At 43.4% G+C, this 144,179-nt stretch overlaps 2 protein-coding genes and 2 long non-coding RNA genes across 8 annotated transcripts; 2 read left to right on the top strand and 2 right to left on the bottom strand.

The window, feature by feature from the left end:
• The first annotated feature begins 23,403 nt into the window (after nucleotides 1–23,403).
• LOC138741862 (uncharacterized) lies at nucleotides 23,404–25,856 on the top strand. The gene is made up of 2 exons (XR_011343823.1): nucleotides 23,404–23,490; nucleotides 25,314–25,856. It is a non-coding gene; the product is annotated as an uncharacterized lncRNA (long non-coding RNA).
• A 51,895-nt stretch (nucleotides 25,857–77,751) lies between these two features.
• LOC138741264 (uncharacterized) lies at nucleotides 77,752–90,499 on the bottom strand. The gene is made up of 2 exons (XR_011343431.1): nucleotides 89,032–90,499; nucleotides 77,752–77,977 (listed from the first exon to the last, which is right to left on the bottom strand). It is a non-coding gene; the product is annotated as an uncharacterized lncRNA (long non-coding RNA).
• A 76-nt stretch (nucleotides 90,500–90,575) lies between these two features.
• On the top strand, nucleotides 90,576–94,459 carry LOC138741263 (testis-specific serine/threonine-protein kinase 3-like). Of its 2 annotated transcripts, none has more exons than XM_069895058.1 (2): nucleotides 90,576–90,881; nucleotides 93,778–94,459. In XM_069895058.1, the coding sequence occupies exons 1-2, from the start codon at nucleotides 90,737–90,739 to the stop codon at nucleotides 94,440–94,442; spliced, it is 810 nt and encodes a 269-aa protein (XP_069751159.1). In that variant the 5' UTR covers nucleotides 90,576–90,736; the 3' UTR covers nucleotides 94,443–94,459. The 2 variants fall into 2 exon arrangements, with proteins under 2 accessions (XP_069751159.1, XP_069751160.1); XM_069895059.1 differs by lacking the exon at nucleotides 90,576–90,881 and adding an exon at nucleotides 92,793–93,106.
• A 7,661-nt stretch (nucleotides 94,460–102,120) lies between these two features.
• bsdc1 (BSD domain containing 1) lies at nucleotides 102,121–142,677 on the bottom strand. 4 transcript variants are annotated; one of them, XM_069895053.1, is made up of 11 exons: nucleotides 142,351–142,677; nucleotides 132,229–132,292; nucleotides 130,883–130,999; nucleotides 130,193–130,360; nucleotides 128,747–128,801; nucleotides 121,778–121,893; nucleotides 112,061–112,129; nucleotides 110,813–110,894; nucleotides 108,714–109,238; nucleotides 105,481–105,584; nucleotides 102,121–103,145 (listed from the first exon to the last, which is right to left on the bottom strand). In XM_069895053.1, the coding sequence occupies exons 1-11, from the start codon at nucleotides 142,569–142,571 to the stop codon at nucleotides 103,113–103,115; spliced, it is 1,554 nt and encodes a 517-aa protein (XP_069751154.1). In that variant the 5' UTR covers nucleotides 142,572–142,677; the 3' UTR covers nucleotides 102,121–103,112. The 4 variants fall into 4 exon arrangements, with proteins under 4 accessions (XP_069751154.1, XP_069751155.1, XP_069751156.1 ...); XM_069895054.1 differs by having other exon boundaries at nucleotides 103,083–103,145; nucleotides 108,714–109,205; XM_069895055.1 differs by lacking the exon at nucleotides 142,351–142,677 and adding an exon at nucleotides 136,973–137,007 and having other exon boundaries at nucleotides 103,083–103,145.
• Between the last annotated feature and the right edge of the window lie 1,502 nt (nucleotides 142,678–144,179).

Raw genomic sequence — 144,179 nt, 5'->3', positions numbered from 1 at the left:
GCAGACACGGTTGCAGCGGTTGCAGGGGAAAATTGGTTGGTTGGGGTTGGGTGTTATACAGATACTTATTATACACTACTATGGTACACGATCCTTAATCAAATACTTATTACACACTATAGAAACAAAAAACTATCACAATACACCTTATTCTAATTGGCCAAGTGTCTAAACCTATCTCTCGAGATCGCTACGAGGGGACTCCAACCCCGTTCTACTAGGGGGATTCTAACCCCCTTTTTTCTACAGGGGACTCCAACCCCGTTCTACTAGGGGGACTCTAACCCCCTTTTTTCTACAGGGGACTCCAACCCCATTCTACTAGGGGGACTCTAACCCCCTTTTCTATGCAGGGGACTCTAACCCCCGCTCCTTACAGGGGACTCTAACCCCCGTTTCTTTTATTCTTTGGCTTTAACTAGGGCTTTTGCAGAGTAGTGACAACACACAATTTTATCGTTGCCAATAGCAGAACTTCGTTTAAACAGGCGTCTGCTTACCTCCTTTTGTTAAATGGTCTCTTGTTGTTATCACCACACCACAATCGACCGGTGTTTCGTATCTTTTTCTTCCGTCACTTCTCCATCTTCATCACGTCGGGGTCACCAAATTGTCGGACTCTGGCTTTACCTTACTCTTAATTTAGTCTATGTGTGGTCTGAGTCCAGCGTGTTCTTTGAATGAAGTAATAGGAGAAGGTATTCGGTTCAACAGTCAGTTTATTACACAGCACAAGAATAAAACTTAACAGAGCTCTGGGTCAGTCGTTAGTTCATAGGTCACCTGCACAGTGAGCTATTCCCCAAGACTGACCCCTATTGTCTAGTTGGCTCAGTTTATATAGATCAACCTTATCATACAGAACAAAAGTTGGCTTCCTTTGCTAGATCTTTTTGCATAAGGGTTATCACAAGTCATCTCCTGTTTTGCAGATATCTGGGGTGTAGCACTCCCATCTTAATCCTCCAGGCCAGACTATCCTGTTGATTGGATCAGAAATTAATTCATCCCTTATTTTTCAATCCCATTTTATGTAATTTACTTGTCCATAAATTCATTAAATGTTTCAATATTGGTACATCATAAGTTCGTAACAAATTTGTGGTCGGGAAGATTACCATTATTTAATAATCAACTTGTTCCTTTCACGGTATCTAATACTATTTTGAAACAATGGGAGGAGAAAGGAATACATAATTTATCTGACTGTTTTTTAGAAGGTCATTTTTGTTCTTTTGTAGAATTGCAAAAGAGATTTGATATAAGTGGTCATTCTATATTTGTGTATTATCAGTTAAGATCTTTTGTAAAACAGGTATGTGGTTGCCAAATGAATTTATTGTCTGAAACTGATTTTGAGAAATACGTGCTCTCATTTCCAAAAAAGGGTTATATATCAGGCTTGTATCGTATTTTGTTGGAACGTGAAAGTAAAATAGATTGGGATAAAGATAAAATGAAATGGGAAAAAGATTTAAGCTTAACAATAACTGAAGAAGATTGGTCTGAAATTTGTCGTAACAGTGTTCGAAAATTGATCAATGCTAGATTGGCGATGATCAATTATAGTTTTATACATCAATTATATTTAACACCCGAAAAATTTAAAAAATTTGGTTTTAGTAAGTCAGATCTTTGTTTTCGTTGTGATCAGGTTTCTGGTACTTTTTTACATGCTGTTTGGTTGTGTGATCGGTTACAACAATTTTGGAAAGGTATTCAATCTGTATTTAATAATCTATATAATCTTCATTTTGTATTAGACCCTGATATATTTTTATTAGGGAATATGCAACCGTTGATTGATTTAGAACTCTTTTATTTATTTAGCGTTGGCAGTGGCTAAGAAATGTATAGCGATTACTTGGAAGAATAGAAATGTATTGTCTTTAGATAGGTGGTATTCAGAGATGAAGTTTTGTTTGGTCATGGAAAGAATATCTTTTTCTATACAAGATAAGATGTCTTTTTATGAGTTAAAGTCGACCCCATTCATTGATTATATACAATTTAAATAAGTTTAAATTAATTTTTTTTTCATTTTTTTTTCTCTTTTTTTTAAAAAAAAACTTTTCATTTATATATATATTTTTTCTATATATATGTTTTTTTTAGTTTTTTTTATTAGTTGGCTTTTTCTTCATTTTAAGTTTGTTTTTGTTTTTTTATATATAGTTTTATATAATAAAAATTTTGTGGACTAATAATTAATACTTAATTAATATTTTTTAAAATATATATATTGATTTTCTTTTTAAGATATTTAAAAAAAATTTTTTTTCTCTTATTATACTAACTATTAATTCTTCACTCTTTATTGTGGGGATGGGGGGGGTTTAGGGGTTAAAATAGTTTCTTTTCTTTTAGTCTTAGTTTTTAGTTGTCAGGGGGAGATTTTGAGATTGGTATTGTATTAATTATGTTACTTTGTATTTGTATTACTTCGTTTTGTATTTTTTTTGTATGTGAATTAATGACTTTCTTTATATGTTAAAATTAATAAATAAAGTTTCAAAAAAAAAGAAATTAATTCATCCCCAGATATTTCTAATCACCATTCTGTCCCTGTCTGGCCAATTTCTGCTGTTCTCTTTAACACCTCCTCCTGCCTTAATCTTCCTCCTAGACTGGTTTTCCATTCCCTTTGTTTCTTGCAGGCCATTCTTTGTTCTGGTCTGGCCTGTGTCTCCTGTGCTACTCACCACCTCCTTCAGTTTGAGCATTCCTCCTAAATCGTTTTATGCATTTCCTCTCCCTGTATTTGGGAGCAGACCATTTTGCTCAGCCAACTTTGCTCCATGCTGTGATTGCCACTTAATCACATTCCTCTTTTCCCCTGAACCATGCAGTAAATATAAACTTATTAATTAATCATTTCTTTCATAATGTTTTAACCCCTAGATTCCAACACAGGGCGGATTCTTGGACTGAGCGGATGGCACTGAAAAGAGATTGGAAGTGTTCTGACCATCGGTTGAGGATGGAGATCTTGTCGTTGAGGAGGACTTTGCCATCTGAGCTGCGCAGCGGGCTTTGGACTTGGGGTGAGGGGCCATACACAGCCTTTAGAGCCTCGTAAAAACCCCTGAAGTCACCAATGTCCGCGTTGAGCTGGGTTCTCTAGGCTACGCAGGTAAGGTGGTAGTGAATTTCAGCGGTCAGCTGGACTGTCAGGTCTCAAGTCCCAATTCAGAGACACAAGTGCAAGTACCCAGGTCAGCCTTCCCACATGGGATTGAGGGAGTGCTGGTGTATCAGAGGCCTCTTCTTGTGACTTAGCTGTCAGGCTGCAGCCTTGCCTGCTCCCCCAGGTGGATTGATGGGATCCCGTGATGTTCCTTAAACAAAGAGCAAGGAACTCTCCACAGTGCCTGGGAATGTTGCAGAACTGCTTTCAATAAACAGATTTCTGATTATCTCATTGATGCTAGTGGGATCCTGCTGTGCCTGAATTAAGTGTGGCATTTTCTCTGACTGTTGCATACTAGTGACTAACACATTGTGAGATATCATATCGGGGCCAGGGTAGATCTTGGGAGATTCCACACCTCCCAAGCAGAGAGGACTCCATTTTAATACACAAATCTAGAGACCTTTTAAACAGTTCAAGCAGTCTTTTTAATTTAAGCACCAACATCTTGGCACAGAATGATTTAAATTGAAGTCCTAGTATCAATTCAATGTGCAGGAGAGCAAATTATAGTCTCACTTATCACCTCCAATCAAATCAGACAATGCAATACCATTGTATTTTTACCCACAGATTTCTGAATTCTGCTTGGAATAAACTTGCCGTTTCTGGAATTTCAGTTATCAGTCAAGGACACTAAGAAATTGAAACTGATTCTGAAACGGACCTTGAGGAGATTTAGTGGATAAGATTCATAAAGGAACACTTTGAATAAGAGTTTTTTTGTGCTTTAGTGGTCCAGTGTTGTGGGGGAAGTTCACTCAGTTCATTGGGAGACTTTAGCGACTTCAGTACAATTGCTCTCTCTCTCTCTCTCTCTCTCTCTCTCTCTCCTCCCCTCCTCTTCCTCCCCCTCCCCTGCTCTCTCTCCCTCCCCTCTCCTCCTCTCTCCCTCCCCTGTTCTCTCTCTCCTTCCCCCTGCTCTCTCTCCCCTCCTGTGTTCTCTCTCTCCTTCCCCCTGCTCTCTCTCTCCCCTCCTGTTCTCTCTCTCCTTCCCCCTGCTCTCTCTCCCCCTCCCCTCCCCCTGCTCTCTCTCTCCCCCTCCCCTCCCCCTGCTCTCCCCCTCCCCCTCCCCCTGCTCTCTCTCTCTCTCTCTCTCTCTCTCCCTCCCCCTCCTCTCACTCTGCTAGGAGGCTAGTCTTTGAGCAGAGATTTTATGTTGTGATCAAATCATTAATTATTCTAAAGAAAAATGAAGTTGTTGCTTGTTACACACACACACACACACACAAACATGCATATGTGCACACACATACATGGATAAAGACAAATACCCATACTACAGACACAGACAAACTCACAGAGACACAGACACATAGACCCACATATGTGCACATATACATACACACACATGCACATGTATGTGCACACACATGCTCATACATACACACATACACAAATACACATACATGTGCACATACACACACCACACACATGTGCACACACAAATACACACACACACATGCACATGCACATACACACCATCACACATACCATCACTTACACACATACAGACATCCACAAAGACAGACACACACATAAATACATGCACACAAACCCCCACACACCCAAACATACGTGCACTCACACCCATATACTCTCACCCACACACCCACGTGCACACAAACACCATCACACACATACCATCATACACACACACACACACACCCATACACCCGCATAGACACACACATAAACGCACCCACACACATATATACGCACACACACAACACACACACTGAGATAGTTCCTGACCAAGCCTCCTCACCTGTGTTGTTCCAGCTTTGTTTTAGGATAATGTATGATATTAGAAAGAGCATTATTTCAATGGCCCACACACTCTGGACTGGTACTGGTTGACCACAGGGTCCAGCACATGAGCCAAGTACCTGATACACATCAACATCCCGTCCTTCTCACTGATACCTTCACTAGCGGTCAGGTCTCCAGTAATCTGGGCTTGCATTGATCACGAGGTGCCTGCATCTCAGCGAACTTTGCCTTCTCTGTCAGCATACATTTGGACCGGCAGAGCATTACAAATTTCACCTGGACGCTCTGCCCAATTCAGGTAGAGACATCAGTGCAGCTATAGAACCTCGGGACGTTCCCTCAGTGGAGGTTCAGTGTAAGATGTGGGTGGCCACAGGCTCCACACTGTGCAAACGGAATGTTCTCAGACACGAGTCTCTGACCTCGGGTCTGCAGACAGAAGCTGGCAATCCAGTGCAGTTACTGCTATAAAAACAAGTGGAAAGTCTTTGAGCAGAGGAACTGGGCAGAGAATTCCACAGATTGATTAATCTCTGGGAAAAGCAGATCCTCCTCATCTCTGTCTAAATCCACTTCCCCAATCCTGAAGCCATGTCCCTGAATTCTAGTCTCATCTACCAGTGCAAACAACATTCCTGCCTCTATCTTATCTGTCCCATTCACTGTTTTTATATGTTTCCAAAAGATGCTCTCTCATTCTTCTGAATTCCAGCGAATACACAATCTCTCCTCATCTCCAGAATGAAGCTGGTGAACCTCATTTGCACCACCTCCAATGCAAGTAGATCCTTTCTCAAGTAAGAAGATCAGGTCTACAGGCATTTCCCATGGAGGGCTTGGTGGTACACCACTGACCTACTGCAGGGGGAAACATCTGTACCTGCAGGAGTGTAAGGGGACAGGACAACACCTGGCCGGCTGTCAATCAGTCGGCCTGAATGGATCAAGCCCCATCCAGTCGGGTGTCAATCACCCTCCGGGATATAAGCCTGCGTTGGCCTCCCAAGGCCTCACTCAGAGTTGCTGCAGCCACAGCCAGCCTGGCTCTGTGGAAGTCTTTGTGGATTAAAGCCTGTGGTTCAGTCTTTATCTTTGTGTGTGTCTGATTCTGGCTAACAGTGCACCACAGAGGGCAAAGGAAGTCCTTCATCCATCCACAGGGAATGGATCAATGGGCCAGTGGTCCATTGAACTTTGTCCTCCAGTATTACAGAGAGACAAATGTTCATAATACTTGGTTTCAAACATTTCAATCAAAGAATCAGAGAAAACATAACAGGCGATTCAGCTCATCATATCAGTGAGCTATCACACCTCCCAGATTTGGCTCCATAGACCTGCAGTTTAATAAGTTCACACCCAAGTCCTTCTCTCTTTCAGGCAGAGAGATCCTGACCCCTATCTTACCCTCTAGAGGAGAACATCTTCCCCTGAATCCTTCTAAAAAGGCAGCAGGGTTATTAAAGTGGTTAGCACAACACTGATAGCATTTGAATCCGGTATTGTCTGTAAGGGGTTTTTACGTTCTCCTCATGTCGGCTTGCGTTTCCTCTGGGGAATCCAGTTTCCTCCCATCATTCAAAATGTACCAGGGGTGTAGGTTAATTGGTTGTAGTTGGGCAGCACAGTCTCGTGGCCGAAATGGCCTGTTACCATGCTGCAGTTGTATGTCTAAATAAAAAATCTAAATTTAAATCTAAATTTTAGTTTTAATTTCAAGCCTCATCTAGGGGGAAAAGGGCTTTCCTATTCTGAGCCCTTTGTAATTTAAACACTTCCATGATGTCCCTCAGCTACCCCCATTGTAAAGAAACCCAGCCTCTACAAAGCTGCAGTTTTTCATTCCTGGCAACATCCTCATCAGGGACCATGGTAATATGACCACCAGCCTACTGCAGGGGGTGATCTCCGTACCTACAGGAAGACCACCTAAGGGGCTTACTCCACCTGGCCAGCTGTCAATCATCCGACCTGAATATAAACCTGAGCCAGTCACACGGGGGCCACCAAGGCATGAACTGTGGTGTTCAGACTTTTACTGGAATAAAGCCTGTTGTACAGTCTTTTCTGAGTTTGTGCTTGTTTGCTGCTACCTCCGCGCACCGTAGGGATACAGACAAGAGCCTGCAAATGCTGAATCTGAAGCTTTATGTCCAGTGAGACAGGCCAAATCCATCCTCCAACAGCAGCCCCCATTCCAGGATATATTCTGGTCAATGATAAATACATCCTTCCAAAGGGAAGGGCATGAGTCCTGAATGCTGTATTCCACACAGGGTCTCACCACGGTTCTCATATTTGGAGCAAGATATCTCTATTTTTGCAACAGTCCTCCTGTGATAAAGGTCAATATCCTCTGGGTCTCCCAAATTCCTTTCTGAACCAGTATGTTAACTTTCAGTGATCAGGTACCCTTGAACCCCAACCATTTTAAAAAAGCTAGTGTAAGTGCCCTCACATTTTCCAAATTGGATTCCACTACTGTGTGCTTGCCCTTTCACTCAGCCTATCTATATCTCCAGAAACCTCTCTGCAAGCTCCCCACAGCCCACACTGCCACCCTGTGTTGTAAAATCCACAAACCTAGATATATTCACTTGATCACATCATGTACATCGTAGATATCAATTGTAAACAAATGGTCCCAGGAGATACAGTCCCCCACTGAAAATCATTCCTCATTGACTGGGACTGTCTGTCTGCTATCAGTCCAAACCAGTAGGTAAAACAATATTGTTTTCCAACAGCACTCTAGTGTGGCATCATATCAAACTCCAAATAAGGCAAACCCACTGGTTCACTCATCACAACCCTTTCCTGTAAAACCATGTTGAGTACGGCCAAGCCTATTATTATATTCAAAATCTCCTTTTACTGCTTCATTTATAATAAAACACAGTATTTACCCCATGACCGCAGAATAGTTCCATTTCTTCTCAAATCCAACATTTCACCACAAGCTTCTTCCAGTCCCATTAGGAAGGACACCACTCATTTGATCGATCTTCAGGGGGAATGCTGACCTTCTTCTATCCTAGGGTTCAGTGCAAACTGGATATGGCAAAAGGTTTTGTTTTGTCTCAGGACCAGAAATCTAAGAGTGTGGCATTCCAGTACAATGCATACATTACACTGAGCCCCTGTCAAGAAGTCTCAAAGACAGCAATCTATGCAATTGGCTGATTTGCATGAATCACTTCACCAAGGGTTGGGGGAAAGAACAGCATTAACAGTATATCACTGAGATCATACATTTCAAAAGATTTTAAAAGTATTACAATAAAATATTCAGTGACCACTATTTAATTCAATTTTGACTCACTGTTTTGTCAGATTGAGGCTAAACATATGATCCTGTTGGAAGAGTGAACCTCTTGGTCGATGAACTTCTCCTGACAGAGGGAAAGTGACCTCGCTCAGTAACCTCTCATGCTCAGTGAAGTGGTGGGCTCTTTCAGTCAAGGCAGCATGGATGTCCATCACTAGGACCTGGTTTCACAAAGGATTGAAATGATAGTAGGGGGTGCATCATTGGCCAAGAGGATGGAAGTGATTATGGCTCCAATACTGGAGCATGGAACATAGAAGAGCACTGCACAGGAGCAGCCCTTCAGCCCACCAAGTGTGCTGACCATGGCACCTGTCTAAATTGCTCTCAGCCTACATTCTCTCTTCCCTATATGTTCATATATCTGTCTAATTACTTCTTAAATGTTGCTCTCCCGCACCCCCACCCCCACCCAGCAGCAAGTTCCAGGCACCAAAAACTCTGTGTATAAAAACCTGCTTCATAAATCTTCTTTAAACCACTCCTCACTTTAAACCTTCCAGAACATTCACTATGTCTCAATCTCATGTAGTCTCTTTTGCCTTCCTTATTGCTAGATATTCAATATTGAGTAGAACTTATCCCTATTGGATTGTTGTATTTCTAAGGTTTATTAAGTGTCAATAACTACAGTGGAAGCAATCTCTGTCATAGCGAATCTACATTGCCCTGTCTCTCCTTCCCATGGCCTCAGGAAACTGTTCGGTGCAATCCTTTTGAGGACAGAGACAATATCAGAAATCACAGAATATCTGCACAGAGCATGAGCTCTAGCTCTCGATTTCCCTTTTCCTTTCCCAAATCTCTGCTTGATATGAGACTGCACGAACATTAGTGTCTTGACCCAGCAAACCACGGAACTGCAGGATATCCTGTCAAACCAGGATAATCAATGTTCTCCAGCAGCATGAACAGAGCCTCTGCACACACAACCTGATTACACCATCCAGCCTGCTTTACCATTCTACAAGATTAAGACGGGGCTGTTGTGGCCGTGGATTTAGCTCCACCTACCTTCTTTTCCCCCAGAACCCTACTGTGTAAAAACTGGGCTTTAAGTATATTTAAATATATTGAATGCGGCAGCCTTGACTGCTTCCAGGGGCAGAGAATTCTACACATTCACTGGTCTCCCTGAAAAGCAGTTCCTCCTCTATCCTAAATCTACTCCCCAAAAATTGAGGTTATGTTTTCTAGTTCTGGTCTCACCTACTAGTGCAGTGGTTCTCAACTTTTTTCTTTCCACTCATATACCACTTTAAGTGCTCCTATGCCATAAGTGCTCTGTGGTTAGTAAGGGATTGCTTAAGGTGGTATGTGGGTGGAAAGAAAAAGTTTGAAAACCACTGTTTTAATCATCCCTAATTGGCTTGTTATGTGCACAGTTTCATAACTCCAAAGGAAATGGGGCCAATGACAGTTTTTCTCAAGCAAAATATTTCAGTAACAATTGGGTCGAGAGCAGTGATTCTCAACCTTTCCTTCCCTCTCACAGACCACCTTAAGCAATCCCTTAATAATCACAGAGCATCTAATGGCATAGTGGTATGTGAGTAAATGAAAAATGTTGAGAACCACTATACTAGTGGAATCAACATTTCTGCCCCTATCTTGTCAATCCCTTTCATCATTTTATGTCTTAATAAGATAAACGTACATGACAATAAACTTGATCTTTGAACTTAGCAGATACCCTCTTCATTCTTCTGAATTATCGTTGGTGCACCTATGTGGCTGCAATAATTAAGAATTTTGGGGAATCTGTACAAATATATATATGTGTATGTGTATATATGACACCACACTCTCATCCTCATTCTCAACCAGTCACTTTGCCACATTTTTATGCACAGTTTCTACTGCTCAAAGCTTCATCCCACCCCAGATCATTCCTGGCATATTCCTTTCATTATCTCAGCCTTCACCTGCCTTTTCCCTGCTTCCATTCCCTTCAAATTCACCAGTATAACATGAGTTTCCTCCCCATTTTATACTACAACCAGCTGCATATTTGGCTGAGCTGCCAGAGCCCTGGAGAGTGGAGGTGGATCGGAAAACTGCACTGCTTTGTTCACACACGTGACCTCAAGACGTATGAATCCCCCTCTCATTTCCAGCATGACTTTTCCATCTGGCTTAGATACAAAGAAACACAAATAAAGGAAACTATCACCTCATTCTCATACAAAACTTCAACCCAAAAGCTCACTAAGTGTACATGAGATACAAATCAGAGGTCAAGGTTTAAGGGACAAATGTACAGGGAACATGAGGGGGAACTCACACAGAGAGTGGTGGGAGTCTGGAATGAGCTGCCAGCTGAAGTGGTGATTGCAGGCTCAATTTTAACATTTAAGAAGAATTTGGACAGGTACATAGATGGGAGAGGTATGGAGGGCTGTGGACTGGGTGCAGGTCAGTGGGACGAGGCAGAAAAATAGTTCAGCCAGACTAGAAGGGCCAAAGGGGCCTGTTTCTGTGCTGTAATGTTCTATGGATCTATGGTCCATCTCAACAACCTCGCATTTACTTTAGCTCAACTTTCTGTGTCTGACCAGGAAAATATAAATCAAGTCTTTAAATGTGAGCTTTTACTGATTTCCTGTTCTATCTTTCAATGTAGCTACTCAACACATTAGCAACACATACATGGTGCATTTGTGGTTTATGATATTCAGATTATAATCTTGGTCGCAGATCAAACAGAATTGTTTTCCACATTTACCTAATATTATCTTTCTTAAGGCATCTCAATTACAAGATACTCAATCACCCTTTTTCATTGGAGAGGACTGAACTATTCTACGTTCGGCCAAAATCAGCTTTGTTTTATTGGTGATGGGGCAGGGATTAATAGCCCAAGGCCATTGGTGATGGGGGAGTTCGTAGCCCAAGGGCCCAGCATTTCCACCATCCTCTATTGATCTTGAATTGATTAGTTGGTTTTCCACCAGGAAGAGTCATCACCCTCTCATGGTTCTGGAATAGGTACAGACCAGAGGGGTCAGAGTGGACATTAATGAATTTTGCAACAGCTCAGGTAATGTGAGCATTTCCAGCACTGACAATAATTTTAATCAATTAAAAATCTCTTTATTTTTATTCCATCTTCTCAACAGCTGGAATCAATTGAAATTGGAGCCATTTTGAAAATGAGGTGATGCATGGATACAGGGATAAAGTCAGAGGATTGGGCTGTCTTTGCATTGCAGCTTTTAATGGTTATGGTTTGGAAGCAGCGTCAGTGGAGAACGTGGTGATAAAGTTCTCACAGGTCAGCCATAGTTGCATCATATTTTCCCTGTGCAATGGGAACTGTTGAGCTAAAAACCAAAGGCCATGAATGGCAAGCCCAACCACAGAAAAAACATCCCTATATGAAGCAACATTGTTATATCTGGCAAACTCAATCAGCTCTAGGCTACTTCCTTTGGATATATGTGTGTGAGTTATGTCTATTTCTACACAGTATAAGTCCAAAAATCTGGATGCCAGAAATCCGGATTACCCGAGAATGCAAATTTTTTGATAACTCTCGACTTTTGTGTGCATTGCGTGTGTGTGTGTGTGTGTGTGTGTGTGTGTGTGTGTGTGTGTGTGTGTGTGTGTGTGTGTGTGTGTGTGTGTGTGTGTGTGTGTGTGTGTGTGTGTGTGTGTGTGTGTGTGTGTGCATTGCATGTGTACATGCATTACGAGCGTGTGTGCATTGCATAAGCGCTACAGATGTACTGCCCAAGAATCTGGAAAATACAAAAATCTGGACTAACTCAGTCCCTGAGCAGTCTGGATCTTAAGACTTTTACTATTACCTTATATTAATATATAAATATTACTGGTTTTAAACATTTTAATCTTCAAAGCCTGGTCTGGTTCAGTTTGGGGTGCAGTTACAGAATGAACACTCCACTGAGTCAGCTTTACTTTTGCAAATATTTTTGAAACAATCATTGCAAAATTCTCAGTCACGTTTGGTTGACAGGCATTTCCTTCATCCTGGAGTTAATCACTACTGACATTTGTTTAACTAAAGATAGCGGTATTCAGTCCCAGATAATAAATGTCCTCTTTACAGAAATTAAGTGCAATGAATACTCAATTAGTGTGTTTATATTTAGGAGGAAATTCTCCAAAAAATTCCACTGTCATTTGTTCAATTCCTCCCTGACGTCCCTCATTTGTGTCTGTCAATCACTGTCAGTCAGATTTCTCCTGAGACAGCTGGCATGAGCTGATGGCAGGGGTGCACTGTAAACATGTCCTGGATTCTCTAGGTGTTGAGCACTCTGCATGATGTATAAAGAGGCTGACCTTAAGTTCCAACTTGTGTCTGAGCTCAGTGTGGTCATGATACCACTCACCCATGGAACTAGGCACAGGAAACCCTCTTACATCTCGCAGCCGGAGGGAATTTTAGGCAAAAGTAGGCAAAAGATTGAGCTGAGGGACACAGATTCTGGAGAGAAGAACCTTTTTATTTCAATTTTGGTCTTGAGGAGGAAGTGCAAGAGTTCACTTTCCTGTCTGGCCAACTGCCAGCAAGTGGATCTCCTTGAACCAGCTGGGACCTGAGATGGAAATATCATTTTACTAAGCTTATAGAAATGTGCTTTCCCAGGCTGTTCAAACTCAGAACAAATTCTATGTGTTTGGATCACGGCAATAAATTATTTCACCAAATCCCTTCTTGTCCAAACTTTCTCAGCATGTAATTTCCACCATGAGCTGAATGATTTCACAAAAGTGTTGTCCCAGATGTATCATGAGTGCATTGTGGAAAGCCTGATGATCAGAGGAGAAGAAAGTAAACAATGGAAAAGGTCCTGACTCAAAACATTTGGACAATTTTCTCCATAGATGCTGTCCATCCCATTGCATACCACGAGCTTCTCTCTTCACGAGATTGTAGCATCAGCAGTTCTCGTGCTTCTCTGGTAGTTTCTCACTCATCCCTGAGAAGTTTCATCCATCCATGATAGAGGTGCATTTCCCACCAGTCCAAGATACAGGTACAGTTCCCAAAAATCCACCCGTGACATGGGTACAGTCCAACCCATCAGTGAAACAGGGAGCAGGCCCATCTGTCCATGAAACGGGTACAGTTCCCACCCGTCTGGGATACAGGTACAGTTCCCATCCACCCTTGATACGGATACAGTTTCAACCCATCGGTGAAATGGAGCAGTTCCATCTGTCCATAGAACAGGTACAGTTCCCATCCGCCTATGATACGGGTACAGTTTCAACCCACCAGTGAAACAGGGAGCAAGTCCATCTGTCCATGAAATGGGTACAGTTCCCACCCGTCTGAGATACAGGGACACTTCCCACCTATCTGCGAACAGGGTACAGTTCCCACCCATACGTGAAACAAGTATAGATCCTATCTGTCTGTGGTACAGGCACAGTTCCAATCCATCCATACTCCAGTTTCCTTCCACAGGCCAAAGACGTATGGGTTGGTGGGTTAACTGATGCTACAAACTGGACCCAGGGTGTGTGGTACAATTTCTGAATCAAGATTTATTGTCATGATCAAGTCATGAAATTTAATGGTTTAAGGCAACATCACAGGGCATTCATATAAACCATCTTATAACAATAATTTTAAAAAGTAGTGCACAAAAAGTAAGGTAGTGTCTTTGATTCATTGATCATTGTCTGATGGCAGAGGGGAAAAAGCTTGTCTTTAGGCTCCTGTACCTTTTCCCGATGGTAACAGAATGAATAGGGCATGGCCTGGGAAGTCAGGGTCTTTGAGGATGGAGGCTGTTTTTTTTAAAAGACATTGTCTCTTGTAGTCTGGTGCCTGTGATGTCATGGGCCGAGTTAATAACCATCTGAAGTTTTTTCTTGCCCTCAGCATTGGCACCTCAATACTAGATAGTGGTGTAACCAGCCTAAATACTCTTTACAATACACCTGTAGAAATTTTCGAGAGTCATACCAAATCTACTCAAACACCTCACAAAGTACAGCTTCTGGCAACCCTTCTTCCTGCTTGCATCAACATGGAAACTCTCCTGGACAGATCCTTGGAGATATTGACACCCAGAACTTGAAGTTCTTGACCCTCTCCACTACTAAGCCCTTGATAAGGACTGGGTTGTGTTCTGCTGACTTCCTCCTGAAGTCTACAATCTTTTCCTTGGTTTTGCTAACATTGACCACAAAGTTGTTGGCATGACACCACTCAACGAGGTGATCTATTGCCCTCCTGGACATTTGCTTATTGCCATTTGTGATTCTGCCGACAACTGTGGTGTCATCAGAAAATTTGTAGATAGCATTGGAATTGAGCCTGGCCATGGACGCATAATGAGTAGAGCAGTGGGCTAAGCACACATCCTTGGGATGCGTCTGCGTTAGTAATCAGTGAGGAGGAGATGTTATTTCCAGTTCATAGTGACTGTGGCCTTCTGTTGAGGAAATCAAGGATCCAGTTGCAGAGTGGGGGTGCAGAGGCCCAGGATTTGGAGCTTATAGACCAGCACTGAGGGAATAATGGTGTTGAAGGCTGAACTGTTGTCTATGAAAAGAAACCAACTAAATGTATGAGTTTTGCTGTTTTCAAGGTGATCCAGAGCTGAGTGGAGAACAGGTGATTTAGGAGAATAAATGGATAGACTGAATCTTGCCGGGCATGAATGATTTGGAGCAGGGAACAGAGTGTAATTGATGACCCTAAACTGAATGGTACAGTATATGCAGAGAGGTACAGTTAGGTTGAGTGGGCAAGGGTGTAGCAGATATAATATGGGTAAATATAAAGTCATCCACTTTGCAAATCAGACTATTTGTTTAAAAAAAATTTCAGCCTGCTGTTGAGAAGAGAGAGGTGGGTGCGCTTGTGCCTGAATTGCAACAGATTGGTTTACAGGTGCAACAGGTCATCAAGAAGGCAAATAGAATTTTGGCCTTCATTCCTATGGGAACTGTATTTAAGAGCGGGTGGACATTCTGTCTTCACTGTTACAGGGTACTGGTGAGGCTGCACCTGGAGTTCGGCATGCAGATCTGGTGTCCTGACGAGAAATGATGTACTGGCTCTGGAGATGGTGCAGAGGAGGTTCACCAGGTTGATTCTGGAAATGTTTATCAAGAAAGATTAATAACTTGGGCTATACTCATTGGAGTTTAAACGTTGAAGAGGAGATCTTATAGAGACATGTAAAACAATGAAAAGATTAGATAAGTTAGAAGCAGAGAATTTGTTTTCACTTGTCAGTGAGATTACAACTAGGGAACACAGCCTCAAAATTTGAGGGAGCAGATTTAGGACAGAGGTGAAGAGGAACTGCTTCTCGCAGACAGCAGTGACTCTGTGGAATTCTCAGCCCAAGGAAGCAGAAGAGGCTGTCTCATTTAATGTATTTTAAGACACAGGGAGATAGATTTCTCCATACTGGGGAAATGAAGGGTTATGGGAAAATGTGGGTAGGCAGAACTGAATCCATAGCCAGAGCAACCATAAACCTTTTGAATGGCAGAGCTGGCTTGACTGCTAGTTAATTACCGCAAGTCTAAACCACACCGTTCCTGATGTGGTTAGTGGTGGCAGACAAGTGAGTGAGGGGGTGCAGGCTTCACGACACCACCAGTGCCGCTGGGAGCTGGTTTTCACAGAAAGCTCCCTACACTGCATGGGGCTTTCAAGACAGTTTAATGTTCCTGAAATATTTCCATCACACCAGCTGAAAAGTAGTTATCTCAGAACAGAGACATCATTGGGTAGGGAATCCCTCCTACTCAAACAGTTTGAGTGTTTCATCCCTGCCCAGATGCCCTCTGATTTGTGAGAGGGCACCGTGCTGTCTTGTGCAGGCATGTGAATTTCACCTTTCCCAGGCCAAGGATGCAATTGGAAAAACGGAGAAGCCACACAACACTCCAAAATGTTTGGCTCAAACAACATCATAGCCACAAGCTGATTGTTCGAAATACATTAATAAGTGCTGAACCGGTTCTGTTCATTCTCCCAGTCACCCCTTGGCTGCACAGGTTCCAAAAGCTTCAGCAATGAGGGTGAAGTGAAAGCATCAGCCTGCATGTTCAGGAGCCACCTGCACTGATTAGGGGAGAGGTGTGTGCAGGAATCTTTGTCAGTTCCTCACTCCTCCATCATTTACTTCATATGTGTTACAGGCGTGACTGTGTTTTTACTCCAACCCAATGTGATCCTGGTGGGCAATGAGCAACTGCAGAGAATAGCTGGCCATGAAGGTCCTTCATACCAGGAAGGGAGATCCTTATGCCAAGAGAGCACCACCCCGTGGGAGGGGCAGTACTGAAGGAGGTTCCCACTGTGAGAAGGGGAAGTTCTGAGAGAGGTCCACACTGTGAGAGGAGCAGTACTGAGGGAGCTCAGCACCATAGAGGCTCATCTGCACTCCCAGTTAAAGGGGCCTCCATAATCAGCTCATCGCTGGCACTAGTTAGGGACCCTCTCTGTCCTCCAACATGGTGCTGGCACCCAGGCTCCCTCACCATCCATGGATCACATCCCCTCCATCTACTGATCTCTTGCAAATTCTCTGGCTTTCAACCTCTCAGCCTGTCTCTGACACCCGGATCCCAATCCCCCTTCAAGTGTCCTGTCATTGTGTAGCAGGGGAGCTGGAGGAACACGACTCAAAACCTCACAGAATATCTGTTTAGTCGCCAAGCGGCATGGCCAAACGTGTTCCCCAGAGGGAACAGAATAATTTTTTGGCCAATTTGAAGCTGAGGCAGCTCCGGAAACTTCTCCAGAAACTCCTTCAATCCCTGGGATTAACGATGACTAGATTGCAGGAAAATCACCCAGAAAATTCTGCCCAGAGCAGTTCATCCCATTTTAGAGGTGACCAGCCTGTTTCCCAGTAAAATGTTTATTTACATCCAGATGTGCCAAATTTACAGCCAATATAAATTAATCACATTTGAATTTAGGTGAGACAAAGACTAAATGAAAAATATTCAGTGTGACCCTTCAGCACAGTGCAGGAGAAGCTGAGTTCATCTGGAGAGTGCTCATTCAACCGATAAGAATTGGATTCTCTGATGGAGCCCCTCACTCTGATCTGTGTCCGCTCTTGTGGGAGCCGACAAACCAAGGGCCTTCAGCTTTGTAACTTCTCCTCATTAGTTACATTGCTCTGCTACACAGAGAGATATTGTTCCCAATTTATCAGTGAACAACTCAAGACTTTCTTGCTCAAGTACATTACACTTGTCACAGAAATCTTCCAGATTTTCAGTCTTATCCAGCTCGTTCACATAGCACTGACCTCTCTTTGTTACCAATGAACACCAGATAGTGTGGACATTTTCCAGTGAATTTCTAACCAGGCCTTGTGGAAGCAATTGATTATTTTAAATAACTGCATATGAATTGGATTAACTGGTAAAGCCAGTCCATTGGATTTTCATCCTTAACCTTTAATTCATCAAAATATTATTTATCCCATATGGATTTCCCTTGAATTCCAACGTGAACACGCAATGAAATCTAGCAACCTGGACAACTTCAGACGGTGGAAATGCTGGCAGTCATCAGAATCAGAATTATAGAGTTTATTGTCATGAACATGTCACGAAATTCATTGTTCAAGAGGAATAGAATATAAAAGCAGGGTTGTAATGGTGAGGCTTTTTAGGCCATGGATGAGACCTCACTTGGAGCACTCTGAGCAGTTTTGGGCTCCGCATTTAAGAAAAGATATGTTGAAGTTGGAGAGGTTTCATAGGAAGTTCACTAGGATGATTGCAGGAATGAAAGGGTTATCATACAAGGAGCGTTGAATGGCTCTTGGGCTTTACTCATTGGAATTTAGGAGAATGAGGGGGGATCTCATCGAAACATTTCAAATATTGAAAGGCGTGGACAAATATAGGAAGATTGTTTCCCATGGTGGGAGAGTCTAGGACAAGAGGGCACAACTTCACGATTGAAGGGTGTCCACTTAGAACAGAGATAAGGAGGAATATCTCCAGTTGTGGAGGGCAGGTCATTGGATGCATTTAATGCAGAGATGGATAGGTTCTTGATTAGCCAGGGCATCAAAAGTTATGGGGAGAAGACTGGCCAGTGGAATGAGTGGGAAAATTGATCAGTTCATGATTAAATGGCGGGATAGACTCAATAGGGCTGAAAGGCCTATTTCTTCTCCTATGTCTTATAGTCTAACTTCCCCAAATCAAACCAAACCATTCTCTGTCTCTAGCTCAATGGGCGAATGGCCTGCTATGCCTCCTAATTCTCATGATGTGAAAATTTTGGTGTAAACTTTCTCAGATCACATCATAAAAAATAGGAGAAGAGTAATAGATGTGACTTGAAGGCACCCATAGATTTCAATGTTGACACAACATTGTGGGCTGAAGGGCCTGTACTGTATTGTAATTTTCTATGTTGGGAGTAGCTTACAGGTTAATTTGCAGGTGGAGAATAAGGAAGAATATAATATTAACATTAATTTCAAAAGGACTAGAATATAAATGCAAGAATGTAAGGCTGGAGATTTATTAGGTGTTGATCAGAGCATATTTGTAGTATTGTGAGCAGGTTTGATATCCATATCTAAGGATGGATGTGCTGGCAATGGAGAGGAGGTTTAGAAGAACGATCCCGATGATGAGAGGATTAATGTACCTGGAGTTTTTGACAGCTCTGGGGCAGGGCTCACTAACGTTTAGAAGGATGAGGTGGGAGGTTGGGAAACATTCCAAATATTGAAATGGCTCTTTAGAGTGGACATAGGAGAAGATGTTTCCAGTTGTGGGAGAGTCTAGGACCAGAGGGCACAGCCTCAGAATAAAAGGACGTCCTTTTATAACATTGTCACTGTGTCTACCCTGTAAAGCCCCAGAGAATTTTGTACACCGAGATCTCTGATTTCTCCAGTCCCCAACCCAGCTGCCTAATCACTCCTCACACTGCAATCCCGGGATTCCACCTTTTGACAAGAAATGAATTGATGGTTCACACACAGAAATTTTCCAGTATCACTGTGTCCCCAGCTGAGAAACTTGTTCCATTTGCTTGTGATCCCTCTCCCATTGGAACCTCGCGACCAGCTGCAGTGATATTTTGTGGAGAAGCTCAGCATCAGTCTTGATTTGAGACCATTCCTGTGGGAAGGCTGCTCCAGGGTGGCTGTGATTATGGTTGATGCCACTGTTGTCAAGGTACAGTTTTGCTGTCGAGTCTCTCCTCCCTCTCTCCTGACTCTATAACAAGATTCATCATGCCAATATTTCAGCTTAATCTTTAGTACTTATGTAAATCTGCAGACAGAAGCAAAAGAAAGGCAGTATGAAATGAACGATTGCTTCAAACGGTTTGTTGGCTGATTTCCCAGCTTTTTGCTAATGGCCATAGACAGCTTGGATTTTACTTCATTTGTGAGAATTGAACTATAATGGGCAGTGAAGAGGGTTATCTGAGATAACAACAGGTTAAAGATGAAGTGGGAAAGTGGGCCTAGCAACAGAAGATGGAATTTAACTCAGACAAGTGTAGGTTAAATCAGGGCAGGACTTACACAGTGTCCTGCAGAATGTTGTATAACAGAGAGACAAAGGGTTACAGGTTCATAGTTAGTTCCATTGAGATGCAAGTAGACAGTGATAGAAAGGCATTCTTTGGTCAGGGCAATGAGTACAGGAAATGGGACATCATGTTACAACTGTACAAGATATGGACGAGATCGCACTTGGACATTGCATGCAGTTCTCATCATACAGCTACAGAAATAAGATTGTTAAGTTGGAAAGGGCGCAGAACAAATTCATGAGTGTTGGCTTGAATTATACAGAGATCTGGATAGGCTGGGATTTTCTCCCTGGAGTGCTGGAGGCTGAGGGGTGAACCAAATAGAGGGCATAAACTTAATATTCATAACCTTTTTCCCTGGGTGGGGAAGTCTAAGGCTAGATGACATAGATTTAAGTTGAAAGGGAAAAGATTTGAAAGGGACCTGAGGGGAACCTCTTCACACAGAACGTGGTGGGTGTATGGAATGAGCTGCTAGAGGAAATGGTAGAAACGGGGACAGTTCTGTTCAAAAGACAATTAGGCAGTTCCATGGATAGGAAGGGTTTAGAGCAGTGGTTTTCAAATTGCACCCCTAAACTCACATTCCACCTTAAGCATTAGCTGTGCCATAAGTACTCTGTGATTAGTAAGGGATTTGTTAAGGTGGTATGTGAGTGGAAAGAAAAAGTTTGAAAACTGTTTTAACTGCACCTAATTGACGTAAAATGTCCAGTTTCATAACTCCAAAGGAAATGACAATTTTTCTCAGCCAAAATATTTCAGTAACAATTGGGTCTCGAGCAGTGATTCTCAACCTTCCCTTCGCACTCACGTACCACCTTAAGCAATCCCTTACTAATCACAAAGCACTGATGGCCTAAGGTGGAATGTGAGTTTGGGGGGGCAGTTTGAAAACACTGGTTTAGAGGGAGATGAGTCAAACGCAGGATGAAGTGGTGGTGAAGAATTCTATGACTAATGTTTAAAGCATATGAATTTGTAGCTCACAACAGCAACTTCAGTAGTGAGTAGGTCCCAGAGACTCTTTATCTCAGCGTCAATACCTCCTGGGATAAGTTAGCAGACAGATTCCCCAGATTCTCAGTGATTCAGCTGTTGGACAGAATAGCCCCCATGAACACAATTATAGGAGTATAGTGATTTATTTCATTCTCATTAGGGATATCAGAGCACCATGCAGAAATGTATATGAAAGTTTAGTAAATGTTGTGACATCTGGGAAGATGAGATTGGGGTCAACTTTATCAATTGCTGTTCTGATGAAACACATTGGGCTTTTCGCATGCTTGCCACCAGTTTCCATGTCAGGACCACTATCTCCCACCACCCGGTTGTGTGGGTGAGTGCATCAGCAAGTTGCACCGAACACCGTCCACTGCGCACCTGCACCTAATTACTCATTGCCTGCAGCTGACTTGATGAACCTCTCTTTGTTCCAAAACATAATTGATGCAATATTTGAAGAAATAAGCATAACCCTGGATGCAATCCAGAGTAAATTAGAGGTTAGTTATGCACAGGCTACATAATGAAGTTGGGCAGAATCCCTCAATGACAAGCTCAGGGCATTCTCTCCTCACTTTGAACAGAAGGTCAGTGAGTCAACGTTGCTTGCCATGATGTGTATGTGCCTGTACTGAAGGTCACTGCCATAGTTGTCAGATTGGCATTCCTGAGAATAAATCCATGGAAAGTGATTCAGATGTCGAAGACCAGACATGTCCTGAGAATCTGCAAAGACCAGCAGTGGGAGTATTCACTCTGCTACAGGCAGAGGCTGGAGACCGGAGACAGAGATTGGAGACTGGAGTCAGAGACTAGAGACCAGAGGCTGGACACCATAGACCAGAAACCAGAGACCAGAGACCAGAGACAGAGACCAGAGACCGGAGACAGAGACTGGAGACCGGAGTACAGAGGCAGAGACTGGAGAACGGAGACCGAAGATAGAGACTGGAGACTAGAGACTGGAGGCCGGAGACCAAAAACCAGAGACCGGAGACCAGAGACTGGAGACTGGAGACAGGAGACCGGAGATTGGAGACAGAAACCAGAGACCAAATTTTCGAGTTTAATGTTTAAGGACAGAGATATACCACTGAATATACTTTATTGTTCCTCAGTCTTCAGGAACCACCCCAAATATTCCAAGGTTTCGAAGATTGTTTCCAAAACAGTTTCCCCATGACCTCTCGCAGCAACTTTGGATACATTTTGACTTCTTCACTGACTTCATTCCTCCCATTCACATGTGTTCACTGTTTCCATTGGAATACACAGACACATAAAAATCCGTTGTGGTCAATCATATAGTGTAGGGGTTAGCGCAACACTATTACAGCACTAGCCATCTATCTGTAAGGAGTTTGTATGTTCTCCCCATATCTGCGTGGGTTTCCTCTGGGTGCTTCAGCTTATTCCCACCCTTCAAAAACATTCAGGGAGGGAGGGTTGTAGGTTCATTGAAGTATTTGGGAAGCATGGATCATGGGTCTCAAGGGCCGGTAACAGTGCTGTATGTCTAAATTAAAATGAAATAAAAATATTATCTCACCATATGTTTGTTACTGCGGAGCCTGAAACAGGAACTCGGTCAGTTGAGGACCTTAGCTATGGAGTGAACAAGTAATCACTATGGAGTGTGGGAGAGAAAAGGTTGAAAACTGCAGAGAAATTAGCATAATTTTTACAGACCAATGTCCTTATTGAAGGTTTCACTAGATCTTCCTGAAGGTTTGATATTCGACTCAGTATCTAAGTGCAAGAATCCCACACTAATATGAGTTTTGAACCTTGCGTGGAGTTGCCTGCCATTTCTGAAACACTGGAGCCTGGAGCTTCAGCAGTATGGTGCAGGAAGATGACTGGGTCTCAGTGTGGGAGCTTACTATCTACAGGATGCATGGCAGCAATTAATCCAGACTCTGTTGACAGCACCTTTCAAACCCACTGCATCTACCAGTGAGGGCAGGGGCAGTGGAAACGCCTCCCCCTGGAAGTCTCCCTCAAACCCACACACCACCCAATCTTGGAAATATATTGCATTCCTTCACCGTCACCAGGTCAGAATCCTGGAATTCCTCCAACATCACTGTGGGTACTCCCAAACCTCAAGGACTGCAGTGGGTCAGGAAGGCTGATCCCACCACCTTCCCACAAGTAATCAGGAATGAGGAGTTGGCTCTGCTGCGAAGCCTCATCCCTTGTAAGAATGAAATAAAGATGCTGGGCTGCCAATTCCTGGAAATCTCACTGGGCTCAAATTAAATTATTTCTCAATTGTTTATTAATCTCATCCAGTTAGAAAATGAAATTTTAAAAATGAATGCTGTTATAATCATTATCAGATTTTACCTCAGCTTTAATGACTTGAAATTACATCAAAAATTCAAACTTAATTATGAAATTACCTCAAGGGAGAAGGAACACATCTGCAAATAACCAGCTGAATAAATATTGACTGTGCAAGAAGGTGAAGAATTTTAACGTTAAAGGCTGTTGAACAGGGTAGCCAACATTCCGGGCCTGAGTCAGAGTAAAGGAATATTGTGAAGCAGAGAGATTTGAAGGGAGTCACGGGCATACTGTTGTCTAAATGGGGAGAAAATTGAAAATACCCAGGTGCAGAGGGACATGGGAGACCTCGTGCAGGATAGCCTGAAGGTAAACTTGCAGGGTGAGTCGGTGATGAAGAAGGCAAATGCAATGCTGGCATGCATTTCAAGAGGAATAGAATATAAGAGGAAGGATGTGATGTTGAGGTTTTGTACTGCTCTGGTGAAACCTCATGTAGAGTATTGTGAGCAGTCTTGAATGCCTCATTTACAAAAAGATGTGCTGAAGTTGGAGAGGGTTCGATGAAGGTTCACAAGGATGATTCCAGGAATGAAAGGAGGTTTGACAGCTCTTGGTCTGTACTCGTTGGAATTAGGTGAATTAGGTGGTGGGGGTGGTGGGGTGGGGGGGGGGCGGTTGGGGAAGGAGGATTTCATTGAAACATTTTAAATGTTGAAAGGCATGGACAAAGCAGATGTAGAAAGGTTGTTTCCCATGGTGGCTGAATCCAGGAAAAGAGGCACCACTTCAGGATTGAAGGATGTCCTCTTAATTCGAAAATGCATTGGAATTTCTTTAGCCAGAGTGTGGTAAATCTGCAGAATTTGTTGCCACAGACAGTTATGGAGGCCAGGTCATTGGGTATATTTAAGGCAGAGATTGATAGATTCTTAATTAGCCAGGGCATCAAATGATATGGGGAGAAGACCAGGCTGCAGGGCTGAGTGGGAAAATGGATCAGCTCATGATGTAATAGCGGGGCAGACTCAATGGGCTGAATAGCCTATTTCTGCACCAATGTCTTATGGTCTTATATGTTGCACGCAAGGAAAATAAACCTAGCCCATTCCTTCTAGCTGGAATGCTGAAATCCATGTAGCACCCTGGTGAATCTCCTCTGCACCCTCTCTAGTTCATCTGCATCCTTCCTGTAGCATTGGGCCCAGAAGTACATACATACAGAACTCCAGATGTGGTATCTCCAATCATTTATAAAGTGGTAACATGACATCCCTGGTCTTATGCTCTGCACCTTGGATGATGAAGCCAAGCGTCCCATTCTTCACAGCGGGCAGCATGGATAAGTGGCCCAAAGGGTCTGTTTTATAAGAATATAAATAGAAGCAGGAATAGGCCATCTGGCCCATTGAGCTTGCTCTGCCATTCAATTAGATCATTCAATGATGAAAGGCTCATCTCCAGCTACCTGTCTTTTCCCCATATCCCTTAATTTCTCTACTATGTAAAAATATATCCATCCTTGTCTTAAATATATTTACTGCTTCAGTGGGCAGCAAATTCTATAGATTCACCACCTTCTGGGAAAAGCAGTTCCTTCTCAACTCTGTCCAAAATTTATCACCCTGAATCTTGAGGCTGTGTCTCCTAGTTCTGGTCTCCCAACCAATGGAAACAACTTACCTACCTCTATCTTATCTGTGCCTTTCATAATTTTATACATTTTTATAAGACCCTCTCTCATTCTTCTAAATTCCAGCGAGTACAGCCCTAGACAACTCAATCTCTCCTGGTTGGCTAACCCTCTCATCTCTGGAATCAACCTGGTGAACCTCCTCTGCACTGCCTCCAAAGCCAGTACAGTCTTCCTCAAAAAAGGAGACCAGAACTGCACGTAGTATTCCAGATTTGGCCTTACCAGTACCTTATATAGTTGCAACATAACTAAATTCAATTCCTCAGTGTTTTTCAACTCTTTGTGATCCAAAAAGAGTTCCTGCGAATTGAATGAGATTTCTGCACCTTTGAAGATTTGAAAGTTGCAGTGCAATGTTGTTCTGACTTCCTACTGCATCTGGTAAGTTTGTGGTGGGTAATGAGGAAATTGGGGATTCCCCCCTCTCATATCCCTGCTGCTGCATTAATGCTCAGGTTAGCCACATCATCTCAAACCAACATCTTTCTTTATCCAGAGGCTGAAGGAAAGAAAAGAATGATCACCTTCTCCAGACACACGGACAGGATCTCAGAGGCTTCGTCAAACCATCCCACCCCACTGCATTTCCCTCTTCCTCACTCATCTGGATAACTGTGTGACATCAGGATATTATTCTTGTCATCATTTTTAGTCAATCAGAGCACACTGGAGAAGTTGTTACAAAAATGTGCTCTGATTGGCTCATTTCCCAACTCGCTATACAACATCAGTTGACTGTCAACATGCATCTGGGTGAAGATGGCTCATTTAAATGTAGAAATATATTTCAATGTGATTATTTTTAATCACCTAGTTGTTGATTATCAGTTACATTTTGGCAGTAATCATGTTAAAATGTTTAAACGAGTTGAATATCATTGAGTACCAAAGAGCAAAGAATTCGGTCCATCAGAGGTTCCCATGGCGACCCAGTGAGAGGAGAAAGAGCAGTCTTCACAGTTTTATGTTATTGACCACATCCAGAATTTGATCTAATCATTTAGAATTTCATGACAATTATTAAATGTGATCACAGTTATGCTTTGCTCTTCATGTCGAATTTCTTAACAAGGTTTATGTCGATTCTGGAGGCAGATCATTCACTGCAGAATCTCCCTGTTCCTCAAACTGCTTTGTATTTTGCACAGATGGGCCTGTTTACTCAATGGAATATTTAACTGCCAATCTCATGCCTTTAGGCCTTGGCGTCATCACTTTAATTAATTTTGGAGAGAAAATGCATTGTTCTGGGAAAAATGGTGAAATTTCAGTAATGCAGACATATCTTTGGTGGTCCTTATTGTTAGGGTTAGGGTAGAACAAAATCATTCAGGTGCCTGATATTTGGCATTCCTGAAGAAGGGCTCAGTACCAAAACGTCAACTGTCTTTTACTCCCATTGATGCCATGTGACCTGCAGACTTGCTCCAGCATTTTTTGGTTTACTGCATTCAAATCTGCAGATATTCTTGATTACTAGGACTTGAGGTTTGAGTTCATTCAAAACTCAGATTGGCTCTCTCTGGACAGTCGGGGAATAGAGGGGCATGAGGATAGGGTGGGAAAATACTGCCGTGACCCAGACAAATGGCCTCAGGCAAATGGCTGTTTCAGTCCTGGTCCCACTCTTTATGTTTGAATGGACTGGAAGCCTGCCAGCAATTGGAGATGTTGGCACCCGAGGCAGGTGGGGAATGAGAGGAACCATGACTGTCCTCCCGCAGACTATCTGAACTTCCCTTTCTCTGTCTCATCAATATCAATGATCTGGATGATAATGTGTAAATTGGATCAGCAAGTTTGCAGCTGACACTAAGACTGGAGGTGCTGTGGAGGGATCTGGACCAGTTGGAAAAATGGGATGAAAAATGGCAGATGGAATTTAATGCAGACAAGTGTGAGGTGATACGTGTTGGAAGAACAAACTAAGAAAGGACGTATGCGGTAAATGGTAGGGCACTGAGGAGTGTGGTAGAACAGAGGAATCTGGGAATAGAGATATGTAATTCTCTGAAAGTGGTGACATAGGTAGATAGGGTAGTAAAGAGAGCTTTTGACATATTGCCCTTCATAAATCAAAGCACTGAGTGCAAGAGTTGGGATGTTATGTTAAAGTTGTATAAGACATTGGTGAGGCCCAATTTGGAGTATTGTGTGCAATTTTGGTCACCTAACTATAGGTTAAACAGGTTTGGACTTTATTCCCTGGAGCACAGAAGAATGAGGGGAGATTTGATAGAGGTATTTAAAATTATGAGGGGGATAGACAGAGTAAATACAAGGAGGTTTTTTTCACAGAGGATAGGTGAGATTTAAACCAGAGGACATGGGTTAAGGGTAAAAGAAGAAGAGTTTAGGGGGAAACATGAGGGGGAACTTCTTCACACAGAGAGAGCTGGGAGTGTGGAACGAGCTGCCAGCTGAAGAGGTGAATGAGGGCTCAATTTTAACATTGAAGAAGAATTTGGACAGGTACATGGATGAGAGGGGTATGGAGGGCTATGGCCTGGGTGGAGGTCAGTGGGACTAGCATAAAAATGATTTGGCACAGACTAGAAGGTCCCTGTTTCTGTGCTATAATGTTCTATGGTTCTATGGTGTAACACCTTTAGCTTCTACAAGTTACCTTGGAATAGAAACAGCATAATGGAAAACATTAGGTCCCTCAAGAATTTCTTACAACACTCCTACCCCACCTTCTGTGATGATGATGGCCAAGGTCTTCTCTGCTTCCAGTCACCTCCCTCCCCAGACCAAACACCACCACTATGATATCTGTCACTCTGTGATTCATCAACACTGATGAAATCAGTTTTATTTGTTTTTTTTTTAATAAATAAATGTACCACCCACATTTATTTCAAAGTTCAATATTAGAAGAGTCTGGTGTCATTATTTAGAAGTTTGTTGATGTCTCCGTGACCAGAACTAAACCGTAGGATCTTAATGTTTGCATTTAATCATTGACCCCCATGGTAAAATAAATTTTGTTTTTTGTTTCATTTAAAGTAGCACTTTCCAAGAACGTATCAACTAGATAAAGTGAGGACCTGCTGTATTTCCTCCTGGTATCAGTTTAAATATCCAACATTCTTTTAACTAGAAGTCACTGAAGGCTTTTGTTCTAAAGTATATGTTGTGATTTGCTTTCACAAATATGAACTATCCCCTCTGAGCGTGAACATATCAACAGTGAAATGTCTGATATCCATGGATTCTCGGCTGCTGTACACCAGACTTTTCACAGGACTCTGCAGTCATGCAGACACATTGTGATGAGGAATGATACTGACACCCAGTGACTGGCTGAAGAAATTCCCAGATCTAGTTCCATGCAAAGCGGCTAGGATGGAGGGTAGATGTCCCTCAGTGTGTACTCCGTGAGCAGGGACTGGAGTTGGCAGGATCCAGAAGATCCTGGCAGTGAGGATGTTGCCTCACCCCATCCACCAACTGAAATTGCCTTTTACCTCCAGCGTGCTTTGGGAGTTAATGTTGAGTCCAACAGGTCAACTCAGCATGAAACTTGGCTCACCTGGGCCTGCTGAATCAACTTCCACCAGGAACAGCCCATTGTGTACACCCAGGAGTGAATGTGGACTCCATCACCAGCGTCCTCACAGCAGACATACAGACAGATCCACCTTTCAGTCTCAGCATCAGCTTTTGTAGGTAATGTTGATATTAGGATGTACTGTAGTGCAAGAGGTTCCTGACTTTATGATCCTCAGATATAAAAGATCCTCAGATGTTGTACAGAGCCATATGTTGGACAAAGATCTCTCAACACCTTTGATGGCATGGGAGCTTCCTGCCACAGGGCTGGGCAGGCATCTGTATCTGGCTGTGCATGCAGGGCTGTGTTTCTCCAGGATGTTTGTGTGTTGCACACAGGACTGAGAGTTTCCCTGTCAAGGGGAGGTGTTTTGTAACAGCTAGTTTTGTGAACCTGCACCACTTCCAACTGGTCAATGCTCCCAATTATCAGAAAACATTCAGCGGTTCTATAAACTGCCATCAGTTACTTTTCCCAGTCCAACTAAACTAGAATTCTCTGTACAATTGAAAATACTCATAATATTTAACATAAGACAGACAACATCCTGCTTGTCAGTTGTCTGACACCATCACCAGCCTCCTTTCCAACCTTCCTCCCATCAGGGGTCGGGGAAACAATGGGTTGAACAGTGAGAGAGGGAATGGTCGAAATTCCAAGAGTAAAGCTTTCTGATGGTGAGTTTTATCAGGTTTGATTGGCTTGCTTGTCCTCTTCCCAAATACATTACAGGGCACTACCCTGAATTTTTCACTGACCTGCCCATATGTGAGACCGCCCCTCTCCCTGCAGCCAAATTCTTCCCCCAATGTTTCCCTCATTGCAGACTTGATCACCATCCCCTTTGGTCATTCATCCAGGAACTGAATGCTGAGCCTTGTGGAACTCCACGGCAAATAGCCTTCCAGTCACAACACAACCATCAAACATGAGTATAGGTGTATTGTTGTATACGTAAGTACATTGTGCAGATTCATAGAAAATCACCTTGCTGCAGCCACACAAATACTTAAAATGCATCACCTACAATGGTATTACTTCAATTATTAATAATGAAACATTAGACAGAAAAAAGGCATAATAATATAATAGGATGGGATAAATTAAAAATCACAGCTGCAGTTACTGCAAAACTTTAGTGGTGTTTCAATAGTGCAGACAGATCTTTAGGTGGGCTCTAGTTATGTATGTTTGCTACATAAAGTACATTGACCTGCTGAGTTTCTCCAGTATTGTGTTTTTAGATCTTTGTGGCTCCAGATTCGCTCATGGATCGGTTAGTATGGGCCCTTCACTTCCTGTACCCAGACAATCTTGGATCCGATTGTTAATTTAATAAATATTTGGAGAATTAAAAAAACTATGAAGAGACAACATTTAATAAATAAGAACTCGTTACTCTTAGCCAAGGAGTCAATAACTGAGAGGGCAGAGGTGTAAAGTAATTGGCAGGAGGATCAGAGGGGTAATTGAATAATATTTTTTTCACTAAGATGTGGTGAGAGTGTGAACATCTTTCTGGACAAGTGTGGGGCAGAAACACTCCCCGCTGTGTCCTAGAAGAGTTGTGAGCTGCAGGATATGCACCCAGCATTGGGAAAGGGCTTTGGTCAGGGACGCCTTTTTGGCTAGCACAAACACAAAGGCCTGAATAACCTCCTTCTATGTCTTCTGTGCTGTGTCCTCTGGTCTGCTGTTTGCCTTCAGCAGAGTTCACCAACATTTTGCCTACATTCCAGATTGTATGACCATGACATTTGAGAGATTTTCAAAGAATCTGGGAAATGCTCTGCCTAATGAAGCAGCAGAGGCTGCCTCACTCAACGTGCTTCAGTCACAGAGAGACAGATTTTTGAATAGTAGGAGAATGAAGAGGAATTAAGGGTTACAAGGAACAGTCAGGTAGGTGGAGCCAAGCCCATGGCGGAGCAGGTTTGACGGCCAGATGGCCGACTCCTGCTCCTAGTTACATCCCTGTGACTCATAGGATCAGCAATTTGCATAGAAACAGGCCACCTCATTCATGCTCACCCTAATGCCAGCCTACTCTAATCTCTGCTCTGGGCCTGTACCCTCACCCCTTTTCCTATCCAAGTTCCTGTCTGTGCCTCCAGCTCACCAACAAATGATGATATTCACCTGCAGCATTACATATATTACCATCCCAGCAGCCTTGAGAAGGCAGTGGTGAGACACCCTTGTGTATGTTACCAGCCTGAGAAGGTGGTGGTGAGACATCCTTGTGTATGTTACCAGCCTGAGAAGGTGGTGGTGAGACATCCTTGTGTATGTTACCACCCTGAGAAGGTGGTGGTGAGACATCCTTGTGTATGTTACCACCCTGAGAAGGTGGTGGTGAGACATCCTTGTGTATGTTACCAGCCTGAGAAGGTGGTGGTGAGACATCCTTGTGTATGTTACCACCCTGAGAAGGTGGTGGTGAGACATCCTTGTGTATGTTACCACCCTGAGAAGGTGGTGGTGAGACATCCTTGTGTATGTTACCACCCTGAGAAGGTGGTGGTGAGACATCCTTGTGTATGTTACCACCCTGAGAAGGTGGTGGTGAGACATCCTTGTGTATGTTACCAGCCTGAGAAGGTGGTGGTGAGACATCCTTGTGTATGTTACCACCCTGAGAAGGTGGTGGTGAGACATCCTTGTGTATGTTACCACCCTGAGAAGGTGGTGGTGAGACATCCTTGTGTATGTTACCAGCCTGAGAAGGTGGTGGTGAGACATCCTTGTGTATGTTACCACCCTGAGAAGGTGGTGGTGAGACATCCTTGTGTATGTTACCAGCCTGAGAAGGTGGTGGTGAGACATCCTTGTGTATGTTACCACCCTGAGAAGGTGGTGGTGAGACATCCTTGTGTATGTTACCACCCTGAGAAGGTGGTGGTGAGACATCCTTGTGTATGTTACCAGCCTGAGAAGGTGGTGGTGAGACATCCTTGTGTATGTTACCAGCCTGAGAAGGTGGTGGTGAGACATCCTTGTGTATGTTACCACCCTGAGAAGGTGGTGGTGAGACATCCTTGTGTATGTTACCACCCTGAGAAGGTGGTGGTGAGACATCCTTGTGTATGTTACCAGCCTGAGAAGGTGGTGGTGAGACATCCTTGTGTATGTTACCAGCCTGAGAAGGTGGTGGTGAGACACCCTTGTGTATGTTACCACCCTGAGAAGGTGGTGGTGAGACATCCTGTGTATGTTACCAGCCTGAGAAGGTGGTGGTGAGACATCCTTGTGTATGTTACCACCCTGAGAAGGTGGTGGTGAGACATCCTTGTGTATGTTACCAGCCTGAGAAGGTGGTGGTGAGACATCCTTGTGTATGTTACCACCCTGAGAAGGTGGTGGTGAGACATCCTTGTGTATGTTACCACCCTGAGAAGGTGGTGGTGAGACATCCTTGTGTATGTTACCACCCTGAGAAGGTGGTGGTGAGACATCCTTGTGTATGTTACCAGCCTGAGAAGGTGGTGGTGAGACATCCTTGTGTATGTTACCACCCTGAGAAGGTGGTGGTGAGACATCCTTGTGTATGTTACCAGCCTGAGAAGGTGGTGGTGAGACATCCTTGTGTATGTTACCATCCTGAGAAGGTGGTGGTGAGACATCCTTGTGTATGTTACCAGCCTGAGAAGGTGGTGGTGAGACATCCTTGTGTATGTTACCAGCCTGAGAAGGTGGTGGTGAGACACCCTTGTGTATGTTACCACCCTGAGAAGGTGGTGGTGAGACATCCTGTGTATGTTACCAGCCTGAGAAGGTGGTGGTGAGACATCCTTGTGTATGTTACCACCCTGAGAAGGTGGTGGTGAGACATCCTTGTGTATGTTACCAGCCTGAGAAGGTGGTGGTGAGACATCCTTGTGTATGTTACCAGCCTGAGAAGCTGGCGGTGAGACATCCTCATTTACGTTATCAGCTTTGAGAAGGTGGTGATGAGACATTCTCGTGTACATTACCAGCCTGAGAAGATGGTGGTGAGACATCCTTGTGTACAGTGCCCCTTGATGGTAGTTGGGAGTGAGTTCTGGGTCATTAACCCAGTGACGATGATGGACGGGAGACATATTTCCAAGTCAGGAAGGTGTGTGACTTTGAGGGGAACCTGCAGATGGTGGTGCTCCCTTGGAGTCGTTGCCCTAGCCTGACTTAGTGGTGGAATCCAGTGTGTGGGAGGTGTTATTGGAGCAGCATGAGCCAGTAACTGCAGTGAATTGTGTCGATAGTGCAGGCACAGATCTGACTCTGCTCACCTTCTCTGCCACTCTGCTCTTCAGCTTGAAGTTCATCAGATAGCTGTGGGTGGATGCAAGCACCACTTGGAGTTCTGGATGTCCCACTGAGTGCTCCTAAGCATTTGCTACATGTCAGTTTGAGTTACTAAATGCCCATTTCAGTTTAGAGAATGTTAGTGCAAAGTTTGAACTCTGTGTTCCTGGGATATTTTCCTGCTGGAGTATTTTTGTTTTTCATTTTCTTCAGCTTTTTCAACTTCTGATGCCAACAGATTTAAATATTTTATTTTCAGCTCAGAAATTATGCAGATCCAATCCTTCAGATCCTCTACAACCCAGAAATGATGGGATGCTTAATATTTAAGTGCAAGAGACTTCACATCAAGTTATCATTGAGCAGTTTGTCCACTTCGAAGGGGTTTTTAGCTCCCTCTGGACAGAGAGACATTTGTTCCTAAAGCGCTGCCATTTCCTCATTGATCAAAGTTTTCTTTGTAAATTGATATTCTAAAAAATAACATGAACCTGATGCCAAAGGATCACAACTCAAGTGAACTTAAAGAAGTGAATAGAATCTGCACCCGACAAATATTTTCTTCCGGGCACCTGCTATATTCCCTGAAGTAGCATTTGAAGTTCATGGTTCCTCCACATTGGACGTTATACCAGGCTCTAAACTCTGTGGATACATGCTGATCACTTTCTACACAAAGCAATGCTTGGCTTTCATTTTAATTAAATTCCACCAAATTCTAACAACCTGAAGTTATTGTAATATGTGGATGAACTTCTATTTTTGGGAAGTTGCCATAGCAATCAGCGATTTACAAGAAATGATATCTCAGGATGTTCTGGTGAGAGTATCTCCGACAAAAATGCCTGAGTGAGTGTGTTAACTGGGTGATGCATGGAATTGGAACTGACTGTTGACTATGAGGCATAGACAGACATTAATGGCAATACATTAAACAATGCAATTAGAACTGAATTCCATTAGCTTGGATTCTTCGACACAGGACAGGCATCTGTTGCTCCTCTCAACGAATGAAATAACTTTGCCCCAATTTTTCTTCAGGTTCAAAGGATCAAAAGCCCCAGGGAGACCCTCCTTATTTGTAATGCAACCAATCACGTTACAAAAGGCCCTTTTAAACTCAGGACTATTTAATGTGCTTCAGAATGACTGTCATGCTGAGTATCTGAACTAATTATTGAGCCAAGTTAGTGTTGTTGATGTCAGAGATATGGTTGCACTAATGCTCATCAGTTTTAATGATTGAGTTATCTGATGCAGAATAATCCTGTCACAAATGCAAGAGCACTGGGAACTGAATACACTTTCAAAAACACATGGATAAGTTGTCATTTTTCCGAAGTTACCATTAAAATGCAAATCTTCCTTCATTAATGATTAAGACCAAGTTGACACTGGTGACGGACCTCACGCTCGCTCCCAGGTGAACACATTAGCCAGAAGCTGGTGGAAGCCCAGTACCCAAGAGGTGAGCCACAGTTGACCTTTTCCTTTCATACCCAGTCGACCTGCTGGCCACAACATTAATACATCTCCTAGAGTCAAATGCCAATCAGTACAAACCTCCCTTGACAGACAGACTGGGACAGCAGCCTCATTGCCAAGAAACTCATCCTGGATCCTAGTAACTCCAACCCGGCTCATGGAGACCACACAAAGAGACACCCTCCCTCCAGCCAAGCCACTCCATAAGGAATCTTTCTTAGATCACAGCCTGGAGCTAACACAACAGATCCTGCCCTACAAACCCAAACATTCTTCCTCATCTTGACAGGTAGGCACAAGTAATTTTAACCATTGATGTAGTTGCAAGGTGCAGCCTCTGCAACATCATTAGAAGAAGGGACCTTACCCTTGAGTACAAGGAAAATCAGTGATGAAAGGGAATGTTAGGAGTGCCAGGCAATGCTCATGGCAACACTTAGAACCATAGAATACTACAGCACAGAAAAACAGGCTATTTGGCCTTTCTAATCTGTGTTGTCCATTATTTTGTTGGTCCCAATGACCTGCTCCCATTCCATAAGCCTCTAGGCTTCCCCCATCGATGTATTGATCCAATTTATTGTTAAAACTTAAGATCAAGCCCACATACACCATGTCAGATATCAGCTCGTTCCCCACTCCCACCTCTTTCTAAGTGAAGAATGTCCCCCTCATGTTCCCCCTAAACCATTCTCCTTTAACCCTAAAGCCATGTCTTCTCATACTTATCCCAATCCAAGTGGAAAAAGCCTACTCGCATCCACTCTCTCTATATCTCTCATAATCTTGTAAACCTCTATCAAATCTCCCCTCATTCTTCATCATTCCAAGGAATAAAGTCCTAACCTGTTTAATCTTTCCTGTAACTCAACTCCTAAAGACCTGGCAAGATCTTAGTAAATCTTTCAATCTTATTGATATCCTTCCTGTAGTTAAGTGATCAGAACTGCATACAATATTCCAAATTTGGCCTCTCCAATGTCTTAAACAACTTCAACATAATATCCCAATTCCTATACTCAGTATTTTGATTCATAAAGCCTCGGATGCAAAAAGCTTTCTTTACAACCCTGTCCATCTGCGACACCACTTTCAGGGAACAATGTACCTGTATTCCCAGATCTCTTTGCTCCTCCACACTCCTCAGTGCCTACCTTGGTTTGCTCTTCAAAAATGCAACACCTCATACTTGTCTGCATTACTGTCCACCTGCCATTTACTGGCCCATACTCCCAATTAGCCCAGATCCCTCTACTTGGTTTGCCTTATGGCAAACAAAAGTTGAAATATATCATGTACAGTAAAACCCCTCTTATCCTGAATTCAAGCAACCTGCAGCCTTAAGCAACTGGGGGAAAAAAAATCACAGAAAATAAGTAGGCTAAAAAATAAAGTTTAAAATTGGCACACCCACCATTAGTTTACCAATCACACAACATCCAATCTCAAGCAGCTGGAAAATTCATTTATCTTGTGTGTACCCATCCCAATTGGTGTTGGATAACAGAGGTTTTATTGTATTGCATTTTTAATGTATTATTATATGACAATAAAAGGAATCTTGGGACCTTTGGTAGAGACTGGAGTGGGAGAATCATTCTTGAGAGAGGTGAGGGATAGGAGAAAGAAGGAACAAGAAGCTGTAAGCTGAAGGGAAGGGCCAGGGAAAGGAGTGAACAGGACATGGTTATTTGGAATGTAAGAATGGGTCTTTCATGGGTAGTGATCAGGGTGGGGTATTAATGATCAGGGACAGTGATGGGAAATTGGTGATGGAGAAGAATGAGATGCAGGGGAATGAATGGGGGAGTGGAAGTGGTGATTGTGGTGAGGCTCAGTCACCTGAAGAAGAAAGAGTGTGTGTGTGTGTGTGTGTGAGAGAGAGAGAGAGATCTAGGAAGCAGAGCTGTGAGCTGCCATGCCAGGAGCTGGGCTGCTGTTCCTCAAGTTCTGTTGGGTTTTCTAGAATCAAATGATAGAGGACAAGGAGGTCAGTGAGGATGGATGGAAAATTAAAGACTCTTCATGGCCTCCTTCTCAGGCCAATTAGAGGGGTCCAGTACAGCAGTCATCCACCATCCCTGGGTTCTCCTTCTTCACTCTCCCTTTAACCTGCCCCATGTACCATATCCGTTGGTTTTACATTGAATCTCATCAGGCGTGCTGCCATGGTAACACTGAGGTTCATCAGCTCAGTGCCTTCATCACTCACATCATGGCTATATTAAGTTAACTTAATGCTTGCAAAGACAAATGGTTCTCAGCTGCTGAAGTGGTCAGGCAAGAGGGAGAATATTTCTTGTCCTCACTGGTCCTAGACCAGTGACTTGGTGTTCTCATCAAGGATGACAAAAGTCTGGAACTCTGGCCTCAGAAAAGCAATAGTTTCTATTTCAATTAAATCTTGATTAATTTTAAATTGGAGATCAATAGAATTTTCCCAGAATGGGACATGAAGGAAATCGAAGACAAGCTGAATAAATGGAGACAGTATCTAAACAGACACAACTTTAGGGTGAAGGGTAGACTGGCCCTTACTTGTTCCAGTGTACCACATATTTATGAACTATGAACTGGAAGCCGAACACACTCTGCTGGTGGAACTGGGCGGTCAAGCAGCATCAATGGGAGAAAAAGTGGTCAGAGCTACAACCAAAACTCTTCAACAAGACACAGATAGAGGATTCCAGCTCAAAATGTCAACTATCATTTGATGCTGCTCAAACACAGAACTCCTTTAGGAGAGCTCTGATCCCAACATCTGCACTATCCCCTGTGTCTCCTTTGTGATGGGAAGGTGGGTCCCCACTGACTAATGCCTCAACTCTGCTCAGACAAGAGGAGGTAAACTATTGGAACTATGCAGGGAGTACACAAGAACACAAAAACATAGGAGCCCACCAAGGCCATCCAGCCCCTCCCACCAAGGCCACCTGGCTGCAGGCAGAACTGGCACTGCTGCCTGCTCTCAGAACATAAACTAATCCTTGCAGATTCTGAGAGCAGGCAGCTGTACCAATTCTTCACGCCGCCTCTGGTCACAGCGGCTACAGTGATGGGTGAAAGGCAGGTCCACATCAGCCTGCCTTTGTTTTACCTGGCTGGGTATTGTAGGTTTGGACTATACATGCACCAGCTTTGAACAGCAACCAGTTCACCTCCACACCCAGGGAACAAAAGCCTCATCAACTCCAGGTCATGGGGTTATGCATCCAGTGTTTAAGCAATTATAAAGGGAAACTGGATAGGAATGGAATGAAGACATGGGATAATATAAAGTCTTCCAAGGAGGAGATGAATGAGGCAAAGGAGATTGGCTGACTGCTTTCATTCTGTGCTGATGTGTTCCAAGACCCGGTGGAGTCCGCAGCTTTCAGAAAGTCACAGACGGCTATTTCTCTACTAAATGTATATATAGATGAAAACTTTTTGGTGGTTCACAGGGACACAGGCAGAACCTCACTGGCACCATTTTTTGTTCCCAGGACAGAATGGAATCATCCTTGCTCCTGGTAAGCGCTGATTTGCGTCACTGCTGCAAGATATGGACAGTTGCAGGCCCCCCCATCTCTACAAGGTCAGTGCAGTGGTGTCATGTCCCTGACATGATAGGTCAGGATCAGAGATATAGCAAGTACACAGTTCAGGAGACAAAAAAGAGCGAGTTCCTGTGGGCAGGCCTCACTAAGAGGGAGTGGGTGTCTGGTTCAGGCTCCAGTCACGTACTCCATACTCCATACATGGACTGGAATTTCAGCTCCTGCCATCTCCTGCTCTGTCCCAAGACAAGCAACATGCGAGAAAATACACCCTCGAGCCAAAACACTTTAATGTGTGCAACACACTTAATTCATCAATTCTGATTGATTCTCTAAATATAAAGTCAATGAGGCCTGTGCTGTGAGGTGGCCACTCCAGGAAACGGCCCTCAGCACCTTCTCTGTGCAAAAGCTCTCAGATTCTCAAGGATCCTGCATTTAAATCCTCTTGCATGTGAGGCCTCCAGTGACTTATGAATGAGGATATCTAAGTAGTATTTAAACATAAACACTTCCCCCTCGCCATTTAGAGAATACTCTGATTTTCTCTTTTGTGAACTCAGGTTAACGGCCTCACATATTTCCACATTAAATGTGGTTGCTCTTTATCCGGATTCTCTCCTTTGATGAGAGTCACCCCCTCATCATAATCACGTATTGCACCCAACATCTCAAGCTTGAACTTTCTGCTTTTTAAGTGGCACGTTATAGAAGGTCTTTTGAAAACCTACAGAACACTAAGCTGCTTCAATTTCAAAAAACCACATGAACCTTGTTTGATTTTCTTACAATTTTTGAAATATTCTGCTTCTGCGTTCCTCAGACCCAGGTCCCAGCATTTTCTCAATGACAGTGGTAAAGCCAGAGAAACAGCTTGTTGGGGCCTTGAGCCAACAGTGACTGCTGGAGGAACCCTGAGGGTCAGGCAGAGGAATGGTCTGTCAATGTCTCAGGTCAGGACCCGTTATTGAGATTAAAGTAGTGATATCAAGTGTCTCAATGGTAAAATAACAGGGAGAAGGAGTTGGGGAGATGCAACAAGTGGAGTGATAGATTCTTGGTGGGGGAGCTGGTGGAAAAGGTAGAGAAAAAGACCTCTTGGGAGAGAAAGCAAGAGAGGAGTAAGAACAGGAGTAGTTAAAGAAGAGTTAGAGAGAATGGAAGCAGATGGTGCTGGGGGTTATATGCAATTGGAAAAAAAATCAATGTTCATGTCATTGGATGTTGGTTGTCCAGGAGGAATATGAGGAGTTCTTCTCTGCTTTCTGTCTCTTAATTTCAGCTTCCAACTGATTCTTCCAGCAATATCCCTTCAATCTTGGTGTCTGTTTTTAATTGGCTCTTTCAAACCCCAATTTGTGTATCCAGTCCCGGCGTTACCTTACCTCCGTGCCAGTGGTATGTTTTCAGAAAACCAATCGCAATGCTTCTTAATTAACACTGCAAGGCTGAAACCCGTGAGCACAGTCTCCAAGGGCTCAGTCATTTGTTTTCTATCAAAGCCACATGAGGTTTGCATAGTAACATCTGGCTGAGGAATTCCCATGCCCCAGACTTGGAGCACATGAACATTTTGCAGAATTATTTTCCTTGTAAAGATAAACAATCCATTTAACCATTTACTTTAAAGCCACATGATACATTACTTGAAGTAGTGATATCAAGTGTCTCAATGGTAAAATGACAGGGAGAAGGAGTTGGGGAGGTGCAAGGGGAGTGATAGATTCTTGGACAGATGGTGGGGGAGCTGGTGAGACAGGTAGAGAAAGAGACCACTTGGGAGAGAAGGTGAGAGCGTTGGCTCTGGAGGGATAATTCAGGAATATAATATTGCAAAGTACTTCTCACATTGTGTAGTGGAATAATTCAATTCAATTGCACTTGAATAATTGTGACCTGCACCCAGGAAAAAAAGACCATAGAACCGTAGAACACTACAGGACTACATCAAAATGCTGGAGGAACTCATCTGGTCTATTCAGCATCTATAGGAGTCAAAGATATATTGCTGAAATTTCGGGCCTAAGCTCTTCTTCAAGGATATATCAGAAAAGGCAGAAGCTGGATATATCAGAAAGTCTCAGAATTCAAACTTTGGGGGAGAAATCCAGACCAACAAAAGGTGTTCATTGGATGTGATAAGGAACTGGATAGAATTTATTCTGTCTGTGTGAAAAGAGACAGGGAATGGAGAGGCAATGAGGTAAGCAAGGGGTGGGTTTAACAAAGGTCAGATCCACCAGTGATCCCACCACTAGACACATATTCCCCTCTCCTCCCCTCTTTGCCTTCCACAGGGGATGCTCCTTCTGTGACTCTGTTGTCCACTCCTCCCTCCCCACAAATCCTATTCCCTTTGGACCTACCCCTGTGACCCCAGGAGATGCTCTACTTGCACCCAGACCTCCTCCCTCTGCAGCATTTGGGGCCCAAAACAGTCCTTCCAAGTGAAGCAAAGTTTCATTTGTGAATCTGCAGGGGTTATCTACTACATCTGGTGCTCCCATTCTGGTCTCCTCTACATCGGAGAGACAGGACGCAGACTGGGAGATCGCTTTGTTAAGCACCTGTGTCTGCCGCAATAGCATGGATCTCCCAATGTCCACCCATTTCAATTCTCCATTCCATTCTCTTGCTGACATGTCTGTCCATGTTCTCATGCACTGTCGGACTGAGAACATCCGTAAATTGGAGGAACAATACCTCATTTTCCAATGGGCACCCTCCAACCACCTGGCATTATTATCGACTTCTCTGGCTTTCGTTAAATCCCCAACCCTTTCTTCCCCATCGTCTCTCCATTTTCCTTCTCCTTTTGCACAGACATGATAAATTCTACCCAGTCCCTTATCACATCCAATTACACCTTTTGTTGGTCTGGATTCCTTCCCCGTTGTTTGAATTCTGAGACTTTCTGATCTATCCTCATTCTGCCTTTTCTGATTTTTCCTTGAAGAAGGGCTCAGGCCTGAAATGTTGCCAATATATCTTTGTCTCCTATAGACACTGAAAGCACCACCTGAATTCTTCCATTTCAGTGCTTTTACTACAATCACAGCATCTGCAGCCTATCATGTTCTCTCTGCACGATTAGCATAGCAATTAGCGCTATGCTGTTACAGCACCAGCGACCAGAACCAGGGTTCGAATCCCATGCTGTCTGTAAGGTGATGGTATGTTCTCCCTTTGACTGCGTGGGATTTCTCCTGGTGCTCTGGTTTACACTCACGCTTCAAAACATACTGAGGTTGTAGGTTAATTGGGTGTAATTTGGCGGCACGGGCTCGTTGGCCAAAAGGGCCTGTTACCCTGCTGTATATCAAAACTACAGCATAGAAACAGGCCCTTTGGTTCATCTAATTGGTGCCAATGTGTTAACCTTGCTATCCCATTGACCATATCTCTCCATACCCCTTCCATCCATGTATCTATCCAATCTACTAAGTCAAAATCGAACTCACATCCTCCACCTCCACTGGCAGCTCATTCCACACCCTCAACACCCTCTGAATGAGGAGGTTCCCCCTAATATTCCCCTTAACCCATGCCCTCTAGTTCCTGTCTCACCCACCTCAGGGTAAAACGCCTGACTAAATCGCTTATAATTTTATAGATTCTGGTACTATTTATTGCCATGTTATAAAACAGAAATGTAATATTAGGCATTAGGCAGTAAAAAGATCCACCGGCACCCCTTACAGTCAGAGAAAGAAAAATAAAAGAGTTCCACCCTCCCCCCACCCCACCCCCCACTCGCTGAGTCTGTGGATTCACCTCCAGCGATCCCACAGCCTCTACAGCTGTACATCCCAACTCCTGTACTCGTTTTTTTTATGAAGTCCATTGTGCCAAAAGCATAAAGATATAATTAAAAATAAGTACATAAATATTTCGGGGTGATTTACTTGGTCACAGGATGCTGTTCATCAATCTCACAATCTGTGGGAAGAAGCTATTCCCCAGCCTGATTTGCTGGTTCCATTCCTCCTTCCTGATGCTGGTGGGTCAAAGATCCTGTGTGCTGGATGGAAATTGTCTTCTATAATTATTTGAGTCCTAATTGAGCAATGGTCCAACATTTCCATGATTTCTTCACCACCAGTCCTCCCAGGAAATAGATGTTGCAGTTGGAGGATTCAGGGAAGGGAAAGGTGAAATTCTAGTGCAACTGTCCATAAATAAAGAGGAGGTTCTCAATGCCTTAAACCTGGATTTATCCCTGGCTGCTGCAAAAGCAAGGGAAGAGATTGATGGGGCTTTGGATGAGCTTGTTACATCCTGCTGGCCACGAGAGAGGTGTCAGTCAGTTTCTCACTTGTGGAACGGGGGAGGAAACCAGAGCAGAAGGAGAGGGACCTGGAAGTCACGGGGAGAATGTGCAAACTCCACGCTGAGAGCATTAGGAGGTGAGGGCTGAAGGTGAGTCACCTGGTGCTGCGCCATTACACCATCACACATTACAGACCGCAAATCCAGCTGTTCTTATTAAATCATCTACCCACTGAACATGAGTTTATTGTACAATATACACATGGCCAAAATTCCTACTTGCTATAGCTATGCAGGTACTTGTAAAGACTATGACAGTAAATGAATTGAATTAAATTAAAAGAGACAAACAATGAATAATAAGATAGTTGGATGTGTTGAGGTTGTGAAGGCACTTCAAATACTGTTGAGCTGAGGAGTGCATCAAACCCCAACTTCTCTCTGAGGGCAACAGGAGAGTCATATCATCAATCGCTGTGCTTTTTGTCAAGCCTTCAATGCAGAACATTAATTGGCAGGACTGCTCTGTACTGATGACTGAAGCGCTTTAGGCTCGAGCTTCTGTCATTCACTGACCCATATGTCCTTTTAGAAACAGAAATATTAGCAAGTACGAAGCTTACAGCTAAGCCCAGGCAGATGCTGATCAGATTATGAGCAGAAACACGTTATTCCCTCACACTTCCCCACATTACGCCCCATTTGCCATGCTGCACCCAATCACTCAACCTTTCCTCATTCCATTGTAGCATCCTAATATCCTCTTCACAACATGGCCTACCACTTAATTAAATTTATTAAATTTAGACACACAGCACGGTAGCAGGCTCTTTCAGCCCACGAGCCCATGGCGCCCGATTTTACACCCTATTAACCCACACCTGCAGTACTTTTTGAATGGTGGGAGGAAACCAGAGCACCTGGAGGAAACCCACACAGACATGGAGAGAACATATGAACTCCTCCCAGACAGAACTAGATTCAAATCCCAGTCACTGGCACTGTAACAGCATTTCACTAACGCTAACCATGCCACCCCGACGCTAATCGTGTCACCCTGTATTTTCCAATTTTTCATGGCATTTGTTTCTGTTGGTTAATGCCACAGTGAATATTCAACTGAATAAAGCTATCTGTAAGTGAACTACAAAGGAAAGCAAAAATTGTGAGTGTTCAATTGAATTAATAAACTTTAACCAAAAGGGATGTTGCTGTGAAACTCAGGCAATTTTTAAAAATATTTAGACATACAGCACTGTAACAGCCAATTCGGTCCTACGAGTCCATGCCACCCAATTTACAACCCATTAACCTACGTTTTTGAAGGATGGGATGAAACCAGAACCCCTGGAGAAACCCCACACAGATACGGGGAGAACACACAAACTCCTTACAGACAGCGTTGGATTCAAACCCCGGTCGGGTCCCAATTGCTGGCACTGTAAATAACCGCTACACCAATGGTTCTGCAGGGCCCCTACTCCTGTCTGATGTCATCACAGTGCAAGGTGAGCTGATCTTTCATCTGGGCTCCTGCCAGGTTGTTCTGCAATGAGCCCTGCTTTCTCCCTCTGCAGATGGTAAATGAAGCACCCTAATCCATGCCATGCACCTCTCCTGGCTCCCATCTTTTTCTGGGACACATCCATATCTCATGTGACATCCAAGGGCCTTAAAACTTGTCTAAAAAGGGGTCTGAACCATGAGCTTCACTTGGACTTAGGTGAGAACACACATTTGGAGAATCATTTATTTGCAGCTGATCCAATATCATCCATTCCTCAGTAAATCTCCCCAGCATCTGCACCAATACCAGGATCCAGGAATAGTCCAACAGGCAGGAATTCTCTGTTGAATGCAAAATCCCATCCTTTTCAAATACCCATAAGTAATCTGTCCTGACGAGCAATCGAATGGCCTTTGGAAGTGTCCAGTGGCTGACTGTTTTATTGATAAGTTAGAAGGTGGCTGCAGGGTCAGATTAGCATGGAGTCAGTTTCCTTGCCTCCCCTTCATGATAGACTAATAGCTTAGCTATGCTGCTGGGATTCCATTCTCGGCCATTATTACCCATTGATTCATCCTTTCATTGCTCTCCTGGTCAACATTCCACCCTACCCCATCTCTCTGGTCTCATCCTGTCTCCAGCCTCCCTCAAATGATGCTGCCTGATTTTCACAGAGCACCTCACAGAGTGTGAGGGAGAGTGTGGGGGAGAGAGTGGAGGAGGTACTGGGGGTGAGTGTGGGGGAGAGAGTTGGGAGAGAATGGAGGAGATACAATGGGAGAGATTGACACAGGAGAGAGGCACTGAGGGAGTAACTGGGGAGAATGGGGAACACTGTAGGAGACACTGCGGGAGAGAGTGGGAAGACACTGGGGGAGGGGGATACTCTCCACAGATACTGCCTGACCTCCTGAAATTTCCCAGCCCTTTCTAGGTCCATTTCTTGCATTGCTGGGTCCCCCAACATTGGCCTTTTCCTGACTTTTTTGGCAGTTATGCACTGAACATTGGTTTTGCAAGCACAGGAATGGGTCTAAACTCGTGTCCTTTCAGGAACCAGGACCGTGGCTCTAACATGAACAGTACCTGAGACAGCAGACCATCTCACTGACAGCTTTAAGCTGTGGTCAAGAAGAGGATGATTCCAGGCTTGGATTAGAACTGTAGATACTCAGGAGAACTACTGTAAGTCACTTCCAGGAGTTTCAAAGTTCATCCACAAGGGAACAGGCCCTTTGGCCTATATCTGGATGGTTGCACAGGACATGCGGAGACTGGAGCAATGAGGCAGTCGGCTTTGTCCTGATTCCTGAGCTGCTTGAGATTGGAAATAGAGGATGGGGATCTTAATCATTGACATGAAGATTGGTCAGGTTTGTATCTGGCCATACAGTGGAGGGTGTGTTCATGTTAAACTGCCTCCGTGTTGGGCCAAGGTGACATGGTATTCATCCACCTTCATAAGGTGAAGCCAGACACCATTCATTCTGATTGGCAGGCAGGCAGCATAAAGCAAGTGTGTGAGCAGTGGTTCCCAGCTTAGCCTCTGGTGTGTGAGTTCAGTGCAAGGGTGGAGACTCAGAGCACTCCCTCTTCACAGAAGGTGGTGTTACAGACATTGGTCTGTGAAATGCAAGTGTGTCTGAATTATGCCTGGCAGATTATTCTGGAATACATCTACGGAGCAATGTCCCTGAAGATTTCTCCAGAATCTTTTCTCAGGGCAAAAGCATCACACAGTGCAGAACATGCATTGAGGGTGAAGGGGAGAAGGTTTATGAGAGATGCGTGTGGCAAATATTTTAAACAGAGAGCGGTGGGTGTCTGGAGTGGGTTGCCAGGAGCAGTGGTGGAAGCAAATATGATAGTAGTGTTCCAGAATCTTCTAGATAGTCATGTGAATATGAAGGGGGTGGAGAGATATCTATTAGGTGCAGGCAGCAGAATTATAGTTTGATTAGGACATCATGTCTAACGCAGAGATGTGGGCCGAAAAGCCTGCTCATGTACTGTACAATTCTGTGCACAAAGAAAAATTCACCCTTGACTAAGTTGTGCAATAACAAATGATCCATCAATCACCATAAAATCCCAAAAGAATTCAATTGTTTTCTTTTACCATCACCTTGTCCCACAGATTTAATCATTTGCTTCTGCTCTGTTCATGTTAGCTCAATATTTTTATCTTCAAATAAATGTTTGCTGTTTCTTCTTCATTGTGGGGGCTTTTGGACAATGCAGACGTGGAAACTGCAAATGAAAAGAAAACTCCTAAATACGGCAGAGGGAAATGAGTTCAGAGTCAATACATCTTTCAATGAAATATTGACCAGTGTGATCATTTCCCACTCTGATGTGTGACTGAGTCTGACGCTACAAACATTCCTTTAGGTGCGGTTGATTGTCTCAATTGCACTCACTAAAGAGATCTTCCCACCTCCTCTGCACCGAGATTTTGATCATACACATTAGGCAATTCCTCCTTCACACCAGCATCTTCTCCCTTCGCATTGAAACCAGTTGTCTGCATGTCGGAACTGAACAGGACAGACTCTGTCACCTCCTCTTCATGGGCAGCTCCTCGGATAGAGGGTGAGTTGCTTCCGCTTCAGTTGTGGGAGTGGAAGAGCCCATGTCTCCTGTCTGTGAACAAAGCAACAGCAGACGTGGATCTTGCTCTGCTGGCCAGGAGGTTCAGGGTGACTAATGACCAGACAACTACACACACACACACACACACACACACACACACACACACACACACACACACACACACACACACACACACACACACACACACACACACACACAAACATGAACTCACAATCATTCCATACTCATTTCCTCAGCCTTCTTCCGCAGAACCCCTGGGACTGACTCAGTGAAACTAACCTACCCCCATGGACAGACACAGTGACACAGCCCCTTCCCCCAGGGACAGGCTCAGTGACACAGACCATACCCCTCCTGGGATAGACTCAGTGACATAGACCCTACTCCCGGTGACAGACTCAGTGACACAGACCCTACCCCTGGTGACAGACTCAGTTACACAACCTCCACAGTGTGAAATTCAAGGAAGAGAGCAAAGGGTTTGACTGAACAACAAATGAACTTGGTTTAGTTCAGACTAGTCAAAGTTCTGATACCTTGATGAAGGGCTCTTGCCTGAAACATTGGTTGTGTATCTTTTTCTTTGCTATATAAAGGACCCTGTTTGACATGCTGACTTTCTACAGCGTTGTGTTTTTAATTCTGATTCCTTGCTGTCAGGTTGCATGACTGAGCCACTAACCACTGTCTACTTTTTCTCCTGAATTCAGAAGCTAAATCATTTATTTGTGATATAAAGTGCTCAAGCTCTGTCCTTTCTCATTGAGGTTCTTCACGGCTGAGTCCAGGAATAGAAAAGGCTGCTCAGCATTGCCTCCCAGGGCAGGAAGTGTTTTGTTTTGGGAAATGTGTTGCTCTTCATTTGATGTGACATTTACCCTTTCCAAAGTCTGGACTCAGTCTGGTAGAAACTGGAGTTACAGTTGCTGTTCTGACCAAGAGTCTCATCTTTCTATTAGGGGATTTTATGCAAGTATCGCCTGCTCAAGTTTTTACGCAGAGGACAGAAAAAGTGATTAGCACAGTCTTTTTAGGTAGCCCAGAGCAGCGTGCTGGCTTCTCAGGGCAAAAGGATGTGTAGCAACAGACCTGCCACCCTGCTGCCCAACAGCTCTGCTGCCCCATTGCCTGACAGGCCCTCCACTCCACTGCCTGACAGCCCCCCCCAATTCTCCCCGTGAGGGCATGAGGGAGCGGGGCAGAGTGAGTGAGCATAGTCTGACAGCTCCACCGGCTGCTCTGTGACAGCACAGTGGGGCACAGGGCTGTCAGTGTGACGTCAATCATCTTACCTTCCTGTTTGGAGCCACTTTCAACAACAATCCTTTTACGCAGAGGAGATAGAGTGACTTCACTCCACCTCTAAGTGTACCCTCCTCAGCGGATGGGAGCTGGAGCAAGTTTGAGCAGTCAATCCACCTTCGGACCTTTTATGGAGGTATGTGCAGAATCTCTGTCTTCACATTCATCTTTTTTTCTCTATAAAAGGGATTGATACATCTGAGAGCAAGATTCTTTGATTGATTTATTTTGTCGAACTCTCAATTAGTCAAACTTTTTGTTCCCTTGACTGGTTTGGAGAAGGTGTGTGTGTAAAGGCGCAGCCTCTACTTGAGTATGGTGATTGTTCACAATCAGAGATACAGTAAAACCCGTGGTATCCGGCTCATATGGGGATTGGTAGATGCCGTATAATTGATTTTTCCAGTTGCTTGAAATTGCATTTTCTGTGGATTAGCGAACTAACGGTGAGGCATGCCAATTTTAAACTTGCGTATTTTTTTACCTATTTATTTTGCTCAATTTTTTTTTAGCAGTTACTTGAGGCTGCTGGTTGCCTGGTTGAGGATAACAGGGTTTTTATTGTTTTTGACAGTGAAAGATGGTGCCCAGAAAGGGCAGAATGCCGTGCTTTCCTCCGTTCAAGGTGAGACAACGTAGGACATAATTTATTGTTGTGATGAGTACAATGGGCAGGATTTCGTACTTGCTGCAGCCACACAGGTACGCAAGCTCCACCAATGTTCTCATGAGTTATATATTGAAAACCCAAACAAAGAAGCATTGCTTGTAGGACAGTGGTCAGGGTCACAGTGTCAGGACATGGGAACAGGCAGCTTCCAGCCAAGGGCCCAGCTTTGATTAAATGTCCTTGTGAAGCCAGTGGAACTGATGTCAAGAACACAGGTAGGAGCTGACAGGCTCAAAGAGAACAAATCAAATCAAGTTTATTGTCATCTGATTGTACAAGTACAACCCGACGAAACAGTATTCTCCGGTCCTCGGTGCAAAACATGCAGACACAAAACCAGACATAACACACATACAGACAAATAATATCAATGTAGGACAAGTATTTTATCCATAAAAATAAATAAATAAATGTTGCTTTGTACAAATGAGTGTCTCAGATGGTAAGTGTGAGCAGTTCCTTTTGTCATTCAACATTCCTACTGCCTGTGGGAACAGGCTCCAGAGTAAGCGGACTGCAATTTCCAAAAGCCTCCGGGATATGTAGTCAACATTTATTGCTTTTCCCTACTTTGAGAAGATGGGGGGGGGGGTGGGGGGATCCATCTCTAGAATTGCTGCAGACCTTCAGGTGCTGTCAACCAGGGAGCTCCAGGCCTAGTGAGGGGAAGGGACCAATAGGTGGGAGGTGTGATGGTGGTATCCAATCTGAATCCTCTCACATCCTTCCCACAGACATTCACCCTGGGTTAGTCTCACCACCAAACATTTACTTCTCAGCAAAGCCAAGTAAGAATTTCTGTACATCTGTACTTTGTACCTACAGTATGTATATGACGATAATCTCTCACTTCATCAATTCATAGCTGCAGCGGTTGACCAGAATGACTCTGAAGTTTTATTTCCTTGGTATCAGACTGGATGGTGCTCAGCCAGTGATCTATCCTCCTCTGCTACACTGGGGTCAGTTCACAGTCTTCTCCCTTTGAATGAACCTGAAACCCCACAATAAATGGGACCGATTCTTCTCAATTTGGTTTCAGGATGCAGGTGAGGTACTTTGGATAAATGTAGAATGAGGTGGAGTTAGATGCATTTGGACAAATAGGGAATATAATCTTCACTGAAGTTAAGCACCACACCTTTAGGAACTGTGACCTATTCACTCATGGATTCACTATTTTTAATGTACTGAATGTATCTCGAGCAAATTCTCTTTGTTTATGTCTTCAAATTCCATATCAGTAGAGGTTTATTGTCTTTTTTGCAATGTTTGAACTTTTCATAAACACAGATGTGCCCAACTGTGAATTGAAAATGTATTCTCTGCAGTAGTTTATTTAAAACAAGAAGGGTTTCAGATATGTGAATGAAGCCCTAAAAGGTCTTTGCACTGCCCAAGCTCTGTGATCGGATATTTGTACACAGTAAACACAAAGAATGGGAATGGTGATTTCAAGGGACTTGGTGACCTTGTACCCATGTTGCAAGGGTTCAATATGACATTGGAAACCTTGGCAAATTTCTACATATGTGTGTTAGAAAGTGTGCTGACCGGCTGCATCATAGCCTGGTATGAGGGTACCGATACCTCTGAGTGTAAAGCCCCACAAAAGGTAGTGGACACAGGCAAAATCCTCCCCACCATCAAGAAAATCTCCATGTAACACTGCTGTCAAAGAGCAGTAGCAATCATCAAGGATTCATACCACCCACCACACACTCTGTTCTCTCTGCTACCATCAGGAAAGAGGTATAGGTGTCACAAGGCTCGTATCACCAGGTTCAGGAACAGCTGCTCCCCTTCCAGCACCAGACTCCTCAAATTTTGAATATGTGATTACAGACACAATGATAATCAAAAAATTTGTAACAAACATGTATATTAAACTACAAGAAAAGGAGAATGAAGAAACAAATGGTAAAACTAAACAAAAATGGGAACAAGATCTAAACATAAAGATAAAGAAGGAAACAGGGGAGAAGTTATGCTCAGGAACTATGAGAAATACAATAAATACGAGGTTACGTATGATGCAATATAACTGGATACACAGGCTATATATTACACCTCAAAAGTTAAATAAATGGGACCCAACAGTATCTGACAGATGTCTTCACTGTAAAAAGGAAATGGGAACAACAATTCATGCAATATGGACATGTGAGAAAGTGAAAAAATTTTGGGAAGATCTAAACCAGATATTAAATAAAATCACAAAAAGCAATATACCAAAAAACCCAGAGATCTTCCTCCTAGCTGTAGCAAAAAAATGTATTATGTCAGCCTGGAAATTAGAAGATAACTTGAGAATACAACAATGGTATATAGAAATGATTAAATGTATTCCATTAGAAAAAATAACATACAATTTAAGAAATAATATTACAATATTTGAACAAATATGGGAGCCATACATGAAACATAATAGAGAAAACCTACCGGGGACATCTACCACCTAAAATGACAGAAGGAGAAGAGAATGAAAAGAATTGACTCAGTGGAATTTCTTGTTTGTTTTTATTGAGTGACGACATTGTTTGATGGGTTTAATGTATCCTATTTTCTGAACTTTAAATGAATGGGAGGGGAGGTAGGGAGGGTGGGAGGGGAGGAGGGAGGCGGGGAGAAAACGACACTGTATATGTTCAAGAGGGAAAATGTATGTATCTTGATCAATGTGGTCTATAGTGTGAAAAATAAAAAATTTAAAAAAAACAACAAACTCAATCAGGGACTCATTTAAGGACTCATTATTTAATAATGGCGTGAAGCAAGGCTGCGTTCTTGCACCAACCCTCTTTTCAATCTTCTTCAGCATGATGCTGAAACAAGCCATGAAAGACCTCAACAATGAAGTCGCTGTTTACATCCGGTACCGCACGGATGGCAGTCTCTTCAATCTGAGGTGCCTGCAAGCTCACACCATGTCACAAGAGCAACTTGTCCGTGAACTGCTCTTTGCAGACGATGCCGCTTTAGTTGCCCATTCAGAGCCAGCTCTTCAGCGCTTAATGTCCTGTTTTGCGGAAACTGCCAAAATGTTTGGCCTGGAAGTCAGCCTGAAGAAAACTGAGGTCCTCCATCAGCCAGCTCCCCACCATGACTACCAGCCCCCCCACATCTCCATCGGGCACACAAAACTCAAAACGGTCAACCAGTTTACCTATCTCGGCTGCACCATTTAATCGGAAGCAAGGATCGACAACGAGATAGACAACAGACTCGCCAAGGCAAATAGCGCCTTTGGAAGACTACACAAAAGAGTCTGGAAAAACAACCAACTGAAAAACCTCACAAAGATTAGCGTATACAGAGCCATTGTCATACCCACACTTCTGTTTGGCTCTGAATCATGGGTCCTTTACCGGCATCACCTACGGCTCCTAGAACACTTCCACCAGCGTTGTCTCCCCTCCATCCTCAACATTCATTGGAGCGACTTCATCTCCAACATCGAAGTACTCGAGATGGCAGAGGCCGACAGCATCGAATCCACGCTGCTGAAGATCAAACTGCGCTGGGTAGGTCTCGTCTCCAGAATGGAGGACCATCGCCTTGCCAAGATCGTGTTATATGGCGAGCTCTCCACTGGCCACCGAGACAGAGGTGCACCAAAGAAGAGGTACAAGGACTGCCTAAAGAAATCTCTTGGTGCCTGCCACATTGACCATCACCAGTGGGCTGATATCGCCTCAAACCGTGCATCTTGGTGCCTCACAGTTCGGCGGGCACCAACCTCCTTTGAAGAAGACTGCAGAGCCCACCTCACTGTCAACAGACAAAGGAGGAAAAACCCAACACCCAACCCCAACCAACCAATTTTCCCTTGCAACCGCTGCAACCGTGTCTGCCTGTCCCGCATCGGACTTGTCAGCCACAAACGAGCCTGCAGCTGACGTGGACATTACCCCTCCATAAATCTTTGTCCGCGAAGCCAAGCCAAAGAAAGAAGATTTATTAGTGAATATTTAAACTTCTGTATTTGTGCAGTCAGTTAGTTTAAATTACTTACTTTTGTTTACATTTGTTTCCCTCTTTAAGTATAGTTTACAGTTACCAGTAATTAGAAATTCTACCTGACCCACAGGAAAAAGGTATTTCGGGGTTGTATGTAATGCCATGTATGTACTCTGACTATAAATTTGAACTTGCAATTTTGAAAGAAGCCAGCTTCCCAACATCTATCAGCTGCGTTAATGCCACCAGCCTAAGATCATCTCTTGTGCTCCAAAATCAGAGTGTCCTGGGGTATCAGAAGGAGCTCCCTCCTCGCCAAGTGGCCTCTCCAGACTATCTCCCTGTCATTCTGTTCCCAAAGCCTCTGGACATTTCCACAGATTGTTCATTTCCTCACAAATGAGATGTAACAAACAGAGGAACATATTCAAATTCATCAAGCTACTCAGTGAAGTGCATAAGACTTCTATGCACTCTAATAGCAAATAAATCCATAGTTCAAAGTTCAGATTTATTGTCAGAGTACATACACGACATCACATTCAACCCTGCGGGGCAAGGCAGAATTACCACTTATTGGATATTTGGAAATAAAAACACAACGCTGGAGAAACTCAGCAGGTCAAACAGTGTACTTTATATCAAAAGATAAAGGTACATAGCCAACATTTTGCTCATAAAGTACACGGCGCCTGCCTACATTTTGCACATACCTTGATGAAGGGATTAAGCCGAAACGTTGGTTATGTATCTGTGCTATATAAAGTACACAGTTTGACCTGCCGAGTTTCTCCAGCGTTGTGTTTTTACTTCAATCATGGTGTCTGCAGACTTTCATATTTTATTTGGACATGTAGAAGTTATGGTCAGATTGGCGCATCTGACCCCAGGTGTCAAAAACAACAGACTTTCTCAGCCTGGGTACATATTAAATGCCTGTTCATGAAATTCATCCACATATGTCTTATGAAGATGAATGTCTTGGGCAGTTAAATGTAAATGGGGGCAGTGATGTGTCTGCCTCGTGATCGTTGGCCTTAAGACAGAGGTTCAGTGCTCCACACCGGCTGAAGTTCCAGCCACACCCTGATCTGCATACTTTATACCAAGCCATGGATCCAACATTCATTGAAAATCTTTCCATTGCTTCTCCTCTTGGACCATACACGGTAAACCACAGTGTAGCATAATCGGTTGCCATGGGAATGGGAATCTCTCTGAGTGTTGTCACGGATACCATTCAATTGAGTGAGAGAGCCGCGGCAGGCGCTGGACCATCTCAATGGGGCCAATGTTGCATTGATGAAATGGGAACATTGTTTCCCGGCACATCGTATGTGAACAGAGGGATAATAAGGCTAATTTATGCAAATTGTAAATGCTGTTTGCTGCATCAATTTACCAACTAGATTCAGCTAGTTCTCACAGACAAAGCCATGGAAATCTGTGACCAAACAAAGCACCAATGCGCAGTGTTGACAGGGTCAGAAATAGAAAATACAATCCCATTTCCTGACTTCCAGGAGAACAAGCATTTACATTTATTATCTCTTTCACCCACTCATGGCACATGGTGATAGTTTAATTTATACCACTGCCGTTAGTCTATGTTACGTACCTGACTATGTAAAATTTTAGTGCATCTTCATTAGATGTGAAAATGAACTATTATACAGTTGCTGATCCAGTCAGTGTTATTCCTCAAAGCAGAGCAAATGCCTCTTAAAGGCACAACTATCCAGCAAAGCTTTGGAACGCTGAGCTCAGCTCTCTTGGAACATTTGTCATTCAGCAGGAACCAGTAGGGAGCCCAGTTATTTTTCATGCCATTCTTTTCTGAATAATCATACTGAACATGGAGAGAGGGCCTCTCAGAGTGAAGGTAAATTAATATTTAACCTTGTTTTAGGATGTTTTAAAGGACTCATCTCATCCCGGCCATATCTTCTTCTCCCTCCCTCCATGGTGAAAAAGATTTGTGAGCGTGAGATCACGCACCACACATTTGAGGACAGTTTCTTCCCCACTGCTGGCAGACTCCTGACTGAACCTCACATTAGTCAGATAATATTGTCCTTGCTCTGTTCTAACATCCCTCTAATTCTGTGATCTGCACTGTGCTTTATTTGCTGTACTTATGTTTGGGTTGACTTGCTGGATAGCACACTCTTTCCTGGGATGAAAGGGCTGTACTGGACTGTAATGTTCTATGTTCTAAGTTCTGTGTTCTATGAAAACAATTCAATTTTGTCCAACCTCTCCCCATAGTTCATACTCTCTAATCCAGAAAACATCCTGATAAATCTCTCTGTACCATTTCCAAATCATTCATATCCTTCCTGTAATGGGGCGACCAGAACTATACACTATATTCCAAGTGCGGCCTTACCAAAGTTTTCTGTAGCTGCACCGTAGCTACCTGTCCTGCCCAATGAAAGCAATCATGCCAATTGCTTTCTTTATAAACCAGACTACTTTTTCATCCAAGTCATTCATAAATATCACAAACAGGTTTCCCAACACCGATCCCTGTAGAATACCACTGTCACAGGTCACCAGGCACAATAACACCCTTCCACCACAACCTTCCATCTTCTATGGGCCGGTCAATTCCAAATCCAAACCATGAACTCATTCTGGTTGCCATGGATCTGTACCTTCCAGATGAACCAAGATCATGACGGATCTTGCCACCTTCCAGAACTAACCACACAGCCTTCATTTCCATAATATCTAAAATTCTCATCAAAAAAAGAATTCCTTAGCCGAACTGGTTACGTTGGTAACCACAAAATCTGGACTTTGTTACTCTTTATAATCCAGTTTTGGCAAAATGGGAGGGAACATTAGCAGGTCAGAATTCAGCTGATTGGCAAACGTTACTGTCCAGTCATAGACGCCCAAACCCATTGTGAGGTTTTTGTTTCTTTTGGATGTTCTGGAACGGAGAAAAAGGAAGAAAAAAAAAACTAGTCTCCTTCTATGCTGTTAAAATCTGTTAAGTTCCATGATTTGTCTCAATTTAAACAGGCTGGCAAGTTATTTTACGCATCAAGAAACAGTATGTGAGTTAATCCTGAGAACAATGCCTGAATAGAATTAATTCTGCATCTATTGACACAGATGGAAAGGGTACTCACGAAGAGAGCTTCAGTGTTGCTTCATTGAAGTACAACCAAACTTGACCCATAAAAACCAGAGCCAAAGCTGCTCCCACGATGTATCAGGCTGATAGCATTAGCCTTTTGTGAACTTTGCCACAGTATTAACCTCAATGAAAAAGAGAATTCTGGAAGTAATCAACAGGCCAGATGACATCTGTGGATGGAGAAATTCTGTTAATGTTTCAGACAGATGACCCATGACCAGAACTGAGAGAATGTAGAATGTTGAAACAACAGGACTGTCGGTGCCAGACTGTGGACATAACCACAAATGGTGAGGCCTCCTGAGGGGATGCGGGTTCAAAGGCCTGTGATCTTGCCAGGAGGAGGAGAAAATAGAGAAGATAAATGAAACAGTGGAGAAGAAAGAAACAAAAGAAAAGCAAAACCAGGAAAGGAACTGGGGCATTAGGTTCTCTTTGGAGAAGGGAACTGCAGATGCAGGAAATCTGAAATAAAAATGAAACCTGCTGGAAGCACTCAGAAGGTCAGGCAGTATCAATGGAGAGAGAGCGAAAACACAAAGCTGGAGAAACTCAGCAGGTCAAACAGTGTGCTTTGTATAGTAAAGATAACCAACATTTCTGGATGGACCCCTTCCTCAAGGTATGAGTATACATGAGCCTGCCTACATTTTGCTCAACGGTGAGGAAGGACTCAAGCCCAAAACATTGGTTATGTATCTTTATTTTCACTATCACTGCAGACTTGCGTGTTTTACTCATTGGAGATAGAAAGAGTTAACAGCCCAAGTAGATGATCTCGCTTGGGGAGATAGGTACAGTAAATGTTAATGATCATATTTCTGACTTTTAAACATTTTAATTCATCCTAACTTATCCAAAAACCTTTTTTGGAATAATTGAACAAATTCTTTTGACAAGGTCAGATTGCCAGTGAGCTACCAAACCAATCAATCTGTCTGCTACAGACAAAGTATCAGACATAGCTACACCCAGCACCAGCACTCAACCGTGCTTTGTAAAGTGTGATTAATCCCTCATTTTCTCCTTAAATGAATGAGACACCTCTCCAACTTCACCCTGTGAGATTGCTGAGTGCCGTGCATCATTTTGCACAAGAGGCTGGCACTGCCAGCACCTCGCCTTCTCTGGAGACAGCTGTTCCACACCTGAGGTTCACATGGAGAACCGTCAGGAACCACAGTACATTGGGAGGGAGGGAATACTACAGGTGACTACAGGCCAGGGAGTGAAGGAAACATTCTGCATTTGCCGGGGCTGGGAGTCCCTGAGAACACCTGTATAGAGCAATGTCTACAGACACCTGTCTACAAGCACTGCACCAAGTGTGGAGTCAGGCTGGGTACAGACCACATCAGAGATCATGCTAGCTCCATTGTTATTTGTCATCCACATCAACCATACCGCAAACTCACTTCAGTTTTATTATATACTGTAGAACATAGAGCATTACAGCACAATACAGGCCCTTTGGCCCACGATGTTGTGCCAACCTATATATCTACCAAAAGAAAATGAAGTCATTAAATCTTGTTGCAGATTCCAGCATCTTCAGTCTCTAGTGCTTCTTATTAATTGTTGCTCAATTTTTACCTGAAGATGATTAGACAATGTCTGAGTCAGAGCACAGGTTCCTTCGAGGCTCCCTCACTGTGAGAGACAGGGGAATAAATGACATGGTCAACACAAGAGCATCAAGGAGTATTCCAGATGCTGGATTGACTACCGGCTTGTATGTTTAATGATGCCATGGTTCAGGGATAGAACCATAGAACCAAGAACATTACAATATAGAAATGGACCCTTAAGCCCATCTAGTCCATGGTGAACTATTACACCACTAGAATGATAATGTGGTAAATTGGATCAGCAAGTTTGCAGATAACACCAAGTTTAGAGGTGTAGTGGGAGCTGAACCAACTGGAAAAATGGGCTGCAAAATATGATAGAATTTAATGCAGACAAGTGTGAGGTGTTCCATTTTGGGAAGCTGAGCCAGGGTAGGACTTGCACAGTAAATTGTACGGAACTGCAGAGTTCAGAAGAAAAGAGGCATCTTGGAATACAGAGACATAATTCCCTGAAAGTGGCATCACAGGTGGATAGGATTTTAAAGAGAGCTTTTGGCATCTTGGCCTTCATAAATCAAAGTACTGATTACAGGAGTTGAGAAATTATATTGAAGTTGTACAAGTGTCTAACCTTTTATCCGGGATTCCGAAAAACAACACCTCCAAAAACTGGTCCTTTTTTGGCAGGTGGTATCTGCTCATCAAAGATGGAGTTTGGCACCAAACATGATATGACGTGACCCTTGTTCAACTCCAGTGTATCCCATTGCATTCCTATCCGTCGAGCATGATCCTTGCTCAACTCACGGTGGAATATCCAGTGTTGTTCCGCTACTTTATAAACACCTCCAAATCACTGTATACCAATGCCCGTCCAGCAATGCACTGCTTTCAGTAGGCCCGGCAGTGGCTCAATGTGGGATCAATGGCTGTTGTCACTACCCATAATCCCCCACACAGCTAAAACCGCTGAAACAGCATCAGCGGAGAGAAACTGAGAAGGGAGCCATGCCCTTGGTGCTGGTACAGTGGTGGGGGGTGGAGAGTAGGGGGTGAGAGAGCAATGGCAGCGCAACTCAGGTGGGTGGGTGGGGGGAGAGACAGCAGTGCGATTCAGGTGGGTGAGGTGGGAAAATGGCAGCACGACTCAGGCAGGCTTAAAGGGATTTTAAAATGATTCTGAAATCCATAAGATTCCAAGCAACAACAGGTGTCTGGTCCAGACAATTCCAGATAAAAGGTTAGACACCTGTGTAAGACATTGGAGAAACCAAATCTGGAGTATTGTGTGCAGTTTTGGTCGCCTAACTACAGGAAAGATATCAATAAGATTGAAAGAGTGCAGAGGAGATTTACTAGGATGTTGCTGGGATTTGAAGAACTCAGTCACAAGGTTAGAACTTTATTGCCTGGAGTGTTGGAGAATGAGGAATACAAAATTATAAGGGATATCAAGAGGGTAAATACAAGCAGGGTTTTTCCACTGAGGTTGGGTGAGACAAGAACTAGAGGACATGGGTTAAGAGTGAAAGGTGAGATGTTTCAGGTGAACGTCTTCACTCAGAGGGTGGTGAGAGTGTGAAACAAACTGCCAGCAGAAGTGGTGGTAAACAAGAAAGTATATAAATGCTGGGGTCAAGGCCAATACACAAACATGCAAAGGGTAACCAACGTTTTGGGCCTTGGTGTGGAGCTGGTTCAATTTCGATATTTTTAAAAAATTGGTTAGGTTCATGGATGGAAGATGTATGATGAGCTTCGGTCTTGGTGCAGGTCAATAATACTAGTTGGAGTAATAGTTTGGCATGAACTAGATGGGCTGAAAGGCCTGTTTCTGTGCTATGGTGTTGTTAGTTCTATGGTTCTTTCCCTGAACCTTGGCATCACCGGTAGTCAATCCAGCATCTCCGATACCCCTGATGCCCTTGCGCTGACATTGCCATTCATTCCCATCTCTCACAGAGGCCCTGTGCTCTGACTCAGATGTCATCTCATCATCTTCGCAAAAAAATGACAGCATTTAATGTGAAACACAAGAGAATGTAGATGCTGGAAACTGCAGCAAAATTTAGTAAGAGTTCATATAATAAAATGATAGTGTGTTTGCAGGAAGGTTAATGTTTCACGTTGGCCAATAGTCCCATGCTAGATTTTAATAAAAACAAGCAAGTGGGAATTGTGTTGAAAAGCTGTCAACTTAACTTCACCTCTCACCCGGAGACAATCCCGACATGGTCACGTGAAATAGTGCAGCTGATGGTCATGACACAGTGCAGACATAATACTCAATAATTCATGTGGTAGCAACATCGTGCAAGATGATCAAATGGACTCTGTACCCCTTCAGATTTTAAATTTTTACATTTAAATTTAATTTCTTAAAAAAACTTTTTTAAAATTAAATTTAGACATACAGCACTGTAACAGGCTATTTCGGCCCACGAGTCTGTGCCGCCTAATTAGCCTACACCCTCGGCATGAGTCGAACAGTGGGAAGAAACCAAAGCCCACGGGAAACCCATGCAGATACAGGAAGGACATACAAACTCCTTACAGACAGCACGGGATTTGAACCCTGGTAGCTGGCACCATAACGGCATTGGTCTAAGCACGATACAATCCGTGCTGCCCATTGTGGGCTAAACCGTGAGTGGATTAACAAAACAGAACCAGGGACATTGCAAATTTCATTGCCTTTGATGAGAAATATGTCGGATGATCTAAGAACATGGCGACACTGCTGGAGCTGCTACATTGGCTGTGCTGCACAGGTGTGGACCCGGGAGATCGATGAGCAGAGACGCAGCGCTGCTCTGAAGAATTCAGCCGCCAGCTCCATACAGGCTTTAAACGGCCTGTTCTGGGAGACGACAGTTTATAAGTAAAATCCTGCAACCATGGAGGTCTGTTCCCAAGATGGTGGTGCATGTGGTCTGCAGTGGCCACGAGGGGTTGCAGACTCTGGGGGAGCAACAGATTGGCGCAGGGCACCAGAAACAGGGAGAACACCCCCTGTTGAGAAGGAGAGGCAGAGGAGACATCCCCACAGGACAGTGACAGTGGCGCGGTTGTGGTTGAAGGACTCACACCAGATTGTGGGCTGCTAGAGACTGGCTCATGGGAACCATGTATCGGAATTGGGATTCAAGAGAGTGCTGAGGGTAAGAAGGGCTTCTGAAGGCCCTCGGGCTCTGAAGGCTTCCTGATAGTATCAGAGATTTGGATCTGGAGCTCAGGTTGGATCAAACAGGATCTGTGTGGCATCAGAGGCTGCGGGAGCACTGGAGGTGAATCCATGGACACTCAGTGACTCTGAAGGGACCATCTTTTGCTTCCCATTCCCTCATACTGTAAGGGGCTCTGGGTGACACTAATGGCAACTTTGTCGGCCTTACGGCAGACAGAAGGCAATTATATGTTCTATACTATTACTTGACAATAAAAGAATCTTAAATCTTGATCACTTCATCATCTACCACCATTTTAAACATCATAGGCAGAAATCTAATCTTAATTGCCAAGGACGCAATCTGTAGAAAAAGACCTGCATTGAACATACATTGCCAAACATGCACTTTTAGGTAATACATTTAATAACTCTGGACCTTTGAAATAAATTGTGATGGAGGTATAAACCCAAAATGTTGTTTTTCTGCCCTTTCAGGCAGTGATTGTCTGTGGAGACATTCCACCCACCCCCCCCCCCCACCCCCCACCGTTCATGTGTAAAATATAAATGCATCATTATTCTATACCCCTCATGCGACTGTGGACAATAAATAAATCATGAGTGAAAACCTCTTTAATAGACCGTCCTCTATTGAACAAAATACCCAAAGCATTTTAGACAACAATGAAGAAATTAAGTTTATATTTTGGCTAATGAAACCAGGAGCAAATAACTATGCTAACAGTGTTGATGAAGAAGCAAAGGTTGTGTGAGGTTCCATAGGTGCTATTAACTGCCCCAGAAGTCAAACCCTCTGTTCCCATAGCAGCAGAGAAGAAATATGCATTAAGCTCAAAGCTGTTTCTGTTCAATTGAAGGAATACTGAATTCTTCAGTGATTTTCACGAAAGGTTCGTTTGAAATATATTCAGAATGAGGTTTGCCTGCAGCAATCGTTTGGCACAAAAACTGGGTAATTCTAAATCCAGTCTTTTTTGGTCTGTGCTGCTTCCCAACAGATTGCATCAAGAATACATTTTAAGTCACATTTATTAATCTGCATGCCTGATTTAGAAAGAGGCTTCATACAGAGGGGCAATGGCCACCGTCAAGTGAAATAATTTTTGCTTGATCTTGTTGGCAGAGCTGTTAATGCTAGACAATAACCTTACTAAACTGGTTCCCAGCTGTGTCACAGCGCAGCTCACAGTTGGCTCCTTATATTTTCTGTGTCTGTTAGGTCGTGGCCTCCGTTCAGCACCAAACAACAAAGCATGCACAAGCTTCTTCACCTCACCCGTTCCAATTATTCGATTGGTTTCAGCGTGTAAATTTGTTCTGAAACCAGTTTGTCTTTCAGCTTTGAATTTACAGCTTTCCTGAAAAGCCACCTTTGTGTGGGGTTGTTAACCCTGGGGCAGGAGGAACCAGAGTGAATATGCCATCACACTGCCTGTTGTAAATGGCCAACGTTGGCTAATCCCAGCAATGGCACTGCCCCATCCAGTGGCGGACAGGGGAGAAGCAGTCTTCGTGCTTGGTCATTTGAGACCCCAGGAATGCAGAACCCTGCAGAAAGTAGCAAACACAGCCAAGCCCTTTCAGGGTCTCATCTCCCATGCATCGGAGACATCTATGGTGAGGCCCTGCCTCAAGAAGGCAGCCAATGTCATAAAGGAAAAACACAGAGATGCTGGACAAACTCACCAGGCCTTGCAATGTCCATAGGAGGTCAAAGATATATTTATTTTAGACATACTGCACGGTAGGCCCTTTCGGCCCGCAAGCTTGTGCCACCCAATTACATCCAACTGAACTACAATCTCCAGTAATTTTCTAACAGTGGAAGGAAAACTTCTTGGCTTGGCTTCGCGGACGAAGATTTATGGAGGGGTAAAGTCCACGTCAGCTGCAGGCTCGTTTGTGGCTGACAAGTCTGATGTGGGACAGGCAGACATGGTTGCAGCAGTTGCAAGGGAAAATTGATTGGTTGGGGTTGGGTGTTGGGTTTTTCCTCCTTTGTCTTTTGACAGTGAGGTGGGCTCTGCGGTCTTCTTCAAAGGAGGTAGCTGCCCATCGAACTGTGAGGGGCCAAGATGCATGGTTTGAGGCGATATCAGCCCACTGGCGGTGGTCAATGTGGCAGGCACCAAGAGATTTCTTTAGGCAGTCCTTGTACCTCTTCTTTGGTGCACCTCTGTCTCGGTGGCCAGTGGAGAGCTCACCATATAACACAATCTTGGGAAGGCGATGGTCCTCCATTCTGGAGACATGACCTACCCAGCGCAGTTTGATCTTCAGCAGCGTGGATTCGATGCTGTCGGCCTCTGCCACCTCGAGTACTTCGATGTTGGAGATGAAGTCGCTCCAATGAATGTTGAGGATGGAGCGGAGACAACGCTGGTGGAAGCGATCTAGGAGCCATAGGTGATGCCGGTAAAGGACCCATGATTCAGAGCCGAACAGAAGTGTGGGTATGACAACGGCTCTGTATACGTTAATCTTTGTGAGGTTTTTCAGTTGGTTGTTTTTCCAGACTCTTTTGTGTAATCTTCCAAAGGCACTATTTGCCTTGGTGAGTCTGTTGTCCATCTCATTGTCAGTCCTTGCATCCGATGAAATGGTGCAGCCGAGATAGGTAAACTGGTTGACCGTTTTGAGTTGTGGGGGTGTTGGTAGTCATGGTGGGGAGCTGGCTGATGGAGGACCTCAGTTTTCTTCAGGCTGACTTCCAGGCCAAACATTTTGGCAGTTTCCACAAAACAGGACGTCAAGCGCTGAAGAGCTGGTTCTGAATGAGCAACTAAAGCGGCATCGTCTGCAAAGCGTAGTTCACGGACAAGTTCCTCTTGTGTCTTGGTGTGAGCTTGCAGGCGCCTCAGATTGAAGAGACTGCCATCCGTGCGGTACCGGATGTAAACACCGTCTTCATTCTTGAGGTCTTTCATGGCTTGTTTCAGCATCATGCTGAAGAAGATTGAAAAGAGGGTTGGTGCGAGAACGCAGCCTTGCTTCACGCCATTGTTAAGGGAGAAGGGTTCAGAGAGCTCCTTGCTGTATCTGACCCGACCTTGTTGGTTTTCGTGCAGTTGGATAACCATGTTGAGGAACTTTGGGGGGCATCCGAGACGCTCTAGTATTTGCCAAAGCCCTTTCCTGCTCACGGTGTCGAAGGCTTTGGTGAGGTCAACAAAGGTAATGTAGAGTCCTTTGTTTTGTTCTCTGCACTTTTCTTGGAGCTGTCTGAGGGCAAAGACCATGTCAGTAGTTCTTCTGTTTGCGCGAAAGCCGCACTGTGATTCTGGGAGAACATTTTCGGCGACACTAGGTATTATTCTATTTAGGAGAATCCTAGCGAAGATTTTGCTTGCAGAGGAAACCAGAGCCCTTGGGAAAAACCCACATAGATGTGGAAAGAATGTACAAACACTTTACAGTTGGGATTTGAACCCTGGTCCTGATCGTTGGCTCTGTAACAGCATTGTGCTAACTGGTAGGCAAAGCATGCCACCCAATAACCTATCCGGTAAAGTTACATTACCGACATTTCAGGCCTGAGCCCTTCTTCAAGGAAAAAGTAGACAAGGGGCAATACTCTATCCTTACCTCCTATGAAGAAGGCCTCACACTGAGAGGAAGGGCTTAGGGTCAAAACGTTGGCAACAATTCTTTACTTCCAATGGACATTGCATGACCGGCTGAGTTCTTCCAGTATTTCTCTGTATTTTTACTACAGTCACAGCATCTGATAGGAACACATGAAACAAACCCTCACTGATAACTGTCAGACATGTTATCCCTGTCGCATCAGGGCTTATGGATATCTGACTGCAGTCGGAGGTAATTAAGTGGTGGCGGTTCATTTCCAAGATACTTCGATATATTAATGTCTGTTTAGCTCACATATGCTGTTGAGTTGCAGAATGAGTGATTGTTCTGTGACTATTTTTCTCACCACTTTCAAAAATACTCACGCAAACAACTTGCTTTGTGGGAGTTGCCTTATTTGCTGGGGGTCTTGTTCATAACACCTGGTATCAGGGTGTAATGAGTTATTTAAACAAAGTTTTCAACTAGAGATATGCAAAGATCTTAAAATCACCATCACCATTTGTAGGAAGGTCGGGATGAAAAGAACTGATTATTGATTGATCTCCATCCAAAGGAAAGGGTCTGCAATTCCACTGCTTAGAGATAGTAACTTTCAAAAGATGTGGTCGAAGATACTAAAGAAGTTGCAAACCATATTTAGTAATATAATGTACTTGAATTATTTTATTGAACCAAACTGAGCCCTCATCTAAAGTAAAACCAGTTAATGTTGCAGATGCCATTGGCATATCGTCAACCTGAATCATGAACCCTGTTTTCCTCTCTCCTTGGATGCTGCCTGACCTGTTGAGCATTTCTATTTTCCGATTTTATTTCAGATTTTCTGCAACAGCAGTTTTTTGCTTTTTGATGAACCTGTTTCTAATTAACAAGTACAAATATTGCAACTATTTGTTGTGAATTCCTTGCAGGTCCACTGCTGAAATGTTTCATTTCAAAACCTTGTATCCTTCACATATATGGACAAAGGATGAGCTGAACATACATCTACCTTGTCAATGAATTTGTCAAGGGTGAAGTGGAGTTTCCAGATGAAAATGGAAACAACAAGGGACACTCAACAGCTGTGGCAGGGCCTAAATGCTACAAAACCAAATCCGGTGCAGTAGCAGACAGTAATATTTCACTCCCAGAGGAACTCAATGGCTTCTATGCCCAATTTGACGTCTGTAACAGGAACCACCTGCACTTCCCTTGATAACCCCAGGAGTACATAGCCAAGTATTAAAACTCTGTGATGCCCAACTTACAAATGCATTGATGGATATCTTCAACATCTCATTACGGCAGGGTGTGGTACCCAACTGTTTCAAACAGGCATCAGTCATACCAGTGCCCAAGAAGAGTGTAGAAACCTGCCTTAATGACTATTGACCAGTACCACATCAACAGTGATGAAGTGTTTTGCAGGACAGGTGTTGAAGCATATCAGCTCATGACTGAGTTGTAACAAGAATACGCTCCAGTTCAACTATTGTAGCAACAGGTCCACGGTGGATACCATCTCACTGGCTCTACACAAAGCCCAGAAACACCTGAACGGGATGCTCTTTATCGACTAGAGTTCAGCATTTAACAGCACCATCCCTTCAAAACTGATCAGCAAACTCCAAGACCTGGGAATTAACACCCCACTGTGTAATTAGATCAGGGATTTCCTCACCTCCAGACTACAATCAGTGAAGATTGGTAAGAACATCTCCTCCGCAATCTCCATCAGTACCGGAGCACCACAGGGCTGCATTCTTAGCCCCCTGCTCTATTACATTACACCTACGACTGTGTGGCTCAGTATGACAATAAAACCATCTACCAATTTGACGATGATACTACAGTAGTGGATTGTATAAAAAAGGTGATGAGCCAGCACACAGGAGTGAGATTGAAAACTTGGCTGAATGGTGCACCAACAACAACCTTGCACTCAATGTCATCAAAACTAAGGAACTTCAGGAAGGGAAAGCCAGAGGTATACGATCCAGTGATCATTGGTGGATCAGAGGTGGAGAGGGTGAGCAAATTTAAGTTGTTGGGAGTCGCTATCTTGGAGGATCTTTCCTGGACCCAACACACTAATGATATCATGAAGAAAGCATGTCAGTGCCTCTATTTCCTCAGGAAGTTTGCAGAGGTTTGCTATGACACCATAAAGCCTGGCAAATTTCTACAGCTGTGTGGTGGAGAGTGTGCTGACTGGCTGCATCACAGTCTGGTATGGGGACTCCAAAACCCCTGAGGATAAAACCCTCCAACAGATAGTGGACACAGCCCAGGACATCACAGGCAAAACCCTCCCCACTATCGAGAACATCGACAGGGAACACTACGGTGGGAGAGCAGCAGCAATCATCAAGGATCCACACCACCCAGCAAACACTCTGTTCTCGCTGCTGCCATCAGTAAAAAGGTATAGGTGCCACAAGACTCACACCACCAGGTTCGGGAACAGCTGCTACCCCTCCACCATCAGTTTCTTCAACAACAAACTCAATCAGGGACTCATTTAAGGACTCTTACTTGTGTACTTTATTGATTTTTTAAAATTCTCTCTGTATTGCACAGTTTGCTCACATTCATTATCTGTTTACAGTTCTTTATTTGTTTACATATATATGCTGTGTACAGTTTTTTTTTCACTATCAATAAATGGTAATTTTGCCTCACCAGCAGGAAAAAGAAGCTTAGGGTTATATGTAATGTCTTGTATGTTCTCGACAATAAATCTGAAATTTGAATCTGAATTGGATCTGAAATCTGCTGTACATTTGAACCCCTGAATGTCTTTTGTATTTATGGAAATAGGGAGTAATTTGATCCCAATGAAATTTATTACATCAGACCAATCTGTGCTTTCTCCACACAAACACGTGGTTACTGATATCCAGGTCTCCACCTCTTCCGTAACAGTCCACCTATACCTCAAAATAATATGAACTGTTTTCTAAAGCCCTTATTAATTTTGAAATAAATAATTGTTAAATTAATATTTCATACTAATATTCTATTATCATCATGTTTACAACACACACTTGTTAGGATTTATAAGTTAATTACAAAATTCGGTAGACCCCGTGGTTGAAATAAAAACACAAAATGCTGGAGAAGCTCAATAGGTCCAACAGGGACCTTTATGTCTGATAGGATTTATAAATGTGAATGTAAATACTGTTTGAGGGAACTGGGGAAAGTATTTCAACTCTAATGGGAAATTTTCAACTACCTGCAAACCAAACCATTTTCTATAATTCAAATTGCAAAATATTGATAATTTTAAAATATTTTTTAATGCAGGGAATAGTTTGAGTTTGTACCCAGAGTAGCACATGATTATATGATGAGGGAAGGGATAACATTGCAAAATGTTTCGTTACTGAGCAACAATTATTTTTATTATCATTCTTTTACTTTTGGAAGACGTTAACCTTGCCAGGACCCCACCTTGAGGGTGCCCCTATCTCCACCGTGAGGCCTTCCCTAACACTGTATTCCCCAGCTCCGTGAGGGCACCCCTAACTCTGTATTCTGAACCACCATGAGGGCACCCCTAACTCTGCATTCCCAACCACAATGAGGGCACCCATAATTCTGCATTCCCCAGCACTGTGATGGCGTCCCTAACTCGCATTCCCAAGCATGTGAGGGCACTCCTAACTCTGCATTACCCACCATGAGGACACCCCTAACTCTGTATTCCCCACCACCATGAGGGTGCCCCTAAATCTGTATTGCCCACCACCATGAAGGCACCCCTAACTCTGTATTCCCCATTATTGTGAGGGTACCCCTAACTCTGTATTCCCCAGTACCATGAGGGGATCCCTAATTCTGTATTTCCCAGCACCATGAGGACACCCCTATCTCTGCATTCCCACCACTTGATGGCACCCCAAACTCTATCCACATTCAGGCAACATTCATGTGTGACCTTTCAGAGATAAGTCCCAACAGCTAATGATTGAAACAAACTTGGGACCAGCTCCTATAAGTGGAAACCATCTGAATTTCAATCCATTTCAAATGATGGATTTAACATGCTCCCAGTAATTCACTGAAAAATAATATTGGATTTACAGCAAGCTTATAAGGGACTAAGAGCTTCAATCAATCATTTAGCAAAGTGCTGTTGGCTCCTTAACGTATTGATGTGAAGGACCGTAAGCTGAGTGCATTCAATTTGCATTGACTAAATGAGAATGAATAGTTTATTGTGTTAAAGGTCATTAAAACAGATCCTCAACTCCAAGCCAGAATATTGACATTTAAACTCACCTAACCATATAAAAGAATGCAAGACAGGTCTCCTAAATCTTATTTCAGCACAAGCTGCCAGGGCGGGAGTGCAGACTTAGTTGATCCTGTTCTCCCTCAGCTGCTAAAATATAATCCACATCAGTGACTACCTCATTCAGAAAGGAGCCCGTTGAGCTGCCCCAGGCCTTATGGGAGAGAGGAGCTGGCAAGGTGATGCTTCTAACTTGAAGGTTCTGCAGAGGAAAAGGTGGCGAGGGTTGGAGATGGTAGAATCAGTTTGCAGAATGGGAGTGATTGATGGAGGTCACTATCAAAGGGGGATGCAAATAGATGAGTCAGGACTGCAGTGGGTCCGTGCCTCTGGTATGTGGAGCTGGAAGGAGCTCTTCCCACTGAATTGTTCATCTTGAAGTTTGGGCCCTGCAGGAAGCAAGGAGGAGATTTCTGGGGCCTTCAAATGAGATATTTGTGCATCTGACTAGAAAACAGCAAAATATGGTCCACTCTTCAATAGTACAGCAGGGATAAGTCTGTAAGTCTAATATCAGTCATTGAGAAGTTATTAGAAGTTCTGAGGGACAGAACTACTTTACACTAGGAATGATAGGGATAAGTCAACAAGTTAAATTAAAATTTAAATTAAATTTAGACTTACAGCGTGGTAACAGGCCTTTTTAGACCCACAAGCCCATGCCACCCAATTACACCCAATTGGCCTACAACGTACGGTGCATTTTGAATGGTGGGAGGAAAGTGGAGCCCCCGGGGAAAACCCATGCTGGCAAAGGGTTTCGAATCCAGGTCATTGGTGCTGCCATAGTGTTGCGCTAACTGCTACACTAATCGTGATGTTAAAAATAAAATTTGCAGTTGCTGTGATTGTAGTTTACACAAAAATGCTGGAAAACTCAACAGTCATGCAGCATTCTTTACGTAGCAAAGATTAAATTCATATAACCAATGTTTCAGGCCTGAGTCCTTCATCACAGTAAGAGCAAAAACAGATAGGTCCTGAATAAATTAATATAAATGGTGAAGCGGGATTTTTTATTTAGCCTGGTTTTATTGAAAGGGAGATTCTGTCTGGCCAATTTGATTGAACTTGCTGAAGTAGAATCAAAATGTATTGATTAAGGGAATGCAGTTTATGTAGTTTAGGTGGACCTCAGTAAGGCCTCTGACAAGATCCCACATGGAAAACTGGTCCTAAAGGTTAGAAACTATGGGATCCATGGCAAAGCCTTTGACAAGGTCCCACATTCTAGGCTGGTCCAAAATGTAAAATCATATGAGATCCAGGGTGAGCTAGGGTAAGTTGTCATTCAGATTGGAGGCCTGTGACCAATGGTGACCCACATGAATCGGTTCTGTTGTTTCTCATCAATATTAACGACTTGGTTAGTTAGTTTGCAGATGACATGAAAATTGGTGGTACAGTGGATTGTACCATCTAAGGTTACAGGAAGATCTAAGATGAACTGGGAAAATAGGCCATGAAATGGCAGATGGAATTTAATTCAGACAAGTGTGAAGTGATGCATTTTGGTAAACTAAACCAGGGCAGGGCTTACACCATGGATGGTAGAGCACTGGAGACTTGGGGATGCACGGGCACTGTTCCCTGAATGTGGCAGCACAGGGTGGTGTGGAAGTGTTGGATATGGACGACTGCATTGGTCAGATCATTGATTGCAGGAATAGGGATTCATGTTACAACTGCCCAGAGCATTAATGAGACCACACTTGGAATATTGTGTGCAATTTTGTTCACCCACCTAGAGGAGGGATGTCAGTAAACTGGAAAGGATGCAGAAAAGATTCACGAGAATGTTACTGAGACTGGGGGGAGGGGGGTTTGGGGGGGGGGGGGGGAAGGTGAGGGTGTGGTGGTTCTTGTTAAAAATGAATAAGGAAACATAGTTTATACTGCAGGGAGCTCTCCAAGGTGCTGTACACAACATGATGCAGGCACATTTGTTATTCCTACTGTTAGTCCTTTCTGTCTGTTCTCTGCTTCAATTATGGACATGGGCCTTCACGACCCATTTCAAACTGCAACAGATTACCAGTACACGAATGCTTGGAATCGTATCACTCAATAAAATTTTGGCCAAATAGTAATTCCATTGTTCAGAATAATATTGTGGAATTTCCACTTGGATTTGGTTAAGCAGTTTAGACAGCAAGTACGTCCTGAATCTAAAACTGGGCAAGTTGGTTCTTTGTTGGAAATTGAAGTTGATCTGTTCACATGCAGAGTTATATACCCAGCTTCCTTTCATTATCACACTTAATTACCTGGTTTAATTTCCCAAATTACAACTCCTCACACTTGCCCGAATAGAATTCCATCTGCCATTCCTTGGCCACTTTCTTAGTTGGTCTAGATCCTGTTAGATAACCTTCTGCACTGTCCAAAACCCTTCTTCACATTACTGGACTTGGTTCTGGGAAATGAGTTGAGCCAAGTGGAGCTTCCAGGAAATAGTGATTACAACATACTAAAGTTTAGAATGTCAATGGAAGTGGACATAGATTACAAAAGGTAAATGTAGTCAGTTGGAGAAGGGATTACTCCATTTTCAATGCAATAAGTCCACATTCTGCTTGACTAAGTTAAACACTGAGGGCCTTGAAGGTAAAGTTATAGCCTCAATAAATTTCCATCAGACAAAGAATAGGCAAGTTAAACCAGAGATCCTTGGATGAACAAATAATTGAGTGAAGTAGACCAAAAAAAGAGAGGATTTGCTTCAGAACTTCATGGTGATGACCATATCTGCAGTTTTTTTAATTTTTAATTTTTTAAAAATTTAGACATAGAGCACGGTAACAGGCCCTTCCAGCCCATGCTGCCCCAATAGGCCAAATAACCTCTCACCTCTGTATGTTTTGAACAGTGGGAGTAAACTGGAGTACCCAGAGAAAACCCATGCAGACATGGGGAGAACATACAAACTGATTATAGATGGCGCCAGGTTGTGCTAACCATTACACTAACCATGCCGCCCACAGTATTTGGCTCCTTATTTAAGAAATGATGTTAATCTATTGGAATCAGTTCAACAAAGATGGCAAGACTGTTGCCTGAATTGGCAGGTTGTCTGATGAGGAAAGCGTAGATGGATTCCATTTGCATCCATTGGAATTTCAGAATGACAGGGGACTTGATTGAGGTAAGTAAAATCTGGAGGTAGCTCAGCAAAGTGAATGGGAATGAATCTTCTTCATGTTGAGAAGATCAACCCAGGCATCTATATTTAATGATATAGCATTGCACATTAAAAACCGAATTGAGGTTTTTTTTTCTCCTAGTGGACATGTCTCTAGTCTCTTTGTCAAAGAGCAATGTAAACAAAGCCTGAATATGTTCAGGTGAAGATGGACCTGATTCTTGATAATCAAGAGGATAAACAGTTACCAAAGGGAGATGGGAAGTGTGACTGAGGTTTCAATCAGATCAGTGGTGAACTAGTGGAATGGCAATGTGGACTTGAGGGAGCACGTGGCCTATTCTTGCTCCAAATTTGTAAATAATGGATAAACTATGGAATTAAATTTCACAAGTCACACATTAAATTCAGGCAGGAGGACATAATTTCAGAAATAAGCTCAAACTCAGTGATTCCATGAGGGAACAATGACTGTAAGCAAACAAAGTGAAGTTGGAGGGATTCAGTGGCCAGGCAGCACCCAGGGAGAGACATGAAAAAGGGTCCCAACCCAAAACGTTGACTGGCCATTTGTCTCCAGGAATTATGCGGACCCACTGAGTCCCTCCTACCTCTCTTTGTTAATCAAGATTCCAGCATCTACAGTGCCTCACGCATCTCGTGCTCTGAAACAGTTTAATTTTCTCCAATTATGCTGATAGAAACATTTTCTTTTGCAGGAATTTCCTAACATTTAAGAAATGCACAAAGGTATTTATCCAAGATGGACTTCATCAATACACCCTCATTAACTGAGCACATGAACTGGGATCACAGATAGTTTCATGGTCTTTGTTCAAACTTTATCAGGTGAGTCTGGTTTTGGAAGTAGCAAACAGAACAGCAAGTCCCAAAAGCTTCAGCATACCTAGCTTCTGAAATTTCAACCTAAGATAGAATTCTGCATGTTAGCAGAACTTATTTACTTAACATGTTCTGAGCATCCTTCAGCTGACTGATGGACTGAAACAACTCTCGGCATTGGTCAGTCTTGTATTTTCACAAGACAAAAAAATTGAAACCTGGGCTAGGTGGCAAAACTCAAGAAGCCAATGGATTGAGGAAGAACACACAATGGTATCACAGAGCAGAGGGTCAGAGAACAGCACTGTGCAGCAGTGGCAGGAGAACAAGGAGGTGGGAGAGCCCGGAAAGATAGTGTGAAGTATGGGAAGCACGTGTTCCCAACCAAGGAATAGACCTGGATCTCGATGCAGTATTGACAACTACACAAGGAATAGACCTTTCCAAGAGGTCATCAATCTGCTACAGTGTCTATCTTTCTTCCCCATGTTCTATCTGACCTGTTGAGTATTTGCGTTCAATCATATTGAATTGTTATTGTCACATGTACTGAGATACAGGAAAAAGCTTGGTTTTAAGTGCTATCCATGCAGATGCAGCATATAATGCAATAATGAAACAAAAGTGCAGGGCACAGTGTTAGGGGGACAAAGTGCAGGGTTGAGGGAAGACTGTTCCAACAGTACAGGTGCATCATCTTTTACCAAGGAGAGGTTCATTCAAGACTCTGATAACAACAGGTCAGAAACTTTCCTTGGGTCTATTTTCAAGCCCAATGGAAGGAGAAAGAGAGTGTGACTTGGAATTGGGTGTGTCAGTTAATATATGGGGAACTTTCCCGATATAGTGGGAGGTACTGACAGAATCCATGGAGGGCAGGTTGGTTTACTTGATGGCCTGAATTGCATTCTCTGGCCTGAGCCCCGAGATGGTTCCTGGGTGGAGATATTTAACACAATGCTGGTGAGGATACCGCCTTGCACCACCTCCTGCTCATTCTCTTCCAAGTCCTGACTTGGATATATATCACTAACCCATCATTCTCCCTGGATCTTAATCATGGATCACGCTCATGAACAGCATTGTGGCACCTTCACCTGAAACTCTGCAAGGTTCAAGGTGAAGCCTCCTTCTCAAATGATGGCAAGAACTTGTAGGCGATACCCACGTTTTGTCATGAAATAAAATGAGGTGCTTTGTCTGAGGAAAACCTTCACTGCAGAGCTGATACTTGTCTTGAAAATGAAATGCCTGGATGTAATAAAAGAACTGAAAATATATTCAAAAGCAGCATGAAATCTGCATGTGTGAAACACAGGTTTCAGAACAGCTTTATAAAATCTTGGAATAAATCTCTTAAAACTGGAGAACCAACAGATGAGATTACCATCTACTGCCGTCTATGCAGCTGAGAGATCATTACACCCTCCTTCACAATTTTCCTTCTTGAATATTTCACGGCCAGTGAAGAAAATTTGATGCATTCTCATGACTGCAGGGAAGCTTTGAGGCCCATTTCTGCCATCAGATCCCACACACAGCAAACCTTTGTATAAGTGGGCAATTCTCTTCCCTCTGGGCATTGACATGGAATCTTTGATATCATCTGAGAGGCTCATTTACCTTGCTTTTCAGAAGCAAGTTGTGCAGAATTCCTCAGGATAAGGAGCCTCAAGGCACTTTCAGGTGGCCAAAATCCCCCCCCCCCACGCCCCCCCCCCATGTAAAGCCACATATTATGCCCATATGCAGCTGTTAGGAGGTTTCTTGAAAATGCAGGAGGCACATGTGAGGCGAACTTTGTAACCCTCCTCCGGGAGGGATAATCGCCAGAGCACTGAGGTCCCCCCTGGCACCTGAATGCAGCCGCCTGAAAGCGGTTGCTAAGGGAATGACAATCAGCTGGCGAGCGCCTGACAGCCCCCCTCCCTGCTGCCCCTGCCCCCTGGCGTGGGCTGTCAGGCGCTGGGGCAGCCAGCGTGGGCTGTTCCCATACTGATTCCACTTCCCCGCTCTGTCCCCACAGTCCCGTATCAAACCCCACACTGATCCCACTGCCCCACTCTCTCCCCATAGCCCCATGTCAGTCTCCACACTGATCCCACTGCCCCACAGCCCCATGTCGATCCCCACACTGTGGGGCGGCCGGTGGGGGCTGTCAGCGATGGGGCAGCCGGCGCAGGGTGTTCCCATACTGATCCCACTTCCCCGTTTTCTCCCCACAGCCCCGTCTCAATCCCCACACTGATCCCACTTCTCCACTCTCTCCCCATAGCCCCATGTCCATCCCCACACTGATCCCACAGCCCCACTCTCTCCCCACAGCCCCATGTCGATCCCCACACTGTGGAAACTGATACAGGGCTGTGGGGAGAGCACAGGGCAGTGGGATCAGTGTGGGGATGTCTGACGCTGGCTGCCCCAGCTCTGACAGCCTGCATTGGCTGTCCCAGCTCTGACAGCCCATCACCCCAACCCTGGCAGCCCAAATGGACAGGAGCTGGAGTGTGCTCCAAGGCATCTCCCTTGAAGCTGTCCTTTTCAGATGGCCAGTGCTGTGCTTGAATCTGAAGAAGCCTTCAGACACAGTCATTCATCCTCTTGAGCCCTGTAAGAAGGCCATTCCTAGCTGAAGGATAATAGCTTCAAGTTCTGCACCTCTGGCATCTCCCCAGGATACACCCAAGTCCCTTTCGATTTCTTACATGAAGTGTCCTTCAGAAATGTCACCCACATGAACACTACACTGACCATGTCCAGCTCTACCTCACCACCAACTGCTCAATTGTCTCTCAACTGTCGGACCATTTACCTGTCACCTGCATTAGAGGAACAACTACCTTCTCCGGTTCAATGTAAAGAACAATGTAAAGAGTTGTTAACTCAGCCTTCAGCTCAGCACCAAACTTCACTTCCTCAAGGACATCTACAAGAGGTGGTGTCTTAAGAAAGCAGCCTCTATCTTCAAGGACCCACAGCACCCAGACTGTGCCCTCTTCACTCTGGTACCATCGGGAAGGAAATTCAGGAGCCTAAAGATGAGCACTCAGCGGCACAAGGACAGATTGTTAAACTCCGCCATCATATTCCTGAATAAATAATGAACCACAGACACTACCTCACTTTCTCCTATTTTATTACACTATTTATTTATTTTTGAAATGTAATTTATTGCCATGCTTACACTGTGATGCTGCCACCAAACAACAAATTTCATGACATGTTCATGTCAAAAATTCTGATTCTGATGTATAGAAAATAGTTTGATTATTTACACCTGAACATCCATGTTACAAAACATTGGGCTGACAGTCCGTTTTCTTAACATGCTCTCTTTTTTTTAAATAATTGTGTCTTCTTATTTGTTAGTTATACTTATATTGTTGTTGGCGTGCTTTAGGTACCAATGAAGTTTCATCAAGAAGACTTTTACATCATCAGTACGATGTATATGACAATAAACTCTTCATCCATTCATTAGTTCATTGAAATCAACCCCTGGACATTGCCCATGTTTAAGTTGCCTACCTACATTTTGCTCATGCCTTGATGAAGGACTCAAGCCCAAAATGTTGGTTACGTATCTTTATCTTTGCTATACAAAGTACACTGTTTAACTGCTGAGTTTCTCCAGCGTTGTGTTTTTACTTCAGTCACAGTGTTGGCAGACATTTGTGTTTTACTACAGGTGCAGTAGTGGCAGGTTATATCTGGGTATCAAGAGTCAGAACTTCCTGCTGCCTACATGATGAGGAAGGATACCCCACCTTCACTGGGAAACCAGCAACCATTTGGTTGGTTTATTGCTGGGTATCACAGAGGGGCCTTCAGTCACATTCCGCTTCCAGCAGGAAACATGGTAAATGGGGATCAGTAAATGTCCCCACCTTGTATCCCCATCACAACCAAAGCCACCTTCAGGCATGCAGAGGCACTCCAATACTGTGTCCCTTGGCAAAAAAAAAGGGTCTTTACATTTGGACTTAAATGGCTAGCTAGAGTGGGAAAGATAAAAGAGGTTTCTTTGCAAATGACATCATCCACTGTTTCATCTCCATGGAGGTGTAGATGTGGTAACACTTTAAGAGGTCAAGTGTTATAGCACTTGGTGTATATTATGCAGAAATATTTAGAATGTCCTTAGCCACAGATGTGATGCCGAAGGGTTGGAGGGTAGCTCACATGGTTCCGTTGTTTAAAAAAAGGATCCAAAAGTAACCTGGTAATTATAGGCCAGTGGTATACCATCAATGGTAGGTAAATTATTGAAAAATATTATATGACATCGAATATACAATTATTTGAATAGCCATGGACTGATTAGGGGTAGTCAACATGGTTTTGTTCATAGTAGGTCATGTTTAACCAATCTTATAGAGCTTTTCAAGGAGGTTACTAGGAAATTTCATTAAGGAAAGGCTGTGTGTGTTGTCTACATGGACTTTACTAAGGCCTTTGATAAGGTCCCATATGGGAGGTTAGTCAGAAAGGTCCAGACACTAGATATTCATGGTGAAGCAGTGAACTAGATGCAACAATGACTGGATGGGAGAAGCCAGAGAATAGTGATGGATTGTTGTTTCTCAGACTGGAGGCCTGTGATTAGTGGTGTGCTTCAGGGATTGGTGCTGGGACCATTGTTGCTTGTCATCGATATCGATGATCTGGATGATAATGTGGTAAATTGGATCAGCAAATTTGCAGATGACTCAAAGATTGGAGGTGTTCTGGACAGTGAAGAAGCTTGCAGAGGGATCTGGACCAGCTGTAAAAATGGGCTGAAAAATGGAAGGTGGAATTTAATGCAGACAAGTGTGAAGTGTTGCATTTTGGAAGGACAAATCAAGAAAGGATATACACAGTGAATGGTAGGGCACTGAGGAGTGTGGTAGAATAGAGATACCTGGAAATACAGATACATAATTTTCTGAAAGTAACATCACAGGTGAATAGGGTTGAAAAGAGACCTTTTGACATCTTGGCCTTCATAAATCAAAGTATTGAGTATAGCAGCTGGGATGTTATGGTAAAGTATAAGACATTGGTGAAGCCAAGTGTAGAGTACTGTGTGCAGTTTTGGTCATCTAACTACAGGAAAGATATCAATAAGATAGAAAGAGTGCAGAGAGAATTTCCTAGGATGTTGCCTGGACTTCAGGGACCGAGTTACAGGGAAAGGTTAAACAGGTTAGGGCTTTATTCCCTTGACCATAGAAGAAGGAGGGGAGGTTTGATAGAGGTATTTAAAATTATGAGGGGTGTAGACAGAATAAATGTAAATAAGGTTTTTCCACCAAGGGTAGGTGAGATACAACCGGAGGATATGTGTTAAAAGTGAAAAGGGAAAGTTTTGGGGGAACTTCTTCACACAGAGAGTGGTGGGAGTGTGGAATGAGCTGCCAGCTGATGTGGTGAATGCAGGCTCAATTTTAACAGTTAAAAAGAATTTGGACAGGTATATGAATGGGAGAGGTATAGGGGGCTATGGACTTATGGACTAGGCAAAAAAAATGGTTTGGCACAGACTAGAAGGGCTGAAGGGGCCAGCTTCTGAGGTTTTAACCAATTATGGTGCATGATTGTTAGAACCATGTGTATGACAATAAATTCTCATCTTCATTCTTGCAATGTTAACTGTCTGACCTGAAATAAATGGATGCTAAGTATGTCGTTGCCTTCACCTTCAGCGAGGTAGAAGATTCGGTAAATAATATAAAGTTTAGTAATTGAGGAAATGGGGTAAACAATAAGCCAGAGCTTCCTGGTTGGGACATTAATGCCCCAATCTTGCATCCTCAGAATCTCGATTGTTTTATTGTTCTGGGAAAACTTTTCTTGCTAACGTAGATCATAAATAAGTTCTCCGATTTTTTTCAAAGACAAGCTCGAATGTGAATATTGGATTGGGAAGAGAGGTGAGAGTGGCAAGAACAGAAGCTAAAGTTAATCCAATAAGTTGAAAGGTTCCCTCCTCTGCAGAAGTGGTATTTGAAGACTATTTTTATTGCATCAAACAGAGACATTTCCTGAGGCAGCCACTACAATACCTAGTCTTCCACTACCTGCTCCCATATTCTCACATTAATACTAATATCTGGTGGCTGCTTATGTTGTCCGCGTTGGAGGGTTCCTGATCATTGCAATGTAAACATCGATGGAGACGTGAGGAATAGTCAAGCAGTGGCTCCCTGGACATCTTCTCAGTTGTCTGCACAATGGAAGGTAAAACCTGGTCAAAACATTTACTTACCAAAAATAAACTTTATTCACAATGAATTATTAACAAAAGGAAAACCATTCAGAGTTTGTTCCTGGCCTTACTTTCATATCCATACATTCCCATCTCATTGTCACAATCAATTCTATTTACCCCATTACCACCACTGTGGCTCTCATCGCTTCTCCCCACTGTTGTTTGAGGGACTTCCTGTCAGTCTCAGTCCCTCAGTGCCTGTTAGTGGGAGGGCTTTAGACTGTGGTCCTTCCCCACAGCGCCCTTGCATTGGCTGCACCAAGCCTTAGTGCATCCCTCAGCACGTACTCCTGCAGCCTGGAATGTGCCAGTCGGCAGCGTTCCCTCACCAACATCTCTGTGTGCTGTAAGACCAACAGGTTTCGGGCTGAAAGAAAGTGCATCTTTCACCGAGTCGATGGTCTTCCAGCAGTTTTGGATGTCTGACTCTGTGTGGGTCCCTGGGAACAGCCCGTAGATCAGTATGTGGAGCAGGATGCAGGGATCGTTGTTATGGTGCTACTGGGGATGAACTGTGACAAGGTTCTCCACATACTCTTCGCAAATCTGCATTCTGCACAGAGATGGGCGACTGTCTTCACTCTACCGTAGTCATCTCGAGGACAATGTGCAAGGTGGGTGATGTTCCAGTCATAATCAGTGAAAATCGCTTTAAAATTTGCATGAATTTATTGCAATCTCACAAATGACCATTGGTTAACTTCTGATGGTTAAATATTTGTATCTTTAACTTTGCTATATAAAGTACCCTGTTTGATCTGCTGAGTTTCTCCAGCGTTGTGTTTTTACTTCAACCACGGTGCCTGCAGACTATCATGTTTTACTGGGATTACTGTAAATTGGTTACAAAATTGGCTTGAATGTAGCAGTGGTTCTCAGCCTTTTTTTCCCACTCAAATACCATATAAGTAATCTCTTACTATCCGAAGCACATCTATGTCATAGGATGGTTAGTCCAAGATTAATTAAGGTTGAGAACTACTGATAGAGGGTTGTGGGTTTCCACAAGGATCCATTATATAACAGAGTGTGTTGAAAATGTGAATGGGTTGATGAGTAGGTCTGTAGAGGACTCAACATCTGGCAGATTGTGGATAGGGAGGAAGGGGGATTGACAAAGGATTCAGCAGCATATAGACCAGTTGCAGATGTGGGCAGAGCAATGGAAGATGGAGATAATCTGGGCAAGTATGAGGTGCTGTACTTTAAGAGGTCAAATGTAAGGGGCAGGGAGACAGGAAATTGTCAGACCATCAGGAACACAGAGCTCTGTGAAAGTGGTGACATATGTGGACAGGATAAGAAAAAAGGCATACAGCATGCTTCAATCTTCTTCAGTCAGGAGTAACAGTTGGGGAGTCCTGTTGCATCTGTATAAAACTTTGGTTAAGCCACTTATGGAGTATTACAATGCCCTCCATAATGTTTGGGACAAAGATACTTTTTTTAAACTTTTTTTGCCCCTGTACTTCATATTTTAAAATTTATAATCAAGCAATTCATGTGTGATTAAAGTGCACATTTTAGATTTTATTCAAAGTTATTTGTATGCATTTTGGTTTGACCATGTAGAAATTACAGCACTTTTTATATATAGACCCCTCATTTCAGGACACCATAATGTTTGGGACATTTGACTTCACAAGTGTTTGTCAGTACTCAGGCATATTTAATTGCTTCATTGGTGCAGGTATAAGAGAGCTAGGCTTGCTTCTAAGATGCAGGATGCAAACCATGGCAAACAAAGGTGGTATGCTTTGGCAGTTCATTTACACCTACACACTTTGTTCTTGGTCTCACCTGTCCACAAAATCTATTTCCAGAATTCTGTAGGCTCTTTTACTTTTTGTCAAACTGTAATTTGGCTTGGAGCACTGACCTCTAACTGGCCAAACCCAGACAAAACTCTCAGACTCTTCCTGTTGCTTACCCCTCCAAAAGGATCCCACCAAAACTCATCAAACCATTGTCTCCAACATTGTTTCCCAAACCCGCACTGCCTGATTCTATCTCCTACCCACCTACACCTGGGCCACTTCACACACCCTCCATCACTTCACAGCTTCCAGTTCCATAAACTCAACCACCTCATATTTACCATGGACATCCAATCCCTATATAACTCCATCCCCCATATTGAAGGTCTCAAAGCCCTTCATTCCTTTTTGGACATTTCAATTCCCCAATCCATTCCCTTGCTGACATGTCTGTCCATGTCTCATGCCCTGCGAGACTGAGACCACGCACAAACTGGAGGAGCAACACCTCATCTTTCCGACTGGGTACCCTCCAACCGGATGGTCGACTTCTCTGGCTTTCGTTAATCACCCCCACTCCCTTCTTCCCCGTCATCTTCCCCCAGCTCTGTCTCTCCCTTCCCCATCTCCTTTCACGCAGGCATAATCAATTCTCGCCTCTCCCTTTTTCATATCTAATTAACACCTTTTGGTGGTCTAGATTCCTCCCCCAGCCAGCACTGCCTGAATTCTGAGTCTTTCTGAGATTTCCCACATCTGTCTTATTCTGCTTATTTCTTGAAGAAGGGCTCAGGCCTGAAATGCCAGCAATATATCTTTGCTTTTTATGGACGCTGAAAGATCAGCTGAGTTCCTCCAGCATTTCAGTGTGCTTTGATTGCAATCGCAATGTCTGTAGACTTTTATATTTCACTCTGTAATCTGGACATCCTTTCTGTGGCAAACTAATGGTTTGCATCTTGCAGTGTAGTCTCTGTATCCCTCTTCATGAAGCCTTCTGTGGACACCTGCCTCCTGAAGAGCATTTCTGATCTGTCAGACAGGCATTTAAGGACTTTTCTTCATTATGATGAGAATTATTCTGTTATCAGCAGTGGAGGTCTTCCTTGGAATAACAGTCTCTTTATAATTACTGAGCTCGCCAGTACACTCTTTCTTCTTAAATTATGTTCTGAACTGTTGATTTTGGTAATCCTTTTTTTTAAACTTTATTTAAAGATTTTATCACATGAATAAAACAAAAAAATTACATTTAAAGAAAAATAAAAATAAAGTAATTATTACAACACAGCATTAATGACCTAACTTAAAAAAGTCTAAACCCCCCCCCCCTATATATGGCCACTAAAAAAAATCTATATATAAAAAAAACCCCACCCTTCCCCCCCCAAAATAAAGAGTGAAGAATTAATAAAGTTAATAATATTATATATATTTTTAAAAAACACTCACAAACAAAAAAAAATAACAGGTAAAATACTAATAAAAAAAGTTATCAAATCTAAAATATCACACATAAAACATATTTAAGTCAAACATAATTGCATGTATTTAACAAATGGAGTCCACTTCAGCTTATAAAAAGACATCTTATCTTGAATTGAAAAAGATATATTTTCCATAATTAAACAAGACTTCATCTCTAAATACCACCTATTTAAGGTTAATATATTTCTGTCTTTCCAAGTAAGCGCTACACATTTCTTAGCCACCGCTAAGGCTAAATAGATAAAAGAAATCTGATAATCATTTAAGCCTGTCAATTAATGATTGCATATTCCCTAATAAAAATATATCAGGATCTAATACAACATAGATATTATATAAACTATTAAATATAGATTGAATACCTTTCCAAAACTGTTGCAATCGATCACAAAACCAAACAGTATGTAAAAAAGTATTGGCCGTCTGATCACAACGAAAACAACAATCTGACTTACTAAGACCAATTTTTTTTAATTTCTCTGGTGTTAAATATAATTGATGTATAAAATTATAATTAATCATCGCTAATCTAGCATTGATCAATTTCCAAATACTATTCTGACAAATTTCCATCCAGGCTTCTTCAGCTATTATAGAACCTAAATCTTTTTCCCATTTCAACTTATCTTTATCCCAATCTGTCTTGCTTTCATTTTCTTGTAAAATACAATACAAATCAAATATATACCCCTTTTTTGGTATGGAAAGTACATATTTCTCAAAACTAGTTTCAGACAATAAAATCATATGTTGGCCACATATCTGTTTTACAAATGATCTTAACTGATAATACACAAATACAGAATTTCCACTAATACCAAATTTCCTTTGTAATTCCTCAAAAGAACAAAAACATCCTTCAAAAAAACAATCTGATAAATTTTTTATTCCTTTCCTTTCCCATTGTTTCAAAGCGATATTGGAGACTGTAAAAGGAACAAGTTGATTATTATATAATGGCAATCGCCCAGACCATTTATTTTTAAGCCCCAATTTATTAAGTTTACTTGTCCATAAATTCAATAAATGTTTCAATATTGGTACATCATAAGTTTGTAATAAATTTTTATTCCATCAAAACAAAAACTCATGTGGAAATTTTTCTAAAATAACTGCTATTTCTATCTTTGCCCAACTAGGTGGATCCTCCATATTCATTAATGCACTAAGACATTTAAATTGAGCTGCCTCATAATAATGTTGAAAATTCGGTAATCTCAAACCTCCAAATTGAAAATCCCACATCAACTTTCTCATTGCTACCCTCAGAAATTTTCCCTTCCATAAGAAGTCTCTAACTGCTTTAAAAAAATAAAAAAAAATAAGGAATTGATTGAAACAAATATTGTATCCGAGGCAAAATATTCATTTTTATAGTATTAATCCTCCCCAATAAACCTAAAGGTAAATCCTTCCACCTAATCAAGTCTAATTTAATCTTTTTTATTAAAGGAAGATAATTAATTGAATATAAATCTTGATATTCTGTATTAACATTAATTCCTAAATATTTAATTTGTTTAGTCCACTTCAAATTTATAATATTTTTATATATTGAATAATCATCTTTACAAATTGACAAAATTTCACTTTTAGCCCAATTTACCTTATAACCAGATAATTGACCATAATTTTCTAAAGATTCTTGAATTGCTGGTAAAGAGATATCAGGATCCACCAAATCAGCAAATAAATTAATCTTATATTCCTCATTCAAAACTCTCATACCCTTAATATTTTCATTTTGATGTATTAATTGTGCCAAAGGTTCAATAACTATGGCAAATAAAGCAGGTGACAATGGACATCCTTGTTTAGTAGACCTTGTTAAATCAAAAGATTCTGAAATCTGCCCATTGGTAGCAACTCTAGCCTTCGGACTATTATATAAAGCCTTTATCAATCCAATAAACGAGGAACCAAAACAAAATTTCTCAAGTACTTTAAATAAAAACTTCCATTCCACTCTATCAAAAGCCTTTTCTGCATCCAACGAAAATTCATTTGAGATTTAGATTTGTTTATCAAAGTTATTAAATGCAAAATATTATCAGATGCATATCTATTTTTTATAAATCCTGTTTGGTCTTTATGTATTATTTTAGGTAAATATTGAGCTAATCTATTAGCCATATCTTTAGCTACAATTTTATAATCCACATTTAACAATTATATTGGTCGATAAGAAACCTGTAAAGGATCTTTATCTTTTTTTGGTATAACTGTGATTATTGCATTAGAACAGGATTCAGGTAATTGAAAAGTTTTATAAATTTGCTGTATTACATCCTTATAAATAAGAGATATATCAACATAAAAAGTTTTATAAAACTCTATAGAAAACCCATCTTCACCAGGTGCCTTTCCATTTGGCATATCTCTTATCGCCATTTCAATTTCATTTTCTGTAAAAGATTTATCCAACTCTTGTCTATCTTCTTGGTTCAGTTGTAGCAATTTAATATTTTTCAAAAAAGAATCTATTGCATCTTCAGTTACATCTTTACATTCTGAAGTATATAATTTTTTATAAAAATTACAAAATTCCTCATTAATTTCTGTTTGTCTAAAAGTAATACCCGATTTCTTTCTAATTGCTGGTATAATCCTAGATAATTGTTCCTTTTTTAACTGCCATGAGAGAACTTTATGAGCTTTCTCACCGCATTCATAAAACTTATGTTTAGTTCATTTCATTAAATATTCAAACCGATATGTTTGTAATTCATTATATTAAAATTTTAAATTGGTTAACTGCTTCTTTTGCATTTCGGTAGCATTTTTTAAAAAATTCTTTTTCAGTAACAGTTATCTTTTTCTCTAAATCTTCAATCTCTCTGATTCTCTCTTTCTTTACTTTAGAAGCATAACTAATAATTTGACCTCATAAGAAAGCTTTCATTGCATCCCATAAAACAAAATGACTAGAAACAGAATTAATATTATTACTAATTAAAACCTCAATTTGTTTTTTAAAATAACTAATAAATTCTGGTTTTTGTAATAACATAGTATTAAATCTCCATCTTGGAGTTCTCTGAACATCTTGTGAACTCTGATATCCTAATAATAGTAATGAATGGTCTGAAACCAACCTTGTCTTATAATCCACAGATATAACCCTTTCCTGCAAATGTGTTGAAATTTTAAAATAATAAATTCTTGAAAAAGAATTATGGCGTGAAGAATAAAAAGAAAAATCTTTCTCTGTAGGATTAAATCTTTGCCAAATATCAACTAAATTCAAATCTGTCATCATATTAGTCACTTGTACTGCCATCTTAGATTTCTTAATTGCTCTTGGATACTTGTCCAATAAAGGCTCCAACGCCACATTCAAATCTCCCCCAATCATCACATTAGAATTTGATTGTCCAAGTTATAAAGACATATCCACAACAAAAGCTGTATCCTCAACATTTGGAGCATAAACATCAAGCAAAGTCCAAGCCTCGTTAAAGATTGTACAATTCAGTTTTAATAATCTTCCACCATTTTTCTCTTCATTCTGTAACTGAAATGGTAGATTCTTGTGCACCAAAATTGCCACACCTTTTGCCTTTGAATTAAATGAAGAATAAAAAACTTGTCCAACCCATTCACGTTTAAGTTTCAAATGTTCCTTATCTGTTAAATGAGCTTCCTGCAAAAAAGCCACATCAATTTTTAATTTTTTTAAGTAAGCAAGTACTTTCTTACGCTTAATAGGATTATTTAAACCCTGGACATTAAGAGAAGCAAACTTTAATTTAGACATTTCTTACAACAACACAACAAAAAAAAGAGAAAAAAAAAACAAGAAAAAAATCCTCCCCTTATCCCCTCTTAAAACTACAACAAAAAAAAAGGAAATTATTAAAAAAAAATAAAAAGAAACTTTACTCCTTAATCCAAAAATTAATGAAAAAAAAACAGGTAAGAGGTTACAACTACCTCCTCCTGTGTGAACCGCACAATGCGGTAACTCCCACAAAATATTGGGTGTGAGATAACTCACATGTAGCTGATGACTTCTGGAAAATAATGCCCACCCAGTTCCCTCTCCTAACTCCCATTTCACATTAAACTATCATCATTATCTAAATCTTCTCGAAAAAAATTTTTTTTTTTTTTTTTTTAAATCAGCTTTGTCACTCCGACCACCATTGCTTCCATTTCTTCTTGAAATTCGATTCCCATCTTGCGTCTCCACTCTCTTTGGAGACCGTGGAGGACTACGTCGTTCCTGGAATTGCGTGATTGGTAACAGTTGAGCAAAGTCCATAGCTTCTTTAGGGTTATCAAAAAATTTTGGTTGATATCCATCCTGAAAAATCTTCAATACTGAAGGGTATCTAAATGTTGCTTTATATCCTTTTTTCCATAGCACTTCTTTCACAGGATTAAATTCACGTCGTTGAGACATAACTTCTTGACTCAAATCCGGATTAAAAAAAAAACACTATTGTTCTGGACCATCAAAGGAGATCTACTTTGTTGCGCATTTCTAATAGCTACATGTAAAATTGTCTCTCTATCATAATAGTTTAAACAACGGACCAGAACAGGTCTTGGATTCTGTCCTGGAAAAGGCTTTCTTCTCAAAGCTCGGTGAGCACGTTCCAGTATTAAACCTTCCGGGAACTTATCTTGTCCTAACACTTGTGGAATCCAATCGGTAAAAAATTTTCTTGGATCTGGTCCTTCTATATCTTCTGGCAAACCAATAATTTTTACGTTGTTCCGTCTAGACTGATTCTCCAAATAATCAACCTTTTTTGCTAAATTTTTATTCTGAATTTGTAAAGTTTCAATTGTTTTATTTACGTCTTGTACCTCAACTATACCTTGGTCACAAACATCAAGTCTTTCATTCGTTTCAAGCTTAAAAGCTCCATAATCAACCATTTGTTGAGTATTAATGTCCACCAAGGTATTAAGCTTGGTGTTAACTTGAACCAAAGATTTACCTAACTCTTTGATTGAAGAAGATACTTAAATTCAAGATTCTTAATAAGCATATCAACTGGAATAGATTCAGGCAAAATAGGATCCTGCTGTTTCTGAGAGACCAAAGGATCTTCTATTCCTTCCCTTAGTTTAACTGCTTTTCTTGTAGTATGACTACGTGTAGAAACCCCTGCCACAACCTCCTCAGCAGTATCAGAAGACTGGTATTCAGGGTTATCCTTAACCCATATTACATCAAGAGCCTTCATTACATCAAGATCTATTGAAGGCTTCATAACTGGTGGTACATTTCGCAGCGCCACCGCTATATCAATCGGCGGACGTCTCTTTAAAGTCGGGTCTTCAGCTGGCGGCATCCCAGCTGTTTCAGCTGTCAAAGGTTCAGTGACTGCGCTCATAGCGGGCGTTGATTGAAATACACGCGACTGGCTAGCCCTTTGTTCCAAAGGCTGCCGGGCGCCATCTTTAAAGAGCCCTACCAGTAAAGAGCGGGGCTCCGTTGCCGCATCCTGCACTTCTCCTCCTGGATCCATTCCACGCTGAGTCCTGGCTTCTTGTAAATAGGTAGGCTCAGATAACTTCGGGAAATGTAATTTCTTAGCGATCTGTTGCCGTTTTCTTTTACTTTTTTTCAGCAATTGTACCATTAGAAGCTAGTTCAACACCTCTAACTATTTATAAACTTTTTAGAAGGTTTCAACAGGCACTTATAGACAAAACAATAACAAAGAGTCAGGAGAGGACTGAAAGGCACATCTATTCCTTACGCCATCTTGCCACGCCCCCCGATTTTGGTAATCCTAAGGTTTGGATGATGTCTCTTACTGTTTTATACTTGTTTTTCAGCCTCTTAATGGCTTATTTGACTTTCATTGGCACAACTCTGGACCTCATGTTGAAAAATGGCAATTACAGATTCCAAAGGTGATCATAGCTTAAATGCAAATCTAGCTCTCTTATACTTGCACCTGAGTACTCAGAAAAACCTGTGAAGCCAGAAGCCATTATGGTGCCCTGAAATGAGGGAATTATGTACAGTATAAACAATAATTTCTACATGGTCAAACCAAAATGTATACCTATATCCTTGAATAACATTTGGAATGTGAACTTTAATTATATGTGAATTGTTTGATTATAAATTTAAAACTGTAGAGCACAGAGGCAAATTGAGGAAAAAGTGTCTTTGTCCCAAACATTATGGAGGGCACTGTATGTACAATTAGGGTCACCTCATCACAGGAAGGATGTGGAAACTTTGGGAAAGATACAGAAGGAGTTTACCAGTGTGCTGCCTGGATTAGAGAGTAGTCGCTGTAAACAGAGGTTGGACATCCTTTTATTGTCTCTGGAGCACCAGTTTGTTGCTCTGTACTTCACTTGCCTGGCTCCACACCTTGTGGCTCTGTTCCTCACCTGCTTAGCCCTACACCTTGTGGCTCTGTTCCTCACCTGCCTGGCCCTACACCTTCTTGTTGTTCACCTCACCTGCCTGGCCCTACACCTTCTTGTTGTTCACCTCACCTGCCTGGCCCTACACCTTCTTGTTGTTCACCTCACCTGCCTGGCCCTACACCTTGTTGTTCACCTCACCTGCCCGGCCCAACACCTTGTTGTTCTGTACCTCACCTGCTTGGCCCTACACCCTGTGGCACTTTACCTCACCTGCTTGGCTCTACACTTTGTTGTTGTTCACCTCACCTGCTTGGCCCCACACCTTGTTGCTCTGTATTTTACCTTCCTGGCCCTACACCTTGTTGTGCTGCACCTTGCCTGCCTGACCCAACACTTTGTTGGTGTTCACCTCACCTCCCAGTCCCTATACCTTGTCATCCTGCACCTCACCTGCCTGGCCCTACACCTTGTTGTTTTGTACCTCACCTGCTGACCCTACACCTTGTTGTTCTGCACCTTTCCTGCCTGGCCCTACATTTTGTGGTTCTGTACCATACCTGCCTGGCCCTACACCTTGTTGTTCTGTACCACACCTGCCTGGCCCTGCACTTTGTTGTTCTGTACCTCACCTGTGTGGCCCTCCATCTTGTTGTTCTGTATCACACCTGTGTGGCCCTACACCTTATCGTTCTGTACCACACCTGCCTGGCCCTAGACCTTGTTGCTCTTGGTTTGATGTTGGATATGTGGAGTGGCGAGTTCCGTCGGAGATTTTCTTTCAAGGATCTTGCCTCTGCAACGAACGGGGTTATTCATGAAGCCCATCCTTGATATTACGATATTCTGCCCGCAGGTTAATTCTCTCCAATCCCTCCTCACCCTAAATCTGGAGGGGAGTTGCATGCCACGCGGTCCCGTGAGGAGACGGGAAGCGAGTGGAAGTTCATGAGACAGAATCAGGGAGGTGGCACATAGCCCCTCTGCGACTCTCATGGCACGCCACCCAAAAGCCGGTTCCCAATGGGTCTGCACGGGGTCTCAACAATCCTTCAGCCTTCGAATGCCGGCCTGTGCATGAACAAAACCTTGCCATCTGACGTTGAAATGTAAGAGATGGAAACCAAAAACCAAAGGTTCTTGCTGAACAGGTCTCCGAGTCTGCGATTCACAAGCACTCCACGTCCACACCGGGTCTGCATTGGTCCCGTCAATGGCTCTGGAAAGTAAAAGTCATCTTTCCCGAAGTTTAGAGGGTGCTGGGACCAGGCTGGTTCCAGACTACTCTGCCTGGGTTGTGTTTGGCAATGATTGAGGTTTAAAGTATTTCCAAACATCGTTGAGATCAGATGGCAGTCGGGAAAGCCTCAGTTGGACTAGAGGCGGCGCCGTGAAGCTGTGTCCTGGGGTGAATACACTTACCTGGCGGCTCGTAGGTTGGGGACCTCGGGCTCCGGGTTTAATGGCCTGGACACGGAACCCTTGGAATCGCCAGCTTCGATCGGGAATATCCTCGGCTCGGGGACTGTGGGGGAGCTCATCTCTTGTTGGAAAGAGGCACAAAATAATCGTCAGCTTCCTGGTGGAAGTGGGAGACACGGTTTGTCAAGGAGCAGTGACTCACTGCAGTCAGGAAATGGTGGGAGGAAGGGTAACTCCCGCCAGGGCTTTCAGATTAAGCAGAATGCCTCACGGCCACAGCCCGTCGACAACTGGGTTACAACTGGTAGCGTCACAATAAGAAGCCAGGAAATCGACGGGTCAGAGCCAGCGGCTGATCACCGCCGGCGGCCGCCCAGCCCTCAACTCTTTCAGCGTTTGGCGGAGCTTTGATGCACTCATCCCTGGACTGTGTATTTTCGCCAAATACCAGGATCGTTGATCTTTGTCCTCTTGTTCTCAACGCTGTTTTAAATTTCCAGGCGTGGCTGCACCTGGTCGGGCCGAGGCGTGCGGAACAATGGGTCCCTCCCGGCGTCGGCTGGAACCTCTTCCACGCCGCCGCCTGGGACCCGCAGGGGTCGGGAACGGAGGGACGGCGGAGATATTCTCAGGATAATACATCTACAGAATTGTTTGTCACTCAGCGATCTTTAGATGGTTATTGGACACTAGTGTACAGAAGGAGAATATATGGGAAATATTCCGGGCCGGGCAGCGTGTGTGGCGAGGGAAGCAGTTCATGTTTCAATTCCATCCAATCTCTGAAAGGCGCTCGACCTGAAACCACACCTGTTCCTTGCTCCACGAATGCTTCCTGACGTCCGAGCGAGGAGAACGTGCTGCCCAGCAAGGCTCAGACAGGGTGGGTGCAGGATGTCAGAGCCAGAGAGAATGGAATAAGGAAGCGCTACTGAAGACAGGGGCGGTGAATTCTCCGACAGAGAATTGCGTGTGGGAGTTTGGAACTCATTTCCAAGGAAATATGCAGAGTCGTGGCGGGTATTTGGTCAAGGGGTTCCGATGAAAGGGTGCCAAAGCGTGTTGGCATGAAATAGTAGAGCAGGCTCGAGGGGCGGAATGGCCTCATGCTCCCCTTTCTTTTGCTCTTAAGTTTGCCCGTCTTTAGGTCGATGAGACCATTCCTGAGCTGTGGGACCCGTTTGCAGTCACATTGATAATTCTATCGGTGCCACATTTTAAAGGAGATGCTATTGTCATTTAAAATGGTCCAGTTGGCCGATCATTGAATCGATATCGGCTTCGTCCCCAACTCAAGTGACGTGACCTCGGCCGCGCCGGGGCCGGGTTTGAGCTCGCACTCAGACCGAGCGGGGGACGGGGATAATTTGGGGACAAACCCCGACCACAAATACGAGAGTTCAAGCACAGAAATGAACGATTTCTGTCCAAAAACGGGTCAACGCGTTAACGTGGCAAACACTGCTGTCCCGTGTAAACCACGAGTCTCCTTAGTAACAGCGAAATTATGGCATCACAATCAAGGCGTATTTGTATCTGGTCAGTTTATTTTACTTTAATCACGCCCAGGATTGCTTTTTTTATATATATAATGTCCAATTTTAGAAATAATTTCGGAAGCCCAGAAACGTTGGTCAGATTGCGTGGAACTGGGTAAACTGAGGAATGTGATCTTGAAACTCGTTCGGAAAGTGGATGAGAAGCAATGGAAACCCTGCTCCTGTCGAAAGGGTACCACCTGGGGAAGACAATCGGCGAGGGAACCTATTCCAAGGTGAAGGAGGCTTACAGCAAACGCCTCCAGCGCAAAGTGGCCATTAAAATCATCAACCGACGGACAGCGCCCAAGGGTAAGAACTGCCCCCACCCCCACCCACCCACCCCCACCTCCAGGGATGTCATTCCCTGGGGCGAAGCCACGTTGTCTGTGACAGTTTCCGCCTCTGTCCTGCATCGTTGGCCATGGTCAGAGCGACCCCGTAAACTCCCTGCGCGCGCCATTCACACCACTGCCACCATCAAAACAGAACCGAGCAGAAAATCTTTCAACATCTGCAACGCTCATCGGGTCAGCCCGCGGTGGGAAAGACCTTCCCATCTTTAGTGCAGTGCGTCACGTTAACCATCCGATCTTGGACGATGACTTGAAACGTGTTCTACGGGCCCCTGGGGCTCACATCTGCAGCCGCACTCAGAGCAGTGATTAAAACCCCACAGAAATGCTGGAAGGACCCAGCCGGTCTCGCAGCGTCCACAGGAGGCAAAGATAGATTATCGACGCCGGAGCCTTTCTTCAAGGTATAAGCAACGACCAGGAAGGCATCAGAATAAAGACTGAAGACTGGCAGGGGGAGGAGTCCAGACCAGCAAAAAGGGCCAGAGAAGTCGATTTTAATGCCATCGGGTTGGAGGGTGTCCTGACAGAAGATGAGGTGTTGTTCCTCCAATTTGCCTGACAGTGCCTGAGACCATGGACAGACAGTAAGGGAATTTATCGGGCCATTGAAAATGGGTGGCCACGCTATTGCTCCACAAATCGCTCTCCCCCGTTCTGCGCCCAGTCTCTCCGCTGCAGAGGAGACCTCTCCCCCCTGCCATTCTTCCGTCTTTATTCTCACGGCATTCCGTTCTTTGCTTACACTTTGAAGGAGGGCTCAGACCCGAAACGTTATCTTTACCTTCAATGGGCACTGAGAGACCGGCTGAGTTCCTCGAGCATTTCTGTACTTTTTCTATTATCACAGCGTCTGCAGAACGATGGGAACCAGGTTTAAATCGAATTTCCCCTGGACTAAACGAAGGCACGGACACGGTGGGCTGATCATTCGGGCTACTAGGCACCGCGCCAACTGTTTTGGTGAATGTATTGGACTCCTCACAGATAAATTCCGCGAAAGGGCGAAATATCTCCACTGACCATTCCGTTCCTGTGCCCGGATCTGAGAGGTGCGCCTGATTTCTCGCGACTTCACTGCCGGCCTCTTGTGTCTTCCTCAGCCGCCTGGTGACCTGTGTTGCCTCTGCCCGCTGCACCGTCCGGTGGCCCCGGGAGACGGAGCTCTTATCCCAGCAATCACATGGACCAAACTAGGGATAGCGCCCAGCCAGATGACGGGCAGACCTTCTTCACCCAGCGACCGAGGAGAGATGATCAGTCAACGTGTCGGGTCGGCGTCAGGGACGAAGTAGAGAGAACCTATCCTTCCTCCCAGTTCAGTCTCCAGAAAGTGCGCCGCCCGTCACGTTGACTGACCATCTCTCTCTACCGGCGCTGCCCGACCGCCGAGTCCCTCCAGCACCTCGATTCCAACATCGGCAGTTCTGGTGGTCAGCGCCCGTCTGGTGTGTTCCATCATCGGGGAAGTTAGATTAACCGTCGTCTTAACGTTAGTGTTTCGCCGTTTTGCGGTCTGCAGTTGTCGGAAAGGGGCGGCTTTGCGTACATCCCCTCCGGACGGCGCTGGGCACGGAAAGGAATCCTTCTCGACTTAGTAGAGGGGGAAGCGGCGCGGGTTCACGGGTGCAGGTGAATCGAGAAGGGGGCAGGAGGGAAGAGCCAGAGGACCGAAGGTACACTTTTGATCAGCGGAAGGAAGAGGAGGGTGGGAGCCTGAGGAAGATGCAGGGGGTGGGGAGGAAAGGAGAAGAGGGAATGAGGCGCGAGAAATAAGGAGGTGTTTGAGGAGAGAAGAGGGAGATAACCGGAACCTGCAGGCGGTCAACGTATGCCCACAAAGCGTTTGGTCTCGCCGGTGGAAGGTTCCCCGAATGCATTCGACCAGCGTGTGAGCAGGGAGATCTTTGCACCGTCACCGCAGCTGAGTGCTGTGTGCAGCTCTGGTCACCACAGGGTTACGTTGAGTCGTTCTGAGATAGAGTGGTTCAATTCAGGGGGGAGACTCGAACATAGAACATCACAGCACAGCTCGGGGCAGTTTGTTTCCGTTTGAACGAAGGGACCTGATAAAGGTGCAGAACTTGCCGGGGCAAGAGAGAGAACATGGACTTCCCATGGTTGTGTCTTTAAACCCTCACATTTAAATGAGAGGGAGGAAGTTTAAAATGGATTCAGAGGGTGAGTGGAATGTGAAATGCATGTGGTGGTGCGGGGTGGGATGGGCGAGATGCAGAGGTTCACACTTTGACCACCCACCGAGGTGAGTGTTGGGGTCGCCAAGACAGGCTGCGGCCGAGCGCCGAGAAACAGCGCATGAGGAAAGTTCGGTACAAAGGACCCTGGGCGGAGTTTACATCCCATTGCCCCCCCTCCCCCCTCCACCGCAAAGGCTCCGGTGAACACCGCCGCACAGCCCGGCCCGCTGCCTGTCCTGTCCGACCCCTGCGCGTCCCGTCCATCCCGCTCTGTGTCCCACACGTGCGATGGAAGAGCAGAAGTAGGTCCGTCTGGTCGGCTCTGTCATTTAATCACGAGCTGATCCTCAGCCCCACTCCTCGGCCTTCTCCACGTAACCCTTGATGACCCGACTAATCAAATACCTGCCAACCTCTGCCTTCAATACACCCAACGACCTCGCTTCCTCTGCTGCTGTCGTCGCGTCCCCCGCCCCCTGTGCACAGAAGTGCCCCTGAGTTTTCCCGGGCGGCGAAGCGGCGCTTCAGGACCCCAAACTGCTTGCCACTCGTTCGAACGGAACATGCAGCTCAGTGCCGGCCATTCGGCCCGCGGCGCTGTGCTCTCCTGCAGCCACTCCATTACCCTGCATTCCTTATCTCTCCCGTTTCTAGATTTCATCCACAAATTTCTCCCTCGTGAGTTGCAAATAGTTCAACATCTGGATCACAAGAATATCGTCAAGGTTCACGAGATCTGGGAGACGGACGATGATAAGATCTGTATGGTGATGGAGCTGGCGGAGGGCGGGGATATCCTGGAGCACATCAAGAGGGAAGGACCCCTCCCGGAGGCTTTGGCCAAAACCCTGTTCCGCCAACTTGTTCACGCCATCCGCTACTGTCACGACTGCGGGATTGCCCACAGAGACCTCAAGTGTGAGAATACTCTCCTGGATAAAAACTTCAATGTGAAGCTGGCAGACTTCGGCTTCGCCAAGCACTTGGGCAGCGGCGCGGCGGAGCTGAGCACGACTTTCTGCGGGAGCACAGCGTACGCGGCGCCCGAGGTTCTGCAGGGAGTCCCGCACCAGAGCGTCAAGAGCGACATTTGGAGCATGGGGATCGTCCTCTACATCATCCTGTGCGGACACCTGCCCTTCGACGACGCTAACATCCCCAAGATGCTGTGGCTCCAACAGAACGGGTTGGTTTTCCCGCAGCAGCTGTTGCTGAGTCGGGAGTGTCGAGATCTGGTGGGCAGGTTGCTGGAACCCGACTCCAACCTGAGACCTCTGATCCAGGAGGTCTGCTTCCATCCCTGGTTAGCAGACACCTAATAAAGATGCACTTCAAAGTGGTGGTTCACATTGTTGCAGGTAGATTCGGAGTGCACGGTGTCCCAGCGCAGAGTGTTGCAGGAACAGACGGTTGCGGGCACAGTTATCGCTCTGTTACTGTCACTGACATACAGTTTAACGGTATCGCGCTCAGCTTCAGTGAAGGATTCCGTCAGGTGCGAGTTGTCATTGGGGTTGCCAGCGACTGGGTGGAAACCGTCTGTATGTTTCGGGGAGAACCCCGAGACAGTGCGAGCTCCGAGGAACTCCAGGCGGGACCCGGGGCGCAGGGTCTGTGAAGTTCCTTCAGCTGCTAATAGCGGGGCAGAGGACTTCAAAATACTCGAGTTTATTTGTTGAGACTTTGCAGTGGAAGGACTGACTGGGCGTCTGTTTGACGGAGTTCTACAGCACTGAAACAGGCCCTCCGGCCCATTTTGTCTATGCCCACCAAGTTAGTCGCACTTGCCTGCGTTTTGACCATCTCCATTTGAACCGCCGAGAAACACAACATCAGACGCTGGAAGATCTCGGCAGGCCAAACAGAATCCACGGGGAGAGACGATCAATCAACGTTTCGGGTCGGGATTCCTCATACATCTAAACAGTTGACGATTTCCGACAATGGATGCCGACTCCCTTCTATCTTTCGTTGTTCCCGGCCACTCCTTTCCGATCCCTGCACCTGTCTAAAAGTTTCTAATAGACCCCGCCTCTCTTTGGCAGCTGGTCCCACACACCCAGCGTCCTGGGCGTATAGAAGGTGCCTTTCAGGTCTTCTTTCAATCTTCCCCTTCTCACCTTAAACTGGTTTCGAGTTTTAAATCCCCTTCTCCGGAAAAATACTGTGACTATTGATCTTATCTATACACCTCATAGTTTTATAAATTTCCATAAGGTCTCCTCTTAGCTTCCTACTCTCTGGGGAAAATCCCAGCCTTTTCAGTTTATAATTCAAGCCACCAGTCGCAAGAACATCCCGGTGGAGTTTCTCCGCCCTTTCCACCTCAGGAAGATCCTTCCTCGTGCTATGCTCCAAGTAGGGTGTTGCCATGCATGTACCATGATCTCCGTGCTCCTATTCTCTGTGCCCTGACTGAAGGCAAGCATTTCAAATACTTTCACCGTCTACCAGTGTCGCCACTTTCATGGACCTGTCTCTCTGTTTCATATCACAGGTGCCTGAAATCCTACTGTGAGAGAGGGTCCAACGCAGGATGAAATGTTCCAGGCTGGGTGCCTGGTCATACATAGGGTGGGAGAGGGTCCAAACATAATTGGCAGGTGTGAGTACCAGATGTTTTAGTTATTACACACTGCAAGGTTGAACTGGAGTGGCACACGGTGCGTGGTAACATAGCCCGGCCCAGGGACGTTCATCGCAGGCGGGGCCCCGAGTCAAGTGCGATGTAAGCGTGAGCACCGTGCGCCGCCGCAGCCGAATGCCAAGACGACAGGCTGACGCCGTGTGCAGATTTACGGGGTGTGTCGTGAGATCACCGGGTCTCCGAGTTTGTGCTCAGGGTTGAACTCAATGATCAGATGCTCCACTTCAGTTGGATAGCATGGAAACAGGCCATTCAGTCCAAGACCATGCTCGTGGCTATGCAACGACTCACTGCTTCACGTAGGCAAAGACTCGTTTAAGAACTCTTAACTTGTACATTATTTATTATTGGTTTTTATTCTGTACTGCACTGTTTTAATTTAGCCATACACCACGAGCCCGTGCCGCCCAATTACACCCAGTTGACCTACACTCTCGGTACGTTTCCAACGGTGGAGGGGTGGGGGGTACCATGCAGGCACTGGGAGAACGTACAAACTCCTGAGAGACAGCGCTGGATTCGAACCTGGGACGTTGGTGCTGGACACTTTCAATTTCTTTGTTTGCACCTCTCTCCTTTGTATATGTATCATTTTCTTGAGTCTTTTTTTTGCACAACAGACAAATAGAAATTCCGCCTGGTCCCCAGGAAAAAGAATCTCAAGGCTGTATGTGATGGCGATGTACTCTGACAATAAACTTGAAAGCAGCAAGGCGGTGAAAGATGAGCCATTACATTCCCCACACAAAGTGGACATGAATGAGCAGCCTCTCTGAGCTACAACCTGGGTTGCAGCTGCCCCTCCTCACCCTACTGAAAACCAACACGTTTCTCTTCTCCCAGTTCTGAGTCCCACACCTGACACATAGAATGCCCTGCTTTCCTGCCTGGAGCTGTTCCGGATGTCCATCATGTGGATTTTTGTGATGGGGTGCTAGTCCAGAGAAACATCCAGTAGGACCTAGTACTCAGACTGTGTTCACCAACCACCACCACATCTCCTTGTGTTTGTGAAGGAATTGATGCGCTGCAGATCCAGAGCAGATGAGGTCAAACCACCCAGATGGCAGACATCAGATTAGCAGTACATGGAAGAGGTGTGGAGGGCAACAAGCTGGGGAGGTGGTTTGGGAGGATTAGGGATTCTGAAGCCAGACTGGACGAGATAACACACCAAAGAAATGCTCATCATGAGCTTGTGCCCTTCTAACTTCACGTTGTCTAGGAACTTAAATACTCCTCCCAGGCATTAATGCGTGGGGCTGCAAGTGATGGTTTCAGTTCAGGAATGAAACCGAACTGAAGTAGCATCAATGAGAGAACAGTGATTGGATTTAACTGCTATGGAATAGGGAACAGATAAAATGTCATTGAAAATTTCCCAACCAGTGCTGAATTTGATTGGATTTAACACTGCTATGGAATAGGGAACAGATAAAATGCCAAACCAGGGTTCGGTAGTTTTACTAGATTAAGTGAATCTTAACTGAGGTATATAATTTCATATACTCTTAACTCACCCAGGAGAAATGGATGTAGCCTGGTAGGGGAGCTCCGTCTAGATTTGAAAGATTGGAGAAATATAAATACTTGACTGCCTATAAACCACTGCAAAACATTTTTCACATCTGCCACCTTTTTCAAATCAATCATTTTCAAACTGATCTACTTGAGCAAGATCTCCTCCAACTTCACCCAAAGAGCAATCCTCAAAAGCAATCCTCCAAAAGCAATCCTCAAATAAGAAAATCAGAAGGAAGAACAAACAGAATCCTGCTTTGGCAATTGAAGCCATTCCAGAAAGGAACAGTTAGTGCCGTAGGTGATCATTGGGCTGTATAATGATCTTCAGTGGGTGATTTTGCTCGTAACTACTACATTTGAACACCAACATCTCAAAATATTGAAAAATATTACCACAGTGCTGTACATACATCATATAAAACAACTTGCAGAGTAGCTTCAATGTTTGGTTTATTTTCCACTGGTTCCAAGATAACTAGTAAGAAATTGACATTGAGATTCTAGATTTGTAAACAAAAATCAAACATTACATTTAGTGCATAATGTTCACAAAGACTAATGATTCTCAAGAAATGCTAATCAAATTGAAAGGCAAGCCTGCAATGTACTGAGACAATTACTGCTGACAACTTATGGACGGGCCGGAGGGGGGCGGGGGGCAGTGGAGGAGAGGAAGAAGAGAGACTGAAGTTTCTGGAATCTGAAACAAGGATAGGTTACATCTCTGGGTAGAGAAACAGAGTCAGTTTCAGCTTGATTACCTTTAATTAGAGCATTATTAAACATTAACTGTTTCTCTTGCAAGGATTCCTTTGTGTTTGCTTTTTAATTGTAAAATGTTAATGTATGGAAAATCTACCTTCCCCATCACACACATCTGCAATATTCCCTGTTGCCCCCTTCAAGATGATGCAGTATCATTTAATGTAAAAACAAACTATAAGCATTCTGACACCAGGCTGGAGGGAAACAAAATCCCAAAGAATAAGAAATATGAAAAGTCATGCCAAGGAACAATGTAAAGCACACAATATTCACAAATCTCAACCATTCTCCTCAGCTGTGTGTGACCTCATCGGACTCTGTGCCCCTTACTTTTCAAGAGCTTCGCAGTAGTTTCTTAGGGAAGAACCAAAGACATGTATTTGAATTTGTTTGAAATGCATTTTAAAAATAACAGTTGAAGTGTCACATGCAAAGGTGACTGGGATTAGCCCAGAATGAATGGAGGAGATGATCTGAAGATTTTGTTTCATGCTATACAGCTCTGCTTGAAACGGACTCTGGAACTCTAATGTGAGAAGGCATTTGAGACTTGTTTGATCTCAGTCACAGTAGATGCACTTTCCAAGTACAAAATACCATCTGCAAAAATCCTCAAGCATGTTTTTTTTTGTTTAAATTATTGAGTGCTACACACATGCAGAAGAAACATTGTTCTCAAACAGCTCCCTTGAAGGAAAGGTCTAATTGCTGCCAAATTCTTCATCGTACATAGTGCATTACAACAAGGTTTTGATTTTCACATTCCTCATATTCCAAGGGCAGCATGGTTGGCTAGCAGTTAGAACAACACTGTTACAGCGCCCATGATCAGAGCTGGGGCTCAAAACCTGCGCTCTAAGGAGTTTGTACGTTCTCCCCGTGTCTGTGTGGGTTTTCTCCGGGGACTCCAGTTTCCTCCCACTATTTGAAACGTACCAGGAGTCGTAGGTTAATTAGGTGCAAATGGGAGGCATGGGCTTGTGGGCTGAAATGGCCTGTTACCATGCCGTATGTCTACATTTAAATTTTAAAGTCTTACATCAAATCTTTCCAACAGAACTTGCTCCTGGTTGGTGTAGACTAGGTTCCCTAAAGCCCAGCAATAATGTAGGTTGTGAAGCATGTGTCAGTGTGGATCAGCCCCTAAATAATACTCTACAAATTGAGCCTCTGGAACTTCAGCCTAGAGTCCAGTATTACAACCTTTCCCAGTTTAAGTTTGGAATCTTCCTTTAATTTAAAAAAAAATCTTTATAAATTTTACTGAAAAAATTCTTTATCATAAACAAAACTGGTTATTAAATAAATAAAAGTACACAGCAAGCAGCATCTGTCAAATATTCTTGGCTCAAGTGATCGGAGGTATCTTGTGACAAATGGTACCTGGCCATGAGTATTTCTAGCATTTAGAATTTCGTTTCTAACTTACAGAATGCAGTATTCCACTTCTTTTAAAAGAAATCCATCTGCTTTGCTTTTTTCCCATTCAAATTTCAACCAGAGTTTGCATGTTCCTGTCATGATAAAAGGCAAAGTTAAACAATCATAAGGAACCTTGGTTTTCAAAATTTAAGATCTAGTTAAGAGGAGAGAGCAGGTATACAGCAGGTATAGGAACACAGAGCAAATGAGGCACATATGAGGAGTATAATAATGCAGGTAAATACTTAAGAGGGAAATCAGGAAGGCTAAAAGACACAAGTTGCTTTGACAGACAATGTGAAGGAAAATCCTAAAGGTTTCTACTAGTATATTAAGAGCAAAAGGATGATAAAGGACAAAATTAGTTCTCTTGGAGATCAGAGTGGTCAGCTATATATGGAGCCAGAAGAGACGGGAGAGATTTTTTTGCATCTGAATTCATTTAGGAAACTGTCAGAATCTATGGAAGTGAGGCAAACAAGCAGTAAGTTCATGGAACCTATACAGATTAAAGCAGAGGAAGTGATGATTCCACACACCCAGAATATTCCCAGCACCGTCTGCCCTACAGTGATGCTGCATGTCTTAAAGTAAATAAGAGTGGATAAGTCCCTAGGGCCTGACAAGGTATTCCCTTGGACCTTGAAAGAGGCTAGTGCAAAACAGCAGGGGCTCTGGCAAATGTATTTAAAACGTCTTTAGCCACAGGTGACACGTGGAGGATTGGAGGATAGTTAATGTTCTGTTATTTGAAAAATGAACCCAGGAAATTATAGGCAAGTGAGCCTGACACGTTATTGAAAGGTGTCCAAGTGATCACATATTCAAGTATTTAGATAGTTAGGGCATGATTAGACATAGTCAACATGATAGGTCGTGTTTAACAAACCTTGTAGACCATTTAATTTAATTTAGACATACAGCCCAGTAACATGCCCTTCCAGCCCACAAGCCTGTGCCACCCAATTACACTCAAATTACCTACAACCACACCCCCCCACCCCCCACCACCCCCCCCCCCCCAGGTATGTTTTGATCATTGAGAGGAAAACTGAGCAACTGGAAGAAACCAAAGCAGACATGGAAAAAACATACAGAAACCTTATAGGTAGCATCGGATTCGAACCCGTGTCACTGGTGCAGTAACAGCGTTGTGCTAACCGTGCTGCTTTCAAGGTTACCAGGTAAGTTGATGAAGGAAATGCTGTGGATGTTGATTACATGGACTTTAATAAGGCCTATGACAAGGTCCCACATAGGAGGTTCAGTCACTCAGTATTCATGGTGAGGTAGTAAACTAGATTCGACACTGGCGTTATGAGAGAAGCCAGAGAGTGTAGTGGATGATTGCCTCTCTGATTGGTGTGCCTCAGGGATTGGTGCTGGGACCATTGTTGTTTGTCATCTATATCAATGATCTGGATGAAAATTTGGTAAATTGGACCAGCAAGTTTGCAGATGATACAAAGATTGGAGATGCAATGAATAGCAAGAAAGGCTTTCAAAGCTTGCAGAGGGATCTGGACCAGCTGGAAAAAAAGGACTGAAAATGGCAGATGGAATTTAATGCAGACAAGTGTGAGGTGTTGCATTTTGGAAGGACAAACAAGGAAGGATGTAAACAATAAATGGTAGGATACTGAGGACTTCAGTAAAACAGAGGGATCTGGGAATACAGATACATAATTTTGTGAAAGGCATTACAGGTGGATAGGGTTGTAAAGAGAGCTTTTGGAACATTGGCCTTCATAAATCAGTATTGCGTATAGGAGCTGGGATGTTATGGTAAAATTGTATAAGACATTGATGAGGCCAAATTTGGAGTACTTTGTGCAGTTTTGGTCATTTAACTACAGGAAAGATATCAAGATAGAAAGAGTGCAGAGATGTTGCCCGGACTTCAGAAACTGAGTTACAGGGAAAGGTTAAACACGTTAGGTCTTCACAGGAGTATAGAAGAATGAAGGGGGATTTGACAGAGGTATACAACATTATGAAAGGCATGAGAGTAAATGCAAGTAGGCTTTTTTCCACTGAGGGTAGGCAAGATACAAACCAGATAAATTGGATTAAGGGTGAAAGGTGAGATGTTTAGGGGGAACATTCAGTGGAGATTTCTTCAGAGTGGTGGGAGTGTGCGATCTGCCAGCTGAAGTGGTGAACATGGGATCAATTTTAACATTTAAGAAAAATTTGGGCAGATATATGGATGGGAGGAGTATGGAGTTCTATGAATGGGGTGCAGGTCAGTGGGACTAGCCAGAATAATAATTCAGCATAGACTAGAAGGGCCAAAGGGGCCTGTTTCTGTGCTATAGTGTTATATGGTTCACAGATGGCAACTCAATTGTACATCCAGAAACAGTGATTATGGCACTTTTAAGTAGCAAAGGCCACAACCAGTTATAAAAACAAACTGCAGAGATACCTGAAATTAAGATAGAACACAAAAACAGCAAGTTCCATGGATGGTGAAACAGAGAATGTTAATCCCGGAAGGTCCTGGATGTAAAACATCAACTGTTTCTGTCCACAGACACCGTCTAATCTGCTGTGAAGCCAGTATTTTTTTATATTTCAGACTATTAGTGCTTAAGTTTTGGAGTGTAGGCTCTTAAATTTTAAAAAAACACAAGGGACTGCTGCACTTCTGTTTTATTTTATAATTTTCTCTACAGGAGCAACCTGTCACAACACCACACCCAATGAGAAGGCAACTTAAGATTATAAATTTCAGATCCCTTCTCCCGCTTGCTTCATGCTTGGATAACTACATCGATGGGACAAGAAGATGCCTTGCAATTTCTAATTTTTCTCCAAACCATTGCCTCCAAATAAGGCTGAATTGTAATTTGAGGGTACTGAAAAAACACCATCTAAATCTCTGTACACCATACACCACCAGCACGTGGCTTTATAAGAGTTTATAAGAGTTTCACAGAACTGATTCAATATTTACCATCCAAAACTTAAGAGGAAAATTTGTATAGGGATATGAATAGCTACAAGAACTTGATTTTTTTTTAAAGTGTGAACTCAGTATTTACCAACAGATCAAGCAAACCATTTTTATCTTTATTTTGGGAAAACTCCCGTTTTTGAAGTATTTGCATATTGCTACTCAAAATGGAGAAATTTCCCATCAGCACTTTGCTGATATTGTTTTATTAAAAAAAGTGCTTAAACAGAGAATGCATTAGTGAATTGACATGTATAATTTACTTTTCATTAGGTGCAAGTGCAAATCTGTAAAAGATCTAAGGGAATTTGAATTACAAAACTAATGGTTTCCCATATCTCAAAGCTAGAAAATGCATGTATAATTTAAAATATATATTGCACAACCAACCAGCTGTTAATTACGAGGGAATATCATTAGAAATGTCTCTCACCGAATAGAACTTTAGTCATATAATTATAAACCATGCTCAGAGTTCTCTGGAATTACATGCTAAGAACCTTGTTTATGATACAATAGCATGCAGTATAAAAGGTGTTACACAAGCTTATTGAAGCAATGGCATACAATACCTGTATATACACTACGGGCTAAGAATATAAACACCATATTCATTACATCAGAAAAAAAAAATTAGAGAAATTAGCTGAAAAAGCAATGTCCAATTGCATTTTATTCCCAATCTTCCCAATCTTCATCCTCCAGCTGAAAAAAAACAGGCACTTTAAATTAGAAATGACCAAGCAAAATACGTTCACAAATTTGAACTGTTAGAATACAATTAAAATCATTAAGACCACAAGCCATAGGAGAGGAATTGGGGCATTCCACCCAACAAATATGCCCCACCATTCCATTATGGCTGATTAACTATTCTATCCAACCCCATCCTCCTGCCTTCTCCCTATCACCCTTGATTCCCTTCCTGATCAAGAACGTATCTATCTCCATCTTAAATATCCCCAATGACCAGGCCTCCAGTCGACTGCAGCAATGAATTCCACAGATTCATTACCCTCATCTCTCTTCTAAAGGGGCGTTTTTGTATTCTGAGGCTGTGACCTCTGGTCCCAAACTCCCCCATCATAGAAAACATTTCTCTAATGAGGCCTTTCAGTATTTGATAGGTTTCAATGAGACTCCCCCTCATACTTTTAAACTCTACTGAATAAAATTTCAGAGCCTTGATATGAAAACCCTTTTATTCTGGGATCATCTTTGTAAATCTCCTCTGGACCCTCTCTAATGCCAACACATACTTCCTTTACTCGAAAGGCCGACATGGCCTGTTTCCGCTCTGAAAATGGTTATATGGTTATATAGATATGGAGCTCAAAACTGCTCACGATATTCCAGTGTGGCCTTACAAAGACTCAACATCACAACCCTGATTTTATATTCTATCCCTCCCAAAATGAATTCTAGTACAGGGACACAGTCTAAAATCTGAAAACAAAGTCGTAAAACATCACACCAGTAATTGAATCAATTTTTAAAACTCTTTCGTGGATGCAACTGCAAGGAAGACATTTGTCAGGGCAAGGTGTAAACATTTCACACCTTTGTTATCAAGCAATCAGTGGGCAGTGATTGCTTGATAAACAAAGTGTGAAATGTTACTGGAGGTGGGTGGGAGAGTGAAGCTGACATATTACTCATGCAGGCTTGAGTGTTTAGCTACCCTCTTGGTAGCTTAATGGTCAACTGTCCACTTCAAAAAATGTCAGTATTTCAACAAAACAAAAACCACGAATAACCAGATCTGTAATCAAAATGTAGCAGAATAAACAAGAGGATATGACCATGCCACCTAGAGCAGGAGGAACCACTCACAAGCCCACATGGCTAATCTGCCTGTAACAGGTCCACATCCCCACCTACCCCAAGTCATCCTTCAGTCCTTGCTTTTCAAGCACTTCACCACTACCTTCCAAATATTGACATACTCTGCTTCACTAGCCTATGCGGAAGAGTTGCCAAAAGCTGTGGGGATATGGCTTACACAAGCTTGGCACATGGGAGAGAATGTCAGAGGAAATTCAGGAAATAACAAAACAAAATCTCATCTCAGAGCAATTCAAGTGCTAATCTAGATCACATGCACCTCAGTGATCCAGCTTCAACCATTTTCTCCCATAATACAGGATATGATACTTGCATTTTCAAGAGTATATATGGGGTTGGGACTTGGATCAGCCATGATCTTACTAAACACCTGATCAGTATCTGGTTCTCCTGACCCCAAGCAGTACTTGCCCATAACTAGCACCCAGCCCTTACCCAACTTGCACTCAATACCCAGGCAGCGCCCCTACTCAAACTCTCCTCAATCACCAGGCAGCCACCTTGTCCAATCTGAACCCAATCCTCAGGCAGCACCCTGTCAAACCTGTCCTCAATGACCAGGGAGCAACCCTGTCCAATCAAGACCCAACCCCCATGTAGTGCCCCTGCCCAACCTGTCCTCAGTAACCAGGCAGGGCCCTGCCCAATCCATAACCATTTCTTTGGACTGATGTTCATCTATTACTTGGGGTTTTTCTTCAGCTAACCTTAAAAGTAATTAGCCTTTTACAATCATTTCTTCACACGTAGTTTTCAAGATATGGGTAAAAACACAAGGAAGCGTTGCTGGTATAAACAGCATGGCATTACAACACATCGAGGGGGAGTACATGGGGATGCACTGCCACTGCCATACTGCAGGAAGCTTGGCAGCCAAAGTCAGCAGAGCGACATCCTAGCACTACACAGAACCAGCAGAGAGAGTCAGAACAGGCAGGCAGGGCATTGATAAAACACAAAGGTAGATTTTAAAAACACAGAGGTGGATTTTAAAAATGCGGAAATCCATGGAAACGTGAAAAATTCAGGATGTGATACCTGAATTTACAAGAGTATATATGGAGTTGGGACTTGGATCAGTCACCTGATCAGGCTCAAAGGGCTAAAAGTGGCATCCTGTTCTCGTTCTTAGCTCAAGAAAAGCAGTGGCAGACAAGTCTCACAGTAATATTTACATTCACAGCATTTACTGTACCTGCTCTGTCACGTCCACCTGGGAGAGTGCTAACTGAACTTCTTCCTCAGTCATATCCAGATCAAAGTCTTTTTCCCAGTCTTCACTGATGTCTGTGCTAGACCCTGAAATAAATAATCATTTGGATTGAAAGCAGTCAAAATTCTGAAACTAGGGCTTCTTTTAAAGAAAATTACCATGATAAACAATGGGGGAGAAAAATCATATGCAAAACTCCAAACCTCCTCAATAACGCTTTTAAATATTTTCTTGAATTAGATGAGCTTTTAATATTCCATTGTCCAAATATTCAGTCTTAATTTCTGCTATTTCTCTGCCAAGTTCCCCGTCTTCCTTCTTTAAATTGCTGAATTCCTCATGGGTGTGGCTCCACAGGCATAAACCAACATACATTACCTCACACAACTGATCCCGGACAGTGTCTGTAGTTTCTCTGCCCACGGGTCATTTTGGGATTGAGTCAATTGGTCACAGAGTCATGACAAATGGAAACAAGCCATTCAGTCCACCACACCCACATCATCCAATGGATGTATTAATCCTATCCCACAGCACCTGGCCCACAGACTTTATGAGTGGACAATTCAAGGGCTCATCTTCACACTACTCAAATACTGTCAAACACTCTCCTTCGAGTATTTTAATCAGGTACTTATCACTCTCTGGGATTAAAATAGGTCCCCAAGATCCCCTTTAAATAGTTTACCGCTTACACGAAGCCTCTAGTTTTAGTTACCCCAGTATGGAAACTAAAAACCCTGCAATCTACTCCAACTCTACCTCTCAATAATGCTCCCTCTTAATCTCATCCACTTCAAGGAAAAGAGACCAGTCTCTCAAGACTCTCTTCAGACTGAATCACAACATCCTAGTGAATCCCTCTGCTCTGTCTCAGCATGTTCATATCTTTCCTCAATGTAGTGATCAGACTGCATGCAGTACTCTGCATGAGGCCTCACCAGCATAACCACCCTGCTCTGTATTCACTGCCACAACTAATGAAAGACAGTATTTCAATACACTGTCACCAAAGTTCCTGTTCCTCATACACCCAAGGACCAATGCCCCGCCTCAAAAAATTGCATCACCTCACATGCATCCACATACCCTCCCTCTGCCATTTCTTAGCCCATTTCAGCAAGACTTGAAGTCAGACTACCTATCAATTCCATTAATCTTCATCATCAACAAAGTGATTGCTCACGTTCCCTATATCCACATCCAAATCATTCGTGTTTCATTGCAAACAGCATGTATTTCAGCACAGATCTGTGTGAAACATCATTAATCACATGCAAGCAAATCACTTAATCACATCAGCAACTTCTATCAGGCACACCAATTTTGGTTCTAATTTATCAATGTATCCTGAATTTAATTTCCCAAGTTGCCCTGAATCTCACCATGGGTTTAACCTTTTGGACTAGTCCTCTCTAAATATCCATCAATGCAGCCTAATAACCAAGGACATCAACAGTTAGATCACCAGCTGTGAGAACCCTCCCATTTTCCTGTCACCAACTCAAGTGTGCCAACATTAGCTCTAGGGTCAAACTTTATTCACAAGGTAGTCAAATGAGAATGTGAAACTATTTTTTTTTCTTTCTTGTTGCTTTAACCATAGCATATAACTCTGGTAACTAGTCAATTGGGATAATGTTCCAATTTGGCCTTAATCTCATGCACATCTTCCTGAAATCCTTGTTAACCACACCATTCTGGACCTAGGAGCAAGAGGAAATCCATCTTTTCAATCATCTAGGGTCGAATGGGATTCTGAGAAGAGTGAACAGTGGGAGGTGGGAAACAAATATTAAAAATAAAAATCCCAGTTTCCCTGCATAATTCCCAGTTGTGCAACAGTGACATTTTGCAAGGATTCCTTCCCCAATGAACAAAAAAAGCACATTCACATTATGCTTCAGCCATCCACTCCAAGTTACTATCAACATCAGTGAGGCCACAATTCACTGGTTGCTGCAAATGCCAAAGAGCACAGCAACAGCCTTTCAGCCCACCATGTCATGCTGACCTTAGTAATCCCATTTATAAAACCTGGTCCATAGCCTTCTGCAGCTTGGCCATTCAAGTGCTTCTCCAAATATGTTGATTCTCCAAGCACACTGTTGATTGCAATCCTTCCCAAAGTGATTATTTTCCCTCAGATTCTCGCTGACATTCTGATTTCTCACCTTAAACCTCTGATGTTAAACGTCTGGTTATACGGCAAGTTTTATCACTACCCACCCTATCAAGGCCACTCATCAAGCTTTCTCTCATCTGCCTCCACTCACAGGAAAACATACTCAACCGGTCCAGTGTTCCTTCATGAGTACCATATTCCATCGCAGGCAACATCTTAGTAAATCTCTCCCTCCCTGCATCCTCATCTTTCCTTTTGACTGACAACCTAATCGACACCCAATATTCCAGAAATGGACTAAACAAATTTTTATAAAGTTGCCCTCTCTGGAGTATTGCAAGATGCCATTCCTCCTGTATTCAGAGTTTTGGAGCACAGGAACAGGCTCATTGGGCACATCTTGTCCATACATAAAAAGCTAATCCTGCATTCAGCCCATTTCCCTCTCAACCTTTCCTTTCTCTGCACTTGTCTAAACATCTTTTGAATGTTAGAATTGTCTCCACCTCCAACACTTCCTCTGGCAGATCACTCCATGTGCCTACCCCCTTCTATGTGAAAGTGCATCTCAGGATCCTTTTATATCTTTCCTCTCTCACCTTAATCTACATCCTTGTAAAATATGGTAATTGGTCAGTTTTATTTCCAAGGTGAAAGGGGCAAATTTAAAGGATGTGCGTGGCCAGTTTCTTCTCTCCCACAGCAGAATGCGCAGTTGGGGAGGGTGTGGTGTTGAGATTTATTTTACACTGCATCATTTTTACCCACTCATTCAATGTAAAAATCTCTGCATTTTTTTCCACAACTCACGATCCCATTCAGTTTCATAACATGGCAAACTTAGAGGTACCACTCTCTTCTCAAATCCTCCGCGATATTGTGAAGAGCTGGAACCCTGCAATTATCCTTTGCTAAGTTATAATTCTCCATTTCTTTTGACTCAAAGTGTTAACCGGAACCCCAATCTAAACACAATCTTTGTCTCACGATTAAATAGACCTAAACATTTATTGCCTGTTTAATCGAGTCACCAAGTAATTGTTCATTTTGATTCCCCCATCTTGTATAGACACACCTTTGCAATAATTACCTTTCTTTCCATTATTGGAAGGTGTTGACTTGCCACTATCTGAATTTAGTTCATACACTCTCAAATCGATTGGCCCTTCATCCTTCATTGTTTCCAGCCTAACTGTAGTCTTTGTCTCAATTACTGTTCCAGTTGTGTCCTTTGTCTTTTGATCTTTTACATCTTTGGCCAAGATAGAAAATCTATCCTTGGCCTTGGGAATGTTAGGCTTCAGTCCCTGCTCTGTCACCAACTCCACACTGGTTTCTGTTGCATCCTCTGCAATCTCCTTCACTGTCTCCTCAGACCTTGAGGTCTCACTGGAAGTGGAGATCTGGCTTTTCAATTGGACTTCAACAGAGTTTTGTTCAGCATTTACAGATTGGTGTTTCAATGGTGTTTGGCCAACTTCAGTAACACCCAGGTTCTGGAGTCCAATGGAGTTCTCAATTCTGGAGTGCAAGACTGGAGATTGTACAGGTGTTACCGAGAGTTGTGGCAAACAGTGAAGGTCTGAATTAAGAGGCAAAGCTCCAATTAGTTCATCTGAAAAATATATAATCATGGAATAGAACAATTTATTTCCTTCATTATGTACAATCTATCTGTAGCCCTGAAAACAAATATTTCCATGTGATATTCCCACACCATTTGGGTCATTGGATGGGTTAAGATGCCATGATCATTTACATTCAACTTTGCTTTAATCTTAAATTTGTCTACTTTAGACTACTCCTACAAACTCTTGATTAAAGAGTATATAGTATATTTAAGGAACAAAGTGAACTCCTCTCACCCTGCAACTTCTTTCAAGAATAAAAACAGTTCCATCAGAGCAGTGTGAGAGCTAATGAGGCATTTCTCAATCCCCTGGAAGTATCTGGGAGAATAACCTCATGATAGAAGATAATGTTCATGGTTAATTGAATCAATTGCAAATTAAGACTGCAGAGCTTATCACTGGCTTAGCCACACAATGTATGTTGATAACTGGGAAAAGTGCAGCTCAGAGAAAATTACAATAAAATCAATTCATTTCCAAATAAATATTATTGAAATAATAAGGACACAGAACATCCAACATTACAGCACGGTACAGGCCCTTCAGCCTACAATGTTGTGCCAACCTATGTTAACTACTCCATAACAATCTAATTTTCACCCACCTCACATCCATAACCTTCTATTTTTTTAACATCCATGTGCCTATCTAAGAGTACGTTGAATTGTACCAGCCTCCACCACCACACACAGCAATGCATTCAAGACACCCACTACTCTGTGTAAAAACTTGTCTCTGACATCTCCCCTAAAACTTTCCCCCACTCACCTTAAACAGATGTCCTTTGGTATTTGTTAATGTCACCCCAGGAAAAAAGGTGCTGGCTGTCCGCCCTATCTAAGCCTCTCAAAGATGCAAGAATTTTAGTGCTTATAAATCCTCAGAGAATCTGGGGAGGAGAAAGGATGAAATGTGTACATTTCGCTGGACAGATGCTTGCAGTTATACAGAATGCTGGACATAGTCAGGAGGTTATATAGCATGTGAGAAGAGAAATAGAGTTAACATTTCAGGAAAAAGATGAGATGTCTTTAGAAGTCTTCTGCCTGAAACATTAACACTGTTTCTCTACCCTCAAGCACTGCTTGAGCTACTGAGTGATATTGCTAGTGATGGGGAACTAAATGGAACGTTGGCCTCTGATCTAGGCTGTACCATTCACAGCTGAACTTTTTAATAAAGTATTATAGAGGTGTGTAAAAGCAAGAAGTAACACAATATGCAAATAGTGCATCAGACAATTTAAAGTTAATCTTGAAACTTGGTTTGGCTCAACATCAGTGCACACATGAAACGGATTCCCAACAGCGAAGCATAATTACTTTTGCAGAAACCAAAATAATGGTGTCCTTTATTTAAAATTAGCATTGCAACACGTCAATTTTTAAGCAAGCTGATGATGTCAGTTTAGAAATACAAATAATCAGGAGTACATACACTGATATTTTATTGGAGGCTCAGAAGGTCCAAACCTCCAATGTGCGATACGTTCATTCTGCAGGTTCACCACCCTCTGAGTAACAGAATATCTACTCCTCTCAGCTGTAAATGTTCTTACCCTCTTCCTCCTCCCATCTAAGCTCCTCTGAATGAGAAGTCTGTTCCGCTCTTTGTTTCAATGCTATTCTTCTGGTTTCCTCCTGGAAAGAAACAATGAGATGCAACATGCTCCAAACACATTGCCAGAAGTTATGCTATGCATAATAAACTACTAGGGCAGGTTACTGAACTGAATTTTAATATTAATTTAATAATTCTATAATTTCCTAGCTCAAAACCCAATGACATGCACAACTCAAGTTAAAGTTTGAAGAATAAATTGCAAATAATTAAAAAAAAATAATTAGCCACTTCTGATTGCATTAGCAGTAAATTTTATGAAGAATATTAACAGGCTAAATATTTTTAAACCCTGCACATCGACTAACTATCCAGGTTCCTCATTTTTCCCCTGACTATACCCCTTATAATTTTGTAAATCTCTCTAGATCCAATTGTACACTGCTCTAGCTAATCAGGTGCTGTCTGGGTGAAGTCTGTGAGCTCTCTCATGAATAGTGCTCCAGTATCCTACCACATATCAAAGATGTGCTGTTGGGTAAATTGGCCACTTCCATAATACAGATAGGAGGTGGCTGGTCAAATATGGATGTGGTTACTGAGGGCACAGAAGGGGTCCTGATCATATCAGAGGTTTGGATCTGGAGCTTGGATTGCCGATAGTTTAGAGTGGACTCTGTGTGGCTGTGGAGGTTGCAGGAGCGCTGGAAGTGAATTTACGGACACTCGGTGACTCTGGGGGAACTTTCTTTTGCTTTTCTTTCTCTGACTAAGAGGCGCTTCAGGCAATTTCTGCCAATGGCGAATTTGTATAATATGACAGTGACTTTTATTACATGACAATAAATTTAATCTTGAAATAAAGCAGCACAGGTTACAGAACTAGAAAAGGAGGGAGGATTGAAATGATGCGATTGTACTGCTCAGATTTGGTTACTTGTCTGAATAGCCTATTTGTGTGCTGTTACAAGTATTATAGTTCTACCAGTGAATCACAGAAAGCATACTGGAATTTTCATTAGTAAAATATTATCTCAAACAGTGCAGAAGTAAACTGAAAATCTGGATTTATTACCAAAACACTGAACTGTACCCATTACTTGGTGTGAAGGAAAAATTTGATATCAAGAATAAAGTAATTCATCCATTTCATCAAAATGTCTATATGCTCACTCAAGCCATGGTAACAACACAATCCCACAGATTAAAACAGCGGACGTGTATTGAATTTAGAGTAATTACCTACCTGTTCCAACTGATGCAATTTATAAAAGTACCGATGCCAAAATTCTGAATGTGACACTGCAGCTGGCACCTGTTTGGAGAAAATAATACATTTCTATTCACTCCTCAAACACTTAGCCTTTAACTTATGAAAATTACAAGCAGGTAACTACCTTGGAAATTGAAGGATTTATCTGTCTCTACGTCTGATTTTCCTTTTTGCCTAGCTGCCTTTTCTTGCTTCATTTCGGGTACAGTATTCCCCAGTTGTGGGATTGGAGAAAAGGCAAAATTTATTCCCAATACTTCTGGCCATAAGTACTGAGATGTCACATTACACACAATGCTCATGAAAGTACTTGTACAGTATGCACAAAGCCCACAAGGATATACAGAAACAGGAATAGTGGGTCATTTAGCCCTACATGCCTGGTCCACATTCATCCTCCAACTTAACACCCTCTTTTTGAACTTTCACCATGTTCTTTGATCCCCATAACATCCAGACATCTGTTTTGAAAAAAAAACTCCAGTGAAGAGAATTCTAAGATATGCCATCCTCTGAAGTAGTTTTCCCACATCTTGGTCCTGAAGAGCCTTCTCTTAATTCTGTGACTGGACTCCTCAGCTAAAGAAAAAAATGCTCCTGTATCTAGCCTGTGAAACACTAAGAATTTTGTAAGCTTTTTCTACTAAATCTTAGACAAGTCTAGAGAAGATTTGCCACACTTGGCATACAGATTCTTATTGAACAAATGTCCTTGTCCCTTAAACAATTCAGACTTTGTGCAAGTGGGCAGTACATGTAAAGAGACCATTTATAATAGTCTCTTGAAGATAAGGTCGCAGGATTGCAGCACTCTTTATTGCTACATCCATGGCAATGTTGATGAATATATTTGAGAGATTTAAACAAGATTTGACCACAAAGGCAAGTTAGAAAATAGCTGCAAGATGGAGAAGAGATACATGACCATGTAGAGATGGTCAGTTTAAATTTTATTAAATTAATTTATTTACAGCATGGTAGAGCCTATTCCAGCCATTTTAAATTTAGACATATAGTGGAGTAGTAACAAGCCCTAACCGGTCCACGAGCCTGAGCCGCCCATTTACACCTAATTGACTGCCAACCACATACATTTCTTTTGAAGTGTGGGAGGAAACTGGATCCGCCAGGGAAAACCCATGCAAACATGGGGAGAATGTACTAACTCCTTACAGACAGCATGGGATTTAAACTCAGTCCCGATCGCTGGTGCTGTAACTGTGTGTGCAAACCACTAGGCTAAAAGTGCCACCCAATTTAAAACCTATTCCACCAATTATACCCATGAACCTACCAGCCCCACATGTTTTTGGAGGAAAACCCATGCAGGTCAGAGGGAACATACAAGTTCCTCACAGACCGCAGCAGATTCAAACCCAGGTCGCTTGGTACTGGAATAGCATTGTGTAAACAATACTGCCGACAAATGAAGAGATGAAACTTTGCTCATACTAAAGGTTTGTTGAGTACAACTGACTTTTGATGGGATATTGCATTGATTAAATCAAAGGAACACTTTGTTAAGATCAGATTCTGACAAGGAGCAGGTTTCTCATCCAGAGTTGGTCAAGAAATGAGAATAGGTGACCATTAATGTGTGAACAAAATGCTCATCCATAAAATGTACTCTTAGAGATCACACACAACTATGCTCAGGTTATAATCATAGAGCATAGTACAGGCCCTTTGACCCACAGTGTTGTGCAGACCTATTAACCTACTCTAACAACTATCTAGAATTTCCCTGTTGCATAACCCTCCATTTTTCTCAGCTCCATGTACCTATCTCATAGTCTCTTAAAAGAGACAATTGTACCTGCCCTCCACCACCATTGGCGGTAGCACTTTCCATGCACCCACCACTCTCTGTGTGAGGAACTTGCCTCTTACATCCCCCCTGTATTTATTCCCAAAGAGCTTAAAACAACGGCATTTCCTCCCCCACCCTGTGTTAACCATTTTAGCCTTGTGGAAAAATGCTTCTGCCATTCACATGATCAATGCCTCTCATCACCTTACATATATCTCTATCAGATCACCCCTCATGCTCTGTTGCTCCAAGAAGAAAAGACCAGGCTCACTCAACCCATATTCATAAGCATGCTCTCCAATCTCGCATTCATCCTTGTATTAAATTACAAAAATTCTGTGGAAACTCAGCAGGTCCCAGTGTCCATAGGAGGTAAATATATCTAACCAACATTCATACCTGAGTTCTTCATCAACTCCCCGCTTCAGGTTTCTGGATCCTTGGGCACCCTTCCAGGGAAGGCGGAACCTATTCCGACAGGATAGATTGCACCTGAACTGGAAGGGGAATAATATCCTTGCGGGAAGGTTTGCTAGTGCTGCTCCATTTGGGTTTCAACTAGATTTGCAGGGGGAGGGAAACCAGTGTGCCATAGATCATGTTAAAATGGCATGCACCATTAGGTCAGCAGGTTGAATGTGGTGGAAATGTTCCCAGGTGCATCTTTTTCAGAATTGTGGGAAAGGCAGGTGAGCTTAGAGCATTGAATGGCACATGGAATTATGACATTGTGGCCATTAATGAAACTTGGTTATCGGAAGGGTAGGACCGGAAGCTCAATGTTCCAGTATTCTATTAGAACATTACAGCACAGAAACAGGCCTATTCGACCCTGCTAGTCTGTGCCAAACCATTTTTTTTTGCATAGTCCCACTGATCTGCACTGTCTCTGGCCCTCCATATCTCTCCCATCCATGTACCTGTCCAAAGTCCACTTAAATGTTCAAATTGAGCCTGCATCATTTCAGCTGGAAGCTCATTCCACACCTCCACCACTCTCTGTGTGAAGAAGATCTTCCCTAACTTTTCCCCTTTCACTCTTAACCCATGTCGTCTGGTTTGGATCTCACCCACTTTCAGTGGAAGAAGCCTATCTACATTTAATCTATCACCCTGATAATTTGAAATACCTCTATCATTGAAATATCCCTTCATTTTACTACGCTCCAGGGAATAAAGTTGTTTAACCTTTCCCTGTAACTCAGTTCCTAAAGTCCTAGCAACATCCTAGTAAATCTTCTCTGCACTCTTTCTATCTAACTGATATCTTTTCTGTAGTTAGGTGACTAAAACTGCACACAATACTCCAGATTTGGCCTCACCAATGTCTTATACAACATCCCAACTCCTGTACTCAATACCTTGATTTATGAAGGCCAATATGCCAAAAGCTCTCTTTAACAACCCTATCCACATGTGACGTCACTTTCAGGGAAAGATGTATCTGTATTCCCAGAACCCTCTGTTCTACCGCACTCCTCAGTGCCCGACCTTTTACCATGTACGTCCTTTCTTGGTTTGTTCTTCCAAAATGCAACACCTCACACTTGTCTGCATTAAATTCCATGTTCCATTTTGCAACCCATTTTTCCAGCTGGCTCAGATCTCCTCTGCAAGCTTTGAAAACCTTCTTCACTGTCCACAACACCTCCACTCTTTGCATCATCTGCAAACTTGCTGATCCAATTTATCACATTGTCTAGTCTCTGAACCTTACTGACTTAAGATCCCACGTGGGACCATGTCAAAGGCCTTACTAAAGTCCATTTCGACAACATGCACAGCCTTTCCTTCGTCAAATTTCTTGGTAACCTCCTTGAAAAACTCTATAAGATTGGTTAAACACGACCTACCAAGCACAAAGCCACGTTGACTAATTTTAATCAGTCCATGGCTATCCAAATAATTGTATATCTGATCTCTTAGAACACCTTCCAATAACTTACCTACTACTGATGTTGGGCTCACTGACCTATAATTTCCAGGGTTACCTTTGAAGCCTTTTTTAAACAACAGAACAAAATGAGCTAACCTCCAATCCTCTGGCACTAACCCATGGCTAGGGACATTTTAAATATTTCTGCCAAAGCCCCTGCAATTTCTACACCAGCCTCCTTGAAGGTCCAAGGGAATATTTTGTAAGGGCCCGAGGATTTATCCACCATTATTTGCTTTAAGACAGCAAGAATTTCCTCCTCTTTAATCTGTTTTCGTTCCATGACTTTACTGCTTGTTTTCTTCACTTCCCACAACTCTGTGCACTTTTCCTGAATGAAGATTGATGGGAAAAAATATTTAAGACCTTTCCAATCTCCATACAAAGCTGACGACTCTGATCTTCCAGGGGACCAATTTTATCCCTTACTATCCTTTTGCTCTTAATATACCTGTAGAAACCCTTAGGATTTTCCTTCACAATGGCTGCCAAAGCAACCTCATGCCTTCTTTTAGCTTTCTTGATTTCTTTCTTGACGTTTTTCTTTCATTTTTTTATACTCTTCAAGTACCTCATTTGCTCCATGCTGCCTATACCTGTTATACACTTCTCTTTTCATCCAAACCAGATCCCCAATATTCCTCAAAAACCAAGGTTCCTTCTGCCTTCTAATCTTGCATTGTATCCTGACAGGAATATACAAACACTTCTCTCAAAATTTCACTTTTGAAGACCCTCTACTTACCTCACAAGTCCTTGCCCAAAAACAATTTATCCAATTCACACATTCAGGATCCTTTCTCATTTCCTTAAAATTGGCCTTTCTCCAATTTAGAATCTCAACTTGAGGCACAGACTTATCCTTCTCCAAAATTAAATATTCCCCTACACATACTTCTGTCTTGTTCCCTAATAGGAGATCCAGTGTTGCACTCACTCCAGTTGGTACCTCTATATATTGATTTTGAAAACATTCCTGAACACATTTGACGAACTCCAAACCATCCAGCCCTTTTACAGTAATGGGAGTCCCAGTCAATATATGGAAAGTTAAAATCTCCGATTATCACAACCTTATGTTTCCTGAAGCTGACTACTATCTCTCTACAGATTTGCTCTTCTATTTCTCGCTGACTACTGGGCAGTCTATAACTCAACCCCATGAGTGTGGTCATACTTTTCCCATTCTTCAGCTCCACCTATATAGCCATAGTAGATGATTCCTCTGGTCTGTCCTGCCTGAACACAGCTCTGATATTTTCCCTGACGACAAAGCTACTCCTCCCCTTCTATCACAGCTAAAGCAACACAAGCCCAAAACATTGAGCTGCCAGTCCTGCCCGTTTGCAACTAAGTTTCACTAATTGCCAAATGTCTTAATTCCACATGCCAATCAATGCTCTAAGATAGTCTGCCTTTCCCACAATATTCCTTGCATTGAAATAGATGCACTAGAGAACATTTCCTCCATATTCAACCTGTTGACTTCTAATAGTACATACAGTTTTTAAACATCATCTTTTACTTGTCCACTTCTCTATCTGTTCTGGCATGCTGGTTCGTATCTGTTCTGGCATGCTGGCTTCACTCCCCTGCAAATCTAGTTTAAACCTAGTGGAGCAGCACCAGCAAACCTTCCCACAAGGATATTAGTCTTCCTCCAGTTCAGATGCAAACAGCCCCGTTGGAACAGGTCCCACCTTCCTTGGGAGCCCAAGGACCCAGAAACTTGAAGCCCTCCCTTCTACACCATGTCTTTAGCCCACATTAAGCTGTATTATCCTCTTATTTCTAACCTTACTAGCACATAACATGGACAGCAATCCTGAGATTACTAACCTGGAGGTCCTGTCCTTCAACCTAGTGCCTAAATCACTGAACTCTCCTTGCAGGACCTCCTCACCTTTCCTACTCATGTCATTGGTCCCTACATGGCCATGACATCTGGCTGCTCACCCTTCCTCCTGAGAATGCAGTGAACTCAATCTAAGATATGTCAGATCCTGGCACCAGGGAGGCAACACATCACCCAGGATATGATCTCTTCCACAGAACCTCATCTGTCCTTCTAACTATGGAATCCCCTTTCACTACAGCTCACCTCTTCTCCTCCTCCTAGCCACAAGACCATACTCTGTGTCAGAGAGCTGATCTCCATGACTTGTCCCTGGTAGGTCCCCCCTCAACAGTTAACCAAAACGGTATACTTGTTATACTGCCCGGACCGGGGCCGAGGCCGCCTCAGCTCACCCTGTGCCTGGACTGGGGCCGCCGCCTCCCACTCTCTGCCCGGATCGGGGCCTCCGCCTGCCCCACTCGACCGAGGCCGGGGCCGCCGTCTCCCCCTTGCTCCTGCCCGGATCGAGGCCGCCGCCGTCTACCCTTCGCCCGGACCGGGGCCAGGGCCGCTGCTGCTCTCCCTGTGCCTGGACTGGGGCCGCCGCCTCCCACTCCCTGTCCGGACCGGGGCCTCTGCCTGCCTCTCTCGACCGAGGCTGGGGCCGCCGTCTCCCCCTTGCTCCTGCCCGTATCGGGGCCGCCGCCGTCTACCCTTCGCAAGCATGGCGTCGGCAAGTGCAACGACAATGGGCGCCTCTTGTTGGAGCTCTGCGCAGAACAGCGGCTTGTCATTACAAACACCCTTTTTCAGCAGAGGGACAGCCTTAAGACCACCTGGATGCATCCCCGATCCAAACACTGGCACCTCCTGGACTACATCCTGGTGCGAGAAAGTGACAAACGAGATGTGCTCCACACCAGGGTCATGCCTAGCGCGGAATGCCACACTGACCACCGGCTGGTTCGCTGCAAGCTCAACCTTCACTTCAAGCCAAAGCCCAGGAACAATAAAGCCCCCAGAAAGAGGTTCAATGTTGGAAACCTGCAGTCAGACGAAGCGAGAGGAAACTTCCAGGCAAACCTCAAAGCAAAGCTCGATGATGCAACCCGCCTCACAGACCCGTCCCCTGAAACCCTCTGGGATCAGTTGAAGACTACCATACTGCAATCCACTGAAGAGGTACTGGGCTTCTCCTCCAGGAAAAACAAGGACTGGTTTGACGAAAACAGCCAGGAAATCCAGGAGCTGCTGGCAAAGAAGCGAGCTGCCCACCAGGCTCACCTTACAAAGCCATCCTGTCCAGAGAAGAAACAAGCCTTCCGTCGCGCATGCAGCCATCTTCAGCGCAAACTCCGGGAGATCCAAAATGAGTGGTGGACTAGCCTCGCCAAACGAACCCAGCTCAGCGCGGACATTGGCGACTTCAGGGGTTTCTACGAGGCTCTAAAGGCTGTGTACGGCCCCTCACCCCAAGTCCAAAGCCCGCTGCGCAGCTCAGACGGCAAAGTCCTCCTCAGCGACAAGATCTCCATCCTCAACCGATGGTCAGAACACTTCCAATCTCTTTTCAGTGCCAACCGCTCAGTCCAAGATTCCGCCCTGCTCCAGCTCCCTCAACAGCCCCTAAGGCTAGAGCTGGATGAGGTTCCCACCCTGGATGAGACATATAAGGCAATCGAACAACTGAAAAGTGGCAAAGCAGCAGGTATGGATGGAATCCCCCCAGAAGTCTGGAAGGCTGGCGGCAAAACTCTGCATGCCAAACTGCATGAGTTTTTCAAGCTTTGTTGGGACCAAGGTAAACTGCCTCAGGATCTTCGTGATGCCACCATCATCACCCTGTACAAAAACAAAGGCGAGAAATCAGACTGCTCAAACTACAGGGGAATCACGTTGCTCTCCATTGCAGGCAAAATCTTCGCTAGGATTCTACTAAATAGAATAATACCTAGTGTCGCCGAGAATATTCTCCCAGAATCACAGTGCGGCTTTCGCGCAAACAGAGGAACTACTGACATGGTCTTTGCCCTCAGACAGCTCCAAGAAAAGTGCAGAGAACAAAACAAAGGACTCTACATCACCTTTGTTGACCTCACCAAAGCCTTCGACACCGTGAGCAGGAAAGGGCTTTGGCAAATACTAGAGCGCATCGGATGTCCCCCAAAGTTCCTCAACATGATTATCCAACTGCACGAAAACCAACAAGGTCGGGTCAGATACAGCAATGAGCTCTCTGAACCCTTCTCCATTAACAATGGCGTGAAGCAAGGCTGTGTTCTCGCACCAACCCTCTTTTCAATCTTCTTCAGCATGATGCTGAACCAAGCCATGAAAGACCCCAACAATGAAGACGCTGTTTACATCCGGTACCGCACGGATGGCAGTCTCTTCAATCTGAGGCGCCTGCAAGCTCACACCAAGACACAAGAGAAACTTGTCCGTGAACTACTCTTTGCAGACGATGCCGCTTTAGTTGCCCATTCAGAGCCAGCTCTTCAGCGCTTGACGTCCTGCTTTGCGGAAACTGCCAAAATGTTTGGCCTGGAAGTCAGCCTGAAGAAAACTGAGGTCCTCCATCAGCCAGCTCCCCACCATGACTACCAGCCCCCCCACATCTCCATCGGGCACACAAAACTCAAAACGGTCAACCAGTTTACCTATCTCGGCTGCACCATTTCATCAGATGCAAGGATCGACAATGAGATAGACAACAGACTCGCCAAGGCAAATAGTGCCTTTGGAAGACTACACAAAAGAGTCTGGAAAAACAACCAACTGAAAAACCTCACAAAGATAAGCGTATACAGAGCCGTTGTCATACCCACACTCCTGTTCGGCTCCGAATCATGGGTCCTCTACCGGCACCACCTACGGCTCCTAGAACGCTTCCACCAGCGTTGTCTCCGCTCCATCCTCAACATCCATTGGAGCGCTTACATCCCTAACGTCGAAGTACTCGAGATGGCAGAGGTCGACAGCATCGAGTCCACGCTGCTGAAGATCCAGCTGCGCTGGATGGGTCACGTCTCCAGAATGGAGGACCATCGCCTTCCCAAGATCGTGTTATATGGCGAGCTCTCCACTGGCCACCGTGACAGAGGTGCACCAAAGAAAAGGTACAAGGACTGCCTAAAGAAATCTCTTGGTGCCTGCCACATTGACCACCGCCAGTGGGCTGATAACGCCTCAAACCGTGCATCTTGGCGCCTCACAGTTTGGCGGGCAGCAACCTCCTTTGAAGAAGACCGCAGAGCCCACCTCACTGACAAAAGGCAAAGGAGGAAAAACCCAACACCCAACCCCAACCAACCAATTTTCCCCTGCAACCGCTGCAATCGTGTCTGCCTGTCCCGCATCGGACTTGTCAGCCACAAACGAGCCTGCAGCTGACGTGGACTTTTTACCCCCTCCATAAATCTTCGTCCGCGAAGCCAAGCCAAAGAAGATACTTGTTATTGAGGGGGACAGCCACAGGGGTGTCCTGCACTGTCTGACTGTTCCCTTTCCTGACTGTCACCTATCTACCCTTCTCCTGCCTCCTAGATGTGATGATGTCCCTGTAACTCCTGTCTATCACCCACTTTGCCTCCCAAATTCAACCAATTCCAACTCCTTAACTCAGCTAGTCAGGAGCTGCAGCTGGATGTACCTCTCGCAGATGAAGTTGTCAGGAATACTGCTGGCTTCCCTGGCTACCCACATTTTGCAAGAGGAGCATTGCCCTGCCTTGACTACTATTCCCACTGACCTATGATTAGATGAATATATATCTAAAAAACCTGCCCTTACCTGTCCTTTCCTGCTGAATTATTTTTGTTCCTCAAATAGGGTGGCCTATTCTGACTTCAACTTCGATTATTACTTGCCTCTTACCTGTTCTTGCTGAAGCCTACTGAACAAAAGCCTTACCACTGCATTTTTCTTTTACAATCAATGCTAAAAAAAATTAAAAATACGAACTAATAAATTAATAATTAAATCCCTTAATTAGCTGTGGCTAATCCATTAATAGCAATTTCACCTCAAAACTATGCAACAAAACAAAACTGGGCTGGATCCAGCAGTCTCAGAAAGACATAAGTGTATAATCGGCACAGTACGCACCATTTTTGTATACAGGGCACGCACTGATGGACTGTTCACCAACAGGTCTGAGATTTCCCCTTTTTGATCATCAAGATTAAAATCAGCCACCCATGCATCATAGAGCTCCAATGGTCCTGCAGAAAAACAGAACAAGAGTTGAGGGGTCTTACTTTACAATGCAAAATAATTTAAAGAACACCACCATAAGAATTTGGCAAACCACTGTATTAGTACATGACTGCTGAGGGAGGGATGAAAGAAATTGATCCTCTCTATTGTCTGCAGGATTCATCAACTCCAAATTTTCAACAAATTCAAATATAAAAATCAATTTACCCTTCCCCCCAAAAAAACCAAGAAGAAGAAAATAAATGAATGTTGACAGTGTGCCCAGTTTGATTTTTTAAAAATCACATCAATATTAGAGCTGCATGGTTAGCACAATGCTGTGACAGTGCCGGCAACCCGAATGCAAATCCAAAGCTGTCTTTAAGTGTAAAGACTGCAGAAATATCACACAGGAATGTCAATCACTAACAGAAGCTTCCTCGGCTTTGTGAATGATAAAGATTTGATTAATCCTGCAGATAAAAGAATTAGCATTAGACAATAAGACCGAAACCAAGGCTGCGTAAGCACTGAAACTTAACGAGATTAACTGATTGAGGAGATTAACTGTTTGACATAATTAATTTACGTTCCTATTTTTTTTAAAAAAAACAAACACAGATGCTAATGAGAAACAGGAACAATCCACCTCAAAACAACGTGTAAGAAACTTGTGAAAAATGCACCACCAAAAAGAATCACAAAAGGTGTGCCAAAATGCTGTATATTTTGAGTAAGGCTCAGTTCAGGGAACGAGTGACACTGTCTATTCTTCTTTGTAACCATTGCTCCCATTAGTGTAATAAAGTTGGTGCATGTTCCATGGTTCTGCTGTTTGTACTGATACAGCGCAGGCTGACTATCACATAAGGAGTATGTACGTTCTCCCCATTTCTGATTGGGTTTTCCATGGGGGCTCAGGTTTTCTCCCACCCTTCAAAAAACTTACAGTTAATTGGTGTACTTTGGCAAAATGGCCTCGTTGGCCAGAAGGGCTTGTTACTATACTGTACGTCTAAATTTGTTTAAAAATTACATGTAAACATTTATGTTGAACCAGAATTCATTGAATAGTAATTGAAAGTTTTTCTTCTCCCCTAATAGTGTTTAATATAACTAGTTGTATAATGCCAAGGCAAATGGATTGGAAGGATCAAGGACAGAAACCAAGTACAGAAGAGAATGCAATAATTGGATGATACACACAATCTTAATGGTACAGAAAAAAAGTCAACAGCTTAACAATACAACAGTGCTCAAAACCTTTCATAAAATAAAGCTTTAGGTAACAGCAGATTGTAGACGCGCGCTACTTGAAAGAAGACATGCGTAGCATAGTCAGGTTAAGCTCTGAATTTTATTAGGGTTCAAACCCAACTTTTATACTTGCACTGTTCCCACCATGGCCCCACCTTGGCTGTTGTCACTATATGTATAACAAAACAGGGTTTCCCAAGCGAGGGTACTTTCCTGCAATAACAATGCCCTTCTTCTCCGCATGCTATCCCTGTCTGTTGGCTGTGCAGCAAAGCCAGCACCATTTTGGCGTCGTTGGCCTTTACACCGCCCTTGTCGTTCACCTGCCAGTTCACTTGTTGGGACCAGTGCCGCTGCATGGGCTGCTGGCCTTTGGTTGTGCTCGCCACCCTGAGTGCCAGATGATTGCCGCTGTGGCAGGCCACCACGAGGATACAAAATAAATGATCCCAAAAACACTAATCATTAAGATTGATAGGGGTGTACATGCAAACTTAGACGGCCATGTGACGGCTTGCCCATGCAACAGGCGAACTGGCTCATGGAGTTACGGGCGTCCGCGACTGATCTGACTGTGAGAGCTCCGGGTGCAGGGAATATCAAGCATCATCGAGCCCTGAGGGATTTAAACGCATGTGAGACTTCTATTATTAAAGTCAGTTGATTCAACTCACTTTCGACTTTGTGTGGTTCTTTCGGTCACTGCGTGCCTAGTGCGACTACATTGGTAACCCCGACAGTCCAAACAGCATTTGGACCCAACGATGACTGACCCAAGCCTCAGAATGTTGACTTTCTGGAACTTTCAGCTGCAGATCTGGTTTGAACAGACCAATTCCAGGTCAGGCAAATCATCTCAGACACCACAAAGGAATACTATGTGGTCAGTTCACTCGACCAAGAAACAGCAGGCCACATCATCAACTTCCTACACCAGCCACCAGTTGTGGACAGGCATGAAACAATCAAGGTGCTCCTGATCCTTACTTTTGGCCTCTCCTGCCATGAGTGCACAGCCCAGTTGATCTACATTAAGGCCAATGCGTCATCGGCCTTAATGAACGAGATGCTGGCATTAGCAGATGGCCATAAGCCATGTTGACTGTTTGAACAAGTCTTTCTTGAGCAGATGCCAGAAGATATCCACCTTCTCATTGCTGATGACGATTTCAGTGACCCACGCAAAGTAGCGGCCCGCAGATATCCTGTGCACAGCAAGCAGCATGGCGGGGCCTCCATCAACCAAGTTGCTGTGTCATGCCTTCGCCATCAATGAAGCTCACAGCAGGGAGTGTCCCCAGTTCAGATTGTGGTGTTTTTAACTACCAAAAGTGGGGTTCAGGAGTCCACCATTGCCTACCACCCTAGTCTTTTCCAGGAAATGCCAGGCTGGCCGTCGTTAATGGCTACGGCGGCTGGCCATCATGATAGCCTCCTTTACTTATGGGACTGACACTCTGGGAAAAAGTTCCTCATAGAAACAGGGGCAGAGGTTAGCATCTTGCCCTCCTTGAGAACCACATTGGGAAAACAGGACCGATGCTCACTGCTGCCAACAGTAGTATTCGTGCATATGGCACACAAACCACACCAATACATTTCGGTTCCAGCCGATTCACCTGGTTGTTTCAGCAGGCAGCAGTGTCGCAACCTTTATTGGGTGCAGATTTCCTCTGGGTGCACTACCTCCTAGTGGACTTCAAGGGATGACGCCTAGACCTTCCAGACCTTCTCGCTCAGCAAAGCCAAGTTACCGGCCCCACACCTGGACTCCGTGACTTTGTCAGGCAACGAATTTGCCACAGTACTAACGGAGTTCCCAATCATTATTACACCGCAGTTCTCCAAGAACACCTTTAAGCATGGTGTACAGCACCACATTCCCACTCAAAGACCACTGCTACACACCCAAGCACCCAGGCTCCCGCCCAGCAAACTCCACCTCACCAGGGAAGAGTTCAGGAAAATGGAGAAGGGGATTGTCCAGTGTTCAGAAAGCCAGTGAGCCTCTCCATTGCACATGGTGCCCAAGTTGTCTGGAGGATGGAGGCCATGCGGCAACTACAGAAGGCTCAACGATACCACCATGGTTGACCACTACCCAGTGCCCCAAATTCAGGACCTTATTGCCAATTTGCATGCGGCAAATTCACCAAAATCCCACCCACCCCAGCATGTCCCCAAGTTAATTTTATGATTATCCCTTTAAGAAAGTTTGTAGTGTTACCATAGTTACTATGACATCATATGTCATAACATCTGGGCATATGGAGAGCTTGCTTTCATTCTTCAAAGAACCATGAAGGGAGACATAAGCATCAAAATACTTTTCTTTGAATTAGTCTTATTTCATCTTAATTTTGGTTTAACTGTTTAAAGAATATAATTATCATTATACAGTATGCTTTATTTACTCAAATATTGAAAATCTTGATGCGAAGTTATGCAAAATGTTTAATCGTTATCAATGAATTAAAGCCACTTACAGCTGCAATTACAAAGTTTGATTTATTGGATTAATAAGATAGTAATTCAGAATATTATTGCTTATTTTTCTGTGAAAATTACACATTTTGAAATTGGAAAATACAAAATAATTGGAAAGAGTCGTCTATAATCACCCCGCTCGGCCTATTCAAGTTTCTGCAGATGCTTTTCGGACTCAAGAACATGGCACAGATGTTCAGCAACTCATGGACTCAGTGGGGCATGGCTTGGATTGCAACTTCATCTACTTATATTATATCCTGATCCCAGCCGCTCACATCAAGAGAATTGGATGCACCTGCTTCAACTTTGCCTGGCCATCATCCCCACAAAGTGCCAGTTTGGGCTGTCGGCCATTGATTTCCATGGACACTGCATCGACTGGCATGGACCAGTTCCCTTGCCAGCAAAAGTCGAGGCCATACGCCAGTTTGCCAGGCCCAGTACAGTAAAGGGCTTACAGGAGTTTGTGGCCATGATCGAGTTTTACTTTCCATCAGTGGCCCGAATCATACGACCTGTTCGGCCTGATGTCTGGCAAGACCAAGGAAATCATCTGGGACACAGAGTCAGAAACAGCTTTCAAGCAAGCTAAGGATGCCCCTGCAAATGCTGCCCTCCTGCTTTACCCACAGTTGGATGTGCCTACAGTCCTCACAGTTGACACTTCCAACTCAGCAACTAATTGAGGGTCAGTGGAAACCACTCGCGTTCTTCAGCTGGCATTTGCGATTCCCAGAGGTGAAATAGTGCCTTCGGCAGGGAGTTGCTAGCCCTCTACCTTGCCATCTGGCACTTCCGGAATCTCTTGGAAGGGCAGGAGTTCATGGTCTTCATGGACTACAAACCTCTCACCTTTCCATTCGCCAAAGTGTTAGATACATGGTCAGCAACGCCACCTGTCATACATCTCAGAGTATACCACCACCGTCATACATATCTCCGGGAAAAACGTCATAGCCAATGCATTGACTCGCACCTCCATCCACTCAGTGCATTCCCTGTCCCCAGGGTTAGACTACACGGCACTCACCAAGGCACAGCAGCTGGACGAAGAAATGCTGGCCTACTGCATCGCAGTCTTGGGCCTGCAACTTGAGAACATCCTCATTTGCCCAACAGGAAGTAAGCTCCTTTGCAACGTGTCCACCAGCCAACGACGGCCCATCATTCCAGCCACTTTGAGGCGTCACATTTTCGACAAACTGCAAGATTTAGCCCATCCGTCCATTCAGGCAACCATCTACTGGCGGATAGATTTGCTTGGTACGGCCTACACAAGGTCGGGCACTGGGACAGGACATGTATATACTGTCAGACCTCCAAAGTCCAAAGGCACATGAAGGCGCCCCTTCAATCCTTCCAGCTGACACAAAGTAAGTTTGAGCATGTCCATGTGTACGTCAGTCCACTGCCGGTCTCCCAGGGGGCAAGGTACCCGTTCACCATAGTCGACAGGTTCACCAAGTGGCCAGAAGCCATACCGCTCACCAACATATCCATAAGAGTCCTGTACCAGAGCCCTCTCTGCAAGCTGGGTTGCACGTTTCGGCCTGCCTGCCAACATCACCTCAGACGGGGCATGGGGGGGGTGTCGCAGTTCAGGGCCAGCCTATGGTCAGCACTGGCACAGCTACTTGGGACCCAGCTGCACCACATCAACAACCTAGTAGAGCATTTCCACCGGCACCTGAAGTCAGCCCTGATGGCGTGCCTCGAGGCCCAGATTGGGTGGACGAGCTCTCATGGGTGCTTCTTGGCATCTGTGTGGCTCCCAAAGATTTAGCCACGTCTTCAGCAGAGTTGCTATACAGCGCCCCATTGACGGTTCCAGGCGAATTTGTGACAGCAGCCTGTGGTACAGAGGAGACATCCGCTGCAGTGCTCACAAGACTCCGAGAGAAGTTAGGAACACTAGCTCCTGTCCCAACCTAATGCCAGGACCCGAAACCTTCCTTTGTCCGCAAGGACATCCAGGACTGCAACTTTGTCTTTGCCCGCAGGGCATGCACCGGACTCCACTCCAGTGGCCGTATGAGAGCCTGTACAAGGTGATGCATCAGAACAGAACCACATGCCTCCTTGAAATGAGCGGCCATGAGGAGACCTTCACAAGTGACCGCTTCAAGCCGGTGACTTCGACCTGGAACACTCTGTGACTGTGCCACCCCCACGCTGACAAGGTTGGCTATCTAAACGGACTAAAGAGGCGCTGGCCCTGGATTCCACACTTCCTAACGCCAGTTCTGGGGAGGGTCATGTGATGGTTCACCCATGCACAGGCAAACTGGCTCAGAGTCGTGGGCAAATCCGCAGCAGATCTGACTGAGAGAGCTCCGGGTCCAGGGCAAGCCCACAGCCTAGCAGCTGATGTCATAAAGGTCCCGTGAGTCGCAAGCTTCAACGGGTTCCGAGGCATTTAAATGCGTGTGAGAGTTCTATTAAAGTCAGTTGGTTCAACTGACTTTTGACTCTGTGTGGTTCTTTCGATCATTGCATGCCTAGTGAGACTACAGCATATAGATCATTTCAATTTAGTTACATTGAACAAGGTGGATATTCTGAAGAGCTACACCTGGAAGAAGAATATGACAAAAGTTTGAATGGATATTTCAGAAAATAAACAACAGAGGCATTAATTTTTGGGACTGAGCAGATGATGTTGTTGTCTTTTCTACTATTTGCACTTTTGACAAAACAGATCACTTGGAGTCTCAATTACTGTAAATATTCGTGTATAATATGACCCCCTCCCCTCACCCACCTGAGTTGTGCTCGCGTCTCTCCACTCACCCGTCCGCCCTGAGTTGGCCTCGCGTCTCTCCACTCGTCCGCCCACCCAGCCTCCTGAGTCATGCTCGCGTCTCTCCGCTCGTCCGCCCAGCCTTCTGAGTTGCGCTCACGTCTCTCCGCTCGCCCGGCCACCCGAGCCGTGCTGCCGACTACCATTCGCCCACTCAAAAAAAATTTTAATTTTACTCTTGTGTATAATGCAACCCCACCTATTTTTTTGGGGGCGGGGATTCTTTTCGCATTATACATGAATATTTACAGTAGTTACATATTTAACATCAACCAGAATAAAGAGAGAAAAATCTACAAAAATTCTTAGGATTCAACCTAGAAGAATCTTACCATCTGGTTCATTGCAGTATGTCGCTGGATCAGCCTGAAGACTGTAGAGTCGAGCCTGAAAATCAATACACATGGATGTTGTGAAAGAATTCACAACAATCATTAACATATTTGATTGGAGAACTTTTGGCAGTGGATGTTTCTCGGCCATTTGCTTCTTTTCAAAGGTGATGTCTTTTACATTTCTGTTATTTATATATTCCTCTACTTTTCCGCTGTATTTTTGACAACTACCTTTTCTCTCCATGCTTCGGTGACGAAAGTGAAAATTGGTGTCAGCTAGTTTGTGCTGTTGCGTAATCAATGCAGTTTGTTCAAATGCCAGTGCAAAAGAGAGATTCATTTTAGTTGTATTGTATCCAGTGCAGTATTTCTGTAACCTTTTATGCCAATTTAGGTTTTTGAGTCAAAATTTTTTAAATTTTCAATTAACAAACAAAATCAAAGAAGCATTACAGAAATATACAATACCAAAACTGAACTACATGTTGATGTACAAAGAAAGAAGAATCAACACATTATCACAATTATCAAATTCTGCACTATTATTTATAAATATAAAATTACACATCATGCTGATCCTTAAAAGAAAAGTAGGAAACAGGAAAAAAAGAGAAAAAGAGGAGAAAGACCCCCCCCTCCCCTAAAGGAAAAAAAAGAGGTACTTCACCCATGTGATGTAATTCATCATCCAGAGCTTACTTCCTCCCTTAAGGGATAAATGTCTTTACATAGACATCGTTAGGAATACTGGAGATATAGGTATTGGTATTGGAGACCGTGGCGGGGGTTGGGGGGGAAATCATCAAAATCAAATCTCTTTCTTCACAAATCTAAAGCAGTTGGCCATAACCAATTGGGTTTGTTTGTGAGCACTTTAAAATCTTTTAAAAATGTTTTGGTTAACTTTTTATTAAAAGTGCAACTAGTTTTTTGATATTTTATTCATTTGCAGGAAATAGTATGATCAAAGAGGTTTTTTGTACTGAAGTTATTGTGAAATGATTTAATAAAATCACCATTAGGTTGTCACCAAAGTTAACCATTTTTAAAAGAAAATTTTCTGGAAAAATATTTTCTGAAACACCAACAGGAACTTGGAGAAATAATGATTCCAAAATACAGCATACCTTATGCCGGAGAGCTGATTACAGCCAAAGTAAAACCTGTTGGCCTGTGATTATTCACTCTATAGATCTGACCTTTTTCTGTTTGAAAATCTGGCCTTTTAATGCATATTATTATGAAACAAATGGAAAAAAAGAATTGTTAGTTTTTCACACCAGAAAATGACTGAAATATGGCAACCTCAATTGTAGAAGAGGGACACAAAATTATTTTTAACTGCCAGCTCCCAAAAGGTATCACTTAAGTGCTCCATCCTCAAAAAGAGTACAACAGCAAAATATCTCCTTTAATGCCAATAAATGAACATTGCTCCAGTACCTTAGTACTGTTGTAGAGTTCCGTAGTGCCAGAGGGTGTTGCGACCAGTGTTATAACATCACAGTCGATTGTTTTGTCAGGAGGAGGAGCAAATGTATCTGACAGGACACCAAGAATGTTTGATAATCCTTTTTTGACTTGCTGCCCTGCACCTGTGGAAGTTTCTGCCTACAAATGGGAGATTAAGGAAACACTCTATTATCATAAATATACAAAATTCTTTATCAAGTACTCTGACAATTTGAATATGAAAATATCTGAATGCTTTAGTATTGCGCTTACTTCATTTTATTTTAAACCAAAGTAATTTCTTTGTAGTTTTTCATTAACTGGATATGGGCCACACTGAATATTCTGGCATTTATTGCCCCACTTAATTACCCTTGATTCAAGTGTCTTACTGGGTAATTTCAGAGGGAAGTTAAAAGTTGAAACAGCCATGGGTTTAGGGTCAAAAACAGGCTTGCTTATGGGATTGCAGCATATTTCCCGCATCCAAAGCACATTAATAAACCTGACAGGTTTTAATAATTATGCTGACACCAACTTTCTTTAAAAATTAATTAAAAAGCCAAATTTAATTTCTCAAATTCCAGGCCTCCATGGTCACTGCGTGGCCAAAGACTTACTTCTCAAATTCAAAAATCTGGGTCTCTAACTGGTTCAATAACTGAACGCCTGTATACTCACACTCAGCTTTTCCTTCACTGCATAAGCAGTCGCTGCAATTGTACATGCTGTATCATGTTGAACTACATGCGAAAACTCCGCAAGATCTCGTTTCATAAATTCCAGTGCTTCAGTAGACTGCCAGAGAGGGAAGTAAAAGTGAAAGAAATAAAAAACTCAGGGAATTTAATTTAATCCTCTCATTTCTTTCTTCCATGATGTCAACAAGACTACTTCATCTTAACTCACTGATGATAAAGACTTTTTTCACTGTACACCATTCCTCTTAGTCCCTTGCTAAACACACCAAGATTCAGGTACAGATAATGTTTCAAACAATTAAATTAGGGATGGGTATAATCAGCACACTGTTATTTGTCACGGGAATGAAACTTATATTTAAGAGTCTATATGAAATTTATACAAAGATATCCTGATTGGAACCCTGAGAACAAAGCTACAATCTCTGGAGATGGAAAGAGGGTTAATATTTCAGAATACTTGTATGAACTCATTATTCAATCCACACAGGCTCTTCACTCAAATTTCTCTTCCCACAGATGTTATGGCCTCCTGAATGTCCCAATATTTTTTTTGTGATTATAGCTGAACACAGATTAAGGAAAAATTGCCCACTCAAAGGAAGCAAATCAATTTAACACACTAGAGGCTCAATCATCAATTGGTTAATTAGGTGTAATTGGTTGGCACAGTCTTGTGGGCTGAAAGAGCCTATTACCATGCTGTATGTCTAAAAGAAAATTTTATGGTAAATTAAAACTTCATTCAAAACCAAGATAAATACACTGAGTTTTAGAGGACATTAGGACAGGCAGTAAAATGATGCTGAGGCAGATTAACTGCATCTTCCTGTGAGGCTAATTCTCATATTCTAAATTCACAGCTAGAAAGAAGGCAGCCCTTTAAAACCAAATAAAATGTAAAACCTGCTTAATCAATGATAATAACTGGATTAGTCCACATACTGTATGTAGTCAGAAGGCTTCGTGGGTTTATCTGTGGATATCAGTCAAGCACATGACCACACCTGGATTTCACAGCCACGGTTAACTAAGTGAATTATACCAGATACACAAGCAATGAGTACTCCAGCAAGACACAACACTGACATCTGGAGTCAGACAATTGCTAATAGTATCATCTTCAGTTCTTTCTTCTAGCTTCACTTTCAAAAAAAAGAGACCTCTAGGTAAAAATGTCTTAATTAAAATATAAATAAGATGTTTCCAAACTATGAATGGCCCGGTTCCCCCACTCAATCTTCATTATCAGTAAAGGAGATTTCATAAACCTGTGTATTGCAAAAACAATCTTTGCAAATCCTTAAACCTTACTTCATCACTTACCTTTTCTTTTACTGATTGGAGACCTTCTTGTATCCAGCTGCCCCACCAACTCCCACTGGATTCCCTGCAAGGGAAGATTTTCCTCTTAATTAAAACTCTGAGATTAAAATAATAAAATATGCTTTTCATCATTTTGCAATATTCTGTATCCTAATCATTTTCTTTTGGAAATTGAATATTTGACTATGACACTACAGTCCACACAGGAAGGTACACATCAGATATATTTTAGAGTTGTGCCAGGAACAACCAGAGCAATTTTCACCTTGGTCCCTCACTTACCAAATTCATAATTTTCTCAAAATTATCTGAAGAAGACAAAGAATCAAAGTACTATCATAGCAAATTGCTGATGTTATTCAGACACTCTGAATGCTAAAATCAAGGCAACACCAATGTAATGGTAAAATCCAAAAAGACCATAAGATATAGGAGCAGAAGCAAAAACACAAAGCTGGAGTAGCTCAGCAGATCAAACAGATTTATGTAGCAAAGGCAAAGATTCCTACCCGATGTTTCGGGCTTGAGCCCTTTAGCAAAGTATGAAGAGAGAATGCCGGCAAGCATCCAAATAAGAGTAGGAAGGGGGAGAGGGGGGTGGCAAGGATTGAGATGATAGGTAGAGAAAGGAGGGAGGGGACAGCTGCAATGGGGGGGGGGGGGAGAATGGTATGGCTGTGTGGGTGAAAGAACTGGAAGGACAGGAAAAGATGGTGGGAGAAGAAAAGGCAAGCAGGTTTAATGGAAAGCAGTAAAGTCAATGTTCATGTCATGTGGCTGGAGGGTGCCCAGACAGAAAATAAAGTGTTGTTCCTCCAATCTGCGGGTGATCAGGGCAGGACAGTACATAAGGCCATGGAGAGGCATGTGAGTGTAACCCAGAATTGAAATGGTTGACCAGTGGGAGGTCACTCTGGTTGCGAATGGAGCAGAGGTGCTGAGCAAAGCGATCTCCCTGTCTGCAACTGATCTCTCCAATGTAGAGAATGCCATAAAGGGTGCACCGGATGCAGTAAATAAGTCCTCTGGATGTACAAGTGTTGCTTCATGTGAAAGGTCTGTTTGAGGCTCCAGACTATGGTGAGGGAAGAGGCGTGGGCGCAACTGTTGCACCTCCTGTGGGCAAAGGGAAAGGTGCCGGGGGTGCGATAGGTGGGAAGGATGAGTGCACGAGGGAATCTCAGAGGGAGCAGTCCTTGCGGAAGGCCAAGAGGGGAGGAACATATGCGTGGTGGTGGGATCCTGTAGTAAGTGCTGAAAATTTCAGAAGATTAAATTTTGGATGCTGAGGCTGGTGGGGTGGTAGGAGAGGATGAGGGGGGTTCTGTGTTTGTTGGCTACTCCTTTGATTTGGAGGAAGTGGGATGAGTTGAAGGAGAAGTTATTTAGAGTGAGGACAAGTTCTGCCAGGTGGAGGAGAGTGGTGGTAGAGGGTGACTGGTCAGGTCTTTGGACCAGGAAGAAGCAAAGTGCTTTCAGGCCTTCTGTGTGGGGGATAGGTTGGACATCCATTGTGAAGATGAGGCAGTCCGTTTCAGGGAATATGAAGTCATCAATGAGATGGAAGGCATGTGAGGTTTCGTGGATGTAGGTGGGCATGGAGGGGAGAAACGATAAAGTAATTTGAAACTAGTTCAGTGGGGCAGGTGCAGGCAGAAACAATGGGTCTACCCAGATGGTTAGATTTGTGTATCTTGTGCAGGAGGTAGAAACAGGCATTGTAGGGGTGGGAGAGAATGAGGTTGGTGCCAATGATGGGGAGGTGACTAGAGGTGATGAGGTTGGAGATGGCTTTGGAGACAGTGGTTTGATGTGTGGTGGGGTCAATAAGAGGTGTCTGAGAGATGTCAATGGCCTCGGCAAGATAGAGGTCAGTGCACCAGACCACAACTGCACCACCCTTGTCTGTGGGTTTGATGATGAGGTTGGGATTGTTGTGGAAAGAGTGGAGGGAAGAGCGGTCCGAGGAGGTGAGGTTGGAGAAAAAGAGAAGTGGGATGGTAAAGTTGAGATGGTTGATGTCTCAGCAGCAGTTGGAAATAAAGAGGTCCAGAGCAGGCAGCTGGCCAGGACAAGAAGTCTAGGAGGAGGAAGAATGTTTGAAGTGGGAGAAAGGGTCTTGGGTGGGGAATGGAGAGTCATGCTCATGGAAATGGGCCCAGAGGCAGCAGAAGAAGAGTTCCGCGTGGAACTCATTGATGTGTAGGTGGAGGGGAACAAAGGTAAGGCCTCTATTGAGGACCGAACATTCGTTTGTACCACAGAGCACACATTTTCATATCTTCACCTTGCCACAAACATCCTTGTCCAAATCATGTGTATATTGCAAAAAAACATGGGTCCTGGTATTGAACCCTGACACACACTCCACTGGTCACAGCTTTCTAGTCGGCAAAACTACCCTCTGCACCCCCTTTCTCAATCTTGTCACAAAGCCAATATTTTTATCCAGTTGTCTAATTGGCCCTGCATATACCCTGTCCTTCTATACCAACCTACCAAATGGGACCCATATCAAACTCTATTAAAAACTATATCAATGACATTAATTGCCTTGACGACCTCTATCCACTTAAAAAAAAATCTATCAAGCTCTTGAGACATGATTTTCCCCACACAAATCCATGCTGGTTCTCTTTAATTTTCCCCTGGTCATCCAAATGTTGACAGATAATATCTTACAGAATCCTCTCCAGCAGCTTCCTGACCAATGATGTCAGACTAACAGGTCTGTAGTTACCCAGATTATCGCATTTCCTCCAAACCTCTGGAACCTCTCCTGTCCTCAGTGAGGAGTTTAAAATGTCTGTCAAGTTCCCAACAATTTCCTTCATGCCTTCCCATAATGTTCTGGGATGCACCCAATCTGGACCCTGATATTTATTCACCTTGATACAATCTTGGTCTGTGAACACCTGATCACTACTAATGCAGGAATGCATCAGTTACTTTACATGCCTCCTTCACGTCCAATACCTGCTTATCCTGCTCCACTGTAAACACAATTATTCATTCAAGACTTTCCTAATTTCCTCTGGCTCCACACAAACAACCCTTCAGATCCTTAAGAAAAGCTATTCTTTTCCTCGTGACCCCTTTATTCCTAACATACCTTTAGCACATTTTTGAATTCTCCTTTACACTGTCTGCCAAAGCCATCTCATAACCTTTTGTTTTTAGCCCTCTTTCTGATGCTCATACATTCCTGAAACTCCACAAGGAATTCCCTGTATCTGTTACACATCTTTTTTTTTGTTTTGACCTGTGCCTCTACAACTCTGGTTAACCAGGGTTCCTTTACCTTGTTGTTCATGCCCTTTACTCTCTTAAGGTACATGTTCATGCTGGAACTTCCTTATCTCTCTCTCCAGCACCTCCTATTTGGCAGTCATGCTCTTACTCACCAACATTTATATCCTGTCAAAATTTGCTAACTCCTGCCTAATATTGCAACTGGCTTTGCCCTGATTTAGGATTCTACTTGAGGACTAGTGTTTTTCTTTTCCATAACCATCTTAAAGTTAATAGAAATGTGGTCACTGATCCCACAGTCTTCCTACCAATACCTCTGTTACCTTATCAGCTTCATACAAGATCTAATATTGCCCCTTGCCCTGTCCACATATTGCTGTTGAAAGTTCACCTGGACACATTTAATCTCCTTACACTTCAGCATTCACAATTGATGCTAGGAAGTTGAAATGATCGATAACTTTGCTATTTTTTTTTTTTTTTACAAACATGGGTGTCTGATCCTCTAGCTATCCAGTTAAGAGGAGGGGTGAGGCATTCTTTACTTGGAATATCCAAACATGAAATTCCTGTGACTGTTATACAAGGAGACCTAGGTCATTGAACACTGGCACATTTCAATTATTCACCATTGTAAACAATCTATTTTTTATATTTTCCATCAAAATCTATGGTCTCATTTATCCATCCATCTGCTACATCCTTCCCTATTTAACCAACATATTTCCATTCAGTTCTTATTTAATCCCCATTCTTTCCTCTCACTGCAGTTACCTCCTCTCTCTCCACCTTACCCATCTTTTAATCTCATCCCCATATTGTCTACCTCTCCCCCACCCACTCTCTTTCCTTCTACCTCTCTCCCTTATTCCTCTCCCCACCACTTCTCCATCCCCTTCTACCTCTCCCCTACTTCCTCTCCCTCCCCACATCCCTCCATTTCTACCTCTCTCTGTCCCCTCTCCCTCACACCCTCTCCACTTTTCCACTCACCACTCCCAATTCCTTCCCTCCCTCACCACCACCCTCTCCATTCCTCCCTCACCACCACCCTCTCCATTCCTCCCTCACCACCACCCTCTCCATTCCTCCCTCACCCCTATGCTTTGCATCCCTCCCTCACATGCCTCTTCCTCCCTCACCCCCTCTGCCTCTCCCTCCCTCCCCCACCATCCTTCCCTTACCTGCCACTTCCTTCCTCACCCCACCGTCTCCATCCCTCCCTCATCTGCCTCTCCCTCCCTCTGCCTCTCTTTCTGTCACCCCCTCACCTTCCCTCACCTCCTCCTGCCTCTCCCTCCCTCCTCCTCCTGCCTCTCACTCCCCTACCCCCATCCTTTGGGTCCTGACACCTTCCATCCACTTGGTCCGGACTCCCCCCCACCCCACCCCACCCATCCCCTGGATCCGAATACCCCCCTCATCACCATCCCCTGGATCTTGATACACCCCAACCCCCGGGGGTCCCCGACAACGGATATTTTCTCCTCACCCGTCCGCCATCTTGCCGTGATGATGTCATTGATAATCTGACCTTTCACCCTGAACCTACGTCCACAACTCCGCCTCGCACCCTTCTCTCGCCGGCTCAGACCGAGTAACGCCTACACGCAGCGAACGTACTGACGTCACAATGTTGAGGCGGTCCAAATATAATTATGTCAATGAGGCGAAACAGGTCATTGCCTGTTTTACTCATGGTGGAAGTGGTAGTGAGGGAGCGCCTGGAATGGAGCGGCGGGGCTAAGGGAGCGCCACGCTGCGTGGGGCGGTAGTGAAGAAGCGCCTCGCTGGGATGGGGGGGAGGGCGAGACAGAGGGAGCGCCACGATGAGAGGGGCGAGACAGTACTGAGGATGGGCCGTTCAGCCCATCTAGCATGCCTACATGAGCCCTTTTTAAGATATTAAAAGCAGTGGAAACTCAGACTGGTTCCTGCCACTGAGAACTAATTCAGCTGGTTTGAAATCTCCTCATGCAGAAACTCAGCACTCCAATTGTGGGAGAGATCACATTTAGATTCAATAATTTTAAAGTCTAATAATATATTAACATGAGGTAAATGCTTCAACTCAGCTCAGATTCCAATAAAAAACAACCTGGACTCCACAACTGCCCATAGCAGCAAATTCCAGAGGTTCATCCCTTTGGCCAGAGAAATGCCTCTGCATCTCTGTTTTCAATGGGCACACTTCAATCCTGAAGTTATTCCCTCTTGTGCTAGACTCCCCACCATGGAAAGCATCCTTGCCACATTTACTCTGTCCAGTCCTTTCAACGTTCGAAATGCTTCTATGAGCTCTCCCCTCATTCTGAACTCCAAGGAGTGCAGTCCAAGAGCCATCAAACGTTCCTTATATTGTTAATCCCTTCATTCCAGGAATCATTCTTATGAATCTTCTCTGAAACCTCTCCAATGCCAGCATATCCTTTCTTAAATAAGGATCCTAAAACTGGACCCCATACTCTAAGTGAGGCCTCACCAGTGCCTTATAAAGCTTCAGCATCACATCCCTGCTCTTGTATCCCTTTCCTCTCAATGTGAATGCCAACATTTCATTCGCCTTCTTCACCACCTGCAGGTCAATCTTTAGGATATATTGCATGAGGACTCCCAAGTTCATTTGGACCTCTGAATTTTGAATTTTCTCCCCATGCAAATAATATTCCTTCTACCAAACTGCATGACCATTTTTCCAACATTGTATTTCATTTGCCATTTTGCCGATTCTCCTAACCTGTTTAAATCTCTCTGCAGTTTCCCCCTCACTAACTGCCTCTCCACCTATCTTTCCTCTCACCCCATTTTTCTTCCTCTCCAAATAATCTTTGATGTCCATACTAATCAAGAACTTATCAACCTCCACTTTAAATCTCCTCCACCCCAATCTGTCGCAACAAATTCCACAGATTCACCATCCTCTGGCTGAAGAAATTTCTCATATTTGTTCTAAAGGTATAACTTTTATTCTGAGCCTGTGCCCTCCAGTCTGAGACTTTCCCATTGCTGGAAACGTCTTCACCGCATCTACTCTATCCAGCCCTTTTAATGTCTGGAAAGTTTCAAAGATCTTTCCTTCCCATCCTAAACTCCACCAAGTGCATGATCAGAGCCATCGAATGCTCCTCATGCATTATCTCTCTCATCCCTGGGATCATTCTTGTAAACCTCCCCTCCAATGCCAACACATTTTTCCTTCAGGGCTAAAACTGCTCACAACACTCAATATGTAGTCTGACCAGCATCTTATGAAGCCTCACATTGACATCTTTGCCTTTATATTCTAGTCTGGTCATTCTCAACCTGCTTTTGGCTCTGGACCTCTTAAGTATTGCTCAAAATTTATGGGCTCCCTTCCCTTTAGTTGGCTTCTTCCATACTTCTCTCCTAGTGACTACATTTAAAAAAATGTCATGGTTTCAGTTGGTGGCCCCACCCTGCAATTGTTGCGGCCCCCAGGGGGAATTATATGGTCCTTTTTGAGAATGGCTGCTCTGGTCCTCTCAAAATTAAAGCTATCATTGCATATGCTTTCCTTACCACCAACTCAACCTGCAGATTAACCTTTAAGGAATCCTGGACTAAGACTCCCAAATTCTTTTGGACCTCCACTTTCTTCATTCTCCATTTAAAAAAATTCTTATTTATACCTTCCATCAAAACACATTCTTAATATAAACTTAATTTATTCCAGCTGGCCAAACGTCAGTCTTCCCCAATCACAACCTTTGCCTGTCTTAAAAAGTGAAAGGGAGGGAGGATGTTTGCCTTATGAGGAAAGATTAAGTAGGTGAGGCCTGTACTTTCCAAAATTTATCAGAATGAGAGGTGATTTCATTGAAATTCTGGCAGGGATCAACAGGCTGCATGCAGGGTGAATGTTTCCCCAGATGAGGAGTCTAGGAGCAGGGTCACAGTCTCAGAATAAGGGATGGAGTTGGGAACAAATGTCTTAATTCAAAGCATGGTGAGTCTGTACTTCTTCGAAGGTGTTGAGGCACATACAAAAATAAATGGATACGCTTTTGGATATTAAGGAATATTGGGATTGTATTGGGAAATGGCACTGAGGTTGAGGATCAACTAGAAAATGGTGGGCAGACTCAAGATGCAAAAGACCTACTCTTGCTCATGGTTCTTATGATGCCAATCAATCGGACTTACTTTGATGGCCTCAAGCTTTCAGCCTACTCCCCTGCTGCCAGACACCATGAGACAATTCAGGGCTTTCTATTAGTCTGTCCTGCTGCACCAGGCCAAGTCTGATCAGCAAAGAATGACTTCAATACTGCATCAGACCAGTGTTGCTCCCATTAGATGGCTGTGCTGTAATGGTTTTACATTGGGTTCATCTGCACAGCAATGAAAATTGTATCAAACTCTTCTGTTAAACTGAGATCAACCCTTATGGTAAAATGAAACCAACCATATAACCATTTACTGAGCGGAAACAGGCCAAACAAGTCATGAAATTCAGTGTTTTGTGGCAGCATTGTAGTTGTACATTCATTTTATACCATCACTGGAAGAAAAAAATAACAGTGGTCAAGAAGTTAGACAGTGTCTTTGGTTCATAAAATTATTGATTATTCAAGAATCTGGTGGCACCGGGGAAGAAGCTGTCCTTGTGCCATCGAGTATTCAATTTTTTCAAATATTAGCGCAGGATATCTGACTTAGAAAATCCTTGACAACATTTCAGCTTGAGTCATTGCAGACATGCTGCAGAGGAATGTAAGGCAGAGGGCCCATCCCTGCCTTTGATTTCCCACCTATGCGATCCCCTGAGTTAGTGGCCAAGGGAGCAAGCCCTCACTGGTCCATTGAGATGGGGGAAAACAAAATAAGAACTTATACAATTTGCTGTTCATTCTCTAAATTCAATAACTTTTCAATCAAGATATGAATGGTTTTTTTTTTATGTAAGACTACAGTAACTTTTATTTATTCACCATTTTTAGCAAAGCAAAATAATGCAGCGTAGTTGCCAAATAAAATGACATAGCACAGCCAATGACCCAGGTTCGAATCTGGCACTGCCTGAGTTTGTATGTTCTCCCCACGATCTGCATGAGTTTCCTATGGGTGCTCCAATTTCTTCCAACCATCCAAACGTAGGTTAATTTGGGTGAATTGGGCAGCCCAGGTTTAAATGGCTGGAATCAGTTTCTATTGTTGCTGTAATTTGTTTTAAATTATACTGAGGGCGCTCTCCATTATACTACATTACTATGAGGAGTAATTTTAAATTTAGACATATAGTACAGCACAGAAACAGGCCCTTTACCCCCATGAGCCCAATTAACCTACAACCCGGTATGTTTTGAAGAGTGGGAGGAAACTGAAGCCCCCAGGTAAAACCCACGTACAAACTCCTTACAGACAGTGAGCACAGGATTCAAATCCAGGTCCCAATCGCTGGCGCTATAAGAGCATTATGATACCATTGTGTTAACCATGCTTCCCTGTGCTAACTGAAATAAATGGACTTCCAGTAAATGGGATGTTTCAGAGCAACTCTAGCATCTGAAAACTGGATTTTGATTGGGCAATGTGGACCACCGACAACTAGAAATGTACACTTCACTATCTGTCATCTCATGGCCTGCCATGCCCCTCACTACTGAATCAACTCTGGTTTAAGAGTGCAGTCATACATCTGAGCCTCTACCAAGGCTGGGTAAAACTGAAGGGCCTTCAAGTGAAGCAGTGCGGGATGCCAAAGAACAAAGTTAGTATCAACTGATGTACGACCCCAGATCTAATAAGTTAGAGTGGTGGTTCTCAATGTCCATTCCCCATGGACCACTGTAAGTATTTCTTCACTTACCATGGGCCAATGAGACAAACCAGTGGACCTTCCAAAATGGTTGACTCATTATAGAACTAGTCAAAGACCAATGAGTTGCAGAGATGAGTTGAGTGTGATTGTCCATGACATCAAGGCAGCAATGGATCAAGAGTGGCAGCAAGAAACCACAGTAAAATACAACATCATGGTGAAAATTCCCTTGCTAAAATAAAATTTGCTTCAAAAAACAATGGTTTCATTTTATAGATGTCAATCATTCTAGCCCAGGGTGTTATTACAAGTTAAACCTTCTCAGGTTTGTGTTCAACCACCTTCCTTCAATCACTGGATCAGAGTGGGGATGTTTGGAGGTAATTGTTCAATTCCACTTCCAACTTCTCTACAAGTGAATCAGTCAAAACTTGCATGCAACAAATTTGGCAAAATTCAGGCACAGGCTGATAGGTATCAAATAGCATCCATGACAAAAAGGTGCAATGGACATCTGCAACAGAGAGTCAAACACTTACCAAGTTACCATCATCAAGTCCCCTTGATGCACAGCCAGGATGCACATTTCTGCTGCTGCTGGTCCACAGTGCCTCATGGATGCCTGGTTCTGGAGTGCCATGTCCCATTTAGTGCATTTGTAGCTGCTCGTGTGATGCAGCTCGTCCTCAGAGTGAGGATTGAACAAGGGCTGTGTGGTGATCACTTCCACCAATTCTGTCATGGACCAGATGTATCTGCCACAGAGACACTGGAGAGGAGGAGGTCAGGCCACTTTACCCATGATGTTGGTTGACTCACCATAGACCCAATATGGCAGCTCCATCCTTCAGGACCCAACCATCTCAGCCAGTAATAGTGCTACCAACCCACTCCTGCTGATGGACATTGTCCTACCCTAAGGACATTCCATGTTCCTGCTACTCTCAGTGCTTCTTCTAAATGGAGGAGCACTGGTTCATCAGCTGAAGCAGGGTGGGAGATAGTTTACTTGCCCATGTTGGACCTGATACAATGAGATTTCATAGGGTCTGCAGCCAACACTCATTCCAAGGACTAAGCCCTCTCACCTGTGAGTAACGGTTCCACCCCGAGTGGGCCTATCCTGCTTGTGGACAGGATGTTTGAAAGGATTGTGATGAGGATTCTGGCACATCGCCTGATGGTCTGATTCACTGAGCATGACTGAGTCGGGCTGTTGTTGGAGCGGTCTGTGGGACAGCTCCCTCAATCTACAAACCAGTCCACAGCACCGGTCCATAGATGATGAGGACTTATTGACAGAACACATCTGCCCAAGTGAAATAAAACAAAAATGCAAAAACTACTTAATTTTTTATGTAAAAGAGTTGAAGCAAACTCAGCTGAGCAGTTCAGTGCAAGGACATAGTTCTCATCTTGTGCGATCCATTATTGTGCTGCCACATCATCACCAACTGTGTGATGTCATGAACTTTCTTCTGGAGATGATGCTCACATCAGATCTCATTAACTCCAGTAGCATTGACGCAGGGAGGTACACTTGTGTGTTTGACTTTCCGTTAGAATTATGAAAAGTTCAAGACCAGGTGTATTGCAGAGAAACCAGAGAACGGGGGAAAAAAGGAATGACTACAAAAATGAGAGAAGGAAATGGTGGTAACTCCATGGATGGGGTTGGGGGCTTTTACTGATAACCATCGAACATTAAAGCACAAAACAAGAGGCCCTTCTAATCTGTGCCAAACTACCTGTACCCAGACAATATATCTCTCTATATCTCTCCCATCCATGTACCATCCATTTTTCTTAAGGGTCAAAATTAAGTCCGCATTCACCACCTCAGCTGGCAGCTCATTCCACATTCCCACCACTGCCTACGTGAAGAAGTTCCCCCTCATGTTCCCCCTAAATTTTTCCCCTTTTACTTTTAACCCATGTCCCCTGGTTTGTATCTCACCTACCCACAGTCGAAAAAGCCTATCTAAGTTTACTCTGTCTATCATAATTTTAAATACCTCTATCAAATCTCCCCTCATTCTTCTCTGCTCCACGGAATAAAGTCCTAACCCGTTTAACCTTTCGCTATAACTCAGTTCTTGAAGTCCAGGCAACATCCTAGTAAATCTTCTTTGCACTCTTTCGATCGCATTGATGTCTTTCCTGTAGTGAGGTGACCAAAACTGCACACAATATGCCAAATTTAGCCTCATCAAAGCTTATACAACTTTAACATAACATCCCAACTCCTCTACTCAATACCTTGAAGGCCAATATGCCAAAAGCTCTCCTTATGACCCCATCTACCTGTGCACCACTTTCAGAGAAATATATATCTGTACTCCAGATCCCTCTGTTCTGCTGCACTCTTCAGTGCCCTACCATTTACTATGTATGTCTTCTTGGTTTAACCTTCTAAAATGCACCACCTTACATTAGTCTGCATTAAATTCCATCTGCTATTTTGCAGCCCATTTTCCCAGCTTTAACATGAATCCATTTTAAACATTAAACTATGCTAAGATTGTTTGATCTTGGAAGCTAATCAGGCCTAGGGCTAGTCAGTACTTGGAGGGGAGACCACCGAGGAACATCGGGTGCTGTAGGTTTCTGTGAGGGGCACTAAACAAAGTGGCAACTGTCAGCTTTATGGTAGACAAAAGTTAAAGAATTTCATGTATGTTACATTTTAAATGTAGTATTATGTGACAATAATGGAACCTTTAACTTTTACAGCATTCTCAGCTGGGTGCTGGTGAACCCAGTGACCATCTGCTAGGGCAAAAGGACACTGTAAAGACTCATTATAAAGACTGGGGGAGTCATGTGATGGAGTAGTGGCCGATCGGGAAAACCAGCCCTCTCCAGAAAAATAGGAAGAAAGTTAGGAAAAGACAAAGCACAACAAAAATAAAATATA

Source organism: Narcine bancroftii, chromosome 8 (genome assembly GCF_036971445.1).
Source record: "Narcine bancroftii isolate sNarBan1 chromosome 8, sNarBan1.hap1, whole genome shotgun sequence".
Lineage (NCBI taxonomy): Eukaryota > Metazoa > Chordata > Chondrichthyes > Torpediniformes > Narcinidae > Narcine > Narcine bancroftii.
The sequence above is the reverse complement of the archived record's forward strand: the minus strand, read 5'-3'. Positions and strand labels throughout refer to the sequence as shown.

Excerpts from the sequence above, each read along its gene's own strand:
- LOC138741263 (XM_069895058.1), top strand. The coding sequence starts at position 90,737 with ATGGAAACCCTGCTCCTGTCGAAAGGGTACCACCTGGGGAAGACAATC. Across the intron at positions 90,882-93,777 it reads CCGACGGACAGCGCCCAAGG|ATTTCATCCACAAATTTCTC; the intron begins GTAAGAACTGCC and ends TCCCGTTTCTAG.
- bsdc1 (XM_069895053.1), bottom strand. The coding sequence starts at position 142,571 with ATGTGTTCTGTCAATAAGTCCTCATCATCTATGGACCGGTGCTGTGGA. Across the intron at positions 130,361-130,882 it reads CAGTGAAGGAAAAGCTGAGT|GCAGAAACTTCCACAGGTGC; the intron begins GTGAGTATACAG and ends TCCCATTTGTAG. Across the intron at positions 128,802-130,192 it reads AACTCTACAACAGTACTAAG|GCTCGACTCTACAGTCTTCA; the intron begins GTACTGGAGCAA and ends ATTGATTTTCAG.